Source organism: Schistocerca gregaria, chromosome X (assembly GCF_023897955.1).
Source record: "Schistocerca gregaria isolate iqSchGreg1 chromosome X, iqSchGreg1.2, whole genome shotgun sequence".
Taxonomy (NCBI): Eukaryota; Metazoa; Arthropoda; class Insecta; order Orthoptera; family Acrididae; genus Schistocerca; species Schistocerca gregaria.
The window spans coordinates 759,884,301-760,028,479 of record NC_064931.1 but is presented as its reverse complement, the minus strand read 5'-3'; the positions used below and the strand labels follow the sequence as shown (position 1 = coordinate 760,028,479).

At 43.1% G+C, this 144,179-nt stretch overlaps 1 pseudogene; it reads right to left on the bottom strand.

The window, feature by feature from the left end:
• Positions 1 to 121: 121 nt before the first annotated feature.
• LOC126299717 (5S ribosomal RNA) lies at positions 122 to 239 on the bottom strand (annotated as a pseudogene).
• Positions 240 to 144,179: the final 143,940 nt, after the last annotated feature.

Genomic DNA, 144,179 nt, shown 5'->3' with positions numbered 1-144,179 from the left:
GGAGGGGCTTGTGGTTAGTGTACTGCTCTCCCAGCCGTATGTCAGTTTCCGAAACAGGAACCGCTACTTCTCAATCAAGTAGCTCCTCAGTTTACCTCACAAGCGCTCAATGCACCCCGCTTGCCAACAGCACCCGGCAGACCGGATAGTCACCCATCCAAGTGCTAGTCCAGCCCGACAGCGCTTAACTTCGGTGATCTGACGGGAACCGGTGTTGCCACTGCGGCATGGCCGTTGGCGCCTTAAGCAACTAAAAATTAGAAATAAATGAGAAAAGTGTACATATGCAGACTGACTTGACAAATGAAAATTTGTACCAAAGCCGAGATTTGTGCCCTGGCCTCCTGCTTGTAACGGGACATCCTCCTCTAGCATTACTTTCCCTAAACAGTAGTTGTCGATACCAAAATTATCTTTCGAATTTTGGACTGGTCAGTATTATCTCATTTGGTTTTCCGAAAACTTTCATATAATTTCATACACAGTGTGTTATATTTCAAGCTAAAATTTATGAAAAGGAATTACTTTATAAAATATTTTAGTTTTGATCTTGTAATCGTTAAGTACTAGTTCTGAATGTATAGTTAAAAATAATTGTTTTTTTTAGAAACATTTGAAATTACGAATTATTTGCACACTAAAAAATTTCTGTTATTAAATACTTACTTTTGGATTCATTTATGAAATAGTAATCGTAACGAAAACTGGTAGGAATTCATTTGTTAAGAAAAATTGTAAACCCTTTGGAATTCTGTTATTTCCGCAGAGTGTGGGAGTCGTAAGCTGCCTCTGATGTGATCGGACGTATTTTGGCATAATAGATGCGAACAATGTAATTTCGGCTTTGTTAATGTGAAAAATCAAAGTACTGTATGATACACTAAAGTGTAAGAAAATCAATAGAAAATATGTGTAAAAAATTCCGCAACATCAAACTTCTAATTTATTTAGTTCAAACCAACCGCGAAGACCTGATGATAGATTTTCAGCTTCAAGAATCAGACCCCTAGACAAGAAGAGCCTGATCCATCTCAACATGACCAGCTAAGTAAAAATGAACGTTTATTGTAAACATCGCTCCTCTCAAATCTTCATAAAATACCTTGCATAATAATTACTTGGACTAGGTGTTGTTTAATGTGGACAATAGATGGAGGACGGAAGCAGGGAGGAGATTACATGCTTACTAAGCAGACGTGCTAATTACTATGCCACAGTGGCTGTGCACAACTGCAAACACACCTCTCTCCTCAATCCAAACTGCCATCCACGTCTCATCCCATTTGGTATTCGCCCCCAAACCACTGAGGAGTTAATAAAGAGACGTAGACAAAATCGCGTTACGTGATTGATTGAGGTAGATGTGCGAAGTAGCCTCTGCAACTGTCAGGTATCGTGTTCCACCGAGTTAGTTATAGGGACACGTTCGAGCCATAATTTGTAGGTAGTTATAGTCAGCTGGTGTTGCTGAGCGAGGGCGAACCCTACGAGGCGTATTGTCAGTGTCTCACGATAGCGACCAAACGTTCGGATGTCGTCGCTGTGGTGTTTGCCAATTCGGTGTGCAGTTTCCCTTGCGGAGAACCGTTCTTGCCTTACAATTACAATGCATGCACGATGTAAAGTTGCAATGAATCTTAGACACGTGTTGACAGAATGAACGATGTACACACCCCACATTATCCCGTTCACGACTGAACACACAGCGTCCCCTTCTGAACTCATTGACAATTCAGGTTCCCTTTTACCTTTTGCGGCAAGTATTTGCAGAGTTCGGTGTTTCACCACATTTGATGGTACTGTTCAGAAGTCTCTACAATAACCACCTCGAAGCGTTCTAGAAAAATGCTGGCACTTATGACTTGTTCAGTGTATCAAAAGGCGTCAAACATGGTTGTGTCTATGCAGAGCATGTCATTAGCAATGCTCTTGATGGGTGGACTAAAGGCATCTCAATTGATGCGAGAACTATTAACTACCTTCGATTTGCTAATGATTCCATGTTTTTAGTCAGCTGCGAAGATGAACTTGCTGAGCTGCTAATAAAAGTGAAGACATTAGTCTATCTTGTGGATTAGACATCAGTTTCAGCAAGTCCTAGTTCATGGTAATCGATAGAGGAGCAGCGATCCAACTCATTGGTCAAGTAAAGGAACTGGAAATCATGCATTCTTTCGTCCATCTTGTGTCAACCGTCTGCGACACGGGCAGTTTTGAAGAGAGGTAAGAAGATGGATCACGACAGGGCGAGTGGCTATGAAGAAGCTCACGAAGATCTGGCGGAACAGGGCAACGGCGAACAGCATAAAGATATGACTTACTGTAATGCTCGCGTTTTCCGTCTTCTTTTATTGCTGCGAAACATGGACCCTGGAGGCCAGACATTGATGCATTTGAGCTTTGGTGCTGGCGCAGGGTGCTGTGCGTAAAATGGACCGAATGAAGAACAAATGTGTCCATTATTCTGCAATTCAATATTTTCAGGCGCCTTTCTTCTCGAGTCAAACAAAATATTGTGCGCCTCCGGTAGCTTAGTGGTCAGCGTGACAGAATGTCAATCCTAAGAGCCCGGGTTAGATTCCCGGTTGGGTCGGAGATTTTCTCCGCTCAGGGATTGGGTGTTGTGTTGTCCCAATCATCACCACCTCATCCCAATCGACGCGCAAGTCGCCGAAGTGGCGTCAAATCGAAAGACTTGCACCCGGCGAACAGTCTACCCTACGGTAGGCCCTAGTCATACGACATCGATCGAACCCAATTCTCGTTCTTTGGCCATATTGTGAAAAGAGATGGAGAAAACCTAGATAAAATAACCATAGTGCAGTTGAACGGCTCAAATAAAGAGCATATCCTGTCTACCTCTTGACTAGGCTCTAAGAGAAGTTGGTAACCGTCCGGGATGTAGACGCTTATTTCAAGGTGTCACGACACTGAGCAACGAGCACAATGACTTGTGATGATTATTTACTTCCATTACATAGGTGGCCGCACACAGCGATTTACTGCGGTTAAAAAAGTGTTGAGAAAGATTCCCGGTCACAAAAACAAACTATTCAAAGCATGAATGTGGTGTATGACTTATTCATCTGTTTATATTACCCTATACAACAGGAGAACACTGCCTCTCTCATGTCGGTCCCAGTATATTGCCACCAGCACTCATTAAATAATTTTCAAAGTATGTTTAATGACTATTTTACAACATAAAGGTGATATCATTTATTCTTTTTTCTGTGAAACTTTTAGAAGTACTTGTGATACCATAAGAGGAAAATATTATTCAACAGAGTGGAGAGGGCAGGTAAGATTTCTTTCGTGCATTGGCAGTGTTTCAGTAATGTGTTACCACTCATTCGTTGGACGTGGTAAATATGAAGGAACAAAGTGAACATCTACCATCCGCACTGCTTAGTGAGTGAATAATTGAACGATGGTGAAAGCAACCCTCATCTCTCCACTAGCCACTTCATTTAGCTGTCCGTAACAAGAGCATATTCCATGATAAGCTTCTTAAAATCTCCGTATAGCGCTACTACTCATTTCAAAAATTAACTTGTGAAACGTATTTGAGTATCGGTGAATCACTTGATTATTTTACACTGTGGAACACCGACAACAGGGCACATGTTCATGTACTTTTAATAGTAAATAATTTAACATTCGCTTCAGCAGATCATTTCTAACGATGGCTGCAGTTTTTTCCAGTTTTGTGAGAAGACACTGTATTTTAGTCCCATAGTTCTAATTAGTTTTTTTTATGTAGTCTCTCACCGATCAGCCATGCGGATATGACACGTCACGTCTGTTATTATTAACTACCTAATTTCAACCCCCTTCCTAAACAATAAAAGAGCTGATTTTATTTGTATGAAGTTAGCATAGCAGAAACGAAATTCTTCCTTGCTGTACCTTCCAGTGTCCTCCTTCAGCACATTTTCTGCGGAAAGTATATAGTCGTAGTTTGCGAGAAAAAGGATTAAGCCAGATCGAAATAGAATGATTAACAAGCGTTGATGTGATGCATCGCCCAACATTGGAGTGGATTTTAGAAGACTGCTCTTTTGGTAAATGAATGTTTTTTTCTTCATCTTAGCTGAAGTGGAATAAGAGCCGCTTCACTTAAAAGTGTTGAGCACTGCTATAGTGTTTGGGATCCGCAGCAGGTCGAATTAAAGGAAGATATCGAAGGAATTCACAGGCGGGGTGCTAGATTTGTTACCGGTAGGTTCGAACAACACTCACGTGCTACGGAGATGCTTCAGGAAATCAAATGTGAATCACTGCAGTGAAGACGACGTTCTTTTCGAGGAGCACTATTAAGAAAATTTAGAGAAGCGGCATTTGAGGCTGGCTGCTGAATGATTCTACTGCCGTCAACGTTCATTTCCCGCAAGGAGCATGAAGATAAGGTCAGAGCTATTATGGCTCGTTTGGAGACATAGAGACAGTCGTTTACAGGTCGCTCTATTTGCGAGTGGAAGACGAAAGGAAATGACTATTTGTGGAACAGGGTACCCTCCGCCACGCACCATACGGTGGCTTGCAGAATATCTATATAGATGTAGATGTATTCATAGGGATGAGGTACTAAGTTTCTCTTGAAAAGCTTTCGATGTTCCGAAAGGTATACGCTGCCGAGGTATCCGCTTGCAGCTTTCGGTGACCTGAACTTACATCAATTCGAAACAGTTGTTTCTATCAGTTCCCTACTGAGGTTGAGCGAAATTTAGTGGCGGCACTTTTTATGGCAGAATATAAAGACTTAATAACGGAGCAACTTAGCAGCTGTCGTATCACCTGCTCTTGGGTAAACACAAAATTGGCAGAGATAACTCCCATTTTGCCGCTACTCCCAGCGCCATATGCCCAATTAATGCAGGCAATTATGATGATAAATTGCAGCCGAGTCCGCGAAAAGAACGCTCGCCGGTTAAGTAGCCGTTAATTTGAAGCCGGGGGCGGTTATTAGCACGTTCCATCTGACGCTCTGAGGTTCTGACTAACAACCAGACGTCTCTGTATCTCTCTCTCTCTCTCTCTCTCTCTCTCTCTCCCTCTGGTTTTCTTTCTTTCTGCGCATGCGAGCGAAGCACTGACACACACACACACACACACACACACACACATATATATATATATATATATATATATATATATATATATATATATATATATATATATGAGTGTTCTATAGTTCCTATTACACACTTCTAAAGGTTGTAGAAGGGACTTAGTTGATTAAGTTTTACCTAAGAAACCCAGGTCCGGAAACTATTCAACGGCGCTACAGACCGTCAAACTTACACCGTCGGCGCCTGTAAATGTATGGATGATATAGAAGGATAAATGTATCAATTTGAGGTAAGGGTCCCTGTACCGCAAACGAAGGAGTCGAAACTTAAAATTGAAAACCTTTCTAATACCTCTGAAACTGAAGTACATGTACTGATACAACTGTTGCTAAGGCTAGAGGATATGCAACTATCGGAGGTGGTAGTATGGACCAAAACAAGAAAAAAATGTGCAATAAACATGGGCTGTAAAATTCATACCTGAGATGCTATATGCACTTGTTGATCTTTGCTATTGTGAAACACGTCTCCTCTACCGAACAAGTGCTCATAAATCTTAGGATATGCATTTTAGAGCCCTTGTTTACTATTTTTATTTATTTTTGTGGTCCGTACTACAGCCTCAGAAAATTGCCTATCGTAAAATCTTAGCAACACCAGTACCAGTACATTTATTCCACTTTCAGAGATATCAGAACGTTTTCCTCTTATAACTTTCGACTCCTTTGTTCCTGGTACAGGGACCCTTACCCGAAATTGATACATTTACCCTCCTCCATCATCATAGATAGTTTCTATTCTCATCATGGAACCACTCTGTATATACATAACACGCATGTACAGGAGCCGTGGCCTAAATTTTGGCGGTCGAGCGGTTCTAGGCGCTACAGTCTGGAACCGCGTGACCGCTACGGTCGCAGGTTCGAATCCTGCCTCGGGCATGGATGTGTGTGATGTCCTTAGGTTGGTTAGGTTTAAGTAGTTATAAGTTCTAGGGGACTGATGACCACAGATGTTAAGTCCCATAGTGCTCAAAGCCATTTGAATCTCGTAAGCGTCGTGAGGCATATTTTTTGGTATTTTGTGTAAAACTTGGTGAACTAAGTCCCTTCTAAAATGTCTAGAAATGTGTAACATGAATTACGAAACACTCTGTATATCACACACCCACACACATAGGACGACCCTCGTAAGCGTCGTCAGGCACATTTTTTGTTTTGAGAGACATTCACAATTCCGTTTTTACAGTGTGTAGGTGGAGTCAGCCCAAAAAACATACTACACATCACTTCTTTCATGCGACGTCCAGTGTCTACGGAAAGCATCAGTTTGATTCTCGTTACAAACAAATTGGTTTTTAAAGAGTAATTTTACGTGTCCGTTCGGTAGAGTGGTCCCGAATTGGATTAGTGCGATATCTATTCTACTGATATCTATTAAGAGAGACAGTAAAACACGAAGAGTAACAAATACTGCAGCAGCGACTCAACAGCACTGCTCATGGCACTAGCACTCAGCGCGTGTCACGGCGGTGCCGTTGCTGCTGGAATACTGGTTATTCTTCGTGTGTTACTGTTCGTATTAATACACATCGGCAAAACAAATAGCGCATTACACTTTTATGTGACTGGTCTACCGAAGGGCACACTCTGTATGTATTTTACAACGTAATCAAAAGAAAGTGAAACCTCATTTAAGAAGCATCTTCCGTAATGACTGATTACTAAGGCTAGTCGCCGAAGTGGCGTCCATTTGAAAGACTTGCACCAGACTCGTGAGTAGAATAAAACGCAAAGAATTTTTTTTTACTTAAAATGTTTTCGCCAAACTAGTCTGTTAACCGTTCTTTTTTTTCCACTATCACACGGAGAATGGTCTGTCTGTTTATTGTGGATAGCCACAAGTTTAAGCATGACCTTCCGCTTTGTAAAGATAGAGCTCCGACAATGTCGCTGTGTATTGGTCACGATAGGTCTCGAAACTCAATTGTTGGCAGTATAGGTACAACCTCAAATATTTGGCGGGCCGGATACCGGGGATGTACGGCCAGCTAACGCGGACCGGTGGCCGTAGTTTGGGGCCGTAGTTTGGGGACCCCTGCGCTAGATCATCAGTTAGTTATTTAACTAATTGGTTACATGTTCCGTAGCTCATGTAATTCATTGTTATTTACGGTTTCATACTGGCCATTTAAAGACGATTATATATAATAGCGTACAATGTTCTAACAGTGGGATATCGTACGCTGTTCTCAAGGCGTCTGAAAACTAAGTGCCGATTGGCTACAAAATAAACAGATGATCGCATTGAAAGAGATATCATCTCATCCATGTGCATACAAATTCTGCTGATTTTTATACATAGTCATCATTATTCTGGAAGCACTTTTCGTACCATATAATAAGCTGTTTAAAACCCCTCGGCATAAGACGCTTTCTCCTGGGTTTCAACCAGTCCAGAACTGAGAACAAAAACATTGTTTCGACTCACATACACTGTGCGTGTTGCCATGAATCAATATGATTACAGATCACAACTTTCCACGTTTTCGACTCGAAATGGGATACCTTAGCTAAGGATCGGTCTTTAATGACCTCGCCGTCTATGTGGCATTAAATCCTAATCTTGCGTTTTCCTCAGATTCGAAAGTGTTTGATGTGATGTCCGGTTTGTGGGGCGCTCATCAGCGGCCGTACAAATTCCCAATTTTTACACAAATCAATCTAGCCACTGTAACAAATGATGATGATGATGATGAAGTGATGATGACAACAAACACAGCCAGTCTCCGGGCAGAGAAAATTCCCAGCGCAACCGGGAATCGAACGCAGGACTCCGTGATCCGGAGGCAGAAATGCTAGCCTTTTTTTTTTTTTTTGCATTTCGTTCGTTATTGTTCGTTGTATTTGGTGATAGTGGATGTCACATGACATCCCTTGAAGTTCGATGTTCATCCCTTCACTCAGTTTTTTTATTTTTTTATCACAGAAACCCGCCAGTTCTCTGAGCAAACACGCTGAGCTACTGTGCCGCGAGCTGCAAACAAAAGTGTTTGAAAGTACACCTCATACGTTACTTATTCTCCCAGCTCCACGAAGCCCACTATGAGCACACCATTTTAGTGACAAAACGAAGTTTACAGGCGTTTCGTGCGGATTCGCTTTCTTTGATTTCCCGAAAGCGATGAATGTCAATGCCACCACTCCAAACAATGCTATTCAAACTTTATATCAATGTGAGAGCACATGATTCATCACAAAGTCCGCTGCGTTTTTTTGCACTGAGAAGTAGAATGCCTGCACTTCAAATGTATATGTTTTCTCACTTTTTTAGCCCCATTAACTGGCTGACCCCCACAAAACGACAACAACAGAATGAGGGAATTTTGTCAGTTGCGAAAGACGGAAGAGCGCATATTACTTTAGAAGTGTAAGCAGCTTATTACAAGTAAGCCTAGTTTCTCGCCATTTGTCTCTTACGTTGGAGCTGCGCATCGTATGATAATCATAAATAAACAAAAAATTGTGGAAGCTGTTGTAAAAAAGAAATATTTCAGTTTGTTTGTAAACGGACGGAAGGTACATTAAGGTGTGAAGTCTGTTGATGATAAAGTCATTCAAGGCGGAGAGCAGACATGGGGAAGGTAATTGATCGTATCCCTTTCAAAAAACTTAAGCAAAACACTGAAAACCTAAATATGTGTGGGCGAAAGGGGATTTGATCCACTATCCTCTGTAGCACTAATGCAGTGTGCTAAACAAAGAATCATTTCGCTCGGTGTTTGTCCATAAAGTTAACTTTGTTGTCTTTCCGGCATTTTATGGTACTTTTAAAGCACTCGAGAAAGATTAGAGTGACATTTCATAGGTATTTACTTCCATCTAACATTAATAGTTAGCGATGACAATCATTATTGGTTTAACAATATATTTGCAGTATGTATTGTTACTTCTCAAGGTCGATTGGTTGTTCACAACACGTTTGATACAAAATATGGGTACTGTAAAGCTGCAGATGAAATGCGTAACTCCTAGCACGAGTGCCTGCTAGACGAACGTGGGTGAGCTCGATATAACATTCTTGCCACAAGCGTTTATTAAATGGAAACTAATTTTTATGGAAAAAATATGTTTCCAAAAATAATAATAAAATTCATATCTGGCTGATACCTAGGCAGTGAGCGTTAACAACACTGGCTGAACGTTGAGAATAACGTGAAAAACCTGCACAGCTTTCCTGGATGAAGTGTTCTAGCTCGTTCGGCCAGAGATCTATGGCAGTGGAAGTAGGCTTCACTCGACTGTACTCGAGTTTCTAAAAAAATCATGTAACGCGACGTTATTTACGTTTCTATGGCAAGGCGATAATGTTGCTGCATTTATAGGCAGCTGTCAGGGGTCCTCTCTCTCTGAACGGAGTAAAGTGAATGGTTTGTCGTTCCCTTTTCCACCTTTCATGAAATGTCATGTGTGTGTATCTGTATCATTTGTACGGCCGTGTTGGAAGCTTGTACAATACTGCTCTGTATTTATGTTATTACGGTTCCATACTGAAGAAAAGTAACGGAAGGAATGGAACTCAGTGTGTACAGGAAAGCCTCGTGACGTACACTAAGGTGTGCCCAGACTAACAACCCCGTCCATTGCTTATATCATCAACAGTGTCACGTGCCTTTATTCCGTAAGACACTTCAGAGAGGCATGGGATTTCGCCGTGAGGGTTGACACATAGTCGAAAACAAATTTTCACATCAACCCTTCTTCCATTATCAGACAAATACTGACGATGGGAATTTCTTTCAGCACCAAGATTCGAAACGACTAACTTAGGTCCCATGACATTTGCGAATACAAGTAGTTAGAATATTTTAATTTATTGATTTTCATGTCGCTGATACTAAAGTTCTGTGATATGTTAATTACAGCTTATATACATCCCATCGTTGCATACACCGTTGTCTGGATATGCCGTTCAGCCAACTATTATGCAAAAATGAATATGCTGTGGGCAAAGGTTATAAGCCGGACCTTAATTCAGTCTCAGGTGGTGTAGACTGGTTCCAAAGAAAACGTGCTGCAGGCAGAGTTTCTCGGTACAAGCAGACTCGCCCTGCCTGCCATTGCCTTGCTAATACAACAGCGTAGCGTGAGCAAACACCCGACGACACCCTCTTGGCCTTGGGGGACGAAATTGCTCCTAAACGTGGACGCATCTTCAATGATTAACGGCCTGGGGAGCGGATGGCAAGTGGAAAATCAGTGAATTAAAGACTTCGAGGTGCGCACACCCTCGCGATATGCGGTCTTTTAATTTCATGATGGCTCTTTGCTTTGTAAAATATCCCGGAAGTAAACTAATCCCTCAACGGTAGCCGAGAGGGGACTATTCAGCGGGAAGCTATTAAAACGAAAGCACAGACAATAAACTGTCTGCGAAAGGGTGCGCGTGAAGTTGGACGATTGAATACGACTTGAAAAATAAAAATATGCGTAACGGGAGAAATAAGAGGGAACGACTTGAGAGTCATCATATGTAAATTATTTCTGATCGTATTGTCGGAGTTTAAAACGCAGAAAATTCTAGCACCATGTCGATTATATCTATCTGGGTACTGTACTGGCAATACCATTGATTAAAACGTACAACAGCAAGAAAAAAATTTAAAATGTAACAAACTGTAAAGGTTTAACATGTGTTTGATAAGGTACCTGTATAAGCCATTTATTACGTGTACTGAAACATTGATTATACGTATATTAAGTTTTAACTTTTGTGCAAATAAATTTGGGAATGTTTGATATCATACTGGATGATGTCACAGCATTGAGGAAACATAGAACGCCATTTATTGATCGAAACAGAAACTAATGGTTGGTTATTCAGCTATGTTAGTGCTTAGAAAGTACGAGAACGCTAATAAATTTGTAGCATTCTTAGCAGGACACTGTAAGCATAAGAACCGTTATTTTTGGCATGGCTGAAGTATGTACAGTAATTTACTTGTGTAATAGTTCAACAGTAGTGGAACTGAGCATGCTCTTTCACGTTTTGCACTGTTCTACGTTCGCATTTCTGCAATCATCTGTTGGAGTGTATGAGGGGGGAAGAGAGAGGTAACCTCGGAATGAGTAACGAGTAACCTCAGAAAATGAGGAAATAACTACAGTAGGAAAGCGACAGACAAAGGCAATTACTTTATTTTGATTTCGTGTTACAGTACTTACTAGAACAACACTGCCAATGTCGACGGAAAGCATACATTTCTTTCCCCTTATAAGCAAAATGATTTCTAAAGCGGAATTTTCCTTCCCCTTTCGTGAGAGTGGTCCCAAATTATTCCATTGCGATATTGATTTTATCCATGTGTACTAACAGGGACGTTAACACCCTAAGCAATACTCTAGCAACAACTGAGTAGCGCTGTTGCATGGCGGTAGCAGTCAGCGCGGTCCAAGGCGGCGCTGTTGCTGCTAGAGCTCTGGTTATTCGCAGAGCTTTGCCGTCCCTGTTAACACTTATCGATAAAGCGCATATCGCACTAGACTAGTTTGGGAACGATCTATCGAAGGGCACTTAAAGCACCGGTTTAAAAATTATCTTGTTTGTAGCAGGAAGCAAACCGATACTTCACGTCGACAGTGGGCGTCGCGTTAAAGACGTGACGAGTAGCATTTGTTTGCGATGATTCCAGTTACATATTCGAAAAACGAAACTTAAAATATCCACCAAAACACCAGAGGAAATTCTCCCTTCTATTCTTATGAATGTTCACTCTGTAGCAGAGTGTGCGCTGATTCGAAATTTTTTGTCATATTACTACTGTGTACTGGATCAGGGCTCGAATTTGGTACCTTAGTTAAGGACCCAGGTTCGAGTACCGGTCCAGCAGATAATTTTCATCTTCCGGTATTTTTTTTTCGTCCTCTTGTCATCGTGGTCGTAACGGATCATACAACTTTGTCTTCAGAATTTTAGCTGACTATGAGAAGCCTTTATGCGTAGAGCAGGAAGCACATACGGTACACTCAGAGAAGATTTGCCTTATCACTACTCTTCTAGATGCACTTTGTGTCGTGTCCTTAATTCTGAAGTCGTTTTAACTACTGTGTGAATTGATGAATTCTGGGATTCTAATTTATTTATGTTAATTTTGTAACTTACACTACAAAGAGAGTTAGAAACAATTTCACGGCTGAAACTGTGCTGAAACGAACTCAGCTCATCGAGCAAAACAGTAGTAATATCTTACGTTCCAGAAGGAAGTGTTACAAGCCTTATGTTGTTCCTGACGTACGTGAACCATTTAGGAGACAAGGTGAGCAACTCTCTGAGATTATTTGCAGGTGGTATTGCCATTTACCGTCACCTAATTTTATCAGAAGATAAAACGAATTGCAAAATAATTTAGACGAGATATCTGTATGGCGAAAGAAGTGGCAATTGATTCTAAATAATGAAAAGTGTGAAGTCATCCACATGAGCACTGAAAAGAATCCGCTAAATTTCAGTTACACGATAAATCACACAAGTCTATAGGCTGTAAACACAACTAAATACTTGGGGATTACAATTACGAATAAATAAAATTGGAACGAACACATAGATAAGATTGAGGGGAAAGCAAACAGAAGACTGCCAATTCTTGGCAGAAATCTTAGAAAATATAACAGGTTTACTAATGACACTGCTTACACTAGCTTGTCCGCCTTCTTCTGGAGTATTGCTGTGCGTTGTGGGATCCGCATCAGACAGGATTGACGGAGGACATCGGAAACTGTCAAAGAAAGGCTGTTCGTTTTGTATTATCGCGAAATAGGGAGAGAGTGCTGCGGAAATAATACACGAATTCGTGTGGCAGCCATTAAAACAAAGGCTTTTTTTTCGCTACGGCAGGAGCTACTCATGAAATTTCAGTCACCAACTTTCTCCTCAGAGTGTGAAAATATTTTGTCGGCGCCTACCTGCATAGGGAGAAGTAATCATCATAATAAAATTAGAGAAATCAGAGCTCGCACGGGAAGATTTAAGTGTTCGTTTCCCCATTGCGCTGTTCGAGAGTGGAACAGTAGAAAATTAGCTTAAAGGTGGTTCTATGAACCGTCTACCAGACATATGATTTTGAACTGCAGAGTAGTCATGAAGATGAATATATCGATGTAGAAAATAAAAGGATATTTTAATCAATACAATGGGACCCCGGTAAGGTGGAATGTTATCTTTCAGACTGTTCATCTACGCCACTGGATCAAAGCTGTAGTTGCACGAAGCGTGCGGAACTATATGCCTGCGTCTAAAGTTGGACGCGGTCTTCTATGGGCTGGGCTGGTAGCAGACATGCATGCTTTGATGTGATTGTCAAACACCCACAAACACCTCATGCCGCACTCAAACGTTAACTCCATCGCCGCTGTACTGCGTGGCCAAATGTTGTGTTTTCCGACCAATTCTGCTCCTGTCTTTGCTACAGTGAGAGCACGTACGTGCTAGGTGCTACCATAGAGACCGGCATGTAAGGAATAACAGACGAACGCTACGTGTGATGCGATCAATTACTGAGTAGGTTTTGAAACAAAAAAATGTGTAAATAGCGGCAGTCTGCTGTTATATGATTCGCCGGCCGGAGTGGCCAAGCGGTTCTAGGCGCTTCAGTCTGGACCCGATCGTTCGCTACGGTCGCCGGTTCGAATCCTGCCTCGGGCATGGCTGTGTGTGATGTCCTTAGGTTAGTTAGGTTTAAGTAGTTCTAAGTCTAGGGGACTGATTTCCTCAGATGTTAAATCCCATAGTGCTCAGAGCCATTTGAACCATTTGTTATATGATTCATAGTGAACGATGGTTCTCATTATCCATCATATACAAATCTTTTACTGTTCTTCGTTGCTTTGTAACTACGTTGACAAAGAAAACTAGCTCCAATATCATGCCTTTGTTGTAAAAATAAGAAAGGTAACTCGTCTCTAATGACCTCATTGTCGACGGAACGTTAAACTCTAATCTTCGTACCTGCTTTTTCTTAGGTCACAGACAGTACATTGCTGCGTCGTGCCTACGCGCATTTCCTTTGTCTCTGCCTCTAAATAATTTGCGAAAGCGCATGTACTTACTTTCCTGGGACTTCTGGAGCCGTACATGCGCGTTCTTCTCGGATGCGTGTGAATATAGAGTCCTTTAGATTATTTTCAGGATGAGGACGGGATTCTGATGTCTTTTGTCGACATGACGCCTACGCTTATTTTGGATTTTTTGAACTGAAGTATGGGATCGTCACACTTTTCTGTTAGAAGAGTGTACAAAAGGAATAACACTTTTTAGATAATGCAATTCTGACTCAAGTCTCGGCACATTAACATGTGCACTAAACGGTTACTTATTTTCTGGTATTGTGCACTTGTTTTAATGGGACGTTCTGAAGGAAATGGAACGCAGATGAGACAATGGTCACCTCTGTGATAGGGGTGAAGACCAAACCTAAATTTCAGATTGCTTGTATATCCCCAAACCTCTTCACTACAAAGGCGTTATTCTGTCGTTGGAAGTATTGTGGTCGATTTCCTTCTCTGTCCTTGTCTATCAGAACTAGCGCTCCCGATCAGTCTCTCATTGTCGACGGGGCGTTAAGCCCAAAACCGCCGAAGCTTTTTCCAGAAAAACTGAGCTACATTGGGTCTTTTGCATGTCCCGCCAGTAAAACACCTTTTTCTTTGTCCTCTGGCAGTAAGTTCATCTCAGAGGTATGTCTGTACCCTCACAAACTTCATTTGTAGTTTCCGAAGGAAACAAATGCGTAAGTCGGCTAACTGACCAATGCTGTAGTGTTCCTGTGTGTATGGAGATGAGTATAATATGTTCGAAATACGGGTATTAAGAGTTATTGGATATTGAATAAAAGTAAGTGCACCCTAATTGCAAATTAGATGTTTGTATGCGAGCCTGAAAGATGTGGTGGCTAAAGAAATTGTTATTTTGTACCGGACAACTGCAGTATTCAAAGTACTGCCACGTACTCGTACAGATGATAAATATGTAGCCTATGTCCGATTTTCTCTAAATCTGGGTCTACAACTGCTATCACGTTTTGAAATGGGTCCGTGCTGTCTACAACTTTTAATTTTTATTTTGGTTTCCTGCTACTGAACAATTTCGACGTTGTGCTATTTTCAAGTAACTGGATACATTTCTTTGTTGTCTGATCATCAAAATATCTTCCATGGCAAATATTTACCTACCGCTGATCTAAAAATGATTCAAATGGCTCTGAGCGCTATGGACTTAACATCTGAGGTCATCAGAGCCCTAGAACCTAGAACTACTGAAACCAAACTAACCTAAGGACATCACACACATCCATAGCCGAGGCAGCATTCGAAACTGCGACCGTAGCGGTCACGCGGTTCCAGACTGAAGCGCTTAGAACCGCTCGGCCACACCGGCCGGCCTACCTTGTAGTCTACTAGCAACAATAAAAAGAGTTTTTGTTACCTACTGCAACAGTAATCATCAAGAACCAGCACTTATTCGACTTTAGAATTCGCGCAAGTGTCTAGAAAAGCCTCCGCCACCGTCAGAAGTTCTCTATAGTAATGTTCAATACATATTACATTGGTGTAACATTGACTGCAACAATGCGAAACCTCTCTGAACGCATTTAATTTTTGGTTTTCCTCTGTGTGTAGCCAGTGGAGGCTACCGTAAGGTGCTTCTAAATCTTTGATTTTGAAAAATCAAAAGCATCTAGTGAAATGTAAAAATGACTCTTATCGCCACGTATTGTTACACCGTCGTGTTTCTTTGTACCCTGTTCGTTATTGAATAGCTGGGTGGCTGGTACAGTGTCTTTCCCCTTTGATGCCTTTGTCTCTCGCTGCTCGGTATGTCGGGCGCCACGACCCTTGGCCGTTTCTCATTTCTCGTGGCGGTGCCCGCAGCAGAGATAAAGAGCGCGGAGATATTCCAGTGATAACACCTGTCCCCACGCGCCCGCCGCCGTCCGCATCTGCCATCGATCGCGCCGCCAGCAGCGCAGATTGGTGCCTTCCTCGTGGCGCTCCCTATTCACCGCCCGCGCGCCCAAGTACTTAACAAACTAAGTTCCCCATGTTGCTGTCACTTCCCGGCCTTTGCAAACACTGTTCGTGGCCTTCCGCGATCACTCCCACAAAGTCTGCGTGTACCGACACTAATGACTTTGTATAAGTTGTCGTTCGAAGCTGTCGAGCGACAAATCGTCCTCCGACGCCCGGAAATTGATTTTATGGGACAAATTATTAGCAGCGGCGGGATACGTTCCTAATGGAAATCGAATCTTCGTTGAAGCTGGACTTGATGTAAGCTGCCATGCAGCCAGCTGGTTCAACGTTGAGAGGAAAACAATTCTTTTTAATAACATTTAATATTCTGTCTTCATCGAAAAATAAACTGGAAGGGAACTATGATAAATTTGATGGCTGTGGCGTATGCAGGATTGACTTCAGTAACTGTGACAAATATTATATCGGTCAAACTGGCCGCTCCTTTTAATTAAGGTTTAAATAACACTCACAGCCAAGAAACAAAACGGCTTTTGGACAGAATTTATCTGAAATTGGTCATTCCATAGGGATAATTGAGAGTTGTATCAACACCGACTCAAAGGAAGGCCTCGGCGCTTGTTGGTGACGTCACGTCAGCTAGGCACGGCCAACGCCAGTTCTGTTGCAGGCAGAAACGCCTGGGCGTGCTTCTATAAATCTCTTATTTTTGGACAAAATGTTTGGTATTGTTTTGGATTCTGCAGTTTTTTTTAGATGAAAGATTTTCTTACTATCGTAAAGCTAGAAATGAAGATCATAGTTCTGTATCACTGAATCCTGTCGAAACAAACGTAGGTCAATATGAGAAGATGCTTTGCCCCATTGCAAGCTTCGAAAATTTTACATTCAAGTAACTGTATTTACTTGATCCATTTTGCTTTCAAACTTACCCCAACCCCCTTACAATGAACTCGTTTCTTTTATTTATTTATTTATTTCCGTTTGACATCGTCACTGGAAATGTGAACTAATTTACATTTGTAAATGTCCAACTGTTGCCAGTCATTAGATTACAGTTGTTTTCAACGAAAGGAATTCTAAACAGGAAACAAAATATCTTCATACATCGAAAATACTGCTGCACTTAAACTTTTTTAAACATGCATATTAGAAAAGATAAATAGTCCCCTCTTGCAACGGAAAGGAGAAACTTTATAAGATAAAAAAAATTTATTTGATAAAATAAGCATCTCTCTTTTGCCTCTTCTTCTGTCCTCCAACCCCTCTCCCAACGTGTACAATCGCAAGATATTTCATTAACATTCAGTGCCCCTCACCCCACAGTCAACCAAGATACCTAAAGAAGAGCACCAATTTGTTCACAGTTTCTTGTAAAATCAACCTAGTACAAACGTAACTTCCTCAGATTTACAAATAAGGTAAGGAAGCACGAATTCTGTTGCTGCTGGACCATGAAGATGCTTTTGTATGTCAATCCTTAAAACAGGTGGAAATTTAAGTTCAGGAGTACGCTATTTGTTAAGAAGTGTAATGAATTGCACAATTAATTGATTTCAGAAATCTCTCAGAACAATGTGTGTTGGCCAACTTCTGCCAATAGTTTCACATTTTCCTGTGTCAGAGAGGGAGACACCACCATTATGAGTATGCCTACAACAGACCTGGCGTTCGCCGTGTCTAGCTGACGTGACGTCACGAACAAGCGCAGAGGCCTTCCTTTCAGTCGGTCTTCGTTGTATGCGTATTCCTCACAGAGTGGAAAAAAGCCGTGCTTTTAATTTGTTTGAGGGTCTCGAAATCTTTAAAGCAAAAAAAGAGAACCAACTAAACTGCTTAACTGGCAAAAAGACTTTGCGCCCAATGTCTACTTTGCTTAATTTGACAATGTTTCACTCTAATTATTTTTTTCCTTTATTGTTATTTTAATACCTATACAAACAGGTAGGCTGTCAGCGGCATGCTACGCCGCTCTTCAGCCATAGTGTTGACATTGACAGAACACAGGTTGGAGAAACAGAATGAACATAGTGACGGGCTAAAAAAATAGTGGTCACAGATACACAAAAAAACACGGAGCCGTTCACACTCGACGGTAACGACACTGAAAACACGTTGACACGGCACACAGAACACTGATGAATCCGATGGCACAAGTGAACGTAGAAGCGTGACGGCGGACACTAAAAACACAAAATTCTGGCGTTAGCGCTAACAGAGGGCGCTGATTATGTGCAGCATTATGTTCTCTTTCATTTGTGGCTCCTTTAGCGATTTGTTTTATGGTTGTTTAATATTACCTGGTACACTATCAACCGTGTGTAATATTTATGTCATTATCTAGAATACTGACACTAGAGCACATGTCAACCACTGTTTTTTTTAACTCTTCCCCTTTTTAACAATATTACTTTTGTCGTGTTCTTCTTTTTACTGCTTTTTATTACTGTAATGCCTTTTATACGTTATAAGCTTATTACAGACTTCGACTATTGTATCCCCCTTTATTTTCGCTGTTTCAATTAATTATTGAAAACTAGTGTATGCCGACATTAGCGACATCTGGTGAACTTACAACACAAACATCTTGTGGCTACTGTACGGCAGCTTGTTTTAAACAGTAGTACTACTTACAGGCCCGCATCTCGTGGTCGTGCGGTAGCGTTCTCGCTTCCCGCGTCCTGGTTCCCAGGTTCGATTCCCGGCGGGGTCAGGGATTTTCTCTGCCTCGTGATGGCTGGGTGTTGTGTGTTGTCCTTAGGTTAGTTAGGTTTAAGTAGTTCTAAGTTCTAGGGGACTGATGACCGTAGATGTTTAGTCCTATAGTTCTCAGAGCCATTTGAACTACTTACAACATGACTCGTGTATGTGATGTTATTTATATTTATTTGACGATGGTGGTGCTGATTCCGCATTTAACGTTTGACGATGCCACTATGGCTGCAGTACATTAGGACTTTGTTTTTATGAAACAAGTATGCCTCTTCATATTTGAAGCGCACAAATGTAAATTTTGACAGCACTACTTTTCATTATGGTCTATGTATTGTTCTTAAGCTGTATACAGTTTGCGAGTGTATTCATGTTTTTCCGATTTTTACTGAAGATCTGATGATGGTCATTAAAGACCGAAACCGGTAATGTATTAACAAAAAGTTTGTGACCATAGACGTAAATGAAAGGAAACTTATTTCATCGAAATCGTTAAATATACGAATTTACCTCGCTTAGACAAGAAAGGAGGAAAAATCCGGTTGAAGTTTAATGCAAGGAACCATCGCAGTATCCGTTGGAAGTGATTTCGATAAACTATAGTGAACCTGAACCTCAGTTGGTGCGAATAGATTTTAATTCGTCATGAACATGAAGCTTCATAACCACTACACCAACGTTCTTTTATTTAATACAGGGTGGTTCAAATAAAAGTGAGCCACACGATTGAATATGATTGGACATGAACGTATGCATTTAACCGCATCCGCTGCCCGTAGTGGCCGAGCGGTTCTAGACGCTTCAGTCTGGAACCGCGCGACCGCTACGGTCGCAGGTTCGAATCCTTCCTCTGGCATGGATGTGTATGATGTCCTTAGGTTATTTAGGTTTAAGTAGTTCTAAGTTCTAGATGTTAAGTCCCATAGTGCTCAGACCCATTTGAACCATTTTTTTAACCACATCCCGTGACGCACACACCTCCTGTACGTCCACCACGGGTTCCACACCGATTCAGAGCGTAGTGTCAGTGTGAGTGGAGCAGTGCAAAGGGAACGGTGGTACTTAACAGCGGAACAGCGGGTATTTGTTGATGAAAGTTACGTGGCAACAATGTCGTGGAAACGGTGTGGTCAGTTGTTTCCTCAGAAAAATAGTTAAAATACTTAGCAAAACCGCAGTGTTTGTAACATTACAAGAGAAACTGTTTCTGGTTTATTGTTACAAACACGGCACTTTTGTTCAGTACTTTAATTATTTTTTTTTTATAAATTACTTCAATAGCTATTAGGTTCTGACTTTGACGTTTTTACCGGGTTCTTTATTACGTCGGGGATGGCCTTAGCCCCCAATACTTTTTATCACAGACACTAGAACTTTCGTGAGAAGTTTTAAATACCTGGATATAAATGTTGGGAATGGCTTCATCCGGTTTAAATAGAAGATTTAATCTTTTGGCTTTAATAAGACGTAGATGTTATCGCTTTCATTCGTCCATTTAATGGCAGAGCTAAATTTCTGTTAAGGTCTTTTATTCCTTTGAATATAGTGAAGCACCTGAAGATACAAATATAATTTGCGGAACCAGTCTTGTTCTCCAGTAAAGAATTCTAACTACTGAAGCGGCCTTGTTTATTAAGTTCGTGGAATATTTCCTCTATTGTTGTCCTAAATACGAACTAAAAAAAAAAAAAGAGCTATATATTACCGTCAGGAAGTAAACATTGCAAGTCCACACTGCAGAAGGCTGAAAGAAGTGGTAATCTGTGAATCGCACTTAAGCAAGTCTTCTGCCATTAAGCCATAGATAATTTGAAAAAGGAAAAATACATTTTAGGTACAAACCTATAACGCCCAGTCACATTAATTCACCATCTGTCAATCCGCCCCCGGTAGCTGAATGGTCAGCGAGATGGATTGTCAACCCTCTGAGCCTGGGTTCGATTCCCGGCTGATTCGGGGAATTTTCTCCGCCCAGGGACTGGGTATTGTGCTGTCCTCATCATCATCCTGTCATCCTTATCGACTGCAGGTGGCCAAAGTGACGTCAAATTGAAAGATCGGCAGCCGGTGAACGGTCTAACCGACGGGGGGCCTAGCCATACGATTAAATAAATAAATAACCATCTGTCAAAAGCCTAAATAGCCACCTTTCGCAGGGCGGACCGCTGCAGGACCTGCAGGAAGACAGGCACTGAGGCTCTCGAAGGTAGCGACTGGGGAGCCATGCTGATTACACTGTTGCGGCCAGCTGCGCCAGGATTCCCGAATGAGGATCAACGGCGTGAATAGCCCGATCGAGGTGGTCTAACAAATTCTCGATTGGCTTAAGACCCGTGGAGGTTTGTGGCCAGGAGAGTCCGGTAAAGCCGAGCGGTCTCAGGCGCCTCGCCACGGTTTTCGTGGCTACCCCCGTCGAGGTTAGAGTCCCTTGGGCTTGGGTGTGCGTGTTGTCCTTAGCGTAAGTTAGATTAAGCCGTGTGTAAGCCTAGAGACCGACGATCTGAGCAGTTTGGTCCCATAGAACTTACCAAATATTTCCAAATTTCCAGTCCAGTAAACTCATCCTGGCGCTCTTCGAACAACGCATTTACACTGCCAGATGTGTGACACGCGGCATTGTCCTGCTGGAAGAGAAAGAAACTGCATTTAGGGATGGATATGGTCCCCAGGGATAGATATTTACTTGTTTTGATCCACTGTGCTTCCCAGAATGACGGGATCACCCAGGGAATGCCCTTCGACCTGGGCCCTTCCGACGACTGTTGCCGGATGTTTGCTTTCAGAAGTTTCGTGGCGTATACGCTAACAGCCATGTGTCCGACGGAGTACAAAACGCGATTCAGCTGAAAAAGCCACCTGTCGCCAATCAGTGAACGCCCGGTTGCGGTATTGGCGAGCAAATTTCAGCCTACGTCATCGATGAACAGCAGTCAGGATGTGTGCATGAACCAGACGGCTGCTGCTGGGGCCAGTTCACTGAACGGTCGCTGAGGAGACATTGTTGGCAGGGCCTTGATTCATCTGGGCAATCAGTTGTTCAACAGTTGCAAGTCTGTTGGCCCGTACATATTTCCGCAGCCGTCGTTCAACACTGTCACACCAGAGTTGCCTCGGCGCCGGTATTGGAGAGTGCCATTTTGCCATGCACGGCGGTAAACTTTAACCGAGGTAGCATGTGAACAGTTCACAGTCTTAGCCGTTTCGGAAATACTTTCACGCTTGTTCCGAAAGCCGATGACCCTGCCCGTTCAGACGTCAGATACGTCACTCCGTTTTCACATACGACAGCGACTTCACTGTTACTCGCGTCTCTCTGCCTCCCACCCTCCCCCCACCCCTTTTTCTTAACATGCTTTATATACCCTCCACTGCTAATGCTGCCATCTACCGTTTGTGAGTGGTTACTGCACGTTGATGTCGAACACAGGCGGTGGCCGCATTAGTGTGACTGGACCGTGGATATTTGTGTGAAATTGATACTGTTTATAAAATCACACGAGAAAAATTGTTCTAGTGACATTAATAATTGGGAAACAAATTAAGAAAATATTGAAGCTATACACTATCACGAAAAGGAAATAAATGTGTGTGAACTGGTACATGTTGCAGATGCTGCGCTAACTGGATATAGGCTGTTCTATTAAGGACTCACGATGTTGGAAAAGATAGTTAAAGTTGGGGAAAGTATACACCTATATATATATATATACTCTACAAGACACCATTTGGTGACGGACGGAGGGTACTTTGTACCACGGAGATTGGAAGATTCGTGTTGCAGTGCATAAAGAAGAAATCACGCGAGACACTGATTCCAGTTTTTATGAAGAAATCAAGAAAAATAAAAATAAAAATACATGAACGCACTGATGAGTGGGTTCTTTTAAGAAAACGAAAAAGAATAGGTATGAACAACTAGGAAATTTCTGCTGTTCCATAATCACATTTCTACGAGAAATGTACGAAACACTGGAATCAATACCTCTTGTGATTTTTTTTATGCACTGAAACACGAATCCTTCAGTCTCAGTGGTACAAAGTACCATCCGCCATTCTCCGCAATGAGTAGCACGTCTGTGCTCCGATATCTTGCATTTGTAGATAATAATAATAATAATAATACTAATAATAATAATAATAATGTCGAGAAGAAATTATCAATGTTCAGTATGAGGCGCACTCATGTAGAGCTATACTGCTTGGGCTATCAGCATCAGTGCTCCTGTAGAATTTGGTTTCCGAATGATGCAGTAGATTTTGATCATAGCATCTTTTTAGATGTTTTTGCTTTTAATTTTTATTACAATTACTCATATGTTGGTTTCACCTTAGAAGCTACATAAAATGTAATGAAGACACTGAGTTACGAACTAAAAACGAAAGTATTTCTTTCAAATATCCAGTTTATCAACAGAAATTCAAGTGATATGATGGACATGAATATCATTGTGGATAGACAGCCACATATTATACGCTGCAACAGATTCAGAAAATGACACCCGTCTCAGCAAAACCGATATTGTGGTACCCTTGTATGATACTGTCTGAGAATCTCATTCCGCGGAAAAGCGCGCTTATTAATTGTTGTGGGTGTTACGTTGAGACTAATTTAATGGAGAGTTACTGTGTCGTGCTACCGCTTTCCGAGTCCACAACAGTCTGCTTGCCTTCATCAATAAGGCTTTTTTTTTTGTATTTTGACAGCAATGATACAAGACTGTCTGCTGCCGAGCACAAGTAAACAAACATGCTTTCTCGGCACTAAATGTGATGAAGTACGATCTTCTAGTTTTGCAAAGCTAAGACCGCAGGGAAAGTCTAGGAGTTAATACAGAGATGTAAAAACACTGTAAAACTACGAGAAAATAGTAACTGCGTCAATGAATTTTAAGTTGGATACTTTCAATTAACGCTGCAACCAACTAAAAGGCAAAATGAAATTTTTCCCCGTTACGAAATCATAAAACTGCCAATCATTGCACCCGATAAACAAGAAACTGTTAAAGTTTAATTATAGCACTGTTTCGGTTCAAATTACAATAGATCTTCCTCTTAACATTTACAAACAGTAGACTAGTATAAAACAGGTTTGTACATTTGGAAATTTACAAGCAGATTTATCCGCTTGGCACAGTTAGGCATCTAGAAAGTAGCAGAAAGAAAAACGGACTTCAATAGCGACCAACCACAATGCCCAATAAAACGCTTTGTGACACTGTAAAGAAACCGACCACAGGCAAATGTTTATACTGCGTGTTTGCGGCTATACAACGAGAACGAAACAGAAGAGTTCCAGGTCTGGTTTTGTGGTCTGAGTTATTACGGGACAAATCCGACGAGTTCACGCAAAAGCAACCACAACAGATGCTCAGATTCGACAGAACGTGCAGACAAATTCCAGACAAGTGTAATCACGTAACGACGAACAGAGCGTTGTATTACATGGCAGATTTTTCGTTTTTCTCGAATTTTTAGTAAGTACTAAAGGTATTCTGTAAGATGAAAATCAAAACATAGCTGTAGAAAATGGCTTTTGGCAGTAAATGTGTCTGTATACTATCCTTCGGTATCTAGAATGATATCTTCCATTTAATGCTTTCCATAGTTTCTGCACAACCTAGAGTTGATTTTTTTGAGTTTGTATATATACTAATACTATCCTCAACAAAATTTAGTTAAGCCCCACAAATTTGACATTTTTCCACTCACTTGCAAGTTCCGTTGCTCTTTGGCGGTCTGTGGAATGTTTTACCATTTCAACAACATCGGTAAAATTATTCCGCAAATAACCTTGTTAAGTAAATTCTTCTCCTTGTTTGATAATGGGCAGATTAACGTATTTTGTCATCATTGTCGCTGGATTTATATATCACTAGCTCAGTTTTCACAGGGATTTTGGGAGGTACCATCAGAACACTCGCGTAGAGTGATGTTGAGAAGTATTAAAGAGCTATGAGAGAAGATACGAAATTTGAGAAGAAGTTTTAACACATATCATGATTCATGTTTAGTGAAAAGCATACATTATTGAGATCAAAGCGTGACACATATCCTGTGCTGCAAGGTATCGCCAATACAGTCTACAAAGTACTGTTATAAAAAAGAGGCCTTCCATCTGATAGAGAAGCTGTATGCGTCTAAACGATTGTGCGATAAATAAAAATTCAGTGATTGGCACAGAAATTGCAATTGACGTATTTGTCAATTGCCATCTGTTCCGCTCATTTTAATTTTTTTTTAAATATGTATCCTTAGTCTCTAGTGAAGTGTTGCAATCAAAAGAGACGTTGAACCACTTTCTTAACGGAAAGTGAGAGTTAGATATTAGCAGACATACTCGTATTTTCATAAAATAGAAACTTTTTGCATCTCGACTGTTTAGTTTCTTCAAAGTACGCATCTTTCCCAGTTGATAGAGTTTATTATCTTCATTTTATATGCTTACACTTTTAGTGATTTATTCCTATGTGCTTCGGGTATTTACTGTGTTACTTTCGTTGTTCTCAAGTTGAACCACGCACTAACTATTTCGATTATTGCCGAACGTGTTTGCTTGTCTTTAACAACCTGTAAGACAACTGTTGCAAGTCTTATTATCCTCTTCGTGACTTTTGTGACATTTTCTTTCTTGTTCCTTCGGATTAAAGCTTACACGTAATTAGCTGTATTTTACAGCCCTATGTCGCTCACATTATCTGATAAGTGCCCGTCTTTCAAAGTTTCATTATTACAGTTTCTTGATGTGCTGAAAGCAACTAGTCCACCTTTGTATGCACATGTTTTCTGCAGACATCCCCACCTCTTCAAGATCAATATTTATTTAAACTAACAAAATCCAAATAATACAGATAAGATCATAGTCTTCAGTTTTTAGTATGTTGACGCAATGGCACGGAAACATTGCAGTTAATCACGTAATGACTTGTCAAAAACAAATGTCCATTAATCACTCAGTAGAAGTGACATTTATAAAAAGGAAGATTTCTATTTTGTTGGATCCGGAGATAGCAGGGACGCTAGAGTTTGACAATGAGTTGATATCATAGTCACTAGAAATGAGCTCTCGGTTAGCTAGATAAGGATATGGCTAGCTTCTTGCATTCTCTTCAAAATGGTTCAAATGGGTCTGAGCACTATGGTACTTAACATCTGAAGTCACCAGTCTCCCAGAACTTAGAACTACTTAAACCTAAGTAACCTAAGGACATTACACACATCCATGCCTGAGGCAGGATTCGAACCTGCGACCATAGAGGTCGCGCGGTTCCGGACAGAAGCGCCTAGAAACGCTCGGCCACACCGGCCGGCTGAATTCTCTTCCATTGCTGAACTAAAAATATAACAATTTTTTCTGCTGGTTGTGCTCTATATCTTCCATATAACTGAGAAAGATGTTGAAACATACTTGTTTACTATGCGTCGGGGTTTACTCAGAGACCATTATCTGCCGCATATTATTTTGGCAGCAAAAGTTTATATACGTATACAATGACGTCATTACGGACACTCATAGGAAAACTTATTTCACCATGTAAAGTAAAGATGATCAAGTGAACCGTAGAGAATAAATCACTATTTCTCAGTTTAAGTCTGGAAAACTCAAAAACCGTACTAAACCTTCCTACAATCCCAATTCACCGGATATTTCTAGTTTCATTTGTATTTGAATATACTCCTGGAGATATCAAAGTTCTTCCTACTCCACACTGGCGGAGGTGTTCCTGGAATTTATTGAGAATTAAACAAGCGAAAATCGGAATATACGTTCCTGAGCTCTAAAACTGAAAAAGTGTTCAGAAGTTAGCTAGGATGTAAGCGTTGTGCAACAATTCTCATTGTAATGAATCTTAACGCTTCGAAGCAACAGTACACTCATACAAACGCCATCCAACCTGTAAAAATTCCGATTACGAAAAGCCTTCCAATTTCCTTCATTGAAATGCTTTACGATTTTTAGTACCTCTGAGTTCCTTGTAGGAACAAAAACATTGACTTCTTCTATTAAAACAAGTGAGGAACAAAAATGTGTATGCTTCGGAAAATTAGTGTTTATCATCCAGGTTTTAATGGATTGTACACGGACACAATGTAATTAAACATCATCCGACATAGTGTTTCAAGATCCTGATGACTGTACTTTTTCAGTTCCAGTTTGTTCTGTGTGTTAAAGTGGACAACAACACCGACATTCATAACATGGTTGACGTACTCTACCTGTGTACTGCGCGCTGGTTCCCTTCGCAATAAGATTCCCTATGCAACTTGGCTAGCGTTTTATTGCTAACTAAACGGCAACACCTCTTTGAAAAGTCCTATCGTATGTGCCTTAGCCACACATACTTCTGCAGAATACCAGTTTATATGAAACTTTATTGCCTTACGTCAAATTATAAGGCACATTTGCTGTAATGTGGACTTTTGCATGAACTTATTTACGAAACACGCAGTTTTCTGACGGAATACTTCAAAGGAAAACCGAAAACAGACAGTTGTTTATGTAGATGGGAAGGGAACTGATTTTCATAGCGTCCCTCGCGCCTGCCAATTCGATTTGAGCCACTTCAAGCCCAGGAAATTGGCGTGTTACCACTAGATCACTCTTGTGGCTAGCCCCCAACTCATAGTGGTTTGGAGAATTAGCTAGGACAAGAGATCGCATGGAGGGATGCCTCCAACAACCAGTACAGTACTTAGCCTAGGAAAAATTCGGATATTACTCCAGTATTCAATAACAAACATGAATATAATTAACTGCCAGGTGCATCTTGGATGTGGTGAAAACACAAATATTTTGTTAAATTCAATGAAATGTTTACACCGAGATGGCGAAGGTGAACACGAGGAGTAGAGAAGAATTTAATGGGAAGAAAACACTGAAAGTTTGACAAATAGGAAAAACAGTGTCGAGCGGTACATCAACGAGAAATACTAACGTAGGAGATACATGTCATTAAGTCCTACAAATACGACTTTGGCTATGACTTTCTTCTTAAGTTAGGCGTAGCTAAACTGTCGACGGCAAGATCTTTAGAGGCGCTACACTTAAGCGAACCGCAAGAAAATGACCCACAGTCAGTCCAATCGTCCACTTTACTGTGATAATGGTAAATACCGAGCAAATAGTTTCTTTAACAAATTCTGAACGCTAGTTTTGCAAGATGTAAACTATCAGTTACATCAGCAATCGGGTTTCCTGCAGTCAGCTAATCAAAATAAGGAAATGGCCCGAGCAGCACGTTTAATTTGTACGTGCGACGTAAAAATGTATACTTTCTAAGTTGGTTTCTCCGATTTATCCGGTTTCACTCGCTCATGAAGTAAAAACCAGAAGCCGGCCAAATATAATGTATATTAATGAGAAATGCACACGTCTTCAACTATGTTTTTTTTTTTTTCTCCCCGAGATCAGCGACGTAGCATTTACCACTGTGCCAAAGATCAACACACCATTTAAAGCAACTTAAAACTCGAAACTAGCGTGCAACACATATTTCACTTGAGAGACTTAATGCAGGAACAGTCTTCTTGAATAGATAACAAAAAAAAAAGGTTCAAATGGCTCTGAGCACTATGGGACTTAACATCTGTGGTCATCAGTCCCCTAGAACTTAGAACCACTTAAACCTAACCAACCTAAGGACATTACACACATCCATGCCCGAGGCAGGATTCGAACCTGCGACCGTAGCGGGCACGCGGTTCCAGACTGAAGCGTCTAGAACCGCACGGCCACACCGGCCGCCGAATAGACAACAAAAAGGAATGCAAAACCGTACACCAGAGCACAGATACATGGAGACAAACTGAAATTCAGTGACAAAAAGCTTTCTTTCAGGGCGATCATGGGAAGAATTGTCAAACAGTTTGCTGTACAGGGAAATTCGTACAGTTTATTGGAACTAAGTTTCCTTGAAATACTGCGAATTTCACTGGAAGGAAAAACTTATTACTTTTCGCTTAAGAATAGCCCTACTACATTTTCCTGACTCTGTGAATTACAATGTTCTTCAAAAATACGTTTCTTAAATGACTTACTAAATAAAGCCGAACGCAGATCTTTTTATTTCATTATCCACAGAAATTATTTCTTGTAGCACCTTTGTGGGCCTTAAAAAATAAGATCCAGAAGTTCTCAATTTATCCCTAAAGCCCCGCAGTGGGAACCAATTACCTTCTCTCTTATCTTTCATTCGCTTACACACAGCTTCTTTTATAGATAAGAAAGAGAATACAATGATTTAACACAGGCATGAAAGCAGCAGATAAGGAACAAATAAACCATTAGCAAAGTCTTTGGGGATGTTGGAAGTAACAGCTAGTAACGAATTTTCGCATGTAAACCAATGATGCCATCTTTCCTCATCAGACAAAGAAACACGTGGACTTTGCATGGAAGCAAAGAGCAAAGGTAATTGGTCCTCCTGTTGTCTAAAGAAACAGCTCGTGTTCCCGCTACTGCAGTTCTAAGAGAAAGAGTAATTCTGAGGAGGGAAAGTTCTGCCAACTTCTCAGTCTTTCAGACCAGAGAATGTCGTCGCGATTTTGTTGCAGAGCGTGAAAATTCGAAGCTCGTTATTCAAAATGAGGTAGGTGGCACGCACGTTTCTTTCTGCTGTCAAGTAAGGGTCTTGTTACTACAGCTGAACGGTCAGACCATTGGGAAGGCACTCGAATTAATACAAATTTTCATCCCCACCAAAAAGTCAGAAGCTTGCGTCCAACATAATAAATTATAGAAGGTACAAAGATATAAGGCGTCATACATCAGAGCATACAATGACATAATGAACTTCGGCGTACACAGGAGTTTGTAATAGAACGTAAAGGAAATCGTTATCAGCCAAGGCTTATTTGCCATATGTAAATATTAACATCAGCCTCTAACGTCACAACTGTGTGGATGACCATACGTTTTTACGCGTTTTCGAAGTCTGTTTTATTAGTTGTGCTGAATATTATTCTTGCACATCCACTATGCGATCAAAACCAGCCCGACACCTGGCTGAAAATGACTTACAAGTTCGTGGCGCCCTCCATCGGTAACGCTGGAATTCAATATGGTGTTGGCCCACACTTAACCTTGGTGACAACCTCCACTCTCGCAGGCATACGTTCAGTCACGTGCTGGAAGGTTTCTTGGGGAATGGCAGTCCGTTTGTCGCGGAGTTCTGCACTAAGGAGGGGTATCGGTGTCGATCAGTGAAGCCTGGCACGAACATCCCAAATGTGTTCTATGGGATTCAGGTCAGGACTCTGTGCAGTCCAGTCCATTACAGGCATGTTACTGTCGTGTAACCACTCCGCCACAGGGGGAACAAGTGTTCGATCGTGTTGAAAGATGCCATCATCATCCCTGAATTGCTCTTCAACAGTGGGAAGCAAGAACGTGCTTAAAACATCAATGTAGGCCTGTGCTGTGATAGTGCCACGCAAAACAACAAGGGGTGCAAGCCCCCTGCATGATAAACACGACCACACCATAACACCACCGCCTCCGAATTTTACTGTTGGCACTACACACGCTGGCAGATAATCTTCACCGGGCATTCGCCATACCCACACCCTGCCATCGGATCGCCACATTGTGTACCGTGATTCGTCACTCCACACAACGTTTTTCCACTGTTCAGTCGTCCAATGTTTAGGCTCCTTACACCATGCGTGGCGTCGTTTGGCATTACCGGCGAGATGTGCGGCTTACGAGCAGCCGCTCGACTATGAAATCCAAGTTTTCTCACCTCCCGCCTAACTTTCATAGTACTTGCAATGGATCCTGATGCGGTTTGGAATTCCTGTCTGATGGTCTTGATTCATGTCTGCCTATTACACATTACGACCCTCTTCAACTGTCGGCGGTCTCTGTCATCCAACAGACGAGGTCAGCCTGTATGCTTTCGTGTTGCACTTGTCCGTTCCCATTTCCACTCCACTATCATATAGGAAACAGTGGACCTAGGTATGTTTAGGAGTGTGGAAATCTCGCTTACAGACGTATGACACAAGTAACGTCCAATGACCACGTTCCAAGTCCGTGAGTTCCGCAGAGCTCCCCATTCTGCTCTCTCACGATATCTAATGACTGAGGTACCTGGCAGTAGCTGGCTGCATAGTGCACCTAATATGAAAAACATATGTTTTTAGGAGTGTACGGATACTTTCCATCACATAGTGTATGTTATCGAGTTACAAATTCTGTTTGTTATTTAAGAAAAAGGACACGTGTGGACTGTTAACATTTTGTAAGTAGACACGCTGGCCTAGTAAGTGAAAAGCTATTGCCAAAGAGTGTAATAAATTGTAAATGCGTCATCGCTGGGCATGCGGGCGCGTCAAAAGAGCAGCAGCTTGGGGTCGTGAGGAGCGGACTGGTGTTGTTGGTTGTGTATTCGCCGATGTGGCTATGCAAAAGCGTGGAAATAAAAGTTTGTTTCCGAAGAGCGTAGCAGTGAAAACTGAAATTGTTGTTTTGGATGATGTTTAATATGGACAAGCTATGTTCAAAAATGGTTCAAATGGCTCTGAGCACTATGGGACTTAACATCTTAGGTCATCAGTCCCCTAGAACTTAGAACTACTTAAACCTAACTAATCTAAGGACATCACACACATCCGTGCCCCAGGCAGGATTCGAACCTACGACCGTAGCAGTCCCGCGGTTCCAGACTGCAGCACCTAGAACCGCAAGACCACCGCGGCCGGCCAAGCTATGTGTATGGCATTTATTCGGCATAGTACACACGCAACAAGAATAATTCACGTAACACCAAGAGTACTATAGGCCCTCATTATTGGCTATGGTATGAAAAGAAGATCAACCTGGGCCCTATTTTACTGCTAAATAAAGCCGCTCGACAAACCAAAGGCATCATGAATTGAAGTAAGATCTAGACTTTTTATAACCAGAATTGTAACAGGCTGACCACAGTAGTTGGAATTTTTTGTTCAAATAACATTGTTTTCGGGCAATTGTCACGCAAATAATTTTCCTAAGTCACTATTAAAGTAATATCTATCCATGCTATCCCTTTGTAGGAACCGAGATAATCAGAAAATAAACTGAAAATGAAGTGAACGTTCATATATTAGATTATTATTTTTCCAACCTTTGGACAGTTACTTAATAATGAATTCTTTGGCTGTAGTATGAATAATGTCAGAAACAGAATGATGCAAAAGCCAGTATTAATTCATTTGCTAAAACAGAATAACTTTAATAATGAAAAATTCGTAATAAAACTTTACATAACTTGGACACTGAATTTCACTTTCAAAGCACAGTTCCTAATTTATAGCTTGTGGTATAATTTATAACTTCTATTACAAAAAAAATATCACAGTAACTGCTAGGTAAATGACAGCCCTTACCAATGAGTAAATTCAAACGATATTTCTGCTTGATGCAATTACGGCAGTCAGTATTACGAAGAGTAACGTAACAAAGAGTTTCTGCTCACAACAAGTAAACACTCTTACTTAATATGTTGTATATGTTTGCTATTTGATTATTATTTGACTAATGTGACATGTGTGGTATGAAGTACTTGAAAGTCTGCGTTAGATACTGTTCCAACGTTATGACGCCAATAACTATCCTTACGTCAGATTGCTTAAGAGTATAAAGTTCAATTATAGTTTAATTATTCTAACGACCGTTGGTTGTTTTCATTAATGACATATTTTGAAAACCTTTCTTTCCAAATTTTCCACTAACTAATGTTGATTAAAAATTAGTTTACATAATAAAAATATATAAAGTAACCGAACTTTGTTTCTAATCATCATTGCTAAAAAGTCAGCAGTGGCGACTCAGTCATAACTTCATTTACTTCTCTTGGTTTCGCATCATTCTTCGGAGATGATGCCTTTTCAATATAGATTAGGAGCTTTAAGTACACAGTCATATAGGAAAGCCTAATTAGCCGGAGAGGTAGGAGGGCTATAAGCCCCATAATGATGGACAGAATACACATCTACATGACCTCTGTTTACTTCCCACCGTAGACAAATGATAAAGGTAGGTTAATTTTCTGCGAACTTCTGTTATTGGGGAGCTTAGACTTATTCAGGGAAAGAGGTTACGCATTTGCATAACAGAAACTGTACGTACTACGGAGACAAAGTTGACAAACAAAGCCATACTACATTGTATCCTTTAAATGTGCATCCAATACTTGAGAACCTGAGTCCATCGTAGTGTGCGCTGCATTACTTCGCGGATACAGTTGTATTCACGCAGCAGTGCAGGTCGCATACAAGTCGTAATGTTACTGTATAATCGAAAATACTTTAGTAGGACAAAAAATGAATGTAAAATGGGGGTGCTGTAAGCCTGACAGTAAGTAAATTTCTTCTACAGATATTTTGTATTGAACTTTCAAATTTCTTCCAAGTGATTTCTTCCAATGATCTCTCTGTTAACGAGACGTTACCTCTAACGTTCACTTCGTTTTCGTAGTGCCAAAGAATACAAAGACGACTGCATCGGTATTTTTCTCTGGCGCTGTGATTATTCTCTGCAACAAACTTCCTGCAATAAAATGTCCGGCAACGAGCATTCTATGATTCTGATACATTTCATGATACTTTAGCTACAAGTTTTATTGATAGTGGGAGTACATAAGTGTTAAGTCTAAATGATGTTCAAATAAATGAATTTTCTGTATCTAAGAATGGGTTGAGGCTGCATAGTCAACAGATCGCGTTATAACATCAGATAGCGCTTTTGGTTGCTAACATAACTACAAATGAGAGTTGCCGCAGAGCGCCAGAGACAAACGTTTAAACATGAATTTTGTATAATGCCCAAGACGGGAAGGTACCAAAATCTCGCGGGCACGTTAGTTAAGTAATGCCGGAGGCTATCAAAAATGGATGCACGTCCGTTTTCGATATACAGAGTTGAGTGAGAACAGCTTGTATTGAAGAATACTTACAGATTCCGAAGAAGGTGGAAGTTTTAACAGAGCGGTAGAAGTTCATTCGTTGTATTACTGCAGCGTTCTGACAGCCCTGAAGATTATCAGTTGCACATTAACATAAATGGGAGAGAACGTTGTTGCTGGTAGTTATGAGTATACTTTTCTTCTTTAGGTTTAGATTTACCCTAAAAGCTTGCATTTATTAGTAGCATCTTTAATCTCGCATTACATTACTTATGTGTGAGTAGAGTCTGCCTGCTCCCAAAAACTGTGTGAGACTACAGGAAAACATTCATTCTACCTCGCCGCTCCATCCGTTCCGAAACTTCAGGCTTGTCATAGGGAATGGCGCTGAGACCGCAAGCACAACGGAACGAGATAGGAAACAGAACGCTGTAGCAACTTGCCACAAAATAGGGAAATATCACCTGAAGATAATTCAGTATTTTAGGAAAGCAAGTTGACATTTCTTAATTATCTAATATAGAACTCAGTTAAACATAATTATGTAATGTCCGCTCGTACGACACCAGGTTTATTAACAAATCTCCATATGATCAGATTTTTCTAAGTGATAATAAATTAAATAGCGAAATATCAATATTTCTGTTAATTATAGTTCCCTGGCAGAAAAGTTAATTACGTTTTCCGTATTTAGTTTTTGATACTCTCAGTGAAATTTCAAAACTTATACTCGGTTCTACGGAAGAAGAATGGCGTTTTTATTTCTTGACAGTGCGTCAGTTTAAGAGGAATGTGCGGAGTTTGTGTACCCGTTCAGAACCCAGTGTCAACTCTTGTAAACAGACAATATTACGAAAAGCTGTAGAAACAATTATTGTGGAAGAGGCTTATGTTTCAACTCTACAGGTTCACGCAAGCGGGCCGAAAAATTAGGCGAAAATATTACCAGCTCAAATGAGCAGCGATCTAGCCTAAAGATTGCGACCTAAAAGGAGCAGACATCATCTGACTACTTTTGATGTTGATCCCACTAATTTATCGAGACGAATATTTTTAATATCTATGCAACAAAAGTTTTATTACAATTAGCTCAATTTCTGAATTTGTAATAGATTTAAATTAACTACGCATGTACGATGCTTTATACTGTTACTAAAAATAAGCTGGTTTTACACAAATTATTTTCTGTCAATCTGCCCCCGTAGCTTTCTCTCAGCGTAACCCTTCTGTTGTACAAAAAGATAGCGGCGTCTTATACACGCTGTTACTTGTTTCTTCTCTGACATTCTCAACAGTTCATCCGTAATGACAACTGACAATTATTACACCAATTATGACCAAGATAAGTACATTATTTATGCATTTAATGACGTAAGAATTGGCCGCGCATTAGATACCCATACGATTACCGCAGGCGCCGTTAATCGTGGCCGAGAAGTAAGATTATCATTTTATGTAACTAGGCGTTCCACGGTATTTATCGGTCTCATCAGCGTCTGCATCGTTAATGAGGACTATTCTTCAAGATATACGACTTTCTTTACGTTGTGGAATGATCCATTCTGTCATCATTATAAATAAGCAGCCCGCAGCGTAATCTCTCAGAGATCTGGCGCAGCGATGGACCGTCTCTTGCCCTCCCAGCGGTTGAAACCATTGCCTGTGCTATCGTAGATGGATGGTTTGTTTCATCAGCTAAGTTTCGATTTACGGACGCATCTTTCTTTCATTGCCCTCAGGGATCACATTGGTAAATTATATGATTCCAAAATAACTATTTAATTTAGATTGTTACAGTTTTGAAAGTTCTTATACATCAACAATGTCTGTCATCTTCTCGTAGATGCTTGCGCTGCTCATACTCGAATTCTGAATATAATTTCTGAATTTTTATGATGTAGAAAACTGTAGTGAAATTTTTTCACTGACGGACGTGTTGGCCAAGAGTTTGCAGCGTAACAGCTGAAATTTGACTAAACATTTAGTAAATTTTTCGTTTGATCTGTAACCATAAGAATCTATACTTAAGGTATTGATTTTACGAACACTGATAAATTTCTGACCATCTATTAAAAGGAAATGAACGAATAATTATTTATCAAAGAAACTAAGAGCCTAATGAGGTCCGGAGAGCGATATGCGCATATACAGATGGTGTTAGTATCGCATACTCTAGACATAAAAGGGCAGTGCATTGGTGGAGCAGTCATTTCTACTCAGGTGATTCATGTGAAAAGGTTTCCGGTGTGATTACGGCTGCACGACGGGTATAACAGAACTTGAACTCGCAGTGGTAGTCAGAGCTAGACGCAGGGGACATTTTATTTCGAAAATCGTTAGGAACTCAGTATTTCGCAATCTACAGTGTGTAATGGTATTTGAATTACGTAACCATTACGGCACCTCACCTGAACCTATCGATACCAGTAGCATTCTACTGTGTTTCTGTAAAGTAGTTGACACATTTCTGAGACAACATTCAGATTTGATTTCATTAATGTAGAAGTACTTTGATTCATCGATATGTTTATATTGCAATGACATTATTCTTGTGTGTATTCTTTCTTGTGTGTATCTCTGACGTACAAGTAACTCTGATTTTTGTGCGCGTAAGCGATTATTAGTTAGAGAGTCGGACCTTGAGAAGGTCAAGTCTTGGACGGTATGTCGGAAAGACGCGTATTGTAGTCAGCTTATAAAATGTGAACTTTAACAGTGAGGAAGATGTTTTCAAGTATGTTTTGTACTGTGAAGTGATGTTTTGTGTGTTACGTGATATTGCAGCAAAAGTAATAAAAAAGAAGTGTAACTTAAATTCGGAGTGCTGATTACTTTTTTACATCACCATTGTCCTGCAAAAGTGTAATCTTCAAGAATGGTTTGTGAAACACATCTATAAAACTATTGAATATTGCAGAATAAAACCTAGGCCTCTTTGCATCCGAGCCTGGAATCATCACGATTTTCGACGATTGAGCCATGAATTCACAACGAGACCAGCGTGGGAAACACGAAAAGTTGAACGCCTAGTTTATTTATTATTACATGAAATGACTTTATTAACTGTGCTCTAATGACAACTGCCACATAATAACTTTGTTGTTGCCCGAAAATGCAGTATTTAGCAGCGTGAGTAACACCACAATCATTATTAAATTTTGACCTTTGTTGTGGTAGGGTTGTTAGAAGTGGCAAGAGCGTGCCGAGAATATCACATTTCAGTCATTACCTTTCACCACCGACAAAGTAGTGGCCGACGGTCTTCACTTAATGATAGAAAGCAGCAGCGTTTGGGTAGAGTTTCTAGAGCTAACAGGCAATCCGGACTGCGTGAAATAACCGTAGAAACAATGTGGGACGTACAACGAACGAATCCGTTAGGACAGTGCGGCGAAATTTAGCGTTAATGGGCTCTGGCAGCAGAATCCCGAGGGGGCGCCTGTGCTAACTGCAGGACGTCCCGTGCAGCGCTCCCCTGAGCTTGTAACCCTATCGGCTAACTGGAAAACCTTCACCTGGTCAGACGACTCCCGATTTCAATTGGTAAGAGCTGATAGTAGGGTTCGAGTGTGGCGCAGACGCCGCGAAGCCATGGGTCCAAGTTGTTAAGCAGATACTTTGCAAGCTGGTGGTGGTTCCATAATGGTGTGGGCTGTTTTTAGATGGAATGGACTGGATCCTTGTCGGCCACTTTGAGACCATTTGCAGCCATTCATGGACTTCATGTTCCCAAACAATGATGGAATTTTTAAGGATGCGAATGCGACAAGCCACGGGGCCAAAATTGTTAGCAGTCGTTTTGAAGAACTTTCTGGACAATTAGAGCGAATGGGCTGGCCACCCAGGCCACTCGACATGACTCCAATTGAACATTTATAGGACATAATCGAGCGGTCAGTTCGTGTATGAAATCCTGCATTGGTAATACTTACGCAATTATGGACGGCTATCGTCGCAACATGGCTCATTATTTCTGCAGGAGACTTACGACTTTTTAGTCCAGGCCACGTGAAGCTGCTGCACTACGCCGGAAAAAGAAGGTCCGATACGATATTACGCGCAATCCCATGATTTTTGTCACCTCACTGTATAATAATGAATGTTTATAGTACACTACTGGTCATTAAAATTGGTACACCACGAAGATGACGTGCTACAGACGCAAAATTTAACCGACAGGAAGGAGATGCTGTGATATGCAAATGATTAGCTTTTCAGAGCATTCACACAGGGTTGGCGCCGGTGGTGACACCTACAACGTGCTGACATGTGGAAAGTTTCCAACCGATTTCTCATACACAAACAGCAGTTGACCAGCGTTGCCTGGTGAAACATTGTTGTGATGCCTCGTGTAAGGGCCGGCATCTCGTGGTCGTGCGGTAGCGTTCTCGCTTCCCGCGTCCGGTTCGATTCCCGGCGGGGTCAAGGATTTTCTCTGCCTCGTGATGGCTGGGTGTTGTGTGTTGTCGTTAGGTTTAAGTAGTTCTAAATTCTAGGGGACTGATGACCATAGATGTTAAGTCCCATAGTGCTCAGAGCCATTTGAACCTCGTGTAAGGAGGAGAAATGCGTACCACCACGTTTCCGACTTTGATAAAGGTCGGATTGTAGCCTATTGTGATTGCGGTTTATCGTATCGTGACATTGCTGTTCGTGTTGGTCGAGATACAATGACTGTTAGCAGAATATGGAATCGGTGGGTTTAGGAGGGTAATTCGGAACGCCGTGCAGGAGCCCAACGGCCTCGTACCACTAGCAGTCGAGAATGACAGTCATCTTATCCGCATGGCTGTAACGGATAGTGCAGTCACGTCTCAGTCCCTGCGTCAACAGATGGGGTCGTTTTCAAGACAACAACCATCTGCACGAACAGTTCGACGGCGTTTGAAGCAGCATGTACTATCAGCTCGGAGACCATGTCTACGGTTACCCTTGACGCTGCGTCACAGACAGGAGTGCCTGCGATGGTGTACTCTACGACGAACCTGAGTGCACGAATGGCAAAACGTAATTTTTTCGGGTGAATCCAGGTTGTGTTTACAGCATCATGATGGTTGCATCCGCGTTTGGGCGACTTCGCGGTGAACGCACATTGGAAACGTGTATTCGTCATCGTCATACTGGCGTATCACCCAGCGTGATGGTATGGTGTGCCATTGGTTACACGTCTCGGTCACCTCTTGTTCGCACTGACGACACTTTGAACAGTGGACGTTACATTTCTGATTTGTTACGACCCGTGGCTCTACCCTTCATTCGATGACTGCGAAACCCTATATGTCAGCAGGATAATGCACGACCGCATGATGCAGGTTCTGTACGGGCCTTTCTGAATACAGCACATTCTCCAGATCACTCAGCAATTGAAAACGTCTGGTCAATGGTGGCCGAGCAACTGGCTCGTCACAATACGCCAGTCACTACTCTTGATGAACTGTGGTATCGTGTTGAAGCTGCATGGCCAGCTGTACCTGTACACGCCATCCAAGCTCTGTTTGACTCAATGCCCAGGCGGATCAAGGCCGTTATTACGGCCAGAGGTGGTTGTTTTGGGTACTAATTCCTCAGGAACTATGCACCCAAATTGCGTGAAAATGTAATGGCATATCAGTTCTAGTACAATATGTTTGTCCAATGAATACACGTTTATAAAAAAAAAAATGGCTCAAATGGCTCTGAGTACTATGGGACTCAACATCTGTGGTCATCAGTGCCCTAGAACTTAGAACTACTTAAATCTAACTAACCTAAGGACACCACACACATCCATGTCCGAGGCAGGATTCGAACCTGCGACCGTAGCGGTCTCGCGGTTGCAGACTACACGTTTATCAGCTGCATTTCTTCTTGTTGTAGCAATTTTAATGGGCATTAGTGTATTTACAGTGACTGTAATATTCAGAGGGTTTTCAATCTATTTTGTGTGGATTACCTTGGCGCCGAGTGGAGCGGACAGAAATGAGGCACAGTTTCAGGCACGTCATCGTTGAGTGCAGATGTAGCTGTTTCTTATCTGGTCATCTTAACAGTTTTGTAATTGCTAAAAGAGAATAAATCCGAGTAAACGTTGTTGTGGCAGAGGCGTTCGTGTTGCGAATTCGTCTCCGGAATTTGCGGGTTTCGGAAAGCAAGGTAATTCAACATTAATCTATGATGCAATTTTGGACCAACACTACATCAACAACGGCTCCCGCAAGCAACGTGTTCGTGCCAAATTAATCCATCTAAAAGCAGACGTGAAGATCCCAGCTGATTATCATTCTGCAAACTTCTACTACAGTACCGCAACAGCCACTAAAAAGAAGGCAAGCAATTTTGTTAATTGTAAGTGGGTAGCACTTTATTGATTCCTTCAATCCAAACTTTATACACCATTTAGGAATAGATTCTGTTACCTAAAATTCTTTCTTAAATTCATTCGCCTATGATGAAACATTATCCTAGTTTCTCATCACTGTTTTTTAATAATTTTATGTTAAGGTGAAAAGTCAAAAAATCATTAATTTTGAAATAACACGATAACGGGAGATTGTCATACTTTCACCCAATGTTAATTTTACTCGAATAGATATCTTAAAATCTGTTTTGTATATCTCTGGAATTTACTCGTCGCATTGCTAACTTAATTACTAATATTGGGCTTGTAATTAATTTCCCAGTTCTACCAAGTATTTATTTTTTATTTTTTCATAACTGCAAATTTTTAAGATGGGAGCTATTCTGCTATGCAGTACTCTCGCAGCTTGCAGCCATCTCGATACCAGGGATAACAGTCAAAATAATTGCAAAAAATAGCTGCATTTCAACAACAGTGAAATGGATTCTGAAGCATTAAAGTGAAATTTATCCTTCAAAGCTAGCGACCGAAAAGCTTCGTAGAATTAGTATCTTTTACAGAAGGACGTCCATACGGTGAGATTATACCAGTCTGCAATCCATTTGCTGATGTGGTGGAGATACAACTAACAAGTAGTCAGTGAAGTGATCATTGAGAGAAATTTTCATTCTTGTGTGCCATAATCATATTAAACTGAGCCCCGTTATCCTTATCGCTCTGTGCAGAGAGATAATGAAAAACGTAACTGCCTAAGAATTTACAATGTATTCTGTTAGGTTACAAATGGTCAACAAGTTAATTAAACGTCTTTAGCAAAATAGCAACAGTTTTAAAGTGCAGAAGGAAGGCAGCGGTTAGCCGTCGAAATACTGGCTTTCCAGTAACTAAAAATCATATCCTGTACCGAATTTAATACCTTTCAAACGAGACCCAGTTAATATATTAGCTAATAATTGTTATTTTCGTAGCTAAAAAGTTATTCTTTCCCTTTTACGAAAACATTAAAAAGTTCGATTAAAGCGATTCCTGTAAGAGTACTTCAAAATTTGAACGAATCGGTCACACGTGGAACCGGCGGGTTCGTTACTAGCTAATAACTAGTCGATAGATATCTTGCTTGTGTACAGCTGGACACCAGAACCATTATAAATGAAAGATGACCGCCGTAAGTAACTAGAAAACGTAAATAAAGTTCTGATGATTTTTCTGCGTTCTCTTTCGAAATAGAGGGTAATGGAGAAAGGGGAAGTAGTAATTAAAATACATCATCACTTAGACATTGAGGTCATTAGAAATTCAACCAAACACGAAATGGACAAGATGACCGCGATTGAAGCTGTAATCTCATTCAAGATGGATAGGACCGCACTCTTAAACCCAAAATACTGGTTTACGTTTTCCATGACTTACCTGAAATCCACTGCCCCTTTAAAAAAGATTCTTCAGCCTCCCTGTCTCCTATAAACACGATTTTATAGTGTAATTTCAACTGATTTCCACCACTGCATACATCATGAACGAGTGTCTTGGTTCTCAGCGTTTTGATTCTGACGATGTACGTAAGGGAACAGTCACGAGCTGAGCCAAACTGTCAACTAGTTAAGAGATATGATAAAAGCTCATATATGAATGGAGACTGTGCACAAAATTAATACAACGCTGTGCATTTAAGGCTTTAGTAATAACGTTTGCTCTTTATTCCAGTATTTTTTTATGGCCTGACAGAGGCCGCCCTTCTGTGAATCGAATACGGTCGTGGGGAATTATGCCGGATCGAGACACGAACTCGGGACTTTGCCCTTGTGGGGAAGTGCTCTGTCTTTATTTTAATTTACTTGACGCACTATTTGAATAATTAATTTTTCCCTTCTGTATCAAATGACGTTTGGATATGTAAGACTGAAGAACCTGGGCTTTTTGTATATTTACTTGATTAGCAAACGTCTACAGTACCAGTGCACATGAAGAAGGATGACAAATAAGGCGACGGCATCAAAGCCATCCGCGAATAAACATGTGTGAGGGAAAATGTTTCGAAAACGAAGAGAAAGAAAGGGGAAAGCTGAAGAAACTAGGACGACTTACGGCGCCATTTTACAAGGTATTTCGCCGTCAAAAATGTGAATTCTATCTGTAAAGCAAGGACTCGTCTTGCCTTGGTTGGCGTGGACGAGAAGCCTGGAAATCGCCCCTCGAAGGAGGCCATCACTGCCTGCTTGAAAATCGGGGTTGGGGCATTTGGTCCATCACTACACTGAGCTCTGCATGGTTAACACGTCGAGCACTTGGTTGAACTCCATGAAGATTAATACACCTGGTAGGCAGGAGTGTGTTGCCAAAGCAGTTACATCTCAGTATCGCAAAATCTTGTACATGGCTGCACGTTCAGAGACCGTGAATAGTTACAATTGAAAGAAAATCAGCCCTCGGTCACTATTTTCAACAATTGTTAAAAATAGTGCCCGATGACTGATTTTCTTTCAATTGTAACATCTCAGTATTGACTGAGAGCGCTCTAATTGTTACCTTAGCCACTTCAGGAGGCTTGTTCAAGGGAGAAAACTTGTCGTAACATATGTCTGAACCATATAGCTAAAATACGCATAAAAACCTTGAAATCGGCATTTAGTAACGTGTTCTGTCAATAACTATCAAGCAATGTTCCTCCAGTGGCTTTTGGGACTGGTACAATTAAGACTTCCATTAACGTTGGTGGTGGGAGGACCGTGCCAGACAAAGGGCTCTCTGTTGCAATAACATCAGCTCTTGGGAGGTTTTGTAATACTCAAGCGGTAAGCCGTCTGGGTCGGGAGACCGATACAGTAATTCTTTAGCGACAGCTGTGAGGACATCACCGGTGGTCTCTTCTGTGGTGAGGTGGGTTGCTGGAGCGGCATATAGTGTTCGATGTATTTCCTGGGGATTTTCACCAATATCCTCCACATCAGGCATTACTTCCTGATGGGGGTGCCTGAAGTGCGTTGTGAAGGCATAGGCAGTAGGAACTTATCCTCGTCATCGTCCATTAGGTAGGTCTGAAGTTGACAATACGGCCTGTCTACCGCGTCGAAAATTTTGAACGTTATGATACGTAGAAGATTCTTCAGTGCTAATCCTCTCTTGAACACATTCTCGTACAATGGCTCCCTTCATTTAGAACCTGGTCAAAGTTAAAGATTTTACTTTAATGTATTTAGCTTCTTTGTGACGATCTGGGGATGGTCCACGAAAGCACGCAAGGCGCTATAGTAAAAACCTGTTGTGTATTATTCCCCTTGGCTTTGGCTTTAACATATTGTGCCAAGGTAAGCGGATGGCCAGTTTGATGCATAATATCCTCCACTGCAGCATGGTCCCGTATTGCATGAATGTTTAAAGCATGTTTTCCACTAGTCTGTGTCCTGTTGTTGACATCTGTCAATGTCACTCCTCCTGTGGTTCGTAGATATGGGGACTTCATCAGCAACAATCCCTTCTCAGAAGAGAATGGCCACGCCGGTGTGTTCCGTATGCGTCCTCAGTTCTTGTAGCAGAGCGATGTCTATGTTCACTGCTCGTAGTGTGCCACAAATCAATTGATGTCCAGTGAGTGATCCAGTATTACTGGTGCTTATAATAGCTTTCGGTATGTTTGGTGGGAAGCTGCTCCAGTTTAGTAGTGGTGTAGCTCAGGAACAGAGCTGGTTTGCATGTTGAGTTGCGGCGGCACTACAACGGTACTGCATTCAGAAGTGCTTAGATGTGGTTAACCGCAAACCGCTATCCTCATTGACAGAATGTCTGAGTCAATACCTGACATTCCTTTCAATAAGGACATCGGCCTGCAGATAAATAGAGTGTAGAACCCAGCCACTGGAAGGTTGAAGCAGGTGTGTTGCGATAACATCACGTTAGACTGCGCTGGACTGGGCACAGTTCGGAAACATGGTTATATAAAGGTGAAAATAGCGATCAAAGAACAGTCAACATTTAAAAATGGTCGAAAAGCTATAGGCGGGAACCTCGCGGACATTGGAACCACCTGAAGCTGCTGGAAGTTTGAGAAAATTTTATTGGTTTCTATCACAGTGAAGCCTTAGAGTTGTAGTCGTACAACGTTTGATTTATCTTTTCTCTATAAAAAAAAAGACCAAAAAATTGTTGGTTCGGTTGTGTAGAGAGCGACTAATATCATTTTCTGTGTATCGAATATAGTCTTGGTGAAACTTGCTTGCATATTAAAACTATGTGACAGACCGAAGTTCGACTTGGGTCTTTGCATTTACAGGCAGGTACTCTGTGTTTATTTTTGTTTATTTTGAATATTACCTAAATAATTAACTTCTTACCGCTGTATCAATGACTCTGGGATATGAAGGAAAAAGCGAATGTTCATTTCTTGTATATTTACACGATTAGCTAATGGTTATAGCAGCAGCACACAAGAATGAGAAAAAGCAATAAGGCTGCGGACGCAAAGCCGTCTATAAATATACATGTGTAAGGGAAAATGTTTAGAACATGAAGCGCCAAAAAAGGAAGGGAAAGTTAAGGAAACCAGGAAGAATAACGGAGCCATATTCCATGCTGTCTCACCATCAGAAACATACGCATTCTGTCAGTGGAGTGGGGAATCGTCTTGTCTTTGTTGGCGTGTTTCGTCGAGATCCAGCTCCTGGGCTGGCTGGTGAAAATACTCTGTAAGTAGCTCGCAATAGTGTCCCGATAGTGTCGATTTCGTGGCACGATGCGGTGCTGTATTTCTAGACCGCTCCAGAAGTACATCAGATCAACAATATCGTCCCTGAAGGGCTAGTTGATAACCAGGCAACTAATCAATTTGTCGGTGTGCCACTTAGATGATGGGAGCTAGGTCACGTCAGGATATATCAACATGATATCAGAGACTTGATTTGCTGGTACTCCGAGGTAGAAAGCTACAATGTTTTGTACAAGGGTTCATACGGCCGCTGCTGCCCGATATTCTAAACAATGTAAATGCGTAGATTCGACATTGCTTTTGAGGCACACGAGGCAGTCCACCAGCATCATACAGTTCAGTTTTTGTCATTTAGTCAATTTTACGTTGACGAGAAAGTATCACGTCTTGGTGGTGTCAGTGCTGTGGTACGTGATGGATCGTTTTCCAAACTATAGTCCACAAAAAATAAGGGTGACGTGTTTGCAAGAGGTTTCAGGTGGGGACGGTTCAAGAAGATGTAGATATCTCGTATGGTCGTCATCATGATCTTGGGGAGCTCGGTTCATATGTAGCTGTATTCTATGAACAACGGGGCAATATTTGACACTGAAGGTGACATACGTGCGAATTATGTCTGTAGGCGTCTCGAAATAGATACCAACAAGGCATTGAGCATGGTACTGGTGTAAAGTACCACGGTCTTAGTTCTAACGTGAACCAGAGCTATGTCACCATTCCGATTCGTTAAGCTGACGAAATTATACTGGACTTTGAAGATGTGTCCGGAACATAAAAAATACGCTTGCAGTCTAGCCACTATTATCTCAGTGATGGGCAGAATCTGAATGGTGTCGGGGTATCCAGGCTGTCTGATGTGTATTGATACAAGTGATCGTCTGGCACCTATTCAGCGGGTGTAGTAGGTGGCTCTTTATGTTCGCCCAGATGCATGGTAGTAGTACCCGAAAGTTGATAGCCAAGGTATAGCGGATGTCTCGCATGTACACCACTCTCAGACAGTGGAGGGAGTACCTATTTTGAAAGGGGTCTATGCTATCTGTGGGAAGGCCCTGACCAATCCTCATTACACAGAACTTAGAGACGTTCATAGCCCTTCTTGTCCCGATGCTGTTACGGGTAACCCATTCCATATTAGCTTGTGTTTTGGTAATAGGATTTGCAGCAGGGCCAAGTTGTCCACTTAGGTGTGACAGAAGAAAAAGTGCTCCCGAAGTAGAATACTTACCAAGCGTAGCCGTAATCCGCAGATGAATGGATCCATCACGGTGACGTACAGCCTTGTCGACAATGGTTTACTCTGATGCACTGAGTATTCACCCATATAGGTTCTTTGAGCCTTCTGTGGGCATGCAGCTTGGACGTCGCGTTATGAAGGAGATGCATGATAGCCCGGGTGTACATCAGGGGAATCTTCATCCGTTCCATCTCTGCATGTGGTTGGAGAATAAAATGTCTGGCAGTTGATTATTCACTGGGGTCGCCTGGATGTTACTATCGTCATCTAAGCAAGTTTGTTCATAGGACAAAATGTGTTGCAACACACGTCTGAGTCATACAGTTATAAGGCTCATGAAAATCTTGAAACCGGAATTTAGAGACCGAGCGAGGTGGCGCAGTGGTTAGACACTGGACTCGCATTCGGAAGAACGACGGTTCAATCCCGCGTCCGGCCATCCTGATTGATTTAGGTTTTCCATGATTTTCCTAAATCACTCCAGGCAAATTCCGGGATGGTTCCTTTCAAAGGGCACGGCCGACTTCCTTTCCCGTCCTTCCCTAATACGATGAGACCGATGACCTCGCTGTCTGGTCTCCTTCCCCAAAACAACCGACCGGAATTTAGCTATGTGATTGGCCAGTAACTATCCTGTTCCTCCTCTGGGTTTCAGGACTGGTGTAAATAAGTCTTCCATGAACGTTGGTGGTGGGAGCACCTCGACAGACTAAAGTTCCCTCCACATGTTGGTCCATCACAATAACATCATATCTTAGACGGTTCTGTAAAACTCGAGAGATGATCTATCCAGGCCTGAAGACCGATTCAGTGATCCTTTGGCCATAGCTGCAAGGATATCATCGGTGATCACTTTTGTGGTGAAGAGGGTTGCTGCCACGGCATCTTCCGGGGAACATCAGCAATAGCCTCCGCATCGCCGGTACTTCCTGAAGTCATGTCTGTAGTGCATTCTAAAGGCATCGTCTATGGGAGCGTCCCATGTCAGCAGTCATCCAACACATACCTCTAAAGTTAATATTGATGCCTGTTGGCGTAACTGAAAATTTGTAACTGTATGATGCGTAGAAGGTTCTTCACCGTAAAACATGTTTTGAGTGCGTGCTCGTACAATGGCTACCTCCAAGCGACACTTGGTCAAGGTTAAAATTTTTGTTTTGGTGCACTGAGCTTCTTTTTGACGATCTGGGGACGGGGGATAGCCCATGAGATCGCGTAGAACGCTATAGTAAAAATATATTGTTTCGTGATTCCACCTGCCTTTGGCTTCACCACATTGTGTCAAGATGATGTGACAGATTGCCAGTTTGAAGCACAGTGTCCACCAGTGCAGTGTGCTCCAGTATCACATGATGTCTTTAACACGAGTTTGCCTTGTGTCTGTGACCTTTTGTTGAAAATCAGGGCGGCGGCACAGCAAGTGGAATTTCGGGTATGTTGTAAACGTAATATTGGTCTGTACACTAGAGGCCACTCGTGAAATCTCCGTCCACGGTGAGGTGATGGTAACTACCGAGATTTTAAGGCGTGATATCTTCTGTGAATAACTGGCACCAGTCAGTCCGTTCATCTGTGCCTGATGGTGAGTAGAAATTAATGATTCTGGTCCCCTCAACTGCCAGGTCCACACATTGTGACATTAGTAGATATGCTACGTCGGAAGCTGCAATTCCTTCTCAGAGGAGGATAACCTCGTCAGTTTCTGCATATCCATATGGGCAGCGCACATCTCATATTGACAAGACACGGACCAAATTACTGTACTCACTTCTTGTAGCAGGACGATGTCGATATCCACTGCTCATACCGTGCCGTGTAGTAGCTGATATTTGATGCGGGACACAATAATACTGATGTTGATAGAAGCTGTTCGGTATGTGTTGTGAAGGATCCATGCCCACAGTGTGCTCATAGCTGCCGAAGGTTGTCGCGGAGTATCGTCGAAGTCCATATCAGTAGCCGAGGCTGTGGTGGGAAGATGGTCCACTTTAGTATTGGTCAAGTGGACGAACAGATCTCACTCCCGTGTCGAGTGGTGGCGGCAGTAGAACGGAACTGAATTTGCATATACTGAGATGCGGTTATCTACAAGCCGTTATCTTTACTGACGGAGTGTCTCAACAAATACCTGACAACTCTCTCAATAAAGACAGCGGCCAGCAGATAAGTATAGCGTAGAACCCAATCGTCGGAAAGTTGAAGTAGGTGCGTAATACAAACATTGTATTAGATATCGCTTGACTGGGCACCATTTGGCAGTATGGCTGCATAAGGATGCGAGTAGCAACCAAAGAAGTGTCACCATTTGAAAATTATGGTAGAGCAGTAGTTCAAAAACTCATGGGTATTTAAACCACTTGACACAGCTGGAAGTCCGAGAAAATTTTATTAGTTTACCCGTTTATTGCTGAGAGGCCACACAATTGTACTGGTACCTCGTTAGATTTATCGTTTCTTAACTTAAAAGAAAAAGCACAAAACAAAGAACTGTTTTTCTCTTGTGTAGAGAACGATCAATTGTGATTTTCTGTGATTGAATATAGCCATGTTGAAACAATTATGCAGATTAAAGCTGTCTGCTGAACCGAGGCTTAAACGCGGGAGATTTTATTGGAATATGTTTTGAAGATGAAGAAAAACAAAAAGGGAGAAGGAAGTTAAGGAAACTAGGATGAATTGTGGCGCCATGTTCCGTGTTATCTCTCTTTCAGAACAATGTCCATTCTATCAGCTGAGGAGTTCGCTCGTGTTGTCTTGGTTGGCGTGCCCCGTCGAGATTACAGCTCCTGGGCGGGTTGGCAAAAACACTATGTAAATAGTTCACGATAGTGACCTGATTGCGTCGATGTCGGCGTATGGTATGGTTTTGCACTTACAGACTGGTCCAGAAGTCCAACGGATTCACAATGTTGTCCCTGAAAGGGTAGTTCACAGCCATGGCACTAATACAGTGTGCCACTTAGATTACGGGAAATAGGTCACGTCAGGATTTATGAGCATCGTAGGAGAAATGTGATGTGGTGGTACTCGAAGGCATGTAGCCACAGTATTCTGTACAATAGTTCAGACGACCGTTGCTGCTGCTGCAAACTCGGAACGGTGTGAATCTGTTTATTCGACATTGCATCTGAGGTACATGGGTGTGTCCACCAGCACGTTGCAGTATAGTTGCTGTGTTGTAGTATATTTGCTGTTGACGAGAGGGTACCACGTCGTTCTAGTGTCAGCGGTGCGATGTGGTTGGTGGATCGTTTTCCGAACTGTATGCCACGACACCTGTGTGTGATTTGCTTCGACGGAGTTTCAAGTGGGGACTGTCCGAGAAGACGTAGATGCCTCACGTGGTAGTCTTCCTGGTCCCGAGGAACTCGGCGCATATGTTGCTGTATTCCAGAAAAAAATTTGCCGATGTATGACACTGGAGGTGGTTTATGTGTGAAAGACGTCTGCAGACGTCTCGATGTAAGTGCGAACTCGGCGATCAACATCGTAGTGAAACATCTTGGGTTTTCCACAACTGGAGCGTGGTATTAGTGTGAAGTGCTGTGCTTCTAGCTGTAACGTTAATCAGGGCTAGGTCACCATCCTACTTCGGTAAGGTGCGGGCATTATACAGGACTCTGAAGATGTGTCTGGAACATATAATATACTCGAAGGCTGCCTGAAGTGGTGTCTGTAATGCGCTGTAAAGGCATCAGGGATAGAACATTGTGATGTCAGCTGCCGTCCATCTGACAGGTCTAAAATTAACATTAAGGGCTACTGACGTAGCCGAAAATTTTGGACAGTATTACGCATGGAAGGTTCTTCACCGCTAATCCTGTCTTGGTCGCATGCTTTTACAATGGTTCACTCCACTCGGCACTGGCTAAGGTTAAAATATTTTGCTTCTATGCATTTAGCTTCTTTTTGACGATCTGGGCAGGGGGTGTTCCATGAGATCGCGCAGAGCACTATAGTAAATATTTGTTGTGTGGTGATTGCACCTGGCTTTGGCTTTGAGATATTGTGTCAAGCGGAGGTGAATGGTCGGCTTGCTGCACGGTATCCACCATTGCAATATGGTCCCGTATCACTTGATACGTTGAACACAAATTTGTCACTTATCTGTGATCTGTTGTCTACTCCACTGACAGATATGCGACTTCAGAAGCTGCAATCCCTTCTCGTAGAAGGATGACCAAGCTGGGATGTTCAGTATCCGTCGAGGTGACGTATATCTCAAGACCTGGATCAAGTTGCTGTCCTGAGTTCCCGTGTGTGAACCAGTATTATTATTGTTATTGAAATAGTTGTTCCGTATGCCTCGTGGGAAGGTACTCCTGTTTAGTGTTGCTATTTGGGGCATCCAGACTGACAGACATGTACTGACAAAAGTCACCCCCTCACATAGACAATGGGAGTGGTAGGTATCTGTGCATGTTCGCCCTGATGCGTTTTAGTAACGCCCTAAAATTGCTCACTGGGCTACGGCGAATGTCACGAATGTACACCACTCCGAGACACCAGCTGACATTAGGCTACCCTATCTGTGGTGAGGCCCTGGCTGATCAACATTGTGGACGCTTTTTATACGTTTATAGTGCTTCCTGGCTCCATGCAGTAACGGGTAACCCATTGCATAGTAGCTTGTATTTCGGTCGCTGAATGTACAAGAATGGCCACATCGTCACCATAAATACAATAGCAGAAATCATTCTCCTGGAATGGAATACCGTCATGCTTCACAGTAGACCGCAGGTGAGTGTATCCATCAAGGTGGTGTAAAGCACAGTCGGCAACTGGCAGCCCTGCCACACTGAATGTTCCATCTGTTTACGCCCTGTAAGTCTTCGGTCGACAAGAAGCCTGGATATCATCCCTCGAAGATGCCACATGATTGCCTGTTGGAACATCAGGGCATTCCCCATCCATTCCATCACTGCATTGAGGAATGCATAGCTGAAGAGGTCGAACGCTTGGTCGAAGTAGTTGGACATTAAGAGGTGTGGCACTGGCCGTCAGGTGTGTGTTGCTGCAGCGATCATATCTTGATATTCACTGAGGGCAGTCTGGATGTTATTATTGTCACCTAAGGAGGTTTGTTCATGGGACAAAATTTGCTTTAACATGTTTGAATCGTGTAGCTAGACGGATGAAAATCTTGAAATCTGAATTTAGTAACGTGGTCTGCCGTAACTATCAAGCCATGTTCCTCCCGTTTGTTTCGGGAGCGCCAGCCCAAACGAAAGTTCCCTGCATATGTCTCTCCATAGCAATAACTTCATAACTTGGATGGTTCTGTAACACTCGTGCGGTAAGACCTCTGGGCTGGGAGACCGATTCAGTGATCTTTTGGACACAGCAGCAAGCACATCATCAGCAGTCACCTCTGCAGTGAGGAAGGTTGCTGTCACGGCATCTACTGTGCAATGAGGAACCTCAGCAATATCCTCCACGTCAGCTCGTACTTCTTGATACAGTCAGCAGGAGCTCGTAAAGTCAGCTGTCGTCCACCAGGTAGATCTAAAGTTCACATTAAGGCCTGTCGAAATCGTCGAAAATTTTGAACGATATGATTCATAGAAGGTAGTTCACCGCTAATCCAGTCTTGGCTACATGCTCGTACAATGCTCCCTCCAAGTGTCACTAGCTGAAGTAAATTTTTTTATTTTCCTACAGTGAGCTTCTTTTTGACGGGATGGGGATGGTCCATGCACCTAGCTTTGGCTATAACACATTGTGTCAAGGTGAGGTGGATGGCCAGTTTGATGCACAGTATCCACCATTGCACTATAGTCCCGTATCACATGATGCGTTCAACACATTCTGTCACGTATGTGTGACCTCTTGTTGACATTTGTCAGTGACACTCTTCCTGCCGTTGGTAGATATGCGACTTCAGAAGCTGTAATCCCTTCTCAGAGTAGGATGGCCGTGCCGATGTGTTCCACATCTTTCGGGGTGTCGTAAATCTCATATCCATAAGATGTGATCCAAGTCGCTGTCCTCAGTTCTTGTAGCAGAGCGATGTCGATGTCCACTGCTGTATCATGTCGCATAATAGTTGATGTTTAACGTTGGCGCCAATATCAGTGTTGTCGATAGTAGCTACTGCGTTTGACTGGTGAGAAGGTGCGCCATTTCTAGCTCAGAAGCAGACTTGGTTTCCGTGTTGGGTTGAGGTACCACTGGAAGGGAACTGCATTCGTACTTGCGTGGACGTGGTTAACTACAACCCACTATCTTCATTGACAGATTGTCTGAGCGAATACGTGACATGTCTTTCAATAAAGATAGGGGCTTGTAGATAAGTAAAGCGTAGATCCCATCCATTGGAAGGTTGAAGCAGGTACATAACGAGAACATCGCGTTCGGCCGCGCTGGACTTTGCACAGTTCGGCTGCATGGCTATACAAGTGTGAAAAAAGCGCCCACAGAACAGTCACCATTTGGAAATGGCCGAAGAGCAATATTCCGAAAGCTCTTGGATATTTAGACCACTTGAAAGTGCCGGAAGATAAACCTATTAGTTTGCATCATTATGGGAACATACATTCTTACTCGCACATCGTTAGATTTATCGTTGTATAGAGAACGCCCAGTGGCCATTTTCTGGATATTGAGTATGGTCATTGTGGAAATTCCTTGCACATTAAAACTGGGTTCCCAACCGAGACACGAACCTGAGATTGCATTTTCGGACAAGTGCTGTGTCTTTATTTTATTTACTTGGATCACTGCCTGAATAATTTAGTTCTCGTCGCTGTATCAAATGACTGTGTGACTTTTTTGTATATTTATATGGTTATCAAACGACTACAACAGCAGTGCAAGAAAGTGAGAAAAATCTATAAGGCTGTTGATGAAAATCATCTATGAATATAAATATGTATGGGAAAATGTTTAGAAGATGAAGAGAAGAAAAGGGACGGGATAGTTAAGAAGACCAGGAAGGCTTGCGCCTCCGTGTTCCATAGTGTCTCGCTGTGAAAATGTACATTCTATCGGTGGAGTAGCGCAGTGGGTCGAGGTGAGGGTACAGGGGTGAGGGTATTGTCTTTTAATTCTTGGCGTTTTCCGTCGAGATTCCAATTCCTGGGCTTTTTGGTGAAAATACTCTAAGCGTTTCACAAAAGTGGTCGATTGGTGTCGACGTCGTCGCATGGTGTGGTGTTGTACTAGGATTTTCTCCAGAGGTCCAACGGATCGACAATGTTGTGCCTAAAGGAATAATTGGTAGCCATGCCACTAATCCACATGATGGAGTGCCACTTAGATGATAGGAAATAGGTCACGTCAGGATATATCACTAGGGGAGAGTGAGGCACTCTGAATCACGGGGCACAATGAATCAGGTAGCATAATTTCAGTATAACGTGGTAAATTATTTTTTCCTCTGGGCATATGTTGTCAGTACTGCTCTACCGACTGCAGGATCTAGTTCCCGCCATTAGTGTTGCACTGGTGATATGTTAGTTTTGCGACAGTGAAGTAATTTTTAGAGACATAGATGGACTGATGTTTGTTCAATCCTTTGTCACCAAAATTTAGAGAAAGTAAGTCATTGTAACAATATCAGTACTGTATTTTAATTATATAGATTTTCCAATATTAACAATGTTCACCCATAACCACACATGAACTTTGTTTGAAATATGTAGTGTTGGGGCACATTGAACCAAGCTCTCCCGGGGCACAATGAGCCATGGTCCATTGTGCCCCAGGACTCTTTTAATTGTCCAATACAAGCACTCTTTACTTTATTTCCTTAGCAATGGTAAAAATGTATGTGTAGATATTTAAGGCTTGTGCATGTGTCTGGTGAATCTGAGTATAACTTTGAAGACTTGGACAAATTACCAGAAGCAGATGATTTTGTTTTGACCAAATTTGAACTGGAAAACAAAACACCGGTTTACTATGTGGGGAAGATTTTGCAACCGAAGGATGACGCAGGAGAATATCAGGTATCATTTTTGAGAAAAAGTGAAAAAAATAGGAGTTTTATTTTCCTCAGGTAAAGGATGAAGCTTTTGTTCCATCTAGCAACATACGTTACATGCTCCTATGACCTGCTACTGATGGTGTGAGAAAGAGACAAAAATCATATTTAAAATCTGGTCTCAGCTTCAAGTCCATTGATGTTCGGTAATTCCAAAATAATTTACATGATTGTGTGCCTACAGATTTAATTATATGATTCACACGTGGAATATATGTAAACATTATGTTTAAAGTACATTTATACTTACTTTGTATGCTACATAGGTTCTTTCAATGAACCTGTTTAAAGTGGTTCACTGTACCCCACATGTGGGGCACAATGAATCATTTACCAAATTTTCTTCAGAGGCGTGCAGCTAAAAAGCAATTAATGAGAATGCAATCATATAAGGCCATTTGATACTTTAAGGATTAAACTATAACATCTGTAAATCACTACTCTGTAATAAAATTATTGGATGAGTAACACGGGGAAATATTTTTTATGGTTCAATGTGCCCCACTCTCCCCTACGGCAGAAGAGATGTGAAGTGGTGGTACTCAGAGGTAGAAGCCACGATCCTTTGTGTAAAGGTCCAGATTGGACAACTGCTCCTCACTGGAAATAGTGTGGATCCCTATCTTCGACATCGCACCTGAGGCATAGGGGTGAATCCAACGGAGCAATGCGGTCAGTTTCTGCCTTGGAGTGTATTTGCCCCTGAAGATAATGTACCATGTCGCGGTAGCATTAATGATATGGTACGGTTGAGCGATCATTCATTTTCCACTGCATGTTACAAAACCTGAGGGGACGTGCTTTGATGATGTTTTGGGGTAGAGACGGTCGGAGAAGAATATATTTGTCTGGAGTGGTCGTCTCGCTAATTCTGCGAACTCTGCGCATATGTAGCCGGACTGCAGAAAGAACTGGCTGATGTGTGACACTGGACGTGAGATATGTGCCAGTGACGTTGGCTGGCGTCTGACAATAGGTTCGAAACCGACGTTAACATTCCAGTGAAACCAAAGTTCTGGTTTTTCCACAAGTGGAGCATGGCATTGGTGTAAAGCACCATTGTCCTAACTAACGTTAACCCTATCTACGCCACCATCCGGTTTCGTTAATGTGTGAGTATCATACTTGACTCTGAAGATGTGTACGGGACACATAAAACACCCAAAGGAAGCTTGTAGTCTGGCCATCATTGTCTCGGTGATGGGCAGAATTTTCGCGATATGGCTTATCCAGGTTGCTAGATGTACACTGGAAAAAGTGACCATCTGGCACTTAGGCAGCAGGTGTAGATAGTAGCTCTTTATGTTCGCCCTGATGCGTTGTAGCAGCGTGGAAAAAATTGGTCACTGAAGTACGCCGAATGTCTCGAGTCACTCCCAGACAGAGCAGGGTGGGTACCGGTTGAAAGGGACTACACTATCAGTGGGAGGCCTGTTCGGCTTTCAAGGCGCATCGTTTTGAGACGTTCGTAGTTCTTCCCGCTTCAGTGCTGTAACAGGTAATCCATTCCATCATGGCTTGTATTAATGTCACAGAATTTACTAGGAGGGCCAAGGCGTTTACTTAGATGCGACAGCAAAAACCGAGCTCCCGATGTCGGATATCCGTAAAGCTTCACACTAGATCGCAGATGAGTGGTTCCATCACGATTGTGTAAAGAACAGTCGACAGTGGGCCATGTGCCGTACTGAATGTTCGATCCGTATAGGTTCCATAACTTTTCCATTGACGAGGAGCCTGGGAAGGTACAAATGGTTCAAATGACTCTGAGCACTATGGGACTTAACATCTGAGATCATCAGTCCCCTAGAACTTAGAACTACTTAAACCTAACTAACCTAAGGACATCACACAAATCCGTGCCCGAGGCAGGATTCGAACCTGCGACCGTAGCGGCCACGCGGTTCCAAACTGAAGCGCCTAGAACCGCTCGGCCACACCGGCTGGCGCCTGGGAAGGCATCTTCAAGTAAACGACACTGCTGACGATCGGTAGGTGAATGCCGATGAGATCGGCGCCGGGGATCGTGACATCACCACGTAAGGAGTGGTCGACAGCCAGTGTTTTGGACCATGCGTATGCATTTGAATCCGTGTACACAAAAATGTCCTACGTAATAGTGTTCGCCTTGGTAGTTTGTTCGGCCTAGATGTGCAGTGAAACGGAAGTCAACACTATGAGCAATCAGCGGTGAGGACGGCTGAGTACTGAACGTAACACAGAAGTGTCAAAGGCAAACTGGAGTAAACGTAAATTTTATTTATGTTTCACTTTCACATGTTATTGTAGCGTAAGTGAACACTCCCTGCCTGTTAGGTATAGAGACTTGAAACAATGCTGCTACCATGTCTTTCTGCATCCAGAAAGACATAGCCTGCGCTCCAGTTAAGAAAAATTCTACCATGATGACGTATTGGGTTTTTTACTGAAAAATTGCGTTGAAAGTCTTTGGAGAATCTTTCCCCAAGCTTCTGCACCTCCCACGTACAGTAGTTCGTAAATGAAGAGAGTAAAATGAATTCAGCCTAATCGTCCTGAGAAAAGTCGATAAACGTATGACTTCCTCTTTCACAAATCTCACTTAATAATCACAACAGCCGGCCGCGGTGGTCTCGCGGTTCTAGGCGCGCAGTCCGGAACCGTGCGACTGCTACGGTCGCAGGTTCGAATCCTGCCTCGGGCATGGATGTGTGTGATGTCCTTAGGTTAGTTAGCTTTAAGTAGTTCTAAGTTCTAGGGGACTGATGACAACAGCAGTTGAGTCCCATAGTGCTCAGAACCATTTGAACCATTTTTTGAATCACAACACTTAGACTAGAAATATTCAGGCTCAGGTGGAGACACAGCAATAGTCATACTATTCAAATAAAATAGGTTGCATAAAAAAATAGCAATTATTTAAAGACAAATGTTGGTGTTGGGACAGCAACCAGCCACAAATTTACTTTCAGTTCCTTTATTCAAAGGGTACCGTTCCGGTTTCAAATCTTTATGATTCATCTGCAGACGGTTTACACGCTTTCCTTATGACATGTGGTGCGTTTTTTACAGATTAATTGTCCTAAAATATAAATAATACATAATCATAAGCACGCCACACACATATATGGTTACGTTACAGATTTTCGTTGGATGTGACTTACGTGAAATGTCGGTTTGGAGTGTTTGTTTTCATAACAATCGTCCAACAGATGTGGATACATTCCCACTGCATTCTTATTGTTGCACACGTAAATTTTACTCACTGGGCGCTCTGGATTTGTCACTGATAAGATTTCTACAACGCAACGAAAGTAAATTTGTGGCTGGTTGCTGGCCCAACACTAACATTTGTCTTCAAATAACAGCCACGGTCTCCAATCATGTCATCATATCACAAAATTGCAATAGCAATTATTTCAATAAATATAGCAATCAACCATTTTCTTATGTACTTTCATTTAAGTTATTGCGCGTTTCGGGGTTTCACCCACTGTGAGTTAGAATAAATCATTTTTGAGCCTTCAGTGAGTAAACAGCTACAACATAGACAGCAAATTGGATCCTGTATCTGCCTTTCTACCCTTGTTGTTATTCCGATTTTCGTCCTTAAGGATGTGGCACAAACACATTTTTACTACTATTTTGCACAAAAACGCCCAGTATCCGGCATGTTGACGAATAGTCGAAGTATATAACCGGAGCAGAGATGAATGGGGAATCATTCTAGCGACGAAACGGTTCGCAAATGGAGAAATCCACTGACATAAGCAGCTTTGAAAAAGAGTACGACACTGTTGCAGACTCAAGTCTTTTATAGCACACCATCCAGCGCACATTGCTGAACGTGGCGCCCCACAGCAAACGACCCATGTTTATTCCCATGTTTACATATCGACATAGACAGTTACGATTACAGTGTGTCCGAGAGCATCTAGATTCGACTGTGTACCAATCGGATAGTGTCGCCTTACCTGGTTTATCATGTCTCTTATTACACCAGATGTATGGCTCTGTCCGGATACGCCGTCATCCAGAGTAACGTCTATTCGAAACGGAAGCTGACCGATGGAGGCAGTATTTTGATATAGAGGACAATGAACTGGACTCCCACCTCTATCCCTTCTAGCTTGATGTGTTGCCTGACAGCGATGGCATTTTCCTGCAGGATATCTGTCCGTGTCGCAAGGTTCAATAAATTGCTCTGAGCACTATGGGACTTAACATCTGTGTTCATCAGTCCCCTAGAACTTAGAACTACTTAAACCTAACTAACCTAAGGACATCACACACATCCATGCCCGAGGCAGGATTCGAACCTGCGACCGTAGCGGTCAGGCGGTTCCAGACTGAAGCGCCTAGAACCGCACGGCCACACTGGCTGGCGTGTCGAAAGGCCAGAATCGTGATGCAGTGATTTCAGGAGAATGATAGTGAACTTATGTTCATGTGTTGGCCAATTCGTCTGACCGGAACTTGCTGGGAAACATATGTTACGCAGCCGGACGTATCAAAAAAAAAAGGACAGACACGATATTTAGCAGGTATTAATATTGTTTTGGCTAATCAGTGTATAGAGGGTGTTTCTGTAAGAGCTTGTAATACTGTAACAGGGCATGGAGAATGCTCCACAGAACTACGATGTGGGGAAAATGTGGTCAGAGAAGCCAGCTGAAGGAGGTATTGAAGTGAACTTGTCTACTCCTTTGTCTATCATTCTTATTTGCAACTAAAATGCGTACAAGTTTACACGTACTGTGCTGTTCATTTACATTTACATTCTTTGTTTCTTACCAGGAAACAAGGAGGGCGAGCCTGATTACTGGGAAATCATGAGGCAGGTTTTGGTTCAAAAATGGTTCAAATGGCTCTGAGCACTATGGGAGTCCACATCTATGGTCAACAGTCCCCTAGAACTTAGAACTACTTAAACCTAACTAACCTAAGGACATCACACAACACCCAGTCATCACGAGGCAGAGAAAATCCCTGACCCGGCCGTGAATCGAACCCGGGAACCCGGTGCAGGTTTTGTTTACTTTACTGGTCCATAAGATAGCTCTGTTGTAATGTATTTACATTGTCCCATGACAGAACGTGTTACGGCCGGCCGATGTGGCTGTGCGGTTCTAGGTGCCTCAGTCTGGAACCCCGTGACCGCTACGGTTGCAGGTTCGAATCCTGTCTCGGGCATGGATGTGTGTGATGTCCTTAGGTTAGTTAGGTATAAGTAGTTCTAAGTTCTAAGTTCTAGGGGACTGATGACCACAGATGTTAAGCCCCATAGTGCTCAGAGCCATTTGAACCATTTTGAAGAACGTGTTATGAATCACGACAGAACCGTTCAGTACTTAGAGACGTACAGAACAATACGCTGGGGCAGTACCGGTACAATTTCGCAGAAGTCATTCACATGCTCCTTGTGTAACGGGAAGAACGTTGCACTTCTCTCCCTGCTTAAAGGCTTTACAGGGAACGATTTCATAGTAGGTATCACCCGTCATGATGAGTGTTTATTTTTCTAGATCGACGGAAGTGGGAGACTGGTACGTTCGAAACAAGAAACGAAGGACCTGGCAACATGAGGATCACGACAGGGATATTTGTCAGGGTGCGTCAGAATCTTGTTGGCCGATGTCATTTTGCGTTGCCGCTGGCGCCCGTCAGTTTCAGCAGATTTTGTAAGATACAGTACAAATGGGACGTTCATTGTGTCAGTGATGGCATTTGCAGTTAACTGTCACTAATGTAAATAAAAAATACACAGTAGCGTGATTTTATTCCTGTTACCTGCTTAAGCTGGCTTTTCCAACCCCAGGTCCCGTACCTCAAATTGTTCAGTGGAGAATCGTCAATGTACAGTTAAATTTTGCTCGCTCTTACGGAAACATCCTGTATATGCGCATTATACTCAATTTGAGTAATTCGATCTGTACTCGTCTCTCCTCGATATTTTACTGAAGTTTGACAGTTCAAGTTCAGCTATAATAGAAGTTATGAGTCATAACGCCGCATCGTCCTATTTTGTGGTGATAACTCGTGATGTTTCGAAAGTAGCACCAGCAGGGAATTGGATTCGCAGGTGCTCTGATGCGGTTAACTACAAGCCACCATCCCTACTGAGAGGGTTCTCAAAGCAAATATCTGACAACACCCTCAATAAAGACGGCGGCCTGCAGGTCAGTACAGCGTAGAACCCAGCCGTCGGAAGGTTGAAGCAGACGCGTACCGAAAACGTTACGTTAGACAGCGGTGGACTGGGTACCATTCACCAACATGACTGTGTAAGGATGAAATTAGCAACCAAAGGACAGTCACCATTTCAAAATGATAGAAGAGCGATAGTCCGAAAGCTCGTTAACATTTAAACCACTTGGCGCCAATGGAAGATCGAGAACGATTTGTTAGTTCACATCGCAATGAGACAATACAGTCGTACTCTTACATCGTTAGGTGTATCGTTTATCAATAAAAAGACCAAAAAATTGCTTTAGCTGTTGCGTAGAGAACAATCAATGATCTTGTTCTGTGTATTGAATATTGACGTAGTGAATCTTCTTTGCGGATTCAAACTCAATGCCGGACCGAGACTCAAACCCGGCAGCTTTGCATTTCGTGGGCAATTGCTCTGTCGACTGAGTTGCCCAAGCACGAATTACGACGTGTCCTCACAGGTTTACTTCCTCCATTACTTACTTCCTTACCTTTAAAAACTCACAAAAGTTCTCCAACTTGCAGGACTAGCATTCCGGCACAATGGATACTGCGGAGACATAGTTAAACCGCAGCCTGAGCGATGTTTATAGAATGAAATGTAGTTTAGAAGGCAGGAGATGAAATGTTGATGGAAGTACAGTACTGAGAGCGGGTCGTGAGTCGTGCTTTGGTACCCCAGTCGGTAGAGAATTGCCCACGTAAAGCGGAGACCCCGATTCCGAGTCACACAGTTTTAATCTGTCCAGAGTTTTCGTATCAGTACGCACTCCACTGCAGAGTCAAAATGTCATCATAGACCTGGCGTTAGCGACCTGTCAAGACATGCTGAGGTGTGATTTTGATTCAGTTTTTCACAAAAATTTAAGCAAATTGTTGGACAGTTCCTTTTTTGGACACATCATGCAGCTATTGTGAACAACGTCCCATGAAAACTAAAGGGACCAGGACATATGAAATGACGGCTGATAGTACACAATGTACATTAAAAGAAACAAGGTATTCTGAACAATCACAGTGTCAGCCTCAGTAAGTCAAATTCTTCGGCGAATGTGTGATGTTGTACTGGTTCCTAGTCATTAACTCCAGTTCGTATAAGATGAGACTCAGAATTTTCAGTATGTAGATAGTCATGCGAATCCATCTGCTGTAGTCGGTTTCACAACACAGTTTGCGGATTTTTTCGCTTTTCCCACAAGCGTAGTCAGTAATTACACCGGTATGCCAGCCGCAACAGATGTTTTCAACACTCAGTGGCGAAACAAAACAGATGGTCGGCAGTGTGGTGGTCGCATTCCATCCGGGGATCTTTTCGCGAATTGTGAGCAGCAAATATGCTGCGGGCGATTACAGTGGATCGGTTGTTAAGAGAACATAAAATATTTCACACGTCAGATTCATAATTAACTGCATCTGTTGTGGCTACAGCAGCAGTAACAGCTGCAAAGTCTTACAGCAGCATCTACTAGGCGAAGCCATCACGATAGTGTTGGTACACTTGAAACAATTGTCTGTGGAACCTCTGCAGGGCTCTTAACTGTCCAGTAAGTTTAATAGTATACGTCACGCCATTTATATCATACATCGACAAACTGATTTGCATGGAACATACCTTCAGGTTTGGAGATAATAATTACCTTGATCGAAATAGGTCGCCAGTAAACATTTAAAAGAAAGTGATCCACAAGGTGTGCTCATTTACAAATAGGGTGCTCTGCAATATATGAACAATCACTGTTGGATTTAATAACGTTAACTCGTCGACAGTGATATATCTCCGACATTTTTAGGTGAAAGAAGTGCTTCGGTCTCATTTTAAAGGAGGTGAAATTTTTTTTATTGTATGCGAAATATGCGAATATATTCAGTATCAAAAATGGCAAGACGCCTCACCATGAATAAATAAATTTATTATAAAAATTGTCCAAAACAGCCAAGTAAAGTGGGATAATGGACCAGTTATCAAAGGTATCTCAGGCTGTACGAAATTCTTGAAAAAGTAAACGTGAGACGCATGTGTTTGTAAACGGTTTGTGTGTGGTAACAACTAACGGCTTGCCGCACGTATTCCATAATTCAGTAGGACAATTTTTACAGCGGTCAGCAGAATTAACGCAATAGAATGACTAAAGTCAAAAATCACGATGACAACTCTAGGACGGGAGCATCTGTTTCCTGTACGAGTCTATCGCAGCAGAGCTTCGCCATCTCTCTTGATGCAAATCGTGAAGAATCATCTGAGAAGAGCAAGTCGGTTATTTTCGCTTTCTGGAGAATTAATCAGACACGGATATGGATGAGACAGCATTTAGTATCAAAACAATCACTACTATTATGACTTCGTAGGCTTCCACGGTAATAGACAGTCGACATCAAAGTTTTCTGGGTATGGTACCGCGTCAAAATGTGTACAACTACTGCTGCTGGAGAAAAACCAACGTTTTGGTCACGGTTGCAGCGGCCTTCTTCTGGGTCTGAGAAGAAGGCCACTGAAACCGTGACCGAAACGTTGGTTTTTCTCCAGCAGCAGTAGTTTTATACATTATGACGCGGTACCATACCCAGAAAACTTTGATGTCGAATCACTACTATGTATATTGTATTCTTGTGTATTCATACTTCTGCTGGAATAGAATAGAGAACCGATAGAGGTACTGAGAGTTTCCTCCGCCTCCGCCACACACCGTCAGGTGGCTAGCGGAGTATGGATGTAGACGTAGATGTAGATGATTCCAGAGCTACACTCGTATAACTCGCCTCCCAAAATCCCCACTCGCTATCCTGATGTCTCCCTGTCTCCCTCTATTCACGGCTTTCTCTCTCTCTCTCTCTCTCTCTCTCTCTCTCTCTCTCATTCCGTTGACGCGCGCGCGCGTGTGTGTATGTGTGTGTGTGTGTGTCTGTGTGTGTGTGTTTTCCTCGAAGAGAGGCAATACTGTAACCGCAATTTACTGATAATGGTTATAAGGTGTTCTGCACACATCAAAAAAGGTTTGTATCACCTCGGTTCTGAGAGTTCTGGAACCTGTACAGAAAATTGAAAAGGAGATCACCATAAACATCATTTCCGGCCTTTTTATTGCTCATGAAAACCACACACTGCATGTTGTACCACCATACAGCGAGACCTTCAGAAGTGATGGTCCCGATTGCTGTACACACCGGTATCCTAATACCCAGTAGCACATCCTCTTGCATTGATGCACGCTTGTATTCGTCGTGGAATACTATCCACAAGTTCATCAAGGCACTGTTGGTCCAGATTGTCCCACTCCCCAACGGAAATTCGGCTTAGATCCGTCAGAGTGGTTGGTGGGTCACGTCGTCCATAAACAGCCCTTTTCAATCTATCCAAGGGATGTTCGATAGGGTTCATGTCTGTAGAACATCTTTTAAGAAGTCATTCACAAGACCTAAACGATGAGGGCGCGAACTGTCATCCATGAAGACGAATGCCTCGCCAATATGTTGCTGCACATTGTGTCTAAGGCGTTCAGCCTGACCGGGTTGCCTCCAAACATGTCTCTGACAGTTGTCTGGTTGAAGGCATATGCGACACTCATCGGTGAAGAGAACGTGATGACAATACTGAGCGGTCCATTCGTTATGGTTTTGGGCCCATCTGTACCGCGCTGCATGGTGTCGTGGTTGCAAAGATGGACCTCGCCATGGACGTTGGGAGTGAAGTTGCGAATGATACAGCCTATTGCTCACAGTGAGTCATAACACGATGTCCTATGGCCGCACGAAAAGCATTATTCAGCATGGTGGATTCCATAGGATTGCCACAGGGTGCAGAGTAATAAATTACTCCAAGTAACTCGTTTTCAGTCCTACACCGCCCAGTGACGACATTATTTACACCACCTCAAGTGTCGCTTAACACTGACTACAGAAATGTGTGATGTATGAGGAGCTGTTTGACCATGGTATCCCATTCTTTGTAACTCTCTACGCACAGTCACTGTGCTAGCTGGATTTCTGGTACCAATTGGAATTTTTGAGACATTTCTTTGCACGATTTTATGCGATATTTCACTAATACCGTCCGCAATGGACGGCGGTCGCTATCCGTCAGTACGTAAGGTCTCCCTAGTCTTTGTTTAGCTCTCGGTGTTCGTTCACGTTTCCACGTCATAGTGACTGCACTAACAGTCGGTTTGGGCAGCTTAGAGACTTTCAAATGTCCCTGTTGGGTTTGTTACTCAGGTTACATCCAGTAATTAATCCACATCCGATGCCACTGACTGACTGACCCATTCTGCTGCAGTATTTCCACAGGACTGTTTCTGGTACAAATTGTCGCCCATGACGTCATCGATGAGTCGTGGGATTTCCCCACCGCCTCTCCACTGTTAAAATGATGGGAAACATGAAAAATGCAAAAACCACACTTGTACTTTCACCTGAATGACAGAGAATCAAAATTCTTAGAAGTTCAAAATAGCCAATAAACCACACATATGAAGTTTATGAGAAAAGTACTGAGACTGCTTTCCTATCTACTAACTTTTTCTTTCAGGACCTTTGACACGTCGGTCACATTTTCTGAATGTTCTCCAGAATCCCAAAATTACGTCCTTTAAGATATTTTTCAATTTTGGAAGAAAGAAAGAAGTAACAAGAAGTCAAATCAGGTGATCAGGGGGCTGTGCAACAACAGGAACGCCTCTCGATGTCAAAAATCCCGTGGTGAAAGTGGCCATGTGCAGCATCGACTTGTCTGCAATTTCTAGTCTCTCTCGGTTCATACTTTGCTAAGCCTTTCGTGGATGTCTTTGCGAAACACTTGGTTGACAGTCTGTCCGGGGGGAACAATTTTTTTGTGGACGATACCCCTACTGACAAAAAAGAAAGTAAGCGTTATTTTGATTATTAATTTTCTCATTAGAGCTTTTTACAGTCTAAGAGATGTCTTAGTGTGCCACTCTTCACTTTGCCGCTTTGTCTCAGGATCGTACTACAAAACCCAGGATTCATCACCTGTGACCACACGACTGAACCATTTGTGAACATTGGCAGTCTTCTCGCGAAGATAGACGCACAAGTTTCTTCGATCGCCCTTCTTCTCAGCTGTGAGGTTTTTCGGCACTATTTTGGCAGAAATATTTCACATGTGCAGTTCTTCAACCAAAATTTGATGTACAGTGGAAATCTTAAATTACAATTAAATGAATACCCCTAGCTGCATACAAGTGTTGATATAAGTCAACAGGGACAGTTGAAAATGTGTGCCTCGACCGGGACTCGAACCCGGGATTTCCTGCTTAAAGTTTTACAGGTCACCCCTCAGCCTTATTGTTAAACATTAGTCTGATGCCACAGGAGTGCGCACATGTTCTAAGTTTTCGTCAGTTTTTTGAATTTGAAGGTTTCTCTGCGTGAGGTTCACTTCAGTGCGTTCCCGGTCTTACAAAAATGAATTTTGCCAGCGAGGAACTTGATGACGTATGTTCTCAAGAGGAGTGTTTCAACTTTCCAAAGGCCACATTCACGGATTCCCCAAGTATAACACAAAACTTGCTGGCATAACGTTGCTCTAAATTCTGCCGTTCCATTTTCGTAATACACAACAAAAACACTTCACTGATGGCGCTCTCAAAAATCATGTGTTAGATGCACGGAGCTGAAACTCGGACTGAGCATCTGGAAGGGATGAACTAACTGGTCTACACGAGTCGAACAAGACAGCGTTGGCAGAGAAAATCTACATATACACATTCGTCGTCCTTGCGGCGGAAGAGGAAGTTGAGTTGCTATGATTGTAAAATGCGCAAAAAGTGGTGACTTACCATTTCCGATTGAAATTTACATATTCTAGCATTTTATACGATACAGAGTCGATTCTGTGTTACACAAGGAGAGAACGTTGTTGATGGCATTGACACATTTCGAACTCGTCATGCGTGTTATTTTACAGTAACAGCTGCTCTTTACGAAATCGAAGAACCCTGCCACTACAACTGCGAAATGTTTCCATGATCATAATCGTTTGGTGGGAAGTAGGACTTTGTTGGCAGGATACGTTTCTGAAGGCGTTATGCGGCAGATGCACTTTAAAAATTTTCAGAACCCTTTGATGAGCAGGCAAGATCCTACTTTCATATCTCTGTTCGGACATCACTATGCAACAATGTAGCACTTCGATTCCACTGATTACAAAGCAATTCAGGGGCGTGTGGACGTTTTTTTCGTGAAACGTTAATGCTAAGCTTCACAGAACCCGCAGTTGAGACAGACTTCTCACATAACCACCTTCGTTATTCAATGGTGTGGATATTTGTTTAAATAGATTTACTATTTTAGTTACGAGAAACAGTGACACTATCCCCCTGAGTGAATAGTCTGGGCCAGTGCGCCACAATTTAACACTGCTATAAACAGCCCAACAGGCCTGAGCTGCATGTTGACATCACAGAACCTGTCCCAGTATTCCAGGTCAGCCAGCACAACAATGCACCATTTTGAATTTCCCGCCAATTTATACCTAGAACAACAACCCTACAACACATTAGCACAATAGGGCTATTTTCTAATTTCATGCCGTTTTTGAATGTCCCGCCGAAATTTTAATTTCCGCCATTTTCTGCACAGGGACCTGACTTTTATCAGAGGGAGGAGGGGAGCGGTGGGGAAATCCCATGACGTCACGGTGACAGATTTTGAGCCTGAAACGGCCCTGTATACCTAACTGCTGCTGCTGTTACTCTTCCTCTACTGATAACAAAACGCACCCCACCTCCTTTTGTATTGGTGGGTCCACCTGTCGTGACATCTAGTGGTCCATTCAGCGTTACATAGTGGTGTCCGGACACCTCTTATCAGATGGTGTAGTCTTCTATAAACCGAGTTACTGGTAGGAAGCGCATACATTTTTGTACCATATGTTTACTTAGAATAATTAACACTTCCTTTCCGTTTGCCAGTAACTTCTTCCTCGTGCTGTCTTCGGACAAGTATGATTCCAGTCGACTTACATAATTTATCAGCTAGGTGGTAGCATACATGTGTTAATGAACTCCAATATTGAAAGTGCAGACGGTAGCTGCGGTACTAATAGGGAATAGCTACTTTGCGTTACGTCATGTTTCGCGCAGTCTCTATTTTAAGTCAGGCACCTCATTGGAAAGGATCTGGTGAGAAACTGAGACAGCGCCTAGTTTCAACTGGCGCTATTGCAAATGAGCTCTACGGAGACGCATTGGACGGTCTGAGAGGTGCGTGCATGAAGAGGCACGGCTGCGTCGGCATCCGCATTCACGCGCTCTGAAAAGCACGACACGCGAGAGGCCGCTTTCATTGCAACCAGCTGCAAGATGCGGCCCCCCGCCCCGCAAATTGTCCTTAATACCGCCCACTCCAAAAAGAGAAGAATTCAGTTCTGTACGCCTCGCATGATTTTTGCTTGCATTCTGTCTGCAGCTTTGCTTCTGGGAGCGCATTTCCGGCGTTCAACGGACCCGATTGTACCAATTTTATGGAACTAGCACTCGACCGAAGCACGACTCACGCCCGGTACTCACAGCTTTACTTCTGCCAGTATCTCGTCTCCTACCTTCCAAACTTTACAGAACCTCTCCTGCGAACCATGCAGAACTAGCACTCCCGGAAGGAAGGATACTGCGGAGACATGGCTTAGCGACAGCCTGGGGAATGTTTCCAGAATGAGATTTTCACTCTGCAGCGGAGTGTGCGCTGATATGAAGAAGAGCTTTGGTAGTTCAGATGCTAGAGCACTTGTCCGCGAAAGGCAAAGGTCCCGAGTTCGAGTCTCGGTTGGGCACACAGTTTTAATTTTCCAGCGCACACTCCGCTGCAGAGTGAAAATCTCATTCTGGAATCGTCTCTTTTTTACGCATGAAAGAGATGAACTATTAACTTTCTATAGAGTTTTATACCATCTTCGCCGTACGACGGCGTCATCAAACGATGAGAGAGTATCTTCGTGAGAAAAGGTAGTCTGGTGGTGAAATTGCTTGGGAGATGCGTATTACACCCGTGAAAGATATCTGAAAACTCTCAAACTGAAAGTTAACTTATTCAGTGCAAACGTCCCTAGATTACATTTAAGCGTTGTTTAGTAAGGCAACGGTCTTGCATCACTGGATACGCCGCTTCCCGTGAGATCACCGAAATTAAGCGCTGTCGGGCGTGGCCGGCACTTGCAAGGGTGACCATCCACGCCGCCATGCGCTTTTACCTTTTTTCAGCCTCGTGATGCCAATTGAGGAGCTACTCGACTGAATAGTAGCGGCTCCGGTCACAGAAAACCATGATAACGACCGGGAGATCGGTGTGCTGACCGCACGCCCCTCCTATCCGCACTCAACTGAGTATGACACGGCGGTCGGATGGTCCCGATGGGCCACTTGTGGCCTGAAGACGGAGTGCTTGTTTAGTAAGAAAAATTCGTCTAATCGTTGAAAACAAAACTTAATTTAGTTTCATATCTAAGGTCTTATCTCCTGTTGTCAAATCGGAAATACAGTCTGTTAAGTAAGATCGTTGTCGAGTTAATCAGTATAAAAATGTATTTGAAAACAACCTAAAACAGATACACACATCTTATATGAACAAAAGAAAAATGCAATTGCATTTAATAATACGTCCAGTCACCCGCAGTGGCGACAGCTGATTGGCATCTACGAGACATGTTGATACCATGTTCACGCGAAAGAGACCTGCAAATGCGTCGAATTTGTTATTTCAGAGTGAAGACCTCGCGACGGGAGTTAACAGACATTCACCGCATATAGGTAGTTGGAGTGGGACGCATGGAACATTCCATTTCAGTAAATTCAATGTCCAGAGGGCCACAGTGTTCCGAGCGTGCCGAGAGCATCAAATTTCAGGCACTGCCTCTCACCACGGACAACAAAAATACCACATTTCAGGCATTACCTATCACCACGGAAACGCAGTGGCCGACGGCCTGTACTTAATGAACGAGAGCAGGTGCATTTTGCATAGAGGGAGATTAAAATCCTTAGAACTGAAAACAAAAACCACTTTCACGGAGGAAACTGAGAACCAGTTCAACCACCCGGAACTCGTCTGCCAATATGAAAGGTAAAGTGCGGGGAAGTCTGTACTTAGTACGCAGAGCCAAAAGAAGGGGGCATTCCCCCAAAATGTGGACTACTGACTGGAAAGCTGCACAACCACAAAGTGGGGGTGGCTCATTACGCAATAGAAAACCGTGGGTCAGCCTGGTATGACCGATGCGGAGACGACACAGGGTGGTCGAGTCCTTTCGGGAGAGGCGGAAGGAAGAACGTCACGGGACAGGTATCACCTTAAGCGCACGAAGTTTATTAGACAGGGAGGTAGCCTCGTAAGGGTTGGCCCATGATTCTGCGAAGTGGGATTTGATATGGAGCCCTAAATCCGCCGCAGGAGGCGTTACAGAGAAGAGAGGGGGGGGGGGGGGGGGGGGAGTGGTGGCTGGTCCCCCAACCAAACGATCAGCAAGCTCATTACCTGTGATACCCACATGGCCAGGGACCCAAAGGAAGTCAACGGAACAAGCAACATGGTGAATATTTAGCTAGATGGTCATGGATGGCCGAGAGCAAGGGATGGCGGGAAAAACGCGGTTGAGTTGGGACTGTTTAATAAAGGTAAGGGCCTGGGAAATAGTCATCACTTCTGCAGTGAACACCCCACATGCAGTTGGCACAAGATGTTTTTCCATGCCAAAAGAGGACGTGAAGGCATATCCCACACGATCAGCAGATTTAGAGCCATCAGTGTAAAAAACAACAGCATCCCGAAACTCCCATAAAATTCGGCGTAAAAAACAACGGCATATCACTGGGGGACGGAAACAGATACCACGACGGTGTACCGGATCCAGGAGGTGCAGTGTGGAAGGAGCAGCCGAACCATGAACTTGACAACCAAAGTCCAAGCGAGACAGCACTAAAGCCCGATAAAGGCAGAACAGAGTGAACGATCTGCACCCCAAGAGGTGTGGGCAATGGAGCGAAGGACACTGAGTTTATGGAAACATCCTATCTTCAGAAGTCTGATATGAGGCAGCCAAGTGAGCCTGTTGTCGAAACGAAGACCCAAGAAACGAAACTGTGGGACCACAGGTAATCGTTGTGCATCGAGGTAGAGCTCCGCATCAGGGTGGATCATAGTACAGAGACAGAAGTGGACCACCCGCGATTTTAAAGGAGATAATTGAAAACTGTGTGAGAGCGTCCATGCAGAGGCACGCCGTATAGCACCCTGGAGCTGCCGCTCTGCAGAGGCCATCGAAGAGGAACTAACCCAAATGCAGAAATCATCCACAAGCAGAGCAGGGGTGACCAAAGAACCGACGGAGGCCATCTATAGTAAATAGGGAAAAGAATTATACTCAATATGGAACCCTGTGTGATGCAATTCTCATGGGTCTGTGGAGAACTAAAAACAGTATCAACCCGAACCCTGAATAACTGATGGAACGGGAACCGGCGGATAAAAATCGAGAGTGGGCCCCGTCGACATCACTCATCAAGTGTAAGGTATGATGGTGCCTAGCCATGTCATAGGCATTTCGAAGGTCGAAAAGTACTGCAACCAAATGGCGACGCTGGGTAAAAGCCTGCCGAACTGCTCATTTAAAGCGAAATAAATGATCGATTGGAGACCATCCCTTTCGGAAGCCACACTGGTAAGGGGACAATAGATCCTGCGATTCGAGGATCCAATTGAGCCGACGGCTACCATCCATTCAAGTAACTTGCTAACAACGTTTGTCAGACTAACTGGCTGGTAGCTTTCGACAAACAGGGGTCCTTACCAGGCTTAAGGACGGGAACGACGATGCTGTCCCTCCAGTTACCCTGGAGCCAAATATGGTTAAGGACCCAGAGAAGATGTCATCGCTGTGGATCACTGAGATGTTGAAGTGATTGGTTATGAATGGAGTCTGGGCCTGGGGCCTTATCATGAGAAGAAGGAAGTACGGAAAGAAGTTCCCATTCAGTAAAAGGTTCGTTGTAAGATTCCGACTGACAAGGGGTAAAACATAAGGCAGAAGCTTCCGCCCGCTGTTTCTGGTGAAGGAGACCAACCGGATAGGAGGTTGATGCTGATGTTGTTGCAAAATGGGTCGCAAGATGTTCCGCGAGAATCAACGCATCCGTGCAAAGGCCATCCGGGAGGGCAAGGCCCGAGAGGGTAGACTGCCGATGGCAACCTTGGAGAGAGTGAAGTGTAGCCCATACCCGCAACATAGGGACAGTAGAAACGAGGGAAGAAACAATGCGTCCTCAACTCACCCGTTTGCTCCGTTTGATTAAGTAACTGGCTTTGGAGCGGAGGCGTTTACAGGTAATAAGATTGGCAGAAGATGGGTGCCTCTTAAGGTGTTGCAAAGCTCGACAGCGATCACGGATGGCAATGGAAATGGCAGTACTCCACCACGGGACTTATTGGCGGTGAAATGGTCCAAGTGAGCATGAGACAACAAGGCTAGCAGCGCGAACAATCGCAACAGACACGTCATGTGAGACGTCATCAATACAACCTGACAAAGAGGGAGAAAAAACGACCAGTGCAGTATAAAGAGGCCAATTGCGCGTTGGAAAGACCATCAAGGTAACCTGTCCATCGGGGAGCAGGAAGGGAGCGAGAGAATCAACGGGAAGTGGTCACTATCGCAAAGGTAGTCGTGTGGCGACCAGTTTAATGAAGGGAGGGAGAAGAAAGAGAAAGATCAGTGGCAGAAAAGGTACCATGACTGGAACTGAAATGCGTAAGGGAGCCATCATTAAGAAGGCACAAGTCGTGGTCTGAAAGAAACTGGTCTATGAGAAGACCCCAAGTAGATGGAAATGCACTGCCCCACAAGTGATGATGTGCATTAAAATCCCTAAGAATGAGGAAGGGAGGAGGAAGTTTCTGAAGAAAGGCAGTTGAGGCAGCGGATGTAAGAGTTCTGTCAGGGGGAGATAGGGATTGCAAACTGTCAAGGTGGACCCTAACAGCAACCGCTTCCAATGTAGTTTGAAGAGGAATCCATGTGCTAGCAACGTCCTTACAGACCAACGTACAAACGCCGCCAGAGGCTCGCAAGGGGCCTACCTGATTTCGACAGAAAGCACGGAACCCACAGAGGGCCGTTGAGTGACGATCAGTGACATGACATTCCTGTAGAACCACACAAGCTGCGGAGTAAAACGAAATAAGGCATTTCAACTCCGGAAGGTGATAGTAATATCCATTACAATTCCATTGGATAACCACAGAACGATGATTCAAAAGGGGACTGAACAGGCTAAAGCCAGTCATGTCGCCAGGTCACCATCCGTCACCGACTAGGAGGGGGCGACATCCACGAACAGCAGGTCAGAGTCAGGTTGCGAAGGTGGGGACGGGACCTTGGGCGACACCAGAGGCTTCTTGTCCTGGGACTTATGTTTCTTCTTCTTTTCTGTTTGTGATCGAGAAGGTATGCGCTGCAAGAGGGAGTCAGCTGCAGCAAGATCTGTAACAGGAAGAGAGTGGGTGACCTGGGGGCCTACAGACCGTGGTTTTTGTGGTCGTCGTGTGGCAGCAGACCTTTGGCCTATAAGGTGCTGGGAAGGGGGGTCGCGGGAGGGGCGCCCTTGACTGGCAGACGCCGATGAAGCGGGACACTTCTCTGGCTGGGGAGGGGGAGCAGTGTCCAGAGGGGAGGGTATGGGAACTGCAGGGGAGGGGGGAGGAGAGGGGTTCGGGTCTGGGGTAAGGAAGGTGGAGGAAGGGGTGAAGATGTAACTAAAGCGTATCTAGATGTCATTGACACAGGATGAAGACGTTCATACTTCTTATGAGACTCAGTGTAGGTTAGACGATCAAGGGGTTTATAGTCCTTTATCTTCTTTTCCTTCTTTTCAGCCAAGGAATCCGGTGAAAGTGGAGAATAATTGCTATGACAATTAACACACACAGGAGGGGGAACACAGGAACTCCCCTCATGGAGTGGACATCAACATTCACCGCAGAGAGGGGTCTGCGAACAGTGGGAAGACGTGTCCAAAACGCAAACACTTATAACATCTCAATGGTGGTGGGATGTACAGCTTCACGTCACAACGATAAACCATAATCTTGACTCTCTCAGGGAGAGTATCCCCTTCAGAGGCCAGGATAAAGCCACCAATATCAATGCAATTGTCCCTCGGGCCCTTCTGAACGAGCCGAACAAAATAAACACCCTGCTGCCCCTAAGTTCCTCATCTGTTTGAAGGATGAGGTCTCTGTGAAAAATTACACCTTGAACCATATGCAAAGACTGGTGGGGGGTAATGGACACAGGAATTGTGCCAAGATGGTCACAGGCACTAAGAGCTGCAGGCTGGGCAACTGAAGCAGTTTTGATCAACAACGAACCCAATTGCATCTTGCTCAGAGAGTCCACTTCACCAAACTTGTCTTCAATGTGTTCCAAAAAAAATAAAGGTTTTGGTATTGTTGAAAGTATCCCCATCAGTCCTGGTGCAAATAAGATAGTGGGGGAAAGGTTTCACCCCTAGCTGACGAGCCTGACCCTCCTCTCAGGGGGTAACCATGGAAGGGAAGGGCGAAGGGGCAGAAGAAGCAGCACTAAAAGATTCAGTTCCATTCAAAGACATGGCCGTAAAAGAATGGCCAGAGTTCTGGACCCATATGCCTTTCATTTGCATAGTGACCGCCCTGATACCACCCACTCCGATCAGGGGCTCTCCCCACAGACGCCACCCAGCCACAGCAAGGGCGGTCTGGCACGGCCGCCATTGCTGGGAGTTCTGATGCTCCATGATGACAAGCAACCAGTCCTAGGCTTGCATGAGGAGGTCACAGCTCAGGTATCAGAAGTGTGAGCCCTGTGTTTTCAGGGGGCTCAACCAAAAGGGTACATAGCGACCCCACCACATGGGCTGGCTACTGTGATGGCTATGTACCTAGCATGAGACAACGACTAGGAGGGCACAAGCTGGAGACACTAGGTAAGGTGCTCTTCCCCAAATGGCTCACACTATGGAACAGAAATTTAGTAATGGAGGTCAAACCCCAGAAGATGCAAATAGGATGAGGTAATTACTCAACAAAAGCCAAATCGCAAAGCCAACAAATCAGGAGGATAGCGGGGCCAACATAAACTAGGACACCAAGAGAGGGAGAGGAGAGGGCGGAGGGGGAGGAGCAAGGACAGGAAAGGAGGGGAAGGGAAAGGAAATGCAGCTTGGGAAAGAAGGAAGGCTGCAATAGCTCGGGGCCCCGTGCTCGCCACGCACGTACTCACGAAAGGACCGTGAGCCCCCTGGGGGGAACACGGCCATCAGGGCGCGTACCAAACGTAGCTTGTTTTGTGAACTTTAAACAGCATATGCTTAACTATGATCAAGTGTGGAGAGACATGATTCATACGAGTGTTTACGTGACATGTGGCAGACTATATCATGTGCACTTCACACACTACACGGAAAATACGAAATCAGGAGATCTGGACGAGGATTTCAGCTTCATTCATCTCTAATACTACTCTGGTATGTCTATGTAAAAACTGGATTATATACGGGTTGGAGCACCAGCCAGTGAATACGAAGCTAATTATGTTATGCTTCTTTAATCTGAACCATATCGCCACCATATACGAGAGGACTGTTGTATAAGAAGAATAGGAACAAACACACAGAGCCTTACAAATCAAGTAAAAACTACAGAATAACGATAACTCAAAAAACCATCTGTCGAATGTAAAATAAAATGTGAAAATAAATATGGAAATACGGAATACAAACATATAAATAATATATGAAAACACACACCCAGACCAATAATTTATACACAGAAATCTAAGACTGAAATTTATGAAATAAATGTGACAGTTTAGTATGGCAGATGGAATGGATACAGCAGATACAGGTACGACTGCGTGTGATAGTTTTAGCGTTCGTACTTCTGAGCTCCCCTGGCAGCTAATGCTATTTTTAGAACTACTGTCAGTATGACAAGGATACTCGGTAGAGCGCTGCTTGCAGCTTCGCGGCTTCCCACATAATTATAGGGGTGATCCCAGGTGCACTACGTTAGGTTCTGGTCGGGAGATTGAGCTGACACCTCAAAGTGTTGAGGTGTTTGCTATTTCACGTTTCTGAACACGAGAAGTTGCCAGTAACGGAGGCACCATGCGACATTCGGCGAGCACCAAGCAGTACATCCTGAATAGGTCAGATGCGCACCGTAATGTCGAAATACACTTGCCAGATGTATTGACAATGGATATATTTCGTAAACCACACAAATACTGACGAATCGATTCCACAGACCGAACCTGAGGAGAGGGGCTAGTGTAATTGGTTAATACAAACCATAAAAAAATACACGGAAGTATGTTTTTTAACACAAACCTACGTTTTTTTAAATGGAACCCCGTTACTTTTCTTAGCACATCGGAACATATAAACAAATACGTAATCAGTGCCGTTTGTTGCATTGTAAAATGTTAATTACATCCGGAGATATTGCAACCTAAAGTTGACGCTTGAGTACTACTCCTCCGCTGTTCGATCGTGTGTATCGGAGAGCACCGAATTACGTACGGATTCAAAGGGAACGGTGATGGACCTTAGGTACAGAAGAGACTGGAACAGCACATTACGTCCACATACAAACACCTTTTTATTGGTCTTTTTCAATGAAGCACATGTACATTACCATGATAGGTGAGGTTCACGTACCCACGTGGTTTCCGTTGTGAATTACGGAGTGGAATTGAGTGTGTCCCGACATGTCAGGCCAATAGATGTTCAATGTGGTGGCCATCACTTGCTGCACACAATTGCAATCTCTGGCGTAATGAATGTCGTACGCGCCGCAGTGCAGCTGGTGTAATGTCGCCGCAGGCTGCCACAATACGTTGTTTCATATCCTCTGGGGTTGTAGGCACATCATGGTACACATTCTCCTTTAACGTACCCCACAGAAAGAAGTCCAGAGGTGTAAGATCAGGAGAACGGGCTGGCCAATTTATGCGTCCTCCACGTCCTATGAAACGCCCGTCGAACATCCTGTCAAGGGTCAGCCTAGTGTTAATTGCGGAATGTCCAGGTGCACCATCATGCTGATACCACATACGTCGACCCGTTTCCAGTGGGACATTTTCGAGCAACGTTGGCAGATCATTCTGTAGAAACGCGATGTATGTTGCAGCTGTCGGAGGTTTCAAGCGTCAACTGTAGGTTACAATATCTCCGGATATAATTAACATTTTACAATGCAACAAACGGCACTGATTACATATTTGTTTATATGTTCAAATGTGATAAAAAACTAACGTGGTTCCACTTAAAAAACGTAGGTTTGTGTTAAAAAACCTACTTCCGTGCATTTTTGTGTGGTTTGTATTAAACTATTACACTAGCCCCTCTCCTCACGTTCGGTCTGTGGAATCGGTTCGTCAGTATTTGATGTGGTTTATGAAATATATCCAGCGGTAACGTTATGTGACTCACCCTGTATACAGTATATACTTTTTTCCCGGTGGAGGGCAGTAACTCGATGTGGCTTCGAGTCAACAAGTCGTTGGAAGCCCCTGCAGAAAGACTGAGTCATGCTGCCTCTATAGCCGTCCATAGTTGCGGAAGTGTTGCCCGTGCAGGATTTTGTGCACGAACTCACCTGTCGATTATGTCCATAAATGTTCGATGGGACTCATATCAGGCGATCTGGGTGGCCAAATCATTCACTCTAATTGTACAGAATGTTCTTCAAACCAGGCGTGAACAATTGTGACCCGGTGACATGGCACATTGTAATCCATAAAAAATCCATAGTTGTTAGGGAACATGAAGTCTGAATAGCTGCTAATGGTCTCCAGGTAGCTGAATGTAACCATTTTCAGTCCATGATCGGTACAGTTTGAGCAGAGGACCCAGTCCATTCCTGTAAACACAGCCCACACCATTATTTACCGTCTTGCACAGTACCTTGTTGACAACCTGGATCCATGACTTCTCAGGGTTTGCGCCACACTCGAACCCTACCATCAGCGCTTACGTGCTGAAAACGTGACTTATCTGACCAAGCATGGTTTCCTAGTCATCTAACATCCAATCGATATGGTCAGCAGCCCAGGAGAGGAGCTCCAGGTGATGTCGTGCTGTTAGCGTTCCTCGTACGTCGCACATTGATTTCAGCAGTTATTTCACACAGTGTTTCTTGTCTGCCAGGACTGACAACTCCACGCAAACGCTGCTGCTTTCTGTCATTAAGTGAAGGTAATGCCTCACTGTGATATTCTCGGCACATTCTTGAAACTGTGGGTCTCGGGACGTTAAATTCCCTAACGAAATGGGGTGTCCCATTCATCTAGCTGCAACTACCATTCCACGTTCAAATTCCGTTAATTCCCGTCGTGCGACCATAATCACATCCGAAACTTTTCACACGAACCACGTGTGTACAAACGACAGCTCCATTAATGCACTGCCTTTTTACATCTTTTGTACGCCAAACTACCGCCATATGTGTATGTGAATATTGCTATGCCGTGACTTTTGTCACCTCAGCGTATACCTACATTGCCGTACATCGAGTGAGCCTGGGAACAACGAATTTTCGCACAGTCAGAACTTTGATCTCCTGGTAATTAACGCACCGGTCGCATTGCTGTGACAGCACGCAAGTGTGACAGCCACGCTTTGACTGAACGTAACTGCCAATCACCCTTCAACAACACAAATTGAACAGTCTAATTTTTTAAACATGACTGTTATAAACACGAAGACCTTTCAGTAGCTTCAAAGTCCTTGTTCTCACACGAAAACTTGTAGAAAATATTGACGTTTTAGTAAAATTTTGGGTCACCTTCGAGTCACAGGAATAATCACCCTATGCAAACAGTACAAGGTTAATGGAAATGCTGGTACTTCTAAATTCATATCAGTAGTCTCGTCAGAGTAAATCCTCTTTTGTCATTTTTATGTTTTCTGTCGGTCCTTAATTGCTTCTACAGAGTCAACATTCGGGGATACGACAGGAACAATCATTCGAAGCGAAAGAGTTCAGTAAACATGGGCTCTGATATGAGTACCTTAAGAGCTATTAGCAATTCTTCAATAGAAGAGACCTGGTTCGCAGTAGCGAAATGTAGAAGTGATCATAGCTCTTGAGGTATGCATCTAAGAACCGATGTCTACTAAGGTTCTTTGCTTCGAATGGTCGTTCCTGTCGTATCCCCGAATACTGACCATTCCACCTGTGACACAGCAGGCCGGCCACTGTGGCCGAGCGGTTCTAGGCGCTTCAGTGCGGAACCGTGCTGCTGCTACAGTCGCAGGTCCGAATCCTGCCTCGGGCATGGATGTGTGTGATGTCCTTAGGTCAGTTCTTCCTGTTTTCTCGATTGATCTCTGTTCAGTTTTTCAAGGCGTATCCACTGTGCGATGGGGAGGTTCCCTTGTGAGCACTATGGGACTTAACTTCCAAGGTCATCAGTCCCCTAGAACCTAGAACTACTTAAAGCTAACTAACCTAAGGACATCACACACATCCATGCCCGAGGCAGGATTCGAACCTGCGACCGTAGTGGTCACGCGGTTCCAGACTACGACCTTTAGTGGTTACCTTTTAGATTATATATTGATTTCCCGTGCGCCCTGCACGGAGCCGTGAGGTGTGGCGGACAAGCAGACTGTTGTGACGTCACAACTTCGGTGCAAGGTCACTATTTCTCGTAGGCGCCTGGTGAAGTTAATGACGTCACAATGTGTCTACATGCAGTGTGAAGTCTGTCGATTACGCCGGCACAGTGTTTTTATTACATCGCAGGAACTGCTCTCGTAGCAAAGGGTTATTCACAACCTTCGGCAAGTCCCTGTTACGTCAATTGCTCTACGTTTTCCCAGGCATCGCGGTTTTCTGCGATTTTTCTATAATTTGTGGGAGCCGGTGTAAACAGGAGCGACGGCGGCGGTAAGGTAGGAGGGAGGGGCGCGAGATAATATTAGAAGGAGAGTGGAGCGGCGGCGCGTGCTGGCGCAGGAAGCGGCGGCGCGGCGGGAGAAATCCGCGAGTGAGGAGGCGTAGGCGGGAGACGCGGGAGGTGTAAAGGCGCACACTTGGGGCGCGGACAATGGCGGCTCTCAGTCCCCCAGCTACCAGCCCCGCGTCCGCCGAGCACGCCGCGCTACCAAAACCCCACACAATTACTAATGCATCACCACACGCATCCCATTATTCTGCGCCTTGCCCGCCGTACTTAACGATATTTTATTTACTCTACGTTCAGAAACACATATACTAATACTGCGCTCTTTCGTGTCTGTACACAAATTATGCTACGTTCGTAATTTGTCGTATACTTTCGACTACGCTTCCTCTTCTCGTTAAGCCGTCGGCACACGGACCGTGCATCTGAACGTTGAGCGTGCCGAGTTTCTGACGTCATAGCGTGGAATAGCACGTTCGGGAGCCTTTCCGAATGTGCAGAGCAATACCTGGCATGTAAGATATTCTGAGCGTGCGTCTGAGCGTTGAGCAACGAGATGGCACAACGCCACCTACGTCACACGCACGTCGTCTCCCTTCAGTGCAGAGTTGTAAAGCGCCATATTGGCATTCATTTCAAGCCTATATGTATATATGCCGTTTCTGAGCACCAGCAAATTGAAAATCATTGGAAAATCTGTTGTTAACTGTGTGATTCGTTACAATAAAATAATGAGAAACATCATATTCGTGGCAAAAGAATTACTGTAACTTGCGTATTATGAGACTAGGCTATTTGAAGGCAGCGAAACATTGAAGATCCACCCAAAACGCATTGTTCTTGGTCAATTTGTTATAATTAATTTTCAATTAGTAACATATCTACGATTATGGTTTTCACGTCTTCCTTCGAGTGAAATGAAATGTCGTGTGACGAGGCCCTCCCGTCGGGTAGACCGTTCGCCACTGCAAGTCTTTCGATTTGACGCCACTTCGGCGACTTGCGCGTCGATGGGGATGAAATGAGGATGATTAGGACAACACATCACCCAGTCCCTGAGCGGAGAAAATTTCCGACCGAGCTGGGAATCGAACCCAGGTCCTTTGGATTAACAATCTGTCTCGCTGACCACTCAGGTACCGGGGGCGGACTTCCTTCGAGTGAAGAGTTTAATTTTGCGTGTTCGGTCAGAGGGTTAGCTGCCCTCTGTAGCAAAAAAAACTGAGTGACTGTATCAATAACGAACTTCAACGGGCGTCAGGGGACGTCCGCCCCGAACAATTGCAATTAACTATAACGAACAAAATGAGATAAAAAAAGAGTAGCGTCGCTGGGCTGTAGCGAGATGTCTGTTGGGTTGGTGGTTCGCGGCTTGACACTTCAAATTGTTTTTCCTAACATTCGCGTTTTTATTAGGTTCTGACACTTTTTTAATTAGTTTAATATAAGTATATACTATAGTATTTGATATTATGTATATATAAGTTCACCTTTTTTTGAGGGGTGACTTTGTTCGATAGGCTTAATATACAGGACGGCTGCGCTACTTGTATAAAGATATTTTGCTCCTTTTTCTTTTACGCTTCGTAATTCTCATGTTGCAAAGATTCTGCTACTGAGTAGGAACAGTGATCAAATAAGACTGACCTTGGGGTTTTACTAAAATGCGGGAATGATGAAATAACGTTTATCTTGTGTGGAGAAGTAATCCAAATTTGTAACGCACTGTTTGTAATGGAACTTTTATAAGCCTTTGTCCTTATTGATTGGACATGGTACTTTCCTTTTCGTGGACGATGGAGAAAATGCGCGTTGTAATAAAGCTAACGTTGGAATTTTACGCGCGCCCGTTGAGTAAACAGTGTGATATACGGACTAGAAACATCCCTCAACTGCCGCTGGAGTGGGCTGCGATCGCGTATATCACGTTGTTGGGGCCCACGCACCGTATGCTCAAGTCGCATCGTTCCTGAGCGTCCAGCAGCACGTTGAACTTGGCACGCTCAACGTTAACGTTCGACAGCGCGGTCCGTGTGCCGACGGCTTTAGCCTCTACCAAATATCGTACGGCTCTGCTGTACTCTTGTTTTGGCAAATACATTTTATTTCTCTTTGCAGCTATTTCCCTTGAACTGTCGTGACTTGGACTGTGGTTTCGAACGTCAACGTTGAGCGTTCCGAGTACAGGAATCTGCTGAACGCTCACAAACAATGCGGCTTGTGTTTAGGCCGTCGGCACACGGATCATGGTGTCGAACGTTAATGTTGAGCGTTCCAAGTTCAACGTGCTGCTGAACGCCCAGGAACGATGCGACTTGTGCATACGGTACGTGGACCCCAACGTGGTACACGCGATCGCAACGCACTCCAGCGGCAGTTGAGGGATGCTTGTAAGAGGTCCATGATTAAAGACGGACTAGAAACATCCCTCAACTGACGCTGTAGTGGGCTGCGATCGCGTATATCACGTTGTTGGGGCCCACGCACCGTATGCTCAAGTCGCATCGTTGCTGAGCGTCCAGCAGCACGTTGAACTTGGCACGCTCAACGTTAACGTTATGCTTGTAAGAGGTCCATGATTAAAGAATATGTTGCTAGCGCACTCGAGCAGATGTAATTTCGATGTATTGCTCACGCGCTGCCTGCGACATCTAAGCTATAAGAGAATCTGAGACCAAAGAGCAGTGTTGACTGCAGTAGGATCTGTGTGGCAGTAGCAGTAAGTAGTTGCTAGCGAGCAGTCTGGTGTATCGTGTTGGCTGGGCCGGTCGTGTGCAGCGATGGCGGAGCCTGAGCGTTGTAGTATAAGGTAAAAGCAGCCTCGCGCATATGTAGTATTGTTATATCAAGTCCCATGTAAATGTTTTTTAAAAAAAATCGCTTAATAAGAATCTTTCTCATAAAAAGTAACTTTTGACATCCTTCATTTCAATTTAAAGAATTTACTAATTTCTCCGATCCTTGGTCATCCCGATTATTGAAAAGAAAAATCAGTTCTTTCCTTTTATATAAAACAGATCTATCGGCCAGCATTGCACTTAGCTGCGCCAGAAAAATGTCTTATAGGAGCAGATATATACGCGTTACCCGGCGACCTTATTAAGGTAAGATTTTTCAGTTTATTCAGAATGATGTATCAGGGCCATGACGCAGCACTGCTGACGTCCAAAATTTACCAGGTTAAATTGCCAGTCAATTATTGAAAGGTTATAAGTGAGAGACAATTTTATCGAGAGGTTTGTCACATTGTATTATTGATAGGTTACGCTAAATGTCAATGCTATACACATTTTCACTGATTGGTAGTTACGCTAAATGAGAATATTATTTATATTACTTTTTGCTGTTGGGAGGTTTCGGAAGTTATTTTGTGGGGAGGTTACATGCTTCTAGTTCGTAATCACACGGTTTGCTCAACGGACGCGCGTAAAATTCCCATGCTACCTCTATTAAAACGCACATTTCCTCCATTGTCGATGAAAAGGAAAGTACGATGTCCAATCAATAAGGACACAGGCTTACAAAAGTTCCATTACAAACAGTGCATTACAAATTTGGAGCACTTCTCCGCATAAAATAAACATTATTTCATGATTCCCCCATTTTAGTAAAAGAACAAGGTCAGTCTTACTTGATCACTGTTCCTACGCAGTAGCAGAATCTTTGCAACATGTGAAATACGAAGCGTAAAAGAAAAAGGAGCAAAATATCTTTATACAAGTGGCGCAAGCTGTCCTGTAGATTAACCCAATCGAACGAAGTCACCCCTCAAAAAGAGGTGAACTTATATTTACATAACGTCAAATATTATAGTATATGCTTATATTAAACTAATAGTAAAGTATCAGAACCTAATAAAAACGCGAATATCGGGGAAAGAAGTCGGAAGGGTGAAGACGCGAACCACTGCCCAATCAATAACTCTTCATAGGTCAGTGACGCTACTCATTACGCTACACCAACATCACACCCAGCATATCTAATCATATTATATAACCCCTTGCTGAAAATCTTAATCGTAGATATGTTACTAATTGAAATTTAATTATAACAAATTGTTCCAATAACAATACGTTTTGGGTTGATCTTCAGTATGTCGCTGCCTTCAAATAGCCTACCCTCACAATATGCAAGTTACAATAATTCTTTTGTCACGAATATGATGTTTCTCATGATTTTATTACGACGAATGACACAGTTAACAACGGGTTTTCCAGTGATTCTCAATTTGCTGGTGCTCAGAAACGGCATATGTATATATATGGGCTTGAAATGAATGCCAATATGGCGCCTCACAACTCTGTACTGAAGGGAGATGGCGTGCTTGTGACGTAGGTGGCGTTGTGACATCTCATTGGTCAACGCTCAGACGCACGCTCAGAATATTTTACATTCCAGGTATTGCTCATTGCTCTGCACGTTTGGAAAGACTCCCGAGCGTACTATTCCACGCTATGACGTCAGAAACTCGGCACGCTCCACGCTCCACGTTCGGATGCACGATCCGTATGCCGACGGCTTTATGGTACGTCTGCCTCCACGTGACATACGCGATCGAAGCGCGCTCCAGTGGCAGTTGTTGGCTGTATCTGGCATGCAGTTCGCTGTTTACGAAACGAGCGGACGTAAACTTCCTACGTTAGCTCAGTTAAATCACACATTTCCTCCATCATCCAGATGCTGTTCATGTTCTTATGTCTGTAGTATACACTGGTGAGCCAAAACATTACGACTACCTGCTTAGCTCACTGAAATCGCATTCCGGAGGATGACGGTTCAAACCCACGTCCGGCCATCCTGATTTAAATTTTCCGTGATTTTTCTAAATCTCTTCAGGCATAAGTTCCTTTAAAAGGGCACGGCAGACTTCTTTTCCCATCCTTCCTTAATCCGGTGGGACCGATGACCTCGCTGTCTGGCCCTCTCCCCCAAACCAACTAAAGAGGGTGTGTGTGTGTGTGTGTGTGTGTGTGTGTGTGTGTGTGTTTGGAGGAAGAGACCAAACTGCGAGGTCATCGGTCTCATAGGTTTAGGGAAGGACAGGGAAGGAAGTCCGCCATGCCCTTTCAAAGGAACCATCCCGGCATTTGCCTGGAGCGATTTAGGGAAATCACGGAAAACCTAAATCAGGATGGCCGGACACGGGATTGAACCGTCGTCCTCCCGAATGCGCAACTAAAGAACCAACCACCTGCTTACCAGGTTGTTTGGCCGTTTTTAGAACGAAATACACAACTGGCCATTAAAATTGCTACACCAATAAGAAATGCAGAATATTAAACGGGAATTCATTGGAGAAATATATTATACTAGAATTGACATGTGATTACATTTTCGCGCAATTTGGGTGCATAGATACTGAGAAATTAGTACCCAGAACAACTATCTCTGGCCGTAGTAACGGCCATGATACGCCTGGGCATTGAGTCAAACAGAGCTTTGATGGCGTGTACAGGTTCAGCTTAAACACGATACCACAGTTCATCAAGGGTAGTGACTGGCGAATTGTGACGAGCCAGTTGCTCGGCCACCATTGACCAGACGTTTTCAATTGGTGCGAGATCTGGAGAATGTGCTGGCCAGGGCAGCAGTCAAATATTTTCTGTATCCAGAAAGGCCCGTACAGGACCTGCAAACTGCGGTCGTGCATTATCCTGCTGAAATGTAGTGTTTCGCAGGGATGGAATGAAGGGTAGAGCCACGGGTCGTAACACATCTGAAATGTAACGTCCACTGTTCAAAGTGCCGTAAATGTGTACAAGAGATGACCGAGACGTGTAACCAATGACACCCCATACCATCCCACCTGGTGATACGCCAATATGGCGATGACGAATACACGCTTCCAATGTGCGTTCACCACGATGTGGCCAAACACGGATGCGATCATCATGATGCTGTAAACAGAACTTGGATTCATCCAAAAAATGACGTTTTCCCATTGGTGCTCACAGGTTCGTCGTTGAGACACCATCGCACGCGCTCCTGTCTGTGATGCAGCGTCAAGGGTAACCACAGCCATAGTCTCCGAGCTGATAGTCCATGCTGCTGCAATCGTCATCGAACTGTTCGTGCAGATGGTTGTTGTCTTGCAGACGTCCCCATCTGTTGATTCAGGGATCGAGACGTGGCTGCAAGATCCGTTACAGCCACGATAAACCGCAATCGCGATAGGTTACAATCCGACCTTTATCAAAGTCGGCAACATGATGGTACGCATTTCTCCTCTTTTCACGAGGCATCACAAAACGTTTCACCAGGCAACGCCGATCAACTGCTGTTTGTGTATCAGAAAAAAATGGTTCAAATGGCTCTGAGCACTAAGGGACTTAACATCTACGGTCATCAGTCCCCTAGAACTTAGAATTACTTATACCTAACTAACCTAAGGACATCACACACATCCATACCCGAGGCAGGATTCGAAACTGCGACCGTAGCTGTCGCGCGGTTCCAGACTGTAGCGCCTAGAACCGCTTGGCCACTCTGGCCGGCTGTGTATCAGACATCGGTTGGAAACTTTCCTCATGTCAGCAAGTTGTAGGTGTCGCCACCGCCTCCAACCTTGTTTGAAAGCTCTGAAAAGCTAATCATTTGCATATCACAGCATCTCCTCCCTTTCGGTTAAATTTCCCGTCTGTAGCACGTCATCTTCGTGGTGTAGCAATTTTAATGGGCAGTAATGTACATCACTGATTCTGCGTATCAGGGATCCAACAGTTTGTTGGTAGGTATGTGGCATTAGATGTGTATGCAAAAGTCATGTAAGACGGACTGCTGATCTGAGTACGCAATGGTCGCGCCCGATAGCGACCCAGAAGGGTTCCATAGGGTTTGAATCGGGCGAATGCGGCCGCCGAGACACCAAACGTAAGTTTACCATAATGCTCCTCAAACCACTGTGGCACGGTTCCGGCTCCGACACACGGACGACTATACTAATGGAAGGTGACATCGCCGTCCTGGAGGACATGAAGCGTGAAGGGATGCAGGTGTTTCGCAGCTGTCAGCGTGTCTTTGATTACAACCATAGGTGTATCGTGCAAACACAGGAGAATACCTCCCGTAGTATAATACTGTTCCCAGCAGCCTGTTTCGGTGGCGCGCTGCACGTTTCGATGTGACGTTCACCTCGACGATGGCGTTTATGGAGACCACCATCGACCTAGTGTGGCAAAAATGTGATTCTCCCGAAAAGCCGAAACATTTCCATTGATCGACGGTCGAATAGTCATGGTCCCGTGAGCAGTACAATCGTAATTGACGATGTCGTTGGCCTGTATCTTTTGTATGGTGATCCACCGTCTGTGTCTGCTCCGCTTACATACTTTTGTTACCGCATCACGTGCCGAGTCACTAAGGGCATAGGCTTGTAAAAGTTCCATTGCAAGTAGTGGGATACGAATTTACAATAGTTATCCACATAAGACAAAAATTATTTAATCATCATCACTGTTTAGTAAAATCCTAAGGTCGTTGTTACTTGATCACTGTTCCTGTTTAGTAGCAGAACCTTTGCAACATGTAAAACACGGAATTTAAAACAAGAAAGTGCAAAATATCTTACTGCAAGCAATGTAAGCTGTTTTGTAGGTAAAGTCATTCGAATAAAATCACCTCTGAGAGTCCATCCCGTTAGCTGAGTGCTCAGTGAGACTGACTGTCAATCCTAAGGGCCTGTCGGCACGGTAGCTGAGCGTGTTCGGTCAGAGGGTTAGCTACCCCCCCCCCCCACCCCCCCTAATAAAAAAACTGAGTGAATGGATCAACGAAGCAGCTAAACGGGTGTCATCGGACATCCGGCCCGAACAAATTCAGCGAACAATATAGAACAAATTGAGACAAAAAGAAAGCCCGCGTTCGATTCCCGGCTGGGTTGGAGATTTTCTCTGCTCAAGAACTGGGTATTGTGTTGTCCTCATCACCATCGAACGCGCAAGTCGCCGAAGTGGCGTCAAATCGAAAGAGCTGCACCCGATGAACGGTCTACCCGACGGGAGGCCCTAGTCACACGACATTTACATTTTCTTTACCTCTCAGAAACATCGCACATCCATGTACATAACATCGAATATCACAGAATATACTTCTACCAAAAAATAAGGACGTATAACAACTTATTAAAAATTCGATGGTTAGAAAAACGTGTTCCAAACGAAGAACACATCACCTGTTGATTTAGTTATCTACGGCTGTATTCATTATAGTACTACGCCCACGAATTATTTGCTACCATTTTCGATCTTTCCAGCTCCTGAATGCTTTAGATGTGTCACTAAATGACATTCAGTTACAAAAAATCTTACCAAGAACAATGCGATCTAAAGCTGTCTTGAAACGGCATACTTCCATAATACGCAAGTTACAATAGTTCTGTAATCACCAGTATTAAGTTTCCCGTCGTTTTACTACAAAAAATCCTAAAGGTAACGACGGGTTTTCGAGGTTTCTTGAATTTTCTGGTGCTTAGAAACGGCACATATTTATACACATATGGACTTCACCTGAAGGCCACTATGGCACTTCGCCACTCTGTACAGAAGAGATGGCGTCATGTGACGTAGATGGCGTTCTTCAATCTAATTGGTCTACGTTCAAACGCACGTGAAAATAGCTGCTACGCTAAATAATGTTGCCCACGCTCGGAAAGACTCCCCAACGTGTTTTTTCCCCACACTATGAAACTCGCACACTCAAAGCACAACTTTCGAATCCACCGTCCGTGTTCAGAAGGAGTTACCTGAAGCCCGTTTTACACGAACGGCTTTCTGGTCTAAATCGACTTCTCGAAGTGTGTGGATCTGTAGTGCCTGCGTGTAAATCAGCTGTCAACCACGACGCGAGGGGGTCTTTAGATTGCGCCGACCGTGCAGTTCTAAATTTTCTAGTACGCTGCACACTGCGCATGCCCAGAAACAAGGGACTACGGCGGTGCCTGAAGTTAATATAGTCAAAGCAAAAATAAAGAAATAAAAAATGTTAATCTATTCTGGCAAAATTTACTCCTGTTAGGCTGTAGAATTGGATTTTGTGCTTCCGTATCGTCCTAGTCTTTGTTATGTGGTTTCATTTGTTTTAGAGGCACATTCAAAGTTACATAAGGCCTTGCACTTTTGCTACTAGTGTAGACAAAATATCTGAAACAAAATTTTATATTTTACAGGGAAACAGCCTACACTATATATAAATAACAGCGTAAATACGCAGACGTGTGTTAATGAAAAATGATTACAACAGTGAAAAAATCTGAATTATTTGACGATGAAAATAATTTTCGTTAATTGGCACTTTATGAGGGAAACAAGACACAAAGGGAAGAAAAAGGAAAGATGGGCCATTTATTGTGCTCAGACACTGACGGGTTTTCAAGTACGTATTTTCTCGAGCAAATAAATGTGCGTGTGTTTTCAAACGTTTTTATGATAATGCTCTTATTGTTTCAGATCTCTGAATGTAAAGGATTTACCACACCATCTTTGACAACAAGTTCGACTATGAATTCCGATTTCATTGTTAACAAACTCCATTATCATTCATTGTTCCTTCATTCTGGTACTGTATTTCAATTTTTTCGTAAATAGGTCAGGGTAACCTCACTATTGCCGTTTGGATGCCAAACTACACAGCAGTCAGCTCTCACAACACACAGTTTCAGCGCTCATGCGTAAACGAAAAGACGACTCTAAAACAGACGAGATTCAGTACAAGACTGAAACGCTAGGGACACTGCAGTAGATTCACTTGTCTGTAGTAGTCAACTGAGACAAGACAGTCTATCGTATAAAAGGGTTCCGCGGAGGGAAGTCATATGTGCTATCTGTCTGTGAATTACGTAAGCTTTGTTCTGTGTGTGATCGTATTTTATCTGTGTGTAGATCGTGTTTTTTGAGGCGTAAATTGAGGCACAGTGCAGCATTTGCCTAAACGAAAATGGGAAACCACCTAAGAACTGCATTCAGGCTGGTCAGTGCATCAGCTACGGTCGTTAATACTCATCCCACTTTCAAAAATGGTTCAAATGGCTCTTAGCACTATGGGACTTAACTTCTGAGGTCATCAGTCCCCTAGAACTTAGAACTACTTAAACCTAACTAGCCTAAGGACATCACACACATCAATGTCCGAGGCAGGATTCGAACCTGCGCCCTAGTGGTCGCGCGGTTCCAGACTGAAGCGCCTAGAACCGCTCGGCCACTCCGGCCGCCAGCCCACTTTCGATCCGCGTCAAACTCTCCATAACAAGCTAGAGCGCTGCGCGGTACGCTATACGGGCTAGTGTGTCTATGCATTATGCTATGTTCAGAATACGGGATGATTATAATGAAACTTTCGCTACTTGAGCCAGTGTTGACTGGAAACTACACTCCTGGAAATTGAAATAAGAACACCGTGAATTCATTGTCCCAGGAAGGGGAAACTTTATTGACACATTCCTGGGGTCAGATACATCACATGATCACACTAACAGAACCACAGGCACATAGACACAGGCAACAGAGCATGCACAATGTCGGCACTAGTACAGTGTATATCCACCTTTCGCAGCAATGCAGGCTGCTATTCTCCCATGGAGACGATCGTAGAGATGCTGGATGTAGTCCTGTGGAACGGCTTGCCATGCCATTTCCACCTGGCGCCTCAGTTGGACCAGCGTTCGTGCTGGACGCGCAGACCGCGTGAGACGACGCTTCATCCAGTCCCAAACATGCTCAATGGGGGACAGATCCGGAGATCTTGCTGGCCAGGGTAGTTGACTTACACCTTCTAGAGCACGTTGGGTGGCACGGGATACATGCGGACGTGCATTGTCCTGTTGGAACAGCAAGTTCCCTTGCTGGTCTAGGAATGGTAGAACGATGGGTTCGATGACGGTTTGGATGTAGCGTGCACTATTCAGTGTCCCCTCGACGATCACCAGAGGTGTACGGCCAGTGTAGGAGATCGCTCCCCACACCATGATGCCGGGTGTTGGCCCTGTGTGCCTCGGTCGTATGCAATCCTGATTGTGGCGCTCACCTGCACGGTGCCAAACACGCATACGACCATCATTGGCACCAAGGCAGAAGCGACTCTCATCGCTGAAGACGACACGTCTCCATTCGTCCCTCCATTCACGCCTGTCGCGACACCACTGGAGGCGGGCTGCACGATGTTGGGGCGTGAGCGGAAGACGGCCTAACGGTGTGCGGGACCGTAGCCCAGCTTCATGGAGACGGTTGCGAGTGGTAAGGTGGCAGCACTGTTACGGTGACGTGGGTTGAAATACAAGCATCAGTATGAATTAAAGTCGCAGACAGTCAAGATGGGTCTGGACAGGGTGAGCAGGGATTTACTGATGAAGCTGTTTTATCAAAACAACAGCAATAGTGCTACTGCTCTTCGCGAGTATCAACGCATTAAACGAATACGAAGAGGCCCTCTTTCCGCATCAGGGTTGAAGAACATGATTCGTAAGTTCGAATTAACTGGCGATTTGAGACTTGCTCCTGGGACGCAGTGACGGCCAGTTGTGGCGCAAGTTGATGAAAAAGTTACTGTTGCCACGGTTGAGAATGTTGGACACAATGTGCGATCTTCAAGCTGTGTCACGACAGCTAAATGTTCAATGGTCCAACGTTCAGAAAGTGCTGCGAACAATCGTGAAACGGTATCTCGGTTGGGGTTCCAGGCTGCCGTGGATGCAGATGGTCATCGCAATGAGCAACGCTTCTAACCTGGAACGTAAAAACAAACGTCACCCTTTCATATGGAAATTAAAATGTGTTTCTTTCAAAGGCTTATATGTTACTTCTCTTCCGCGTGTCCTTACAAATGTTTCCATAAAGTTTCATCGTATTATGATTACTCGTTTTCATGGTGGCCCTCTCAAGTAGCGAAAGTCAAATTATAAACACCTTGTATGTCGTACTGTTTGCGAATGAAACTTATCTTCATTATTCAAAACTTTACACAGTATGTACGAGGAGGTAGTCACACAATTTTAATAATCACTCGGAAAAAGTAAAGTTACGCGTGACAGAAAAGTGCGAACTGCTCACAAGCGTGTCAGATCCCGTTCACGTGGTGTGTTCCAAACCATTAAGATCAAAATTATGCAGATGGTAGAAGATTTAAGAGTAGAGTACTTTGAGATCAGGAATTAATGATGGGAAATGAATAATTTGGGAGGTGCTCAACATGAGGTCATCAGCGCCCGTACAAGATACCAATCTTCCCAGCGCCAATCTCGGCACTTTCCGAAAGATGATGAGGGCAACTCAAACACCCTGTCCTCGGGCGGGGAAAATCCCTGATCCGGCTGGGAGTCGAACCCGGGACCCCGTGGTCCAGAGGTAGCAACGCTGGCCACTAGACCATAAGCAGCGGGCGAGATGTCTGGTGGTTTGGAAGTCGAACTTCGTGCTTCAGTTTCGTTCGACGGTAGTAGTGAATTAATTATTGTAGGATTAGACACGCAAAATTTTATGTATGTTTGTATCTATTTTTCTTATAAATTCGCCTAAAACAATCAATGTATCATATCTCACGCGTGATTGGTTGTCAATGATGTAGTGCTGTAGGTGATGGGCGGACGTTACAGTTTATAATCTCGACTAAAACTTCCTTATTCATCAGTGATGTCGTTACTTCTACGGATAACGCCACCAGCAGCCGTAATGATATAACATCGTAGGAACTTCTCAATCACTGCAGCTTATATCTTAGACTTAGTCATATTTTCATCCCTCAATACTGAACGTGCATTGTTATTATTGTATTGCAGCGGGGAAAAGCCTGAAGATGGTCTAAGGAAACGGCTGAGACCGGTTGCTAACGAATAAAAATGTGGATACGCGATCGAGCCTTTTTTTTTTACGTGATTAAATTACAGATATTAGTAACTACTTAAGCCTACACGAGTTCTTCAAAGCAACGACCGCGAGTTCATACATGTACTAAACGTAGCAGCGACTTAAGAAAATGAGTTAGACATGCCATTGCACGGTAAGATCATTCTGCAACAAGAGTGGCGCATTTTCAGCAGAGAATATACGTTCCCATAGTCCTGCAGACGCAGTTCTACTGCAGTACAGATAACAAACAGTGTGCGACTCAAATGGCACGGCTACTGTAAATATACTCCAAAGTTGGAGTACGCGTGACAGTACGTTTTGTGGGTAAAACGTCTAAATTGCATACATATTCACCGTGAAATTCCGCCGCTACATGGTCCAAATAGAACGTCGCGTCAATCCGTAGGCAATGGTGCCAATAATTCAACTACGTTTTTTTCAAATTTATTTGACTTCAATACGGTAGTCAAGTCATAGTCGCAGTAAATTACAGGAAGTTTACTTGACTAGTTTCGCTGACATTCGGTCACCATTGTCAAATGTAACACGTATGAAGTAAGTCTCTTATTAATTATGAGTACCTCAAATACACTGAAGAGCCAAAGAAACTGACACATTTGCCTAATATCGTGTAGAACCCCCACGAGCACCCAGAAGTGCCGCAACACGACGTGGCATGGACTCGACTAATGTTTGAAGTAACGCTGAAGGGAACTGACTCTGTGAAACCTGCAGGGCTGTCCATAAATCCGTAAGAGAACAAGGGGTTGCAGATCTCTTCTGAACAGCATGTTACAAACCATCCGAGATATGCTCAATAATGTTCATGTCTGGGGAGTTTGGTGGCGAGCGGAGGTGTTCAAACTCAGAAGAGCCATCCTGGAGACACTCTGTAGCAATTTTCAACGTGTGGGGTGTCACATTGTCCTGCTGGAATTGCCCATGTCCGTCGGAATGCACAACGCACATGAATTGAGGCACGTAACCAGACAGGATGTTTACGTACGTGTCACATGTCAGAGTCGTGTCTAGACGTTTCAGAGGTCCCATATCGCTCCAACTGACATTACAGAGCCTCCACTAGCTTGAACAGTCCCCTGCTAACATGCAAGGACCATACCCGTTCACGCCCATCTGATGGATACAATCTGAAACGAGTCTCGTCCGACCAGGGAACATGTTTCCAAACATCAACAATCCAATGGCGGTGGTGACGGGCCCAGGGCGAGGTGTAAATCTTTGTGTCGTGGAGTCATCGAGGGTATACGAGTGGGCCTTCGGCTCCGAAAACCCAATCGATGATGTTTCGTTGAGTGGTTCGCATGCTGACACTTGTTGATGGCCCAGCACTGAAATCAGCAGTATTTTGCGGAAGGGCTGCACTTCTGTCACGTTGAACGATTCTCTTCAGTTGGCCCAGCATTGAAATCAGCAGTAATTTGCGGAAGGGTTGCACTTCTGTCACGTTGAACGATTCTCATCAGTCGTCATTGGTCCCGTTTTTGCAGGACATTTTTCCGGCAGCACCGATGTCGGTGATTTGATGTTTTACCGAATCCCTGATATTCATGGTACACTCGTGAAATTGTCGTACGGGAAAATCCCCACTTTATCGGTACCTCAGACGTGCTGTGTCCCATCGCTCGTGCGCCAGCTACACTCCTGGAAATTGAAATAAGAACACCGTGAATTCATTGTCCCAGGAAGGGGAAACTTTATTGACACATTCCTGGGGTCAGATACATCACATGATCACACTGACAGAACCACAGGCACATAGACACAGGCAACAGAGCATGCACAATGTCGGCACTAGTACAGTGTATATCCACCTTTCGCAGCAATGCAGGCTGCTATTCTCCCATGGAGACGCTCGTAGAGATGCTGGATGTAGTCCTGTGGAACGGCTTGCCATGCCATTTCCACCTGGCGCCTCAGTTGGACCAGCGTTCGTGCTGGACGTGCAGACCGCGTGAGACGACGCTTCATCCAGTCCCAAACATGCTCAATGGGGGACAGATCCGGAGATCTTGCTGGCCAGGGTAGTTGACTTACACCTTCTAGAGCACGTTGGGTGGCACGGGATACATGCGGACGTGCATTGTCCTGTTGGAACAGCAAGTTCCCTTGCTGGTCTAGGAATGGTAGAACGATGGGTTCGATGACGGTTTGGATGTAGCGTGCACTATTCAGTGTCCCCTCGACGATCACCAGAGGTGTACGGCCAGTGTAGGAGATCGCTCCCCACACCATGATGCCGGGTGTTGGCCCTGTGTGCCTCGGTCGTATGCAGTCCTGATTGTGGCGCTCACCTGCACGGCGCCAAACACGCATACGACCATCATTGGCACCAAGGCAGAAGCGACTCTCATCGCTGAAGACGACACGTCTCCATTCGTCCCTCAATTCACGCCTGTCGCGACACCACTGGAGGCGGGCTGCACGATGTTGGGGCGTGAGCGGAAGACGGCCTAACGGTGTGCGGGACCGTAGCCCAGCTTCATGGAGACGGTTGCGAATGGTCCTCGCCGATACCCAAGGAGCAACAGTGTCCCTAATTTGCTGAGAAGTGGCGGTGTGGTCCCCTACGGCACTGCGTAGGATCCTACGGTCTTGGTGTGCATCCGTGCGTCGCTGCGGTCCAGTCCCAGGTCGACGGGCACGTGCACCTTCCGCCGACCACTGTCGACAACATCGATGTACTGTGGAGACCTCACGCCCCATGTGTTGAGCAATTCGGCGGTACGTCCACCCGGCCTCCCGCATACCCACTATACGCCCTCGCTCAAAGTCCGTCAACTGCACATACGGTTCACGTCCACGCTGTCGCGGCATGCTACCAGTGTTAAAGACTGCGATGGAGCTCCGTATGCCACGGCAAACTGGCTGACAGTGACGGCGGCGGTGCACAAATGCTGCGCAGCTAGCGCCATTCGACGGCCAACACCGCGGTTCCTGGTGTGTCCGCTGTGCCGTGCGTGTGATCATTGCTTGTACAGGCCTCTCGCAGTGTCCGGAGCAAGTATGGTGGGTCTGACACACCGGTGTCAATGTGTACTTTTTTCCATTTCCAGGAGTGTATAACACCACGTTCAAACTCACTCGATCTTCATAACCTACCATTGTAGTAGCAGCAACCGATCTAACAACTACACCAGACATTTGTCTCACGTATGCGTTGCCGATCGCAGCGCCGTATTATGGCAGTTTACATATCTGTTTATTTGAACACATATGCCTATACCAGTTTCTTTGGCGCTTCTGTGTATAAGTAACATTAAACCACAATACCGTTGTCATAGAAAACAATTTACCATGTTAAAATAAACCTCGTTATGCATGAATGGCAAAGAAGCAACATAATTGCAGTTTATCGCTGTGACGCCTTTATCTAAAGAGAACTTTAAAATCGTAACGGCGTATATGTTGGATTTAGGGTCGGCGTTGTCCAACTACTTACATAACGAAACTGACAAGTGAAAGTCTTGTCTTATTAATCATAGCAATTCTGCTGTTATTCTGAAACTTACATCGCTCAAGTATGAGTCGGAACCGTTAACTGAAGTATGAGAACGCACTTTCAAAAAATGAAGTCGTCAATTAAAAAAAAATAATAAAATTACTCATGGAAATTTATTTATCTCAAGACGTACCCATCGTGTTATTAGGAAATTTTGGCTTGACTTCTGTTCTGAATCCAAATAAATATGAAAAAAAATTACATTTGCTCCTTAAAACAGCCATGTATAATTACATAAATTCAAGCAAAGGTAGAGTAAAGTCAGTCACTGTACAGCCCTTACAGAGTGATTAAAAAATAGGAAACTTGACAAGAAAAAGAGAAACTATCAACTGTAGAAGAACGATTTTACAGAACCGGTAAATGTGGCACTTGACGGATCCGGTCATATTTAGAATTGAATATCTCCATAATTCTGCGAATTAGTTGCGGAGTTGGGCTCTAAGAAGACGTCACGAACGTGTTCCTGATTTTGTAAGTACAGCCGTTACTCCTCAACTCGTGCAAGCTAAGAGGACACACGAAGCTGCTGTTAAGGACTCAACGCCACAGGTTTCCAGCAAATCTGCACAGAAGTAAACTGATAATAAAACACGGGGTACTCCTACATCTTGCCAGCCAGTTCTCATCATAAAACATACTGAATGGTAATTCCAGAGGTACTCGCCCACAAATAAAAGTTAAAGGCATTATGTCAGAGTCGGAGGAGGACAGGAGAAAAAGAGTTGGCGCTGCCCATCGTAAGTGAAATAACTGGGCTTATCATTTCAGAGGATCAAGGAGAAAAAAAAAGTTTTCAAGCACTCTATAACCGACAGATTTGTTGGTGTGTGGGGGATTAATTTTTTAGAGCTAAAACGGTCGTAAACTGAAATCAGAAATGGCATGCGCCCAAGAATGTATGTAAACCAAAAGGAAAGAAAATGACCTTCAGCCATCTTGAAGTTACTTAACTGAGAAACGCCTCCCACTATTTCAAGATTTTGTACCCAGTCCCACGAAATATAATCATCGTAAGAGTGGAACACAGCTTACTTCACTAAAAAGATATATAGGCGATCCTTTGATAAAGTACTCACTGTGCGTCCTACTCATTTTTGTTTTCCGCACTGCAAATCGTTGTTGATCGAATGTACAATACAATTCTCTTTCAGTATACCTTCCAGGTGTTTTATTCGCGTATTTGCAAGTGGCACCGTTGAAGCTCAATCCGTGTTATTTTTTCTGCACCCTAGCCACATAATGTTGTCCGTATTAGATGTCTTCATTTCATCCTAGAAATTTCAACCTCTATGGTATTCTTACAAAATTTTCCTCAAGTGGGTGCAGAATTTTTTTTATCTTCATTTATGCTTGTCAGGATCACTACGATTACTATAATCGTGTCCTATAGCTATTAGTCCATTCATTGTCATCGAATCTCATTCGCGCAAGCAAGCACTCTTTCCAGCTGTCTGTCTTTGCTTCTTTCTCTTCTGGTGGCCCCACAGATGATCGGCATCAATCAGCTGGAAACTGGGTTACAGTAAATGACATTAGAGTAAAAGAGAAACACAAAGGCCTAAATCATGTTGTAAGAAAGTGAGCAAGGTAACTGAAAAATACAGTGTATACATTCACAACTATCTGCAGTACGTCTTTAAGACTAAATTAAACATTCTCTATTTATCAGCCAAATTTGTTTCACTTCTTTATTTATCCTCAATGGCTTCCAATGCATATTTTGTTTCTTAATAAGTATATATTTTTTTCTAAAATATGAAATAGAAATAGCAACAATTAATTTTATATGATCATTCCACTTCAAATCGTTCCGCACGCACACTCCCAGATATTTTACAGAAGTAACTGCTACCAGTGTTTGTTTCGCTATCATATAATTATACAATAAAGGATCCTTCTTTCTATGTGTTCGCAATACATTACATTTGTCTATGTTAAGAGTCAGTTGCCACTCCCTGCACCAAGTACCTATCCGCTGCAGATCTTCCTACATTTCGCTACAATTTTCTAATGCTGCAACTTCTCTGTATGCTGCAGCATCATCCGCGAAAATCCGCATGGAACTTCCGACACTATCTACTAGGTCATTTATATATATTGTGAAAAGCAATGGTCCCATAACACTCCCCTATGGCACGCCAGAGGTTACTTTAACGCCTGTAGACGTCTCTACATTAAGAACAACATGCTGTGTTCTGTTTGCTAAAAACTCTTCAATCCAGGCACACAGCTGGTCTGATATTCCGTAGGCTCTTACTTTGTTTATCAGGCTACAGTGCGGAACTGTATCGAACGCCTTCCGGAAGTCAAGGAAAATAGCATCTACCTGGGAGCTCGTATCTAATATTTTCTGGGTCTCATGAACAAATAAAGCGAGTTGGGTCTCACGCGATCGCTGTTTCCGGAATCCATGTTGATCTATGTTGTTGTTTCCTGTATATAAAAAAAAACACCGTGATCAGGCCCTGAGGACCAAGTGATAGTCGACCGACCACCGTGTCATCCTCATCATTCATCCTCGGATGCGGTATGGAGCACTATGGAGTCGGCACACCGAACTCCAGACAGTTGTCGACTTTTCTACCTTGGAGCCGCTACCTCTGACAGTTAGCCTGTGTGCACCCCGTTTCAGTTCTGCCACCAAGCAATAATCCTTCGTATTACCTGGAATCGAATCCATGTGCATCGAGATGACCAGTCGGCTACGGTGGTGAACAGAATAACTAAATACATTTACATAGGGGCACAGACATAAAAACAGGATCACACAGAATCTTAGGTGGAACCAATGAACGTTAAAACTTTGAATAACTTTTCGTCCAAAATTGTTTTCTTAACGTGACGTTTAAAAGCATTTATGCAGACAGTGACGGAAAATATTATTGTATGGAACAGTGGTTCTTCATAACTAACAGAAACCACCACATATGGCTGACAAACAAAGAACTAAGCTAAATTCCATCCGAATGGGCCTTGAAGTCCTAACGCTTCCGACCGACCACCGTGTCGTGCTCAGCCCACAGGCGTCACTGGATGCGGATATGAAGGGACATGGGGTCAGCACACCTCTCTCCCAGCTGTTGTCAGTTTTCGTGAGCGAAGACGCTACTTCCCAATCAAGTAGCTTCTCAGCCTGCCTAACAAGGTATGCGTGCACCCTGCTTATCAACGGCACCCGGCAGGCCCGGGTGGTAGCCCATCCAAGTGCTATCTAAGGCCGACCTCGAGGATCTGACGGGAACCGGTGTTAGAACTGCGGCAAGGCAGTTGACCTGACAAACATTGAGCTTTTATTTAATCACTGACCCGAAACTTAGATACTAAGAAGACAGACGTAATCATTCCAGCGCATAACGGTCAATAGAAGACATACAGAATTATGATTTGTTTATTGTTTAGAGGGCTCTAAGCATTATGGGACTTAACATCGGAGGTAATCAGTCCCCTAGACTAGGACTACTTAAACCTAACTAACCTAGGGACATCACGCACATCCATGCCCGAGGCAGGATTCGAACCTGCGACCGTAGCAGCAGCGCGGTTCTGGACTGAAGCGCCTAGAACCGCTCGGTCACAGCAGCCGGCATGATTTATGTTTATGTTCCTGTAGTTCCTCTGTCATTTCATACGAATGCTGATTTTATTCCTTCCGAAATAACTGAGATACTTTCCTTCTCTGTCGCCGTCCACCACAGTTTAGTGCTCCATCTCTAGTGCCCATCATGTCGGCAAGATGTGAAATATTAACCTTCATTTTTTCTTAGTTTAATAACTTAGCATTATAAAGGATGGGAAAAATAAAAAACAAAAATGGCTCTGAGCACTATGGGACTTAACTTCTGAGGTCGTCAGTCCCCTAGAACTTAGAACTACTTAAACCTAACTAACCTAAGGACATCACACACATCCATGCCCGAGGCAGGACTCGAACCTGCGACCGTAGCGGCCGCGCAATTCCAGACTGTAGCGCCTAGAACTGCTCGGCTACACCGGCAGGCGGGAAAAATAAAGCCAGCCCGGGAAATATTCAGAAGAATGAAGGGAAATTGGGACTTGTAAATACGCAAAAGAACTGCCCACTATAGCAAATGCGGAAAATCATGATTTCGATTTTCCTGCGTGCTCTGTCCCGAGCACTTCGGTGTGTTATTAGGTTAGAATGAGTGAAATTCGCAGAAGTGTTTAGAGGACACTTGAATGTAACACAAAATGGTGCTCACAATGAAACGGAATGTAGTTATTGTTGAATGTTATGCGGAGCACAGTTCGTGGAAAAGTTGTGCGAAACTGTTTAAGCATGGGTTTAAAACTGGAAGTATTTTTGCAAAAGCTCCAGAAAAGTCTGCAATGCAAAAATTAATTGCAAAGTGGTGTGAAAGGGGCTCTGTAGCGAAAAAAAAGAACTGTGATGGTTATAAACAAGGGGCAATCCTACTTCACCCTTAGTGTAAATATTTTCCGGGTCAGTTTAAATTTTGCCCACAAGAATCACTTTGCATGAAGGAAACTGTGATTACTCAATACTAAACACTGATACGCGGGAAAAAATTCTATTCAACGTTGAATGTAGATAACAATTACAAATTACATCTGCGTAGATAGCAAGTCTCAGGTCAAGCCAAGAAATCGTAACTATTTTTTTCTTTCTTTACAGAGCTATTTCAGCCGGCTGGTTCTTAATAAAAATATACTGTGCTAGCAGCAGTCATGGTAAACGGAACAGCACAAACCATTCCTTAGCTGCCCCTTTACTTCTAATTAAATGAGAGCTTTGAATCTCTGTCAGCGATGCTGGGTTACGTAAACATCGCGATAAAGTGTACTGTATGCTACTAAGCTATAACGAATTAATTTTATACTTGCGACAACTCAAAAATGGCTCAAATGGCTCTGCCACTATGTCACGTAACATCTATGGTCATCAGTCCCCTAGAACTTAGAACTACTTAAACCTAACTAACCTAAGGACAGCACACAACACCCAGTCATCACGAGGCAGAGAAAATACCTGACCCCGCCGGGAATCGAACTGGGAACCCGGGCGCGTGAAGCGAGAACACTACCGCACGACCACGAGCTGCGGACTCTGCGACAACTCTCTTCAAACACTGCCTATGATAAGAGTACCGGTTACACCATTACACTGACCGAGCGAGTTGGTAACTTAATGGTCGCACAGGACTCACATTCGGGAAGAGAAGAATTAAGATCACGACCCGCTCTTCCAGCCTTACGTTTTCCAAGATTTCCCTAAAAAGCCATCGTTTCGGCTCTTCGACTGGGCTTTAAACTCAGATCTTCCCTTAGCCGAAGAAGAGGGGAAACTCATCTGGTTGTGTCACGCGCTGAGTATACTTTGCATATACACTCTTGGAATTGGAAAAAAGAACACATTGACACCTGTGTGTCAGACCCACCATACTTACTCCGGACACTGCGAGAGGGCTGTACAGGCAATGATCACACGCACGGCACAGCGGACACACCAGGAACCGCGGTGTAGGCCGTCGAATGGCGCTAGCTGCGCAGCATTTGTGCACCGCTGCCGTCAGTGTAAGCCAATTTGCCGTGGCATACGGAGCTCCATCGCAGTCTTTAACACTGGTAGCATGCCGCGACAGCGTGGACGTGAACCGTATGTGCAGTTGACGGACTTTGAGCGAGGGCGTATAGTGGGCATGCGGGAGGCCGGGTGGACGTACCGCCGAATTGCTCAACACATGGGGCGTGAGGTCTCCACAGTACATCGATGTTGTCGCCAGTGGTCGGCGGAAGGTGCACGTGCCCGTCGACCTGGGACCGGACCGCAGCGACGCACGGATGCACGCCAAGACCGTAGGATCCTACGCAGTGCCGTAGGGGACCGCACCGCCACTTCCCAGCAAATTAGGGACACTGTTGCTCCTTGGGTATCGGCGAGGACCATTCGCAACCGTCTCCATGAAGCTGGGCTACGGTCCCGCACACCGTTAGGCCGTCTTCCGCTCACGCCCCAACATCGTGCAGCCCGCCTCCAGTGGTGTCGCGACAGGCATGAATGGAGGGACGAATGGAGACGTGTCGTCTTCAGCGATGAGAGTCACTTCTGCCTTGGTGCCAATGATGGTCGTATGCGTGTTTGGCGCCGTGCAGGTGAGCGCCACAATCAGGACTGCATACGACCGAGGCACACAGGGCCAACACCCGGCATCATGGTGTGGGGAGCGATCTCCTACACTGGCCGTACACCTCTAGTGATCGTCGAGGGGACACTGAATAGTGCACGCTACATCCAAACCGTCATCGAACCCATCGTTCTACCATGCCTAGACCGGCAAGGGAACTTGCTGTTCCAACAGGACAATGCACGTCCGCATGTATCCCGTGCCACCCAACGTGCTCTAGAAGGTGTAAGTCAACTATCTGTCCCCAATTGAGCATGTTTGGGACTGGATGAAGCGTCGTCTCACGCGGTCTGCGCGTCCAGCACGAACGCTGGTCCAACTGACGCGCCAGGTGGAAATGGCATGGCAAGCCGTTCCACAGGACTACATCCAGCATCTCTACGAGCGTCTCCATGGGAGAATAGCAGCCTGCATTGCTGCGAAAGGTGGATATACACTGTACTAGTGCCGACATTGTGCATGCTCTGTTGCCTGTGTCTATGTGCCTGTGGTTCTGTCAGTGTGATCATGTGATGTATCTGACCCCAGGAATGTGTCAATAAAGTTTCCCCTTCCTGGGACAATGAATTCACGGTGTTCTTATTTCAATTTCCAAGAGTGTATGTACTTACATTACTATAGTCATCAGTAGGCGTGGTCCATCGTTTGGAAAATGCCTAATGATGAGAAAGAGATTTCACAGTAGTACAGTATACTACACCTTTCCTGTGCGGCCGGCCTAGGTGGCCGAGCGGTTCTAGGCGCTTCAGTCCAGAACCGCGCGACTGCTACGGTCGCGGGTTCGAATCTTGCCTCGGGCATGGATGTGTGTGATGTCCGTGTTTAAGTAGTTCTAAGTTCTAGGGGACTGATGAACTCAGATGTTAAGTCCCACAGTGCTCAGAGCCATTTTTTTTTCCTGTGCGGCGTGCAACATTTCGAGTTCTATCCTAGCCTCACTTCACAATTAGGTCTAAGGTAAAAGAAAAACGGTTGTGTGCCTAAAGCTAAACCATGAAATCGATTAACAAAAGGAAATTTACTTGTATCAGTGAAGCAATGTGATGCTGAAATGTCGGTCTAACAACAAATAACTATAATTAAGTTCAGTTAGTCGATACGACCTAACTTTAAAACATATATCCACAAATGGCGTAATCATAATTGTCAAAATTATTCACAGAAAGAGTAATTTACCGAAAAAATATACACTGTCTCTGATTTCCAAGTAGGCTGCACATGAAGCGTTCATGACTTAATATTTGCCTCGCCCAATAATTATTACTACATTTCAGCATGTATTTTCATCTGATCTTCTTACTGAAGTGTTTGAAACGTTAACAATGGTTCTATGACTAAACGATTCGACTAGATTGATGACTTCCTCGCGGGTAGATTCAAAATGTCTCACTTAACGGAACAAAATCGACGTATGTAAAGGTAATTTCCGGAGTCCCCCAAGGAAGCGTGATAAGACTGTTAATGTTCACAGCGCACATAAAATATCTAGAAGACAGCGTCAGAATCTCTTTAAGACTTTCCGCAAATGATTGTGCTTGGCTGTAAGAAAGCAGCAACACCAGAATGACCTGCAGAGGATTGATGAATGCTGTAATCTCTGGTAGTTGACCTCGCACGTAAATAAATGTAACACATTGCGCATACAAAGGAAGAGAAATCCACTACTGTACAACTACTGTATTGATGATTTTTGTTGTGGAATGTCCACACAACAAAAATAGTAGTAAAAGTAGGTGCCAAACTGAGATTCATAGGAAGAATCTTAAGCAAACGTAACTCATCCACGAAGGACGTGGCTTATAAGGCGCTCGGTCGACAGACGCTTGAGTACTGTTCATCAATATTGGAGCATTACGAGGTAGGACAGATATAAAATTCCAACGAAGAGCTGCGCGTTTCGTCACGGGATCGTACAGACGGCGCGAGAGCAATAAAAAGATGCGCAACAAATTCCTGTGGCAGACGTTAAAAGAGACGCCTTGTGCATCACGGAGAGGTTGGCAACTGAAATGTCGAGAGAGCACTTTCCAGGAATAGTCGGACAATATATTACTTCCTCCAACATACATCTCGCGAACTGACCACGACGAGAAAATTCGTGAAATTAGATTAATACAGAGGCTTACCGACAATTATTCTTCCAACGCGCTATTCGCGAGTGGAACACGGAAGGGGGATCAGTTACTGGTACCAGAAGTACTCTCCGTCACACACCGTTAGGTCGCTTGCAGACTATGAAGTAGTCTTAGGTTCCAACTTTATTTCGTTCTAGCTCACCTAGGTAACGTCACCAGTCTTACCTGAAAACTTTCTTTCCGTGTCTTATGTATTTACATCTGCACCCGTACTCGACGAAACACAGTGAAGCATGGAAGAGATGGCTTCACACTGTACCACTTATTCTGTTTCCTTCTCGTTTAATTAGCGTATGCACAGCGGGAAACATGAGTGCTTGGAAATCCCCGTGGGCGATGTAATTAGTCTAAGCTTTTCATCGCGGTCCCTACCGCGTGGATGGATGCAGTGTACTCCTAGATTCTTCACTTAATATTGGTTCTCGAAACTTTCTAAGGAGACTTTCGTGGATTAATTGGCGTCTTTCTTCAAGCGTATGCCACTTCAGATTTTTACCATTACCGCGACGCTCTTCCGCGAGTCAGATATTCGTGTTGGTTGGTTGTTTGGAGGAAGAGACCAAACATCGAGGTCATAGGTCTTATCGGATTAGGGAAGGGCGGGGAAGAAAGTCGGCCGTGCCCTTTCAGAGGAACCATCCCGGCATTGGCCTGGAGCGATTTAAGGAAATCACGGAAAACCTAAATCAGGATGGCCGGACGCGGGATTGAACCGTCGTCATCCCGAATGCGAGTCCAGTGTGCTAACCACTGCGCCACCTCGCTCGGTAAATATTCGTGTTATCATCCGTGCTGCGCTTTGAGTGCATGAAATATCCCCTGTTAGATTTATTTTTCATGAATCCCACACTACTCGACAATATTCAAGGATGAGTCGCACTACAGCTTTGTCTCCATTGTCGTTTGCAGACAGACCACATTTTCCCAGTATCCTGCCAATGAACCGGACTCTGCCGCCAGCTTTATCTACTCTTAAGCCTACGTGATCATTCTATTTCACGTACCCAAACACTGTTAAACCCGGGTATTTGATTGACACAATGGATAATGTTACATTTTGAAATATTTTGAACGTCGCATTACGTATTTCCAGAGAAATCAACTCTCGAAAGACAGTGACGACAGGAGTCGAGTGTTTCCAAATTCGTTGTATGTGACAGAGAAGAAACTGGAGTGAGAATTGTACACGGAATGACGCTTGTAGTTGTGAAACGCTTGAGCCCGAAAGCGGGTGCAGGGCTTTAGCAAGCTGCGAGAATCGTGGCTGCGCGTTTCCAATTTGAGGCGCGGAGCGTTTTAAAGGCCGACGGCCATTGTTCCCGCTCAGCTGAGAGGCCATCGCGTATATCGATTGCCGGCGACATTTACAGCGCGCCCGCTGCCAGCGCACTTCATTCACGATTCCTTCCGTGTAACTAAACTTTCCGTGTACTTACCCCAAAATGCCGTTCCGTTCGTTAAAAATTATTATTTATCCCCACCACACTGTTCGGTAAAGGTCTCGGGCTACGGTCCTTCCCTATCTCTCTCTCTATGTCTCCCTCTCTTTTTTTTCATACACGGTTTGATTACCCTTTTTACATGCAAACTGCTCCGCCTAGAGTTTAAGGAGTCCTTTTAGAGACTAGGAGATAAAATATGAACTTAAAAGGAGCAGAAACGTTACGCCGAAAACTTTGGATACCGGCGACGTGGGAGCGCTGAGATATTGCGCCACCGGGTTCCATTAATTCGCACCCGGCCCACTTTTTCTATCTACTATTTACCTGGATTGTCGTCGACATTCACAGGCAGCAGCAATTCTGCCGATTACGAAAAAATGGCCTGTCTCTACAGCTTTCTCGTAGAGCAATATTGTTTGCTGTCGTGTTGACACGTCATAGTAATTCTAGTGCGAGCCTTGTATTTAATACTTTTGACGTCTTCTACTTCTTCATTCGTCATTTCAGTGATTATTCTGTAATTACCCTCGTAATCCAAGTGCGAAGGAAATATCTACAATTATGAGGACGCTCCAATAGCTAGATTTAGGTTTTATTATTCTAACAACATAATGCTTTGCACGTGATTTAGAATACAAGAACAGTTAACGAATTAATATAAAATTATAGGATACTATCATGTAGAGTTAACTTCTTCTTCCGTTATGTCAGTTAAGGATCTCCTTTAACTGCTAAGTTACCTTCACATTTCCGAGCGACCGCTACGGTCGCAGGTTCGAATCCTGCCTCGGGCATGGATGTGTGATGTCCTTAGCTTAGTTAGGTTTAATTAGTTCTAAGTTCTAGGCGACTGATGACTTCATAAGTTAGGTCGCATAGTGCTCAGAGCCATTTGAACCATTTTTTTTAGCTTCACATTTCTTGAGTTCACTTATTTGCATTGGTTGACTGTTCCCTCTGTTCTCGGTAGAGTATTTTATAGAAGGAAAACACACATGATATTCTACAATATTTATTATTTACTTCGCAAAGTGGTTTTCATCTGTTACGCCATAATCATATACAAAGATAAATGTGTGGTGCAGTGAAATTCTTATAGGATAAAGATTTTAAACTAGTGCAGCAACAGAATATCTCCTTTACCAAATAAGAAAATCGTTGACTTTAGATTTAAGAATAAAACGAGACGACCTATTTAAGTGAAAATGCGATATAAGCTAATTTAAGCAACGTGAAATACTTTACACACTGACATTAGTTAATGTTAATATCAATACATCAGTGAATGTGTCACATATTTTTTTAGTTAAAGCTAACATTAGTTAGCATTAACAGTGGTTAATATGTCATATATTTTATCTTAGATAAACAATCTTATATCGCATTATCACTGAAATAGTTCCTCCCATTTTATTTCTAAATCTAACATTAACGACATACTTTGTAGCTGCACCAGTTTAAAATCTTTAATCTCACAAAAATTTCTTTGTACCAAATATTTATCTTTGTACCTGATGATGGCGTAACAGCCGGAAACCGGTTTGTGAAATAAATAATAAATGTTGTAGAGTATTATGCCAGTGTCTTCTTTTGACCTCTTCTCTGCTGTCCATATACTTCACTGTCCACTTGGAACGGTTTTGTCTTCGAAACCTTCCCAGTACGCGTTTTTCGTTTACTTATTGATTCTTCAATTTCTTGCGTAAATGTAACAACTTCTTATAGATCTTAATGAATTTTCCGAAGCCTCTGAGTTAGCTTTCATTTTTTAAAACATGTAATCTATTTTCTTGGCATTCTGTTAGGATACTCCTGCTTCCTAGTTTCACTTTCCTGTTACTTCTTATTTTAAATGTTTCTACTATTTTTCTAAATTTTTGTCCATTATGGATGAGAAACACTGCTACTGCGACGGATATAAGTTTTCAGTAACGACTGCAACCAGTCGCCTTTTGTAATGGTAGAATTTCTACTTTCCTGTTACCAGTTTCAAGTCGCCTAGCGTGACTCATCATCAAAGGTACAGTTCTTAGTATTCGTTCATTACCTTTCGGGGTAGTTCTCTACATTTACACGATTGCAAAAGATTGCTCCTGGCGCTCAAACCACTGTAGGAAACATTATTTATGTTAATTGATTATGATAATTACAAAAGCTACACAAACTTTGCCACAGATAACAACTCGTACATGCACGTTCGAAAATGTTTAGTTCTTCAGTTATTAATGGAAAAATATTTTACAAAACTCTTAAGTGAGAAGCTCACAAGAAACGTTCAAATTCGCCCCCACTGCAGGTAACAAGGATAAGGTAACTTATCCACATGCTGGAGTTGATAGCAAACAAATGGAAACACAAAGAAAATACATACTGGTCATTCACTCAACCGTCTTCAGTTCAAGATACGCGTGAGCACAATGTATACGAACGACGAGGAGTTAGAAATGCCACTCATCTATGGAGAATGTAAGTTAGCAGGATAGTAACTGCAATAACATTTTCTTATTCACAATACGGATACATGTAGTACAGTACTGCAGTACTTTTAAATGATATGTAGCGTTTCTATCTTCTCTTCATTGATGTACATTGTATTTACACAAACCGATGACCTCAGCCGGTTGGTCCCAAAGGAACTTACCACAGATTTCCAGATTTTTCTGAGTCACCGGTGTGCATTTTCCTTGTGTTTCCATTTGTTTATTATAAACCACAGCAAAAGAGAGCCAAATTTTGTCTTAGCTTTCTGCGAGGGCTATTCAGGGAGCCAGCAGCAACAATAGGGAGGCTAGTGCGGTCATATTGTTGTCTGAGCGTTTGTCTTTTGGCTGTTCAGTTGGAATCCAGCCGTACCAGCATGACGTTCGTGTCGTTTCCCGTAATTTCACAGTAAAAGTCTTAAATGTGTCCCGCAATTGAAAATCCCAGGAATTGTGAAGTTCGGTGAGTAATAAGGTTTTTGTTGGGAAAAAAGTGTAAACCGATCGAAATTTATTGGCAGCTCTAAGAAGTGTACGGAGACAACGTTATCACTAAAGGTGCAGTACACTAGGGCATTAGGTTTTATCATGGCTGAACTAATCTTCACGATGGCCAAACATTGTGACGGAGCTCTCGTTTAGTTTTCAAAAAATGTCACGAAGCTAGGCTATCACAAATTTTGTGCAAGATGGATATCAAAAATCTTTACAGAGAATCACAAGAACCAGGTATGACTACGTCACTGACATTTCTGGGTTCTTGTGAAAAAGGTGGTAACTCATTACTTGATGAAATTGTAACTGGAGACGAGACTTGGGTCAAATTTGCGAACTGCGAGACAAAATTGGAGTCTGTGGAGTGAGGGCGCACAAAATTCCCCCCCACCAAACAAGAAAATGCCAGCAAACGTTGTCTGCGAGAAATATTATAGCGACTGTTTTGTGGGACAGGCAATGTGTACTTATTGTCGATTTTCTCGAGCGTGGCACAACAATAAACTCTGCGTCAAACGTTGGAAAACTTAAGAAGAGCTATTCATAATAAGCGCAGAGCAAAATTGAGCTAAAAAATTTTGTTCTTGCACGACAACACTCGACTACACACGGCAAATCCTGCTCGGGGAATATTCGATGCTTTCAAGTGGGAGGTGTTCGCTGAGCCACGGATCTTGCACCCAATGACTAACATCTGTTTCCTACGATGAAGACCTGACTCGTAAAGCAGCGCTTTGACAAGTGGAACTGCGGGAGGGCGTCACTAAGTGGTTGAAGTCGCAGGCGGCAGAATTTTATGACAATAGAATTCCAAAGCTTGTTCGCCCCTGTGATAAGTGCCCGAATATCTGCGGAGACTGTATTGAACAAAAATATTTCAGTGTCGCTGTCAGAGGAATAAAATATTTTTCCATTTTGTTTCTTTTTAATACCAAAACGTTATATGCTTTCTGCAGAGCCTTCGGAATAATGTCATGTTTACGTGAATATAACACTGTGATGGGTTTTTCCAGAAATCTTGAGGAGAAGTGCATTAGAGAATAAAAATTTACAACGTGCCATTTAAAAAATGTACTGCTGTTCATATCATCGTAATGAACAAAATTACAAGAAAGTAAATCATGGTTAATGTCACCCTACTACTTAAACATCATTTACCTGATTCATTTTATATTTTGTTTCGGGACAAAAAGCTATTTAGGTTGGTCAAGGTAAGTAGGGTATCCTGTACATGTAGATGTATGAGCAGTGAATGCTGAACAGTTGTTACCAGTTTATGACTTGAGAACTTTGTATAATGTTATTTTATTAATAAATCTAAAACGAAGTAGCTTCAAGCATATGTTCATGCGGAGTTCTACATCTACATCTACATGACTACCCTGCAATTCACATTTAAGTGCTTGGTAGAGTGTTCCTCTCCCTTCCATTCCACTCCCGAACAGCGCCCGGGAAAAACGAACACCTAAACCTTTCTGTTGGAGCTCTGATTTATCTTATTTTATTTTGATGATCATTCTTACCTATGTAGGTTGGGCTCAACAAAATATTTCCGCATTAGGAAGAGAAAACAGGTGACTGAAATTTCGTAAATAGATCTCGCCGCGACGAAAAACGTCTTTGCTGTAATGACTTCCATCCCAACTCGCGTCTCATATCTGCCACACTCTCTCCCCTATTACGCGATAATACAAAACGAGATGCCCTTTTTTGCACCCTTTCCATGTCCTCCGTCAGTCCCACCTGGTAAGGATCCCACACTGCGCAGCAATATTCTAACAGAGGACGAACGAGTGTAGTGTAAGCTGTCTCTTTAGTGGACTTGTTGCATCTTGTAAGTGTCCTGCCAATGAAACGCAACCTTTGGCTCGCCTTCCCCACAATATTATCTATGTGGTCTTTCCAACTGAAGTTGTTCGTAATTTTAACACCCAGGTATTTAGTTGAATTGACAGCCTTGAGAATTGTACTATTTATCGAGTAATCGAATTCAAACGGTTTTCTTTTGGGACTCATGTGGATCACCTCACACTTTTCGTTATTTAGCGTCAAATGCCACCTGCCACACCATACAGCAATCTTTTCTAAATCGCTTTCCGAAGTAAGAGTGATTTCAGGTGTGTCGCAGGGGAGTGTCATAGTACTGTTTCTATTCACAATATACATAAATGACCTGGTGGATGACATCGGAAGTTCACTGAGGCTTTTTGCAGATGATGCTGTGGTGTATCGAGAGGTTGCAACAATGGAAAATTGTACTGAAATGCAGGAGGATCTGCAGCGAATTGACGCATGGTGCACGGAATGGCAAGTGTAATGTGCTGCGAATACATAGAAAGATAGATGCCTTATCATTTAGCTACAAAATAGCAGGTCAGCAACTGGAAGCAGTTAATTCCATAAATTATCTGGGAGTACGCATTAGGAGTGATTTAAAATGGAATGATCATATAAAGTTGATCGTCGGTAAAGCAGATGCCAGACTGAGATTCATTGGAAGAATCCTAAGGAAATGTAATCCGAAAACAAAGGAAGTAGATTACAGTACGCTTGTTCGCCCACTGCTTGAATACTACTCAGCAGTGTGGGATCTGCACCAGATAGGGTAGATAGAAGAGAGAGAGAAGATCCAACGGAGAGCAGCGCGCTTCGTTACAGGATCATTTAGTAATCGCGAAAGCGTTACGGAGATGATGGATAAACTACAGTGGAAGACTCTGCAGGAGAGACACTCAGTAGCTCGGTACGGGCTTTTGTTAAAGTTTCGAGAACATACCTTCACCGAAGAGTCAAGCAGTATATTGCTCCCTCCTACGTATATCTCGCGAAGAGACCATGAGGATAAAATCAGAGAGATTAGAGCTCACACGGAAGCATACCGACAATCCTTCTTTCCACGAACAATACGAGACTGGAATAGAAGGGAGAACCGATAGAAGTATTCAGGGAACCCTCCGCCACATACCGTCAGGTGGCTAGCGGAGTATGGATGTAGATGTAGATACTGGTCTTCGAATGACCTCACCAGACAGTAAATTACAGCATCATCTGCGAACAACCCTTGTTTCGTTATAAGGGATCTCTAAGAAGCTATTTCACGTTGAAATTGATCCATATCTGTTAGCTGATGCTGCACGGCATTAAGTTTAGAAGCGAGCGCCGAACCGAGTCGGGATCCTGCCAGAGAGGTAGGAATACGCGCCACAGCGTACAGCACACCGCCGTCGAACGGCGGGCAGCTCGTGACGTAAAAACCGAATGGCGTCCCGGCGCTAATCCATCAGCCGGCCACACTGACAGCCAGCGAAAACTGGCGCACCACTCCATGCTCACTTCCACAAGAAACACCGATGGCTCCGCCTCCCGGCTCCAAGTCACCATTTGCGCCAAATATCCAGACGTAACGTTGCTCTGTAGCACGTAACGAGCCGTGCCATCACAAACGGCACCTTCTGATGGGTAAAAAGTCTCTCAAAGATAGCCTCCGTAGTGACTTGCGACATGCAGTCGATAATGTTTTGACAGGACTGGCGTAGGTGAGCTCACACTAAAAATCAAACAACACTTACACACACACACACACACACAAGCACACTTGCCCGTATGGACGACATAGAAATAAGCATACCTGTCGTAGTGAAACAACTGAAAGATTTGAAAAGAGATAAATCAGTAGGTCTGAATGGAATCCCAGTTCGATTTTACAAAGAGTACTCTACGGAATTGGCCGTTACCTTCCTTGCATTTATCGTGAATCTTTCGTCCGGCACAAAGACCCAAGCGACTGGAAAAAAGCGCAGTTGAATCCATTATATAAGAAGGGTAAAAGAACGGACTCGAAAAATTACAGACCAATAGCCCTAACATCTGATTGCTGCAGAATTCTTGAACATATCCCCAGTTCAGATATGATAAACTTTCTCGACACTAAGAAATTTATGTCCACGAATCAGCATGGTTTTAGGAAGCATCCTTCGTGCGAAACTCAGCTTGACCATTTCTCACATGATATACTGAGAACTTTCGGTGAAGGGCAAAGGGCAGATTCCATGTTTCAAGATTTCCGGAAATCATTTGACACGGTGCCCCATTGCAGGCTGTTAACGTAGGTAGGAGCATATGGAAAAAGCGACCAGATATGTGAATGGCACGAAACTTCTTAAGTAACAGAAACCAGTATGTTGTCCTCGACGGCGAGTGTTCGTCAGGGACAAGGGTATCGTCAGGAGTGCCCAGCGAAGTATGATATATATATATATATATATATATATATATATATATATATATATATATATATATATATTATATATATATATATATATATATGTGTGGTGGGCAACATTCGGCGGTTGTTTGCAGGTGGTGCCATGGTGTACGGTAAGGTGACGAAGTTGAGTGACTGTAGGGAGATACAAGATGACCTAGACAAAATTTCCAGTTTGTGTGATGAACGGCAGCTAGCCCTAAATTCGGAAATATGCGAGTTAATGAGGATGAATAGGAAGAATAATGTGTAAAGTTCAGACACAGTCAATTCGTTTAAATATCAGGGGGTAACGTTGCAAAGTAATGAGGTGGAACGAGCATGTCAAAACTGTGGTAGGTCTACTTCGATTCATTGGGAGAATTTTAGAAAAAAGTGGTTCACTTCTAAAGGAGACCGCATATAGGATAATGGTGCGATTTATTCTTGAGTACTGCTCGATTGTTTGGGATCCGTTTCAGGTCGGATTGAAGGAAGACATCGAAACAATTCCGAGGCGGGAGGCTACATTTCTTACAAGTATATTCGAACAACAAGTAAGCGTTACGGAGACGCTTCGGGAAACTCAAATGCTAATCCCTGGAGAGAAGGCGACGATCTTTTAGGGAAATACTATTGAGAAAATTTAGAGAACCGGCATTTGAAGCTGACCGCTGAACGATTCTGCTGCCGCCAACATACATTACGCGTATGGACCACGAAGATAAGATTCGAGAAATTAGGGCTCATACGGACACGTACAGAAAACCGTTTTTCCCTCGCTCTGTCTGCGAGTGGAATAGGAGTGGAGGTGAAAATTAGTGGTACAGGGTGCTTTCCGCCACGCAAGGTCGGTGGCTTGCGGAGTATCTATGTAGATGTAGCTGCACATCTACACACATACGTATACACCCACAGGTTCTTAACTTTATTCCCGGACAATAGATTAAAATAGTTCCAACCCCCCGATATCGACCTAAGTTTTCGGGAGGTTGCCCTTTGTTACCAGAAGACTACCGGAACTGGAAATTCCCTTCCAAATGTTCTCAGTTGGAAACCCCTCTGATCCATTCCGTACTTGCAGGGTTTTTGCTGAAAAGAATGAATTACATAAACGACTTTGTCCAGCACTTCCACCGCTTTAATGCAGAGGTAATGAAAATTTTAAAAAAATGTCTATATTAAGAACTTCTATGCAATGTAAGTCTTCGGATATGAATATGTTCATAAATCTGATAAAGTTCCTGTCAAGTAGAGTACTTAGAAAAGTAACTAATACTCATGTCAAGCAGTAACACGTGCCTTCTCGATTTAAGCTTGACTTAGCAATTGTTCTATCTGTTTGTCGACGATTATGGTACAGAAATATTTAGGCATGTATGTAAAGTAAGCGAAGCAGTAGTTAACGCAAAGGTTGGACTGAATAGGACTATGTTTTACTTTACTTTGTCCATCATAACAATAAACCTAATGTGAACAGAAACAAGCGCGATGATTGGTCAGTCAGTAGCTGTAACTCTCGCACACTAGTATTGTTCCGCTCTTGGAAGTAGGTCCCACATACATTTCAGATACCTTACTCCTATGTCACAGTAATTGAAACTGCAAGACATGCTGGTGTATTAACAGCCATCAATGTGTTTCTTAATTATAATTTAGCTATGTAATTTTTATTTCAAAAATCGTCTACAGTCACAGTCTCCGTAAACGCTATTTGTGCTCTGGTTGTATCGCTGTTAATACGTACTGTGGAAAAGAATGACACTGATTCCTGCTTCGAAGTGAAACATGCGAGCGGAACACCGTTAATAGCGAGAAACAAGTTATTCTTAATGTTTTTCACAAGCTTACAGAGAAAAATCAGGGCTAACGTTTTTCGAGAAACACTATATAATAAACAGTAACTCTGATTAAAAATCGTTTGCGTTCCTTAATTGCCGGCACGGTGGCTGAGCGCGTTCGGTCAGGGACTTAGTTGCCTGAATAACTGAGTGAATGACTCAACTATGAAATTCAACGTGTGTCATGAGACGTCCTCCCCGAACAAATGAAACGAACAATTACAAACAAAATGAGATTGAAAAAAAATCAGTAGCGTCGTAAAATGACAGTCGTATTTGCTTGGAACGACAGTTCGAATCTCGTTGTAGACGTTCATTTTTATTTTGCTTTGAATATATCATTTATGGACGAAATTCATCAGATGTGTTTATTAACTCGTACTTAACAATCATTTCTCAAGAAAAATGCACCTCTTCTAGTTTATAATTGAATATCGAACGCAAAATACTGGTTTTCGTAGCAACTATAAATTTTTAAGTATCGATATTTTATGAAAGATTGCTGAAGTTAAGAAAACATTGCACTGTAGGACAAATGTGGTCTCACACGAGCCAGAGTTCAAAATGGCTCTAAGAACTATGGGACTTAACCTCTGACGTCATCGGTCCCCTAGAACTTAGAACTACTTAAACCTAACTAATCTAAGGACATCACAACATCCATGTCCGAGGCAGGATTCAACCCTGCGACCATAACAGCAGCGCGGTTCCGGATTAAAGCGCCTAGAAATGCTCGGCCACAGTGGCTGGCCCGAGCCAGAGTGGAAAGCGTCGTAGAAACATGGAAAGGAATAATTTTCATGGCATCGAGCAGACTGTACAAACGCTGCATTTTTACAGTTGTCACCGTAACACTGCTATCTGAACCCAATAGAACTGATCGACATCCAAGTCAAGGGATTTGTCGCGAGAAATAACAAGACATTTAAACTGCCAAACGTACTGTAACTAATGGCCGAAGTTTTGTGACACGTCACTGCCGAACGATGGCGAAATGCAGAACAGCGCGCCATGAAAAAGGAGAAGCAAATGTGAACTTTTTGGTGGCTTGGGATTCTGTTGCTAACCGCCTGGTTATCAACGTAGTAGTACTGAAATGTATTCCTCGGCGTCCGGTAAGGAAGGAATTTCCGAGATTACTAGACCAATGACTTTAATACCTTCAGTGGCTTCAATATTTAACTACATGGGAAAACAACAGTGCGCTTTTACGCAATGCGTAGGTCATGCAGAAAAATTACCCTTATTAACGCCAGAAATTTTCATCACTCTCGTTTTTAGTTACAATACTATGTTAGCTAAGACCAAGGACATGGTATGCTTCCGTCAGGTCAGCTAAGAAGCGCATCGCCAGAGTGCCAGAGATCGCTTCGAACTGAGACTCAGGTATACTTTTATTTTGTGTCATCGCAAGTCTACGAGGAATTAAAAAACCGGTAACTTCATGTAGTTTGACTACTTCCGTTCACTGTTACCCGGGAAATGATACATTGAGGCAACTAACAATTTAGCAGGAAATTTTTCGTTATACGAAAGTGCGTTGAAGATAAACATGGTGTGTCATTCACGAGAATCTCATACACATTTCGCGCCTTAACTGTTGAGTCATAAAACTCTAACAAAATTTCGGCACCGACAAGCAATCACAGCTCTAAAATAGCAAGAAATCTGGCCATGACTCTAGACGATAAAGAAAGATTTTTATATTATGAATTTAAAAAATCATAAAAATTAATTGTACGCTCACTGATTTAAAGTGACAGGCAGACAATAACGGAAACTCTGAAAGGAAAGCTTAAAATATTTGTTCGTGACCACGTATATAAACTTGCAAGAAGTAAAATACTTACTGCTGTTATTAAATGAAAATATTATTTCCACTGTAAATGAGCAACATGGGCCTATTTATGATATTGAGTCGCGTTAAGTAACCTGTAAATTGACTCATTCCACATCGTTACCTAACTCTCAATAAAACGAATTACATTTGTTAATCTTCATTTTATATTGCAGTTTGTCAGTTGGAAAAAGAGTACATTCTAAATGATACCACCACTTCTCCTTACGGTTTACGTATAAGCTTTGCTTACCACAGTTTGCTTGTGCGACCCTCGGACGAAATACACCAGACCCTAAATCCCTGCAAGATGTAAAAAATTCATCTCACAGCTAGCAGGCATTATGCAGTTACGGTTACAGTTACCATACAGATACCAAATATGCCATATGCGTACAGAGCGACTCTCGAAGGTTGAGTGTTTCTGACTGTACTCTCGGAGCGTTATCGTCGCGTTTTAGAGACGCGAGCTAGTGGGAATCTGTAACTCATCGTGCTTTGCACACGTGCTCTTGCAGCAGCTGACTTCAGTGAGATTTCTTCTTTCTTTGATAAATTTTAATCTGCTGCTGCTACCTTTGGTTTTTTCGGAAATATCAGCCCCCATAATTTGTGATACACAAGTAGAAATTTGCTCCATTTGTACTTTATAAGGCTATACTGAATTTGTGAAAAAGTCATTGACAGCCGTAAGATTGGAATTCTAGCAGCTACACCGTGCTGGGAGACCGTCCCACTTTGAGACCTCCGTCCGTAACCTTTCATCTGACGTCAAACCAAGAGCGTCGGTCGATAGGCTGTTCCAGATTCACTGAGCTAAAATTGAATATTACTTCCGTGACTCAACTGTATTTGCTCGATATACAGGTGACGTAGTTTCACCCATTGTACTTTTATGATTCGTTTGTCGTCACCAGCACGATTACGGATGCAAGCGTCACTGACGTTAGAGCTCAGCTTATTATATAAGAACTAGCTGATCACGCACAAGCGACCTCGCACCAAGGGAACCATTTTTCCTGTATATTGATAGGGAGAACATGCAAACAGCTCATGGAATAACAAAACACTTTCGACTGGTCACGCTGTAAAGCAACACAATCGTTCCAGATACAGAGGAAACGTTGTAAAATCGCGGACTGTTAGCATTCGACGAATCGTTGAAAACATTCGAAAGGTGGGGTCGCAGTGTATAACGCAAAGCTACGTTATGAAGCTATATTTAGGAAATTCGGAGTACAGTTCCCCGTACGATCATACTGAATCAGACAGTCGTTGAATCTGTTGCTAGTTAAGTTCAATGCCGTGGGAAATATTGCAATAAGACCATTACCGTACTCATCTCACAGCACCAAAACTAGTTGGTACTCGGACGCTAAGAGAATTCGTTACCAACGAGACGCAGAAGTTGGCCTTTGTTCGTTCCTTTCATTAGGCACTAGATAGTAACAGTGACAATTCCAAGATGCTGAACCTTAACGTTCTTCTCCGTCAAGGATATGAAAGGAAATTCGCCATTTATCTAAAAACAGCAATTTCTCTGCTATCAGCTGCTGCCAAAACTAAGTTCAGCACTTTTGCTGTTCGAATAATTGCTTCTTTTGAGAACAAACAAATCAGTATCTTTACACATTTTGCACATTTATGCTAAATAATATTCTGTCTAATAATAATTTTCTAAGAGAGAAATATTCGATTGCACAAAAGCGAGTACTGGTAATCATGTGTTCAACTACAATCCGCTTGTAGACACCCCTTCGAGGGATTAGTCGTTGTGGCATCTCCTTCATATACTTATATCAGCTAATGAGTATTGTTATGAATAGTCCGTCACAATTAAGGAATAACAGTGATTACCCAGTTATTAGTGGGTCGAAAAGGACTTCTGATGCACCCACAAAATATTTTTGATCATTTTCCCAATAACATGGAGCGTTCCACAGAGCAACTTTTAATTAAAAATGGTAGTATCTCTAGCTCAAAGAAAGGAAAGAAGTAACTTATCACTATTTACTAGACTAATGCTGAAAGCGTTCATTCTTATTAAATTCGAGTCATAGTTAACCATTAACTTAAAATTGCCGGAATGTAGCCACATTTACAAACAAAACAATTATATATAGCCTGTAAACTATTTCTTTGCCATAACTTCGATAAAAATCGTGAAAATGATATACCTGAACGTGTAACCAACTAGCTAAATATCGCATTCCAACAAGATCTCTAATTCAGTACCAGTATAAACCAGTGGAAGTGTGGTTCCAGTACATATGCATCTATGTCCATAATCGGCAAGCAACCTGATGGTGTGTGGCGGAGGGTACATCTAGTACCGCTAACTGATTTCCCCCACCCACCCCCACCCACCACCACCACCGCCAATTGCAAATAGGAAGAATTACTGTCTGAAAGGCTATGAAAGGCTCTGTATAAGCTCAAATTCTTTCATCGTGATCATTTTACGAGATATATGTGAGAAAAAGTATGATACTGTCCGACTCTTCCCAGAAAGTAGCGGCAGATTCTAATTTTAATGGTGGAAGTAGTCACTTCATCCTCTTCTAATTCTCTCATCAACTACGCTACGGAAAGTGTTCCTTCCTTACCTTATCACCTGGATGTTGCCACCGTCATAGTTCTGTCTATTTGATATCTGTATTATAAGGGACTAAACTGTCATAAAAGAAGTTAACTGTTTTGCCATTTACAATAAGTGTCTACAACATCATTCCTAAAAATTTCAACAACCGGAAATTACGGTCTGAACGAATCTGAAATCAGATGTGCGAGATAGTGTTCCATTTACGGGTTTGTAAGAACGCAGGGGCAATTATTACGCCGGCCGGGGTTGCCGAGCGGTTCTAGGCGCTACAGTCTGGAACCGCGCGACCACTACGGTCGCAGGTTAGAATCCTGCCTCGGGCATGGATGTGTGTGATGTCCTTAGGTTAGTTAGGTTTAAGTAGTTCTAAGTTCTAGGGGACTAATGACCTCAGAAGTTAAGTCCCATAGTGTTCAGAGCCATTTGAACCATTTGAGCAATTAGTACACGTCAGACAAGAAAGTTCTATCTTTCTGTTCGGGCACCGGAAGCATAGACATCGAGGTGCCATCAAACGAAGTTGAAACGTGAAAGCAGTGCTACTGCCGTGAGCAATGACGAAAGGTGATAAGAGGGCGTTGCAACCACCAATAGGCGACAAGGTGTGGGTGTCATCATATACGATTTCAGGCACAAGTGTTCTGGAGCACAACATTAAGAGCACATTCTTGACCGCTCAGCAGAAGATAACTCCTGCGCATTCTCATACTGACTCAACAAAATCGTTAATTGCGATTACAGTAGACGACATCTTGATGTCTTGGCCAGCAAGCTGGTCTGGTCTGAACCCGTTGAGACACATCTGGGTGGCTATCGTGTGTTGGCTCCCCCCCCCCCCCTCTCCACCCCTCCCCCTCCCCCCTCAACCCTTTTCCACTGACCTACAGAGCGACAGTTATTGAACTATATGTAAAAAACGCAAACCAGTTACAAACTACGGTGTTCACACACATTATTCAACATGTAAACATCACTACAGATTTTGGATTTAGGTTGCGATTTATCTGCCATCATTGGCGATTTTGTGGCGCAGACGAATAGCGAAATTCTGCATGACCAGCTGAAGTGTCGGAACATCGATGCTGTCGATGACCTCCAGAATGGCTGTTTTTAGCTCAGCAATAGTTTTTGGGTTATTGGTGTACACCTAGTCTTTAATACAGTCCCACAAAAAGGAGTCGCATGTGTTCAGATCTGGAGAATATGGCGGCCAATCGAGGCTCATGCCAGTAGCTCTGGGTACCCCAGACCCAGAATGTGGTCGCCGAAGTGCTGCTCCAGGACGCCAACCACACTACTGCTTCGATGGGCTCGATTTATCTTGCGTGAACCACATCTTTCCGAAATCAGGGTCACTTTGGATAATGGGGATGAAATCAGTTTCCAAAACCTTAACATCCTGTTCGGTATTCACCGTGCAATCAACAATGTCGCACCGATTACTCCGTGACTGGACATTGCACACCACACACACACACCTGTTGAGAGATAAGAGACTTCTCGATCGCGAAATGTGGATTCTCAGTCCCCCAAATGCGCCAATTTTGCTTATTGACGAACTGAACTTCCTGACGCAAACCGTTCACAGGTTATGGCGATTCTATTTAATATAGTTCAGTCATTTACGGGTAAGCGTCACGGAGATGCTCAGCCAATTCCAATGGCAGACGCTACGAGAGAGGCGTTCTGACATCGAAAAAGTACAACGAAGGGCAGCTCGTTTTGTATTATCGCGAAATAGTGGAGATAGTGTCACAGACATGATGCGTGAACTGGAGTGGAAATCATTAAAACAATGGCGTTTTTCGTCGCGACGGGATCTTCTCATGAAATTTCAATCACCAGTTTTCTCCTCCGATTGCGCACATTCTGTTGGCACCCACCTACATAAGGAGAAATGATGATCACGATAAAATAAGAGAAATCAGGGCTGGTACGGATAAATTTAAGTGCTCGTTTTTCCCGTATGCCGTTCGAGAGTGGAACGGTAGAGAGACAGCATGAAGGTATGTCGAGAAAAGACTGTGAAGGGAAAATTAAAGAGATTCGAACTCACACTGAGGTTTGCCGGGAATCATTCTAACCCCGCGAAAGATTCGCGACTGGAACCGGAAAGACAGAAGTGACAGTGGTACACAAAGTACCCTCCGCCACGCACCGTTATGTGGCTTCACGAGTATTGATATAGATGTATCTGTAGAATTACATGACCTGTGCTTAGCTGCCTGGTCTACATACATCCCGAAAACTACGGAATTACAGAACACGTATCAGGCAAAATTTCTGTTGTGCTGCGTTACACAGATGGACCAAGAGGCAATTAAGCAGCAGACACTCATAAGGTCTTAGCTCATCAATTTGTGGGCAATAATGGGGCAACCTTGAGTTTTTACTTTTTATCACATGTGTTACATTATGGTTTTTTTTTCTTTATTGTATTTCAATTCCCCATCGGGGCAGGCTGGCAGTAGCATATGTGCTGCTCTTCAGCCGAAAGACATAGAACTATCTATAGAAGACATTTAAAAATAACAGAGGAGAGAATATGGTGAACATAGATATAAAAAAGGGGGAACATCATGGAAGGCAATAGTCAAAAAACGGGGTGACTGTAAAATGGAGATAAAAAACTGTAGCACACATAAAAAGCCACACACTGCGACAGTTAAAAGAACACAAGGCACAGTATGACTAGAGCATAAAAGGTATCGACAGATGGCATAGCACATAACAAACACTGATGGCGAACCTCAAAGCAGTACAGAATTAAAATCGCACCTCTTGACGCACAGGAGAAACAGCACTAAACACAACACTGATGTTGCACACTGATGATGATCAAAACGGAGGATCTGCCAGGAGCAAGGAAATGAGGGAGACCGGAAGAGGGGAGAGAGGGGAAGAGATGGGGGAGATGAGCGGGGGCGCGCTGAAGAGGGCCAGGTAGGGAGGGATGTGGGGAGGAAAGAGGCAAGCATATGGTGCAGGGTCTCAGGGGGGGGGATGGAGGAAAATCCGCTCTGGGAGAAGGAGGGAAGAGGAAAAAGGGGACCCTGTGCAGGGGGGGTGGGGGAACAAGGCCAGGTCATAGTTGGAAGGAAGGGTAGATGTCACGGCAAAGTTCGTCATCTGGGAGGGGGAGGCGTTGGAAATTGCCCTGATGAAGGAGATGGAGGGTGTGGAGGTGGAGAGAGGGAGGGATACAGCGATAGAGGCGCAGCAACGGGCGCGGGGTGGAGAGGATGGAGGAAACCAGAGGGTGGGGGGGATCACGCCTGTGGACATTGTAAAGGATGCGGAGATGTTGGAGGAACAGGAGGAGGTGGGGGAAGGGGATCAGTTCATACAGGAGCCATGTGGGGGAAGTAAGGCGGATACGGAAAACAAGGAGGAGCGCATGGCGTTCAAGGATTTGGAGGCTCTTGTAAAAGCGTGTGGGGGCAGAGATCCAGGCAATGCTGGCATAACAGAGGATAGGACAGATGAGGGATTTGTAGGTGTGGAGGATGGTAGAGGGATGCAATCCCCATGTCCGGCCAGACAGGAATTTCAGAAGGCGGAGGCGGGAATGGGCTTTCTGCTGGACGGTCTGGAGATGAGGGATCCAGGTGAGGTGTCGGTCGAGGATGAGGCCAAGGTATTTCAGGGTGAGACCTTATGTTTTATCTTTTTTCACTATCTACAGTACCTTCTGTCGTTTTGGATTCAGTTCATCGTTTCTTTAAAGGTTATTTACACAGTCTAAACAGTTCTCACTCACCAATAAAATCCTTTATTTGAGCTCTGAACAAATAAAAACACTGATGTCAACATGGAGTCAACAGCCTTGGAACTATACTCTCTGTAAGAAAATAGTACACCTCGAAATTCGACATCTATTTTGATCCGATGACAGCATATGCCACCTGGAGGATAGAAGATGTACTGATAATGATTTCAACGTTGTCCGCCAACAGATAGAGTAGTGGCATAGATACCAGAGTGCCATCTGTGTCTACCCTTTAACGCGGAATACTCACAGCCATAAGGCTCAGGGTGGTACAAGCGAGTGTAGCAGGCAGGCAACCATGCCGCAGACACACACACGTGCTTCCTACGACCGTCAGAGTCAGTTTGAAATGCATCATATTGTGGTCTTCCGAGCAGCGGGATTGTCCTTTCGGAGAACTGTCACACAATTTGTACGTACTGCGCCAGTTGTCCAGCGATGCTGGTACAAGTAGTCATGGGAACATTCTCACATCGGTAGACGAGGTTCTGGACGCCCACGCAAGACAGACGCCCCCCAGAATCGTTGTACTCTAAGGACAGCACTAACAGATCGTACAGCTGCCACAGCACAGATAAGAGGGCTTGTGAGCTCAGACGTACCAACACGAACTGTTGCAAACCGGGTATTAGCCTAGACGGTCTTCCATTCACGCCACTGCATCTACGTGCACTTCACAGGATCACTCGGAAGATGGATCCTTTTATCGACCTCCCAACTCAGATGATACAACTGCTGAAAGGTTCGAACAAAACTTGAGTCTAGTATCAAACACGTACCCGACTCATACAGTTATAGTTGATAGTAACTTCAGTTTACCCAAGCCATGTTGGCAAATATATACGATAAATCCCGAGGTACGCATAAAACACTGTCGGAAATTATGTTAAATGCATTCTCTGAAAATTATTTCGAGCAGTAAGTTTATGAGCTCACTCGAATAGGAAACGGTTGTAAAAATACACTTCTTAGCAACAAATAATCTTGAGCTAATAACGAGCAGCAAAACGGTTACAGGAATTAGTGAACACAGAGTTGTCGTAGCGAGACTGAATACCGTAACTCCAAAATACTCCAAAAATAAACAAAAAGTATATCTATTCAAAAAATCGGATAAAGATTCGCTTGACGCCTTCCTGAGAGACAATCTACACTACTTCCAAATTAACGATGTAAGTGTAGACTAGACGTGGCTTGAATCCAAAGAAACAGTATCGACAGCAATTGAGAGACTTAAACCAAATAAATTAACGAACTATGAGCTGATCTCCCACGGTACACATAACAGGTCGGAACACTGTTGCAGAAGCAACGAAAAAAGCGTGCCAAATTTAAACGAACGCAAAATTCCCAAGACTTGAGAACTTTTGCAGAAGCTCGAAATTTATAGCGGACTTCAATGTGAGATCTTATAACAGTTTCCATAAAGAAACTTTGTCTTGAAGCCTGGCAGAAAATCCAAGGACATTCTAGTGGTATGTAAAATATGCTAGCGGCAAGATACACTGAATGCAGTCTCTGCTCGGTAGCAATGGAAATATTATCTATGATAGTGCTGCTTAAGCAGAGCTACTAAACACAGCCATCCGAAATTCCTACACCAAAGAAGACGAACTAAATATTTCACAATTCGAGTCAAGAACTTTTGCCAACAGGGGTAGCATAGATGTAGATATATATCCTCGGAGTAGTGAAACAACTTAAATGACTTTAGAAAAGCAAGTCTTCCAGTCCAGACTGTATATCAATTAGATTCCTTCCAGGGTGTGCTGATGCAATACTTCCACACATAACAATCATATACAACCGCTAGCTCGACGAAAGGTCCGTACACGAAGACTGGAAGGCTCCACAGATCACAGCAATTTTCCAGAAAGGCAGTAGGAGTAATGCACTGAATTACAGTCCCACATTACACAAGTCGATATGCGGCAGGATTTTGTAACATACATTATGTTCGAACATTATGAATTACCTTGAAGAGAACGGTCTGTTAACACACAGTCAACACTAATTTAGAAAACATCGTTCTTGTGAAACATAACTAGCTCTTTACTCACACGACATGTTGAGTGCTATCGACAGGTAATAAAATTGCGTGATTATGGAATACCGTCTCAGTTACGCGACTGTGTTCGTGATTTACTGTCAGAGAGGTCACATTCCTTAGTAATAACGGAAAGTCATCCAGAAAAACAGAAGCGGTTTCTGGTGTTCCTCAAGGTAGTTTATCTTCTAGTAAAGTCGTCAGAAGATCAAAAGAAATTGCAAAACGATTTAGAAGGGATATCTGTATGGTGCAAAAAGGGCAGTTGACCCTAAATAATGAAAATTGTGAAGTCATTCACATGAGTGCTAAAAGGAATCCGTTAAACTTCGGTTACGCGATAAATCAATCACATCTAAAGGCCGTAACTTCAACTGAGTACCTAGGAATTACAGTTACAAACAACTTAAATTGGAAAGAACACAGAAAATGTTTTGGGGAAGGCGAACGAAAGACTGTGTTTTATTGGTAGAACACTTCGATGATGCAACAGATCTACTAGAGACACTGCCTGCACTACGCTTGTCCGTCCTCTGTTGGAGTACTGTAGTGCAGTGTGGGATTCTGACCAGATAGAGTTAACGGAGTATATCAAAAAATGGTTCAAATGGCTCTGTGCACTATGGGACTTAACTTCTGAGGTCATCAGTACCCTAGAAGTTACAACTACTTAAACCTAACTAACCTAAGGACGTCACACACATCCATGCCCGAGGCAGGATTCGAACCTGCGACCGTAGAGGTCGCACGGTTCCAGACTGTAGCGCCTAGAACCGCTCGGCCACCCTATCCAGCCGAGTATATCAACAAAGTTCAAAAAAGAGCAGTACGTATTGTGCTATAGAGAAATAGGCGAGAGAGTGTTACAGACATTATACAAGATTACGGGTGGACATCATTAAGACAAAGGCGTTTCTCGTTGCGGAGGGATCTTCTCATGAAATTTTAATAACCAACTTTCTCCTCCGGGTGTCAAAATATTTTGTTGACGTCGATCTACGTAGGGGCAAACAATCACCATACTAAAATAAGGGAGGAAATAGGTGTCCGTTTTTCCGCGCTATTCGAAAGAACAGAGAGTTATTGTGAAGGTGGTTCGATGAACCCTCTTCTACGCACTTAAGTTTGATTTGCAGAGTATCCATTTAGATGTAGACATAGAATGGCGCACCTTGGTCTTCAGCTATGAAAGCAAATTCTGACTGCACGCAAGTAATGGTCGTTTGAGCGTCCGGCATACACCTGATGAGAGCTGTATGGTAGACTACATTCGTCCAAGACATACTAGCCCTACTCCAGGTCTTATGTTCAGGGGTGGAATGAGCTACACTCTAGTACACTTTTGGCATTTTTGGAGGGGACGCTAACCAGCGCTCGGCAAGTGCACAATGTTGTAAAACCCCTTATTTTGCCGTTCTTACGGCATGGAGGTGATGTGTCGTTCCACCGTGATAATGCTCACCCACACATTGCTCGTGCAATTAAACACGTTCTGCAAGATGTGCAGCAACTTCGTTGGACAGCACGATTTCCCGACTTGTCTCCAGTCGAGCATGTGTGGGATACGATGGTGACTCGCTAACAGATATTTCGAAACTACGGGAAAAGGTCGAGCAGGCGTGGCATAACTTATTCCACGGCAGTATTCGCCATCTGTAAGGTCAACTCGAAGCCAGAGTCAGCGCCTACAATGCCGCCCGTGGAGGGTATACCACTTAATAGTATGTTGCAGCTTGAGTCGATACCTGGTAACTCAGAAACGCTTCTGCTATTAATCTGTAAATGTACTCATTTCCTCCTTGTTCACTGCTACAGTAATAAATCTTGAGTGTACTGGAAACCTCTAAAAGAGTGTACTATTTCTTTCTAGCAGTGTATATCAAACAAGATCTTCGATAATTAAGTTTGCTGTGAATGACTGGAAACAATATACCCGTACTAAAACAAAAAAAAAAAACAACAAAAAACCAGCGAATGTGTCGATTCTTATGCGTATGTCTTACCGATTAACGTAATTTGTGCAGTTTTGTAGTACGTCGGTTGAAACTTCAGCTCATCGTCGTGAATTATGAATGTCGATGACAGTTACTGGGTCAGATGTAAAATATTCAGTTCTCTAATTTACATTTTAGCGATTTAAACACTTTTCACCGCTCTATTTCAAACATCTCGAATAAATTTCAGTTAGTTTCACATATTCAAGTAAAAGATGGTTTCAATGAACGTTGACCACCTGGCGTAAAGATTTTGAGAGGAGTTGAGAGTTTGACATGAACGAAAGAGGCTGTAGAAATACGTAGAGAGCTGCCTCAATTTGTTCCCAAGTTGCTAACTTCATTCACAGGAAGTTTTATCTGATAATGCTGAGCACCTCTCCCACTAACGTAATTTGTCTCGTTAATCATGGAACGTCACTTTCATATTAGTACTTGTTTCGAGCTTGTTTTGTTCGCCTTCGGACGTCGGGGGCATACTGAGACATAAGTTTCACGTTCTGTAATAGAACTCTCTTCGAAAGTTAGTTAAATGTGAAATTCTTCGACTTCGCTGTGGGTAGAGGTGGCAGTGATGAGGAGGAGCATACGAGGCTGCGCGGAGTTCGAAGAAGCAAAGTCGACGGCAAGTTGTCATAAGTAGACCAGTGCGTTACCTCCCAGTCTTTTGTAAAGCTACTTCAGAAGCTGCTGTCAATGCACGCTGAGCTTAAGCACTAGAAAAAAAAAAAGGGTGGAGCCTCTCCACGCCCACACCGGCATAATGGCCAACTCAAAAGGCCTACTGCCATCTCTGCATAAGGGTTTCTTTTGACTAAAGTGAAGTCTCTCACGATGTGGGTACAGCGATGTTTACGTACGTCTGGTTAAGGCTAACCATTAATACGCGCTCATCTGGAGATAGACTGGGTCGAAGTCGAACGAAGGGTAGTGGTTTGAAGGGCAGAGTAAAAAAAGTGAGAATCAAGAGCCAAGGGGAAAAAAACCTCTGTGATAGAAAAAACCTCTGCGATAGTAAGCATTGACACTGAGAGATGACTATATACCTGAACGCCTTTCCCCATCTTAGTTTTCATACTGTGCACTTTTACTATGTTTGTTTATACACTTAAGAGACAAAGAAATTGGTGTAGGCATGCGCATTCAAATACAGAGGTATGTAAACAGTCAGAATACGGCACTGCCGTAGACAACACCTACATGAGACAAAAAGTGTCCGGTGCAGTAGTTGGATCAGTTACTGCTGCTACAATGGTAGGTTATCGAGATTTAAGTGAGTTTGAACGTGGTGTTATAGCCGGCGCATGCGCAATGGGACACGGCACCTCCGACGTAGCGATGAAGTGGGGATTTTCCCGTAACACCATTTGAAGAGTGTATCGTCAATATCACGAATCCGGTAAAACATCAAATCCCCAACATCGCCGGGGCCGGAAAAATATCCTACAACAACAGGACCAACTTTGACTCAAGAGAATCGTTCAATGTGACAGAAGTCCAACCCTTCCGCAAAATGCTGCATATTTCAATGTTGTGCCATCGACAAGTGTCAGCGTGCGAACCATTCAACGAAACATCATCCATATGGGCTTTAGTACCCTTGATGACTGCACCACACAAAGATTTACACCTCACTTGAGCCCGTCAATACCGACATTGAACTGTTGATGGCTGGAAACATTTTGCCTGGTCGGACGAGTTTCGTTTCAAATCGCTTGATACTGACAAGTCTTCAGGTCCACATTGTATACCGATTAGGTTCCTTTCAGATTATGCTGATACAATAGCTCCCAACTTAGCAATCATATACAACCGCTCGCTCACCGATAGATATGTACCTACAGATTGGAAAATTGCGCAGGTCGCACCAGTGTTTAAGAAGGGTAGTAGGAGTAATCCATCTAACTACAGACCTATATCATTAACGTCGGTTTGCAGTAGGGTTTTGGAGCATATACTGTATTCAAACATTATGAATCACCTCGAAGGGATCGATCTATTGATACGTAATCAGCATGGTTTCAGAAAACGTCGTTCTTGGGCAACGCAGCTGGCTCTTTATTCGCACGAAGTAATGGCCGCTATCGACAGGGGATCTCAAGTTGATTCCGTATTTATAGATTTCCGGATAGCTTTTGACACCGTTCCTCACAAGCGACGTCTAATCAAGCTGCGGGCCTATGGGGTATCGTCTCAGTTGTGCGACTGGATTCGTGATTTCCTGTCAGGAAGATCGCAGTTTGTAGTAATAGACGGCAAATCATCGAGTAAAACTGAAGTGGTATCAGGTGCTCCCCAGGGAAGCGTCCTGGGACCTCTGCTGTTCCTGATCTATATAAATGACCTGGGTGACAATCTGAGCAGTTGTCTTAAGTTGTTCGCAGATGATGCTGTAATTTACCGTCTAGTAAGGTCATCCGAAGACCAGTATCAGTTGCAAAGCGATTTAGAAAAGATTGCTGTATGGTGTTGACGCTAAATAACGAAAAATGTGAGGTGATCCACATGAGTTCCAAAAGAAATCCGTTGGAATTCGATTACTCGATAAATAGCATAATTCTCAAGGCTGTCAATTCAACTAAGTACCTGGGTGTTAAATTTACGAACAACTACACTTGTTCGTTCTCTGTTAGAATATTGCTGCACGGTGTGGGATCCTTACCAGGTGGGATTGACGGAGGACATCGAAAGGGTGCAAAAAAGGGCATCTCGTTTTGTATTATCACGTGATAGGGGAGAGAGTGTGGCAGATATGAGACGCGAGTTGGGAAGGAAGTCATTACAGCAAAGACGTTTTTCGTCGCGGCGAGATCTATTTACGAAATTTCAGTCACCAATTTTCTCTTCCGAATGCGAAAATATTTTGCTGAGCCCAACCTACATAGGTAGGAATGATCATCAAAATAAAATAAGAGAAATCAGAGCTCGAACAGAAAGGTTTACGTGTTCGTTTTTCCCGCGCGCTGTTCGGGAGTGGAATGGTAGAGAGATGTTATGATTGTGGTTCGATGAACCCTCTGCCAAGCACTTAAATGTGAATTTTAGAGTAGTCATGTAGATGTAGATGTAGATGTATCGAGCGGATGGACGTGTACGGATGTGGAGACAACCTCATGAATCAATGGGCCCTGCATGTCAGCAGGGGACTGTTAAAGCTAGTTAAGTCTCTGCAATTGCAATGGTGTGGGGTGCATGCAGTTGGAGGGATTGGGACCCCTGATACGTTTAGACTCTGACAGGTGACAAGTACGGAAGCATCCTGTCTGATCACATGTATCCATTCATCTCCATTGTGCATGCCGACGGACATAGGAAATTCCAGCAGGGCAATGCAACACCCCAGACGTCCCGACCTGCTACATAGTGGCTCCAGGAACACTCTTCGGATTTGGAACACTTCCTCTGGGCACCAAACTCCTCAGGCATTAACATTATTGACCATATCTAGGATGCATTGCAACGTGCTATTCAGAAGAGAATTGCACTCCCTTGTACTCTTACAGATTTAAGACACCTCTGCTTGATTCATGGTGACAGTTCCTTCCAGCACAACTTTAGACTCTAGTCCAGTCCATGCCACCTCGCGTTGCGGCACTTCTGCGTGCTCGCGGGGCCTCTACCCTGTATTAGGCAGGAGTACCAGTTTCTTTGGCGTATCAGTGGGTAATATGCTGCTAATGCTGTTTGGCCTTTGAGCTTCAACACTCTTTGACTGCGTAACTGTTGGTGCAGTATGTCCAGGCACCGACTGAAATTTCGGTTTGGTGGAGGGGATGGGGCACAGTTTGTTGGTGATTTACGATTATTCTCAAAGTATGTTCCATTTCTGTCGTCCCTTCTGAAAAAAAAGGGGGGGGGGGAATTAAGATGAGACTGATACCTACGCCTCGTCCAGAGCTTTTTGTGGTATGATATGTACACCACTTTCACTGTAGATTATCCATGTCCCCAGTGCTATCTTCCCCCTCTTCTCCGCCCCCTCCCGCAGCATCCGTATCTACAAATATAACGTGCTATTAGCTCGAGCTTTAATATGCCCCAAATGCCCATGATTTAACTATATACACAATATTTCAAAACTTGACGGCAAAACTTCAGCATTGGATTCCTGATAAGAAAAGGAGAAAACAGCATGCATAGTAAACATAGCCCCTAAAATGTACACCTTAAGAGCTATGAACACCTCTTCATCTTGGATACTCTAAAACAAATCTCTTCTACCGCCAAGTCTTTGCTTCCCATATTTCGAGAGGAGGTAGCACGAACGAAAACAAGAAAAAACTGTCTAGTAAGCATGGGTTCTAAAATGCATACCTTAAGAGCGATGAGCATTTATTCAGTAAAAGATAGGTGTTTCACAGTAGCAAATATGAACAAGTGCTCACAGCTCCTAAGGTATGCACTGTAGAGCTTGTTTGCTCGAACTTTTTCCTTGTTTCAGTCCATATTACCACCTCTCAAACTATGGAAAGCGAAGAGTTTGCCGTAAGATTGATTTGTTTACAGTATCGAAGATGAAGTACTGATAGCGGTTAAGGTGCGCATTTTAGACCCAATGTTCATTAGACTTTTTTCCTCTTGTTTATATGAGGAATCCAATCCTGAAGTTTTGCCGTCGAGTTTTGGAACACCCGCGTATACAAGGTAGTCAGAGACTATCTGAGAAGCTTGAAAGGGTGTTGCAGAGTAGTTTTTGCTTAGAAATAATTATTAACAAAAAATCGAAACGTTGCACCATTTCGGAGTTAATTATCACAGACTAAGCAAATCAGGCCAATGGACACGCCGATTCAACCGGCCCGGCACAGACGGTATTCTCCGTTTGGCTTCCTAAAACTGAGCAAGAAAGCGATACAATAATTGGACATGCGACGCTAGTAACGATAGAACCCGAGCCAAAGGCTGAGCAGTCTCGTGCGCTGTCATCTGCGCTATGAGAACAACTGGTAGTTATTGTATCTGGTGGGACACTTGTAACTGCGTTCGCAACGGCCAGATTGAGTAATTACAATGCTAAATAACTCGGAAATGGCGCAAAGTGTCGACTTTTTTCTTAACAATTCCTTTTCAACACAACCTCCCAGCAACACCCTTTCAGTGTTGGTACATAGCTTTAGTAGAACTTCAAAGAATTTCAGAGAAATATATCATCTGAAAAATACTCGTCCCGAACTTCAACAGCAACATAACTTTGTTAATATGATACACGTGATGCAATATGGAAGTGAGTCTCACCACTGTCAGTATTTCAGTCAACACTACAGTTGTGAACACAGGTCTTCAGGCTATTGCTATGCAAGAGCGTGCGTGTGAAGAATGAGGAATCCTTTTTCCATTTGGTCCTTTCCATTTACGTTTGGCGATGGTCAATCATTCCGTAATGTGTTTCTTTAAACCGGGGTGAACCACGTGATAAATTGTTACACCAGCTATGAGGTGGTTATAAGATACTCGCAACTCTGACGACGAATTTTTGATACTATAATAGTATATTAAGTATTTTTTTACTTGGGATATTAATAATGGTATCTATTAAAAAAGATGAGTAAGTAAAATACTATGTTTAAGATGTAAAGCCTTTTTTTGGGTGAAATAATGAAGAAAATTCTCCGCACATAAAAATCGCGTACTCCATACATATTGGCTTCTCACACTTCGAACAACACTTGGTAGAGTACTTGCCTGCGAAAGGCAAAGGTCTCGAGTTCGAGTCTCAGTCCGGCACACAGTTTTAATCTGCAAGGAAGCTTCATATCAGCGCACACTCCGCTGCAGAGTGAAAATCTCGTTTTGGAAGTGTTTATATTTTCTCAGGAAAAGTGCAAGTTTCAGAACTCTAACATGTTTACATACAAAATTCGAACAAAATTACAGTTCCTTTGCTTAATTAGCATAATATTATCTTCTAGTTACAAACAAAAAACTAAAATAAAAGGTCTTATGAGCTCAGTTAGCTCAGCACCAATATCACACTCAGAAATCTGCACATTCTGCACACATAACAATTGCGTACTCCATACTTCTTGGCTTCTCACACCTCCAACAACAATGTTTTGTTTTCCTGTCTTTTTTTCTGTGCGGTCACCACTTGACACATCTACCAGTCTTTTTTTTAACTGGCGATGAAATTTCGCCCAGTTGATCAGCAATCCTCTTTCGAATTTCCCTTGGAAGATGTACGTTTTTATGTCTGATGCGAAGACTGTCATTTATCAGATTCAAGCCTAAATAACGAATTAAATCTCGACACTTCATGCGTGTTTTGTCACCTTTGTTATTTTCTCTGTATACTGTGATGGCATTTATGGCGGCCATATTGAGTATACTATAAAAAATTGTCACTGGCCAACGTTTGCTGTCGCGGGCAACATCATAAGCGGCGCTCAGGTCATCTGCGACATCGACACTGGCTTTAGTTGCATTGTAATAAGTAATCATTTTCGGTTTTCTTTTATCACCTATTGATTAGTTTATGCTTTTATAATGGTGTGAAGTTGACATAACCAGCACAACGTTATATTTTTTAGGTACGTAGGACACCAGTGTAACGTCATTCTAGACCGCAAACCGCGAACTATATACTTCTGTTCCTTTTTTGAAAATTTCATGTACACTTGTCTCGTTTATACGGAGAGTGCCGGCAGAAGTCAGTGAATGTTCTTTCAAGAGGTGTATCATAAGGGCGTAGCTACTAAACCAATTATCGAACGTCATATTCCTATTTGTTTTCGCTGGCCGCTGGTGGCCGAGCTGTTCTAGGGGCTTCAGTCTGGAACCGCGCTACCACTACGGTCGCAGGCTCGAATTCTGCCTCGGGCATGGATGTGTGTGATGTCCTTAGGTTAGTTAGGTTTAAGTAGTTCTAAGTTCTAGGGGACTGATGACTTAAGATGTTAAGTCCCATAGTGCTCAGAGCCATTTGAACCATTTGAACCTATTTGTTTTCGTTAATGGCTCCACTAAACGGTTTTCAATATCATAGGCTTTATTACTAAGTTGGTAAGGTCCTGGTGGTTGTTTTGCCGAGTGTACTTCCAGTTTGAGGATATGGAATGTCTTCGCATCTACAAGAGTATTTGGCTGGTTTGTTTGGCATGCATAGAAGGGAAGGACATCTCCATTGGAAAAATAACAGCGTCTCATTAATAGTAAGGTTCTTAGACGGCATACAGTGTTGTTCAATATTTTCAACAAAAATATCTCTTATAGCAGCCAGATTGTCATACTTTTTCCTTTCGTCCCGGGTGCTGTTATCGTAGATTCTCAAATAATTTTGGAGAAAGTACAACCTCTGCAGTGACTTTGTAGTCCGAAAGATTGCAATCCAGTATCATCTGCACTCCGCAAATCGTTCAGGTTTTGTCTGTTTGAGTGGTTTAGGCCTGCTATATACAAAAATACCATAAATGCCTTCAAATCCTCCGAAGTTGCACCTTTCATGTGGTACTGCTCTTTATTTCCTAGATATTTTCCCCTGATATTCCTTATTTGATTATTTGAATGTGTTAGTATAGTATTCAACACACTGTTTGTTATAAAAACACGCCAACATTCAGTCTCTGTATTGGCATGTTTTGCAACACCTTTTACGCCTGTAGAACTGGTTATACTAATCTCTAAGCGAAAACGCGCACTTTGCCTAGGACAATCCTTCATCCATTTTGTACCATCTTTGGACGTGTAAAAAATTCCACATACCTCAGGCGACTGACTAAGAGCCGCTAACGCAGATTTTGACTCTTCCGAATCACACAAAATACCTTGTTGCTCCGAATCACTGTCTTCACTTCTTTGAGAAACTTTTTTTCAATCTCTTCTTCGCTCTCGCTGTCACAGGAACTAACATTTGAACAGTTTTCTAAAACTTCTTCTAGTAGTTCTTGTAGCCGACGTTCATTTTCTTCATAAGACAGCCTGAGAAATATAAAATCTAAATATCAGTCACAGAATACCGTCAATAACTATATATCTCCTAAAATAGTTGACAGCTCAAAAATGTAACACCGGCTACGAGGTAGTGTGCGTACCCTAGCCACCTCTGCACACGTGTATCTCCTTCTGACGCTGGCGCAACAATATACTCAACACTACATCTTGCCCCTCCCCCCTCTCCCTTACCTCCAGCTACTGTGACAGCAAGATTTGTGTAGTAACAATGACATTCAATAATCAGCGCTCCAAAACAACTAGGGTTCGACATGCCCAACCTCAGTCACACTGGGCTAATGGAAGATCTTCGATTTTCTTTCTTACAGCAGTCACATTTCTTGGAGTCGTGAGCATGTCATATTTGGTGCTGGCAGCAAGTATGGGTGTTAGGCAGGGTCAGCCAACACCTGGCTGCAACGATTTTGTAACTGATCAGGATGCAAACCCATCCGCGTAGGCTAGCTCAGAGGAAAGTAATTAAAGCGTAGGCAAAATCAAACAATGGAAACTCCAGGTAGCAATATAAACAATGTACAAAAGACAGATAGCTACTTACCGTAAAGAAGACACATTAAGTTGCAGACAGGCATCATTAAAAAGACACATAAAGCTTTCGGCCACAGCCTTCATCGGTAAAAGAGAGTCACACACCGTTCATACACACAAGAAAGCACACCTTAAGCTCATAATATGACCGCCAACTCTAGCATCTGGGCCAAGAATACGAAGAAAGAAAAAAGAAAAAGGAAAAAAAACCTAGTAAACATAGGCTTGTGGTGCCGTCTTCTTTACGGATAGTAGCAATCTTTCTTTCCTACATTGTTAACTAAAGTGTAGAATATCATGCCATTTTCGAGACGCTTAGTTTTCATGGCACATTATTCTCGATAAGTGCGGTAATATATCTGTAATTTGATGCCTGTAAAAGCGTAAATGTTTCAGTGAACTTTTCTTTGGGTGGTGGTCTTCGACCCGTGACATTGCCTTTGATCCGCGACGGAGTATATCTATAAGCAATGTGAACGTTATCACAATACGGCTAACATAAATTTAAACAGCAAAAATCTAAATTAAGTCAATTTTTTTAGCGATGTCGCTATAATCATTCGTTCTGTTCATGTAGATCATACACGCAAAGCTGAGAATACAATCATATTGCAACAAACGCCAAGTGTAACATCACAAATATGTGATTTGGCTACATGAGGCTTTCTTAGCGGAAGCTCTCTGTTTGGTTCCGGATGACCTGATACTATGCCGAGTATCGCAGATGCTCCCCGCAGTCTAATGATGGCACGCGTGCAGCGGGGTGCCATGTTACACAACGCTAATTGCAACATGGTATTAGCGTTAATTATGGTAGTGCAACATATTCCTGTTTCTTAGCAGTCTCGGCGTAGTTACCTGGAGTAGCTGATTTTTCCACTGCGAGAAATAATTTCGATGAAAGAAAGAATAAAAATATTTATATTTGTCGGAATATACAGTTACACGCAGAAGTATTTTTCTTGAAGATAGTCATTGTTCCGAAAATCACAGATCGATGGTTAAACCACCAGGGGAAAATTAAATGGGTCCTATACATGAATAATAGCGATAGTAGTAAATGATGACGGTGTCAACCCAGTTTGATCATAATACTGACAATTACCATGATCTGTGAGGTATTTATGAAAAAAAGTAAGACTTCCACACATCAGGGTACAGAATCAGAGAACCATCTGATGTGCCTATGAAGAATCATGGGTTAGCCTGCTCCAATCGAAGTTATCTTTTTATTGGTACTGACCACTATTGACGAATATGTCGCCGAATGACTACACGCTATTTACGTCAAATCGCCCGACTTCTCGAGCAAATGGATTAACAAAGGAAGAACTGTTAATTTGATATTTTGATAAGAAGTATGAAAGCCTCGAAGCAGCAATTGTTGAGACGTTTTTATTTTTTATTTTATTTTACGTAATTACTTTATTTATTTATTCAGCGTCTCAGCAGAAATATTTTTAAGTGGGGTATGTTCTTCAAATCTTGCTCTGTAGTTTGTAAACATACAACTCGTAAAGTTGAGTGGTTGTTAATAAATGTTAGCGCCAGTTGATTTCACGAGTTCTGGTCATATAAGTCCATCTTGAGACATGAACCTGAAGGAAACTACATGTTTTCATTGATTTTTGCAATAGATTCTCTCATTTGAATGATCCGCGCATATCTGTTTGGTATATGTCATTTCCCTGTATACCTCGTATGGCATAATACTGAACTAGTGTAAAGCGTGATGCTATTATGTTACTCGAGTAACATCGTCAGACTGATTAGTAGCAGGGGATTTCATAACGACTGACAGAAGTAGCAAACCGAAGGGTACACTTCGTACAGTACTCATCTGGGCCACATTATACACGAAAAGGCAGCGCGACACACTGTCTGCCTTATGCAACATTTCTTTAAAGGACACGCTTTATTAAATGAAGGTGATGTTTTCGAATTCAAGCTGTCTTCTTCTTCTTCCTCTTCCTTTCTTCCTAGTCTAAGGCCTGTTTCCTTCAGTATCCCTTAGTCTACCCTGAGGGTGTCACTCCGGCTCTTCCTTGGACGGCCAATGTTGTTTTCCCAGCTGGTGATTATTTCTAACGATTTTCACAGTCTTCTGTTTATCCAGCCTGTCTGCGCGCTTATTGCATGCATTTTGTTATGTACCCACTCATTAATGGAGCCCACTTTAAATTCTTTTCTAATGCTTTCACTTCTCTCTACCTCCCTCAGTGTCTTTCCTGTAATCCTTCGCATAATTTTCATTTCTGTGATTTCCAAAAGTCTTTCTTTTATTTTTCCGGTCTTATCTCAGCTGTTTCTGTCATAACTGGTCTCACTATTATTTTGTGTATTCGTGCCTTTGCATCTTTCCCTATATGCTTGTGTTTACAAATAGTACCATTTAAACACTCTTCCGCTCTGTTTTCTTTTGCTACTTGTTCTCTAACGTTCTTCCCGACATTTACACTGCTGGACAGATCAACATCAAGATATTTAAATGTAATTACCTGTGGAATAATTCTTCCGTCCACTTCCTGTTTCCATCTAATTGGTTCCACCGATGTGGTCATACATTTGGTTTTTTTAAGTGGATATGACCGTATTTAGGTTTCGGGCTGCCGCGTTAAATGTATGTAAAAGTTTCTGAAGGTTAATTTCACTGTCTCCCAGCAAAACTGCATCGTCAGAGTAACAAACTATTTTTGTTTCTTCGTTCCCCATTATACAACCACTACCAGCCACTGTTCAAGCTGGTGGAGGCTCTGTAATGGTGTGGGGCGTGTGCAGTTGGAGTGATATGGGACCCCTGATACGTCTAGACATGACTCTGACAGGTGACACGTACGTAAGCATCCTGTCTGATCACCCGTATTCATTCATGTACTTTATACATTCCGACAGACTTGGGAAATTCCATCAGGACAATGCGACACCCCACACGTTCCGAATTGCTACATAGTGGCTCCAGGAACACTCTTCGTAGTTTAAACACTTCCGCAGGCCACCAAACTCCCTAGACATGTACATTATCGACCCAATCGTACTCTTACTGATTTATGGACAGTCCTGCAGTATTCATGGTATCAGTTCCTTCCACAAGTACTTCAGACATTCGTCGAGTCCATGGCACTTCGTGTTGCGGCACTTAGCGAGTTCGCGGGGGCCCTGCACGGTATTTTGCACTTTCTTTGGCTCTTCAGTGTAGTACAGGACAGCGAAAAGGCATAAAAAAGCGCACGTGACCCACTACTAGGCAGTTCACATGGCCTAGCACAGTACTGATGTATGTGGTTGTAGCTATGCACGCTGCCGACACGGAACGGGAGAACAATAATGGAAGCGCAAAATTTTTACTCAGAGAAGGAACCGCACACATGAAAACAGTAGCTTACTCACACGAAATGCTATACTTCGTGATGTTTTACAGACTGTCGGAGGATTTTAAACGGGAACCAGTTTTACAGAGATCTCTAACTCCGTCCAAAGAATAAGGCTGAGGTTAGACAAGCAGTTCCAGATATCAATGGACGCACATTCGTTCGCGTACCTAAATAAAAGCTATTAAAAATGAAAACGGTAAGAGGTATGGAGGTGTTAAACAGTACAGTGGAAAATTAAATAAAGAAACTGGTATTTAAAACATTAAAATCGTAATGTTATTTAGAGGTGTCAAGTCAAGATTTAAGAGCTTGCATACGCGTGAGAGTTTTTTGCAGTGAGACAGTTTGGTACTCTCACGTAGTACTCGCAGAATTGTTTACACTAGGGGCGAATTTTCACTGATAGGTACCGTATGACAACTACTTTCGAGTACTTTCTGTAAGTGTCTGAGAGTCTACCGAGAGTAGATGTCGGAAGTGTTTACACATAGCAGAGTAAATCACTCTCCGTGAGAGTTTTCAGTCGTAGTTCTGTGCGTGAAGGAAACGTTTGCGATGGTAGAGCGTAGGACTGCAGCTGCAGTTTTAATACTTTTGGTACCAAAGAACAAACATGAACAAGGACGATCGTGTTGGATAAGAGAGTGAATTAGGCGTCGGGATGATTTTGGAGCTTGCAAAAATCTCAATGCAGAGCCTGTGATGGAAGACCCACAACTGTATCGAAATCTTACGAGAATGTCAGCTATGGAGGTGGGAGAAATACTCCTTTGTAATTGGACCCAACATTTCCAAGCAAGACACTATTATGCGTAAATCTATTAGTGTTGGGACACTAAGATTTATAGGTACGTTTATTCACTTTACTTTTTGGTAACGTATTAGTTTAGATAAAATAACATTACACCAGATTTAGTCTTTGTACCCACACTCGTCCACAAGCCAAATAGGGTGGATATCTGATAAATGAAGCATTATCGGGTATACATTTATTTAGATGTATTTACTTACAGTATCACTCGTAAATTCCTGAAGGTTTGTTCTTCAATACCCAATGTAATAACATAACCAATAAATACCATGCCATAAAAATTACTATAGAATCATGTATATCATTCGCAATTAAGTGGCTGTTTTCCGAGTTCTAAAAAGGTTGTTTTATAACATAACTTCGTTTTCTATCTTAATAAATCTGTGTTATTAAACAACTTTGTCCGAGTTCTTGAATTTTGGTAAATTCCTTCAGTGGAGGTATTAAAAGCTGTAGCCATTTCTGCCAATAACCTTTGCTTCTTATCTCGGTTCCTGTAGTTCGTTAACTGTACATACCATAACGCTGGCGTTCCCTCGTACAAACTAATTAAATGCATAACTTCGTCCTGAGTCCACTTCCTGGCAGCATTCTTCGCCATTTTTTTCTGCCGAAACATCGCTGGCATTCACTTCATCGTGCGTATCCAGTGCGACAGTAGTCTCAAATATCCCTACAATGCCGGTACACGTTTATAGAGCAATTAGTTGCAGTGTCTATGTTGCGCAATACAGAATGTCTCGGTCATGTTAATTCAGGATAGAGTCTCCTCGATGCCAATTTTTTCCGTTTATTAACTCTGTATATTATGTCTGATATTTTTTAAGTTCTTTGCTGCGTAGCGTTGTTTAAGTCTATAACTTTCGAAACAGGTGAAGTACTAGTGTCGTTCGTGTAGGAGGTAAAACGATTTCTTCGCTCAGAAATATAACGCGGCCACATGTTATGACTCAAAACACGCAGTTTCGTGAGATCTTTCATTTATTGTGTACATGAGTAAGGAAAAATACATTGTAAAGCTGTGGTAGTGTAAAAACTGTGAAATACGGCAAAAATTCTGGGCGCAATATATTCGCTCTGTACTCACCGAGTATTGTTAGTGCTCCCGACAATGCTGGTATAGTTTTTCGTGTCTGAGAATTACGGAGAGCAGTTTTCGAGAGATGGACGTTGCCGTCTACACTGGACGCCTAAACCATCAGACCGCGACTATCTGAGATCTTGGTCCACTTTCGGACACTGTCGGAGAGCTGCCGCTCGGCGCGGATTACACTGCGCGTATTACTCGCAGAACTCTCTGAATAGCTCTCACGTGCACATCTAGCTTAAAATGTTGATAATATTACAGCCTCAGAGGAAAGATATACCCTTCATTCAACAAATTTATGCCTCTCTTGCCCAGCATGATGATGATGTAAATAATACATAGTGATTTAGTTGCCCCTACCAATGTCGTTTTATGCAGCCTGTAATGTTATATCTAGCCTTCAAAAACCCCGCTACAGATTTTTATATTCTCTCGCTCGCAATACGCAATCATTTAGTCCTACAGAAAAAGACTGTTTGTGAGAAATTTAATATAGGGGGATATACTGGGATACGATTTAGCTAGAGGGCTAGAGGCAGTAGTTTTCGAGTTATTCAAGAAAAACACACAAAAGTAACCTACAACCGCACCCCGACTCCCATACACAGCCCCCATGGGTCAAGATTTCTAGGTTACCTAAATAACTCTTATGCGTATGTTTGCCTTTAGCAAAACACAATTTTGTTTTTTATCCTAGAAATGTTTCACTGCACTTGTAGCATCATCAGTGGGTTTTTTATTTTATGGTTTTTTACCACATGGTGTGGTTTTCCTGCTGTATTATGTTGTTACAGAGTCTGCTTTCTTTTATAGTTTGCCATGTTTTCTTTTTTCCTCACCTTCTTCACTGTGAAGTTATGTGTATTGAACTGTCACTGTCACTGTTTCACTGTTTACCAGCTGTAGAAAAACAGAAACATGTATTGTCAAAGCAAACACACACGAAAGAGTTTCAACCTCAAGACAATTAACTATTATCTGACACATACAATAAATTAATGTATGTGCTTTATGGAAGAAAAAGACGTCCAAATTTCCAGGTAGGATTTATCCAACAGATTTGTTGGATGACTAGCAGACGGACACAGAAAATAATTCTTCAAAACTATGCCACAAGTCCATACAAAGCACGTCCAGCCCGCTCCTACCGAAGCAGCATATTCTCCAAATAATGGAACGACCTATGAAATACCCGGACCTATTGTCGTACTTCCATGAAGAATGCTATATTTCATAATCGCTTTTAGAAGAAAATTGAAACGAATGCACATAGTTTATTATTTGATAAATCGTAGTGGAAGCTCTTGATGAAATTCTTGTCTCCCCCTCATCGGAGATCACGCTCGTAAAGCCAGTTTAAGATGTAGTCGACTAATGCACGGAAACAATACATTGGATAAGGTGTGTAATTTACAGTCATTCATATAACTTCAAAGAGGGGCAGCCTTCACGATGTCCTATGCTAGTGACCTGTTACGTAACTACAGCTAGGATGAAGCGAGAAGCCATTTCAGCTTAAGCATTCCTCATTTGCAACCCATCGTAATAATATCGCTCTATAAGTTCAGCCGTAATACGCTCTCTTATGTATTGAGAAGAATAGGCGCCAACTACGTGAACAAAAGCCTGATTACCCATTTGTAAATGAATCACATAATAAAAATGCCGATTTAGATAGGGGGAGGCAGGGACGCAGGAGCAGAAAAGGGAGCAGCACAAGGGCTCCGAAGCTCGTCCTCCATTCAATATAGATGAGGAGAGCGTAATTCACGACCCCTACCTAACGTAATTCGTTTGAGGGCCTGTGCGTGAAAACGACCAGATACGCTGATGGCCGATCGTTAAAGGCCGAGACTTTAAGTAGGGAGAAATAGCTGTGATCTGTAGATTGTATATGTGCAGACGCCGTTTCAAAAACGGAAACGAAATTTATGATTGTCACAGATGTTTAGTTACTTACTCGAATAATAATCTTGCTAACTGCAAAAATATGAGCAGCGTAGAAGTAAGTGCTACGTGATAATAACAAAGTATTTTTACTACGAAAAAGGTGAAGAAATCATTTAATCTGAAGGTAGACTGGAAGCAGTAGATAGTAATACCGGAAACAGTTTCGTTCTTCTACACATTTTCACTAACAGTTGAGGAGGAGAATTGATGTTCGTGCATAGAGTGCCAACTAACCCTTGATTTCTGTACTGCATGAGAAGTTAGGGGGATGAGTAATCTGTTGTGTCTTCACTTCCTATCATTTACTTATACGGAAATATTTAAGACGATGAAACTAAAAAGAATTACCGAACGTGATGAGGCATTTTAGAAATATCAGAAACAGTAGTACAGTGATTCACCGCTTATTAACAGTAAACACCAGTTGCATTGCAATGTTATTAGTTATTTATCCTTGTTCCTCATTTTACACATGTCTCTGTTTCTTATTAAATGGATTAAAATAATTTAGGGATTAAATTTTATTTGATTTATTTCAACGAAACTAGTTAAGGAGAGATGCATTAGATACAGATCTTGTCGATTTCTAGTGCGCAAGACTCTTTTGTGCGGCAAGTCGCTTTCATTTCTACTTACCCCATGATTTGTCACAAGTCGATACTTCTGGTACACATTGTATCAGTTAAACCGGTAGATTTGCTAATAAGTGAGAAAGCTACCCAGAATCAAATAGTATTTCAGATTCCTTTTCGTTTCCTTCCGAATTAAGATCTACAGAAGGCCTACACGTCGGCTAAACTGCTGTTATTACAACTGTTAGTTGTACGCCACACTTTTTAATGATCTCTGCTCTGAGAAAGTCTCCACGTTTACCGACGTACTACCTCTACCCTGCAAGGTTCACTAGAATTTCCGGATGACACCCACAGCAAGAAATGTTGAACTTCATGATAAATAAAACACATTGTAGCATTGTACGGATAATTCCTTCTGTTTGGTGTAAATTCCCGTTTCCACAGCAACATCGTGTTCTTCTAATACGGTGGTACACCTGTTCACTCCCTCTCCGCGTTCGTCTGCTCTCCGTATCGACCAGTGAGGAAGGACAGTTACACGGAACGCCTCCAGTACGCTGGAAAATCCACGACGTTTACACGGCAATGAAACATTTCTACTACTCCCGGCACCGCCCGCTTGCGTCACCGGCCCTTACTCAAAGTTTCAGTCTCCGTGCACTACTTCAGGCGTATTTCCATTGATGGCTCTACGATGGCCACCAGAGGATTGGCATTTGCTATTCGTCTGTTGCCTCCTGTGCAGAGGCGGTTTCCGCGCCATCCCTCGCGTCGCCCACTGACTAGAATATTTAGTGACAGCTGAGAGGATCTGACCTGAGCCAACAAATAAAATAGCAGGTCGCAATGACGCAGCGCTCCTACAATAGTTCCTTCTCTCCAAAAGACGCGTTACAGAGCCACGTTGCACTGCTGTAGTTCTTGCAGAATTTTTCCTTTAATATTTTTAGTTCCTATTAGTAAAATTCCCTCTTGACGTATATGGTAGTCTCTTCACCAGTCTGTACAAACCCAAGGCTGAGTACTCTGTCCCTGAAGTCGCAGTAATTCAGCTCTGGATGTTCGGTCCAGGAAAAACAATTTTCCGGGTGAGGCAGCTTCCACTTGACCCATGCTGCAAATATAATCTCCCTCCAGAATGATATTTTCACTCTGCAGCGGAGTGTGCGCTGATATGAAACTTCCTGGCAGATTAAAACTGTGTGCCGGACCGAGACTCTAACTGGGGACCTCTGCCATCCGCGGGCAAGTGCTCTACCATCTGAGCTACCGAAGCACGACTCACGCCCGGTCCTCACAGCCTTACTTCCCCCAGGCTGTGGCTAAGCCATGTCTCCGCTATATCCTTTCTTTCAGGAGTGCTAGTTCTGCAGGAGAGCTTCTGCAAAGTTTGGAAGGTAGGAGACGAGATACT